General features: G+C 42.4%; 6 protein-coding genes across 7 annotated transcripts in view; 1 reads left to right on the top strand and 5 right to left on the bottom strand.

Moving 5' to 3' along the window:
* LOC137305010 (C5a anaphylatoxin chemotactic receptor 1-like) overlaps nt 1–601 on the bottom strand; it is an 858-nt gene extending 257 nt beyond the window's left edge. Inside the window, exon 1 of the mRNA XM_067973779.1 lies at nt 1–601. This exon is cut by the window's left edge and continues 257 nt beyond it. Coding sequence (XP_067829880.1) covers nt 1–571 — 571 coding nt within the window. The 5' untranslated portion in view covers nt 572–601.
* A 10,382-nt stretch (nt 602–10,983) lies between these two features.
* LOC137305022 (mu-type opioid receptor-like) lies at nt 10,984–11,844 on the bottom strand. Its single transcript, XM_067973790.1, has one exon. The coding sequence runs from the start codon at nt 11,812–11,814 to the stop codon at nt 10,984–10,986; it is 831 nt and encodes a 276-aa protein (XP_067829891.1). The 5' UTR covers nt 11,815–11,844.
* A 12,632-nt stretch (nt 11,845–24,476) lies between these two features.
* Nucleotides 24,477–25,334, bottom strand: LOC137305270 (melatonin receptor type 1B-like). Its single transcript, XM_067974127.1, has one exon. The coding sequence runs from the start codon at nt 25,302–25,304 to the stop codon at nt 24,477–24,479; it is 828 nt and encodes a 275-aa protein (XP_067830228.1). The 5' UTR covers nt 25,305–25,334.
* Nucleotides 25,335–34,939: 9,605 nt separating this feature from the next.
* Nucleotides 34,940–35,797, bottom strand: LOC137305014 (cephalotocin receptor 2-like). The gene has a single exon (XM_067973783.1). It carries the CDS (start codon nt 35,765–35,767, stop codon nt 34,940–34,942), a length of 828 nt encoding a protein of 275 aa, XP_067829884.1. The 5' UTR covers nt 35,768–35,797.
* Nucleotides 35,798–44,652: 8,855 nt separating this feature from the next.
* Nucleotides 44,653–45,513, bottom strand: LOC137305019 (C5a anaphylatoxin chemotactic receptor 1-like). Its single transcript, XM_067973787.1, has one exon. The coding sequence runs from the start codon at nt 45,481–45,483 to the stop codon at nt 44,653–44,655; it is 831 nt and encodes a 276-aa protein (XP_067829888.1). The 5' UTR covers nt 45,484–45,513.
* An 8,226-nt stretch (nt 45,514–53,739) lies between these two features.
* Nucleotides 53,740–138,307, top strand: LOC137305249 (complement C4-B-like). Of its 2 annotated transcripts, none has more exons than XM_067974096.1 (41): nt 53,740–54,132; nt 56,729–56,921; nt 58,039–58,219; nt 61,840–61,910; nt 63,686–63,771; nt 65,646–65,728; nt 67,727–67,814; nt 71,840–71,945; nt 73,205–73,334; nt 74,129–74,244; nt 75,617–75,760; nt 79,598–79,795; nt 80,184–80,378; nt 83,675–83,824; nt 85,009–85,135; nt 90,867–90,938; nt 93,439–93,633; nt 95,930–96,044; nt 98,959–99,029; nt 99,740–99,879; nt 100,860–101,069; nt 103,186–103,237; nt 103,427–103,510; nt 106,415–106,618; nt 107,347–107,422; nt 108,319–108,475; nt 110,124–110,234; nt 112,794–112,962; nt 115,327–115,541; nt 118,261–118,419; nt 120,409–120,468; nt 121,773–121,866; nt 123,097–123,256; nt 126,025–126,127; nt 127,047–127,121; nt 128,998–129,100; nt 130,388–130,477; nt 131,125–131,217; nt 135,017–135,100; nt 135,637–135,769; nt 137,801–138,307. In XM_067974096.1, the coding sequence occupies exons 1-41, from the start codon at nt 54,068–54,070 to the stop codon at nt 137,940–137,942; spliced, it is 5,100 nt and encodes a 1,699-aa protein (XP_067830197.1). In that variant the 5' UTR covers nt 53,740–54,067; the 3' UTR covers nt 137,943–138,307. The 2 variants fall into 2 exon arrangements, with proteins under 2 accessions (XP_067830197.1, XP_067830196.1); XM_067974095.1 differs by having other exon boundaries at nt 53,741–54,132; nt 123,094–123,256.
* The last annotated feature ends 5,872 nt before the right edge of the window (nt 138,308–144,179 follow it).

Raw genomic sequence — 144,179 nt, 5'->3', positions numbered from 1 at the left:
GAATGATGGATGTTCTTCGGTTCTTCATCTCGGGATCACTGCTGTTATCCCCGTTGTTGCGGCTCTTCAGGGCTCTGCGAGATCTACTGGCCACTAAGATGTGCCTGGCCGTGAGAGAATTTAACAGCAATAACAAAGGGAATGGGAGAATTGGGGATGAGAGAGTGCTAATCCATTTGTAAGCTTCCCATGCGGATGAAGAATAATATCCTGTTACTGTACGGCACCCCCACTGTATATCGTCAATAATAGAGTAGGGCTCATAACGGAGATAAACAGGAATATTCATCAAAAAGCTGAGCACACACACGATCATTAAAACTACAGTAGCAGTTCTTTCGGTGCAATATTTTAATTTTAGTTTCTGACAACAAATGGATATGAAGCGGTCAAACGTGAATGATACTGTGAACCAGACAGAGAGTTGGCTGCTAAATACTTGTATAAAAGCAGTAAAACGGCACACGTAAGTGTAGCTCAACCATGAATCTAGAAAATGATACCTAAAGATATTTTGCAAAATGACATTAAACATGCAAACCATTAGATCTGCTACTGCCATGGCCGCCATGTAACGAGTGATTCCTTTGGAGAGACTGCACTTTCCCCGGGACAGGATCACAACTGACATCAGGTTCGCTGAAAAAAATTGGAAAGAAAGCAGGAGAATCACAAAGAAATAGATCAGCGATATAAAATCACACTCCTTTAGCATTGGCTGTTTATCATTTATGAGAAAGGAGGCCAGAGAAATCTGGTTAAAACTCCGCATAATGATCCTCACGATAAACCTGATGGCCACAGGTATTCCAGGTAGCTAATTGCAAGGCGCTTATCAAAGGGGAGAACTTGCATTTGATGTATACGTTTAGAGAGCACTATATAATATCACAATAGTTATCGTTTTGAAGAAAATAAGGATAAGTGAGAGATTTCTATTCAATCAGCTTATCATAAAATGGGCAACCAAGGAACAAAGAGATGGAGGCAAACAGCAAAACGTGAAAGCAACAATGCATTTATGTTTCACTTAATACATGCTTGTTATTCCTGCAAGAGCAGAATACTGCGGATGCTGGAACTCTGAAATAAAAACAGAAAATGCTGGAAATACTCAGTGAGGCAGCATCTGTAGCAAACAAGCAAAGTTAACGTTTCAGGTCGATGACCTTTCATCATTAATTTATTACTTACTGGGAAGACCAATAATTGCCAGAATTGGATAGCAGATGACTGATTCGTAGAAAATTGCTGCTCGTCCCATTTCCTGCCTAATTCAGACCACCGTGGAAGCCACGGTCTGGTTTGAACACTAAGACAACGTATTGAAACAGGAGCTGTTTTATACACCAGTCAGTCCCACAGGGACACCGTGGTTTTACATAAGAGCTGGTATTAGCCACGGGTCTTCGAACAAACACATTAGAACATATTTATTTTCCAAATCAATGAGTAAAGTGCGCTCCACGATCACTTAATGAGGCAGTTAGAAAATCGAGGCTCAACTGGGCACTCTCAGGCTCAGTCATCCCCCGCTCTGAAACTGTTACCTCAAAGCAGCTTCTTTTGTGATTCTGCTGTTAGTAACACGATGCTTTAATTAATTCTGAGAAGGCTCCGTTGTTCCAGTTGTAAAATCTAAAAATGAAATTGAGAAGGGGAATAAAATGTGAACCCGTCCGTTGGCACATAACAGTCAAAGTGTAAATGATATCAAAACGCTGTGAGAGTGATAGCGTGATGGGGTAAATCGCATTGATTTCATGACAGACAATTTCGAAGCTGGAAGTGGAATATAAAATGGGTCATCACCCGGCAGCACCGTTCAATCAGGTGCCAGTGCGATTGACACAATTTCACCAGCAGAACATGGTCGGCGATTGAGTGACTGTTGGTCACTGTCCTATCCTGAAGAGTTATTCTGATCAATATATAATATCTGCACTGTACCTAATGGCTACTGATCTGCTCAATCACACCCGCACCTCCAACTTTGTTGCCCTTGCTCCATTAAAACCATTACTCCCTCTCACACTGGTCCTTGCCCTTGGCACAGCTCCCACCTCCACTTGCTTAAGTCCAAGGGCCCCAGACTTTAAAATTTATGGCCGACAACTGGTTTATCAATTCATTGCCAGATCTGGCTGGACCACATACAGCTTTATCGGGTCCTGTTCTCCTCTGTCAAAATTGCTCACTATTGCAGTATCATCCTGGAATGAAAACATAAACCCCGTCTTCTTTTCTCCACTGCAAACGGTCTTCTAAAACCTCTAACCACTGCCCCTCGACAGCCACCTCCAACAACAAGTGCGACGAGCTGATGGACTTCGTTATTACTAAGATTACTGAGAGACCATGCGTTCAACTGCCTCTGCCGCTTCCCTCCTTTCCCTTCGCCCACTAAGCCAATCTTACCCCAAGCATTCCCCCTGCCCTAGCCTTGAGCTTCCACTTTTCTCTACTTTCTCGCCTGTCTCTCCTCATGCGCTCTCCGAGCTAGTCTTGACCACCTCCTGCTAACTCGACCCTATTCTCACCAAACTGCTGACCACACAATTTCTCTTCGTAGCCCCATGTTAGCTGATGTTGTGAACGTTTCCCTGTCCAAAGCTGCCTGGAATAACTGTGGCCAACAGGTTTAACGTGAGGATCCTCATGCAGAGTTTTAACCTGAGTTTCTCTTCCAGATGTTAACAGGCATGTTGAGCATCTCCAAGTTTTTTTATTTCCGTCTCACGTGTATTCCTAAACTTCTCTCACGCTGTGAACTCTTGTTTCTTTTGTGTCAGAATTTGAAGCAAATCAATGGCTATTATAGTGGCTCGCTCTCCTTTAAATTTGCCATCATCACACCATTGCTCAAAAAAAAACACCTTCCCCCATCTGTCCTTGCAAACTACAATCTCCAACCTGCATTTCCACTCCAATATCCTTGCAGTTATTGCCACCTACCGAATCCGTGCCCATCTTTCCCGCAACTCCATGTTTGAATCCCTCCAATCAGGTTTCCGCCCCTGCCACAGGATTGAAACGGATCTTATCAAAGTCACAAATGACATCCTATGTTACTGTGACCGTGGGGAACTATCCCTCCTCATCCTTCCCGACCTGATTTCAGACTTTGACACGGTTGAGCACACCATCCTCCTCCATACAAAACCATAAAATAACAAATAACACACAGGGGTTCATTTCTAAACGAATAGAATTGAAAAGTAGAGAAGTTATGTTAAACCCATATAGAACGTAGCTTTGACCACACTTCGAGTACTGCGGTCTCCATGTTACAAAAGGGTGCAGAGGCACTGGAGAAGGTTCAAAAAATTTTTACATGGATGATATCAAAATTGAGAGTGTACAACTTTCAGGAAAGACCGAACAGACTGGAGATTTTTTTCTCCAGAAAATAGAAGGCTGAGGTGTGACCTAATAGAGGTCTTCAAAATTATGAAGGTGTTTGAGAGGTTGGACGCAGAGAAGATGTTACCAATTGTGGACGAGCCCAAAACGAGGGGCCATAAATATAAGATAGTCACTAATAAATCCAATAAATAATTCAGGAGAAACGTCTTTACCCACAGAGCTGTTAGAAAATGGAACTTGCTACCACATGGAGAAGTTCATACGGATACGATAAATGTAATTAAGGGGAAGCATGATAACTACATGTCGGCGAAAGGCCGAATGGATTGTTTCTCTGCTGTAAATGCTGTGTAATTCGATGTAACACGTTACATAGTAAAGGGGAATGGTTCAATCCCGTCTGGGATTGTATGGCCCGTGTATGTCTCAGTGTCAGCTTCCGCACATGGACAGCACACAGCGGGTAAAATGGAATTAGTCACTCCCCTTCTGGTACTGTACGGGCTGTGTGCTTGTCTCAATGTCAGCTGCTCTACATGTACAGCGCACAGCGGGCACAAGGGAACAATTCACTCTCCTCTGGTACTGTATGGCCCGTGTATGTCTCAGTGTCTGCTCCTGTACATGTACAGTACACAGCGTGTTTAAGGGACCGATTCACTCCCGTCTGGTACTGTATGGCACACGTATGTCTCAGTGTCAGCTTCTGTATACGCACAAGTACACTGTGAGTAAAAGGGAATTATTGACGGACAGTCTCTGTCGTACGCAGGAATATTTGATTCGACATTAAAAATGTGTCACAAATGGATCAGCACATACACGGGACATTTGTCACTGTCTGTTCAACGTATGTGTTTCTCAGTGTCACTGGTTGCATAATATAATCCACGGTTCCCTCGCAGCCTGTTTCCCCTTCCCTCTGTGCCCAAGCACTCCAGGGTTCCTTCAACACCTGTCTTCCCCTCCTCCATTGCACAAGCACCCCAGGGTACCCTCGCAGCCTGTCTCCCCTTCCCACTGTTGCCCAATGACCCCAGGGTCCCCTCACCGCCTATCTCCTACTCTCCTTGTGCCCAAGCACCCCAGGCTCCCCAGGCACAGCCCTCACTGTCCAGCGACTACATTAAAGAACTAAAGTTAAACAGCATCTGGTCCAAATACACAACAGATGCAAAAACTGAAATTGATGCTAACACCTTCCTTCTGCTCTGTTCTGGGCCTCCGGTTTTGTATATTCTCCCATTTCCTGTTCCATTGTGTGTTTCGTCACTTTAAAATTTCTCAGACATGATTTACCCATTTCATTGCCTCAGGGTGTTTACTGGAAACAGCTTGAACCCAGTGTAGATGTGAGCGACTCAATCTAATTCTGACGCTACTCAATTGATCAAATCTTCCATCTCTATTGAACAATTCCATCTCATGTCTCTGTAAAGATAACAGGGACTTCCAAATGCTGGAATGTCTGAATGGGAAACGGCTTTTGATCTCAGGTCCCTGTAAAATTTTAAACACTAAAATGTTTTAAGTTGAGAAACCAGAACTTCCTGACAGATTTGCAACCCCTAATTGAATCTTTAATGTATAGAAAAGCTATAGAATTGTGATTTGTTGTTATTTACCAGTGAGACTGAAATATTTCAGAGTACATCTCAATGAAGAACATTTCAGAGACAACAATGAAAGGGAGACAGCAAGAAAGGGAGAGGAACAGTGATAGGGGCAGGCGAAAAGGGATAGAGAGAGAAATATAAATAGAGAGTGAGCAGAAGAGTGAAAGAAGGAGAGTGAGAGAAAGAGAAAGGGCAGCGAGTGGGGGAGAGAAATGAACAAAAGAGATTCAGACAGCGAGAAATAGAGACAGAGAAACAGACAGGACGGAGAGTGAGGTAGAGAGATATAGAGGGATAAAGATGGAGAGAGAGAAATAGAAAGAGTGTCTCAGTGTCAGTCCTGTACATGTACAATACACAGTGTTTAAAAAGGAATGATTCACTCCCTGAGGAGAAACGTAACACAATTACTAAGATTCCAGATTTTGATATGGCTAACTTTAAAGCGGTGAGAAAGAGACTGACGAAATCAATCTTATCAAAACTGTTATCGAGTCAAACTGCAGATGAACAGTGGGCGGTGTTCAAAGAAGAATTTAATTTGATACAGGACCAGTATATAACCAGAAGGGACAAGAGCTCGACGTACCAAATAAAACAGTCATGGCAGAATAAAAAGATGAGAGACAACATAAAACTAAACGAAAGGGCATAAAAGAGTACAAAGAATAGTGTAGATCCAGGGGACTGGGGGTGATATAAAGAACAGCAAAGGAAGCCAAAACAGATAAAAATGCCTGCAAAAAACGGAATACGAAAAGAGCCTTGCGAGGGATACCAAGATCAACACAAAAGGTGTTTACGATTATATTAGAAGAAAAACGGTAATCAAAACAGACGCTGGTAATATTGCAAATGAAAATAAGGAAGTGGCAGACTTGTTGAATAATTATTTTGTGTCAATCTTCACAGTAGAGGAAAAGGATAATATACCTAACACTCCAGGGAAGCTAATAATGAATCAAGGACTGAAACTCACTGACGTTAATGTAAGCAAGACAACAAAATTAGGATTAATAAGGGCAGTATAGACTGACAAATCCCCAGGACCTGATGGTTTCCATCCCAGGATTTTAAAGGAAGGAGGTGAGGAAATTGCAGATGCTTTAGCCATAATCTTCCAAAGCTCTCTCGATTCTGGAATTGCGTCTTTAGATTGGAATACGGCAAATGTAACTCCATTATTTAAGAAAGACGAGAGTGAGTACCAGGAAATTATAAATCTGTGAGTCTAACATTTGATGTGGAGAAGTTATTGTAATTTCAATTCAGGCAAGTGTGAGGTCATCCAAAAGTGCGAGGACCAAAAAAGGATTGATCCGAGCAATTTTCAATGGTGAAAAGTTAGGAACAGTGGAGGTCCAAAGAGATTTAATGGTCCATCTACACAGATCACTAAAATGTAGTAATCAGGTACAAAAAATCATCAAAAAAACTAATGCAATGTTCGCCTTAATAACAAGAGGGCCAGAATATAAAAAGGAGGAAGGATTGCAACAGCGATACAAAGCCCTGGTTAAACTACATCTGGAGTACTGTGTACAGTTCTGGGCATTGCGCCTCAGAAAGCATATATTGGCCTTGGAAGGAGTGCAGCGCAAATTCACCAGAATGTTACATAGAAACATAGAAAATAGGAGCAGGATTATGCCTTTCGGCCCTTCGAGCCTGCTGCGTCATTCAATATGATTATGGCTGATCCTCTATCTCAATACCATATTCCCGCTCTCTTCCCATACCCCATGATGCCTTTTGTGTCTGGAAATCTATCTAGCTCCTTCTTAAATATATTCAGTGACTTGGCCTCCATAGCATTCTGTGGTAGAGAATTCCATAGGTTCACCACCCCGTTGAGTGAAGAAATGTTACCAGGGCTCCAAGGGTGAGATTATATGGTGAGAATACACAAACCAGGTTTGTAGCCCCTCGAATATGAAAGGTTAAGGGGTGATTTAATTGACGTTTTTAGGATTTTGAAAGGATTTGCTAGGGTTGATGGAGGGAAAAAAATTCCGCTGGTTGGGGAGTTTCGGACAAGGGGACATAACCTTAAAATCATAACCAGGCCATTCAGGAGAGAAATTAGGAAACATTTCTTCACACATAGAGTGGTAGCAATGTGGAACTCTCTCCCACTAAAAGCAACAGATGCTACTTCAATTCATAATTTTAAATCTGAGATCGATAACAGTTTTGCTTGCCAAGGTTATTAAAGGATCAGGAACCAAGGCGGGTGGATGGACTTAGGATACAGATCAGCCATGATCTCATTGAACAGCGGAAAGGGTCGAGGGACTGAATTGTTTATTCTTGTTCCTATGTTGATTTCCTACCCCATACACATGTTTGAATGTGGGTTAATATTGCGAAAGCCAAATTGGAATATATTAATATACCAATCATATAGTGAGACTTCACTAAAATGTCTTCAAGGCATTCTCACGGTCACTTTATGTAATGTTTCAACATTATAATAAACTGTATGTTGGATTATGCCTTTCATTAACTCAAAAAACCTCTAACTCTGGTAGAATTCTTCCTATGGTTCTCGAGATGCATGTGTCTGATCTCAGCCACGTGTTGATCTGTTTGCACACTGTCGGTTGCATTCATTCCTCATATCCTTTTTACTTATAGTGCTGTTTGTCAAAGTTCGATCCCAAAGAACGTCGATTGCTCTGACTTTCTAATTAAGGGCCTATTGCACTTAACCCTGTGTTTTCCAAAATTTAGGTGGCAAATTTTAAAACTTAATTAATCCATCGACCTGAAAGTTCTCTTCTAATCTCTGATCACCAGTATGGAGTTCGGTGAGGCAGTTCTACTGATGCCCTGTTTAGCCCCTTCATAAACCATCATATTCCTACTGGTGAGTATTTGGGAATTTACTTTCCTGATATTCAAAGCCATTGACAGGGTTTAACATTTGAACAACTAAACAAGCTAATATACTAAGATTTTGAATGAACGATTGGCTTATTGCTGTCAAACTTCCCGTATGTCCCTCTATTTGCGCGGTTGCTCATGGCCCTTCGCCTGAGTCTTTTATTTTCAATTGAGGACCTCCCCACAGTCTGTTTGCTGCATCATTCCGTTCCTTTCCCAAAATAATTACTTTTATCATTCATCATGCAATTATATCCACCATTTTGTTGATAGCAGGCCGATATAATCAACTTTCCTCTTTTAATCCGCCAATGTTTCTTGCCGAAGTTTATTACCGTCCAATCATGGAACCATGAATGATGTCATTTGCACATCAGCCCCTTCGAAGATTACTCATGCCCTGATAAAATGGCCTTCGACTCGTTAAGCAGGACAGTTATATCAAATCAAATTGCATGGAAAAGTATTTCTGTAGATTTGGCTTTCTAAAGTATTTTAAAATCACAAATTCATTTCAATTTGATTCAGATCTGCACAGAAAAAGTAATCAATCAGGCATGCGGACAATGAATTCGATTTTTGAATTGCCCCACTTGCGATCAATTCTGAAGATAGATTTACAATATATGTAGACTGGGAGAAAACATTGAGGTACAAGTGACATATTGGACACTTTCATCCAGATGTTTCAATCTGGTGAACGTTAGATGATCACATGCGTAACTTAATCCTTAATATTTTTCACAATTGTTCATTTTTGAGATGAAAACGCAGTTGGGAAAGATTCCCATCAGTGCTTGACAAAGGATAGAAGATTCCTTTTTTCCCTACCAGTCAAGATGCCAGATACACAATGGGAAGATTCCCTTTCATCGCTTTGAGTAAATGTATCATCTACACAATGGGAAAATGAACTTTGTTCCCAATAGTGAAGATATCTGAAACAAAACTGGAAGATTCATTTGCTCCCTCTGATTGACCATATCATCTGCAGAACAGAAAGATTGCATTTGGTCCATATGAGTAAAAATATCAGCGACAGAACACTGAAATTGCAACTGAACTGTGCGTCTGAGGACATCAAGAACTGATCTGGAATACCTTGGTCTCCGTGTGCACGGATATCATCTGCAATACAATATGATATGTATTTCTGCAAAATGTAAGGGATTTCGCAGGTAAACATCGACGGAAGTTTTCCGCTAATTCTGACACATGGTCCAGAGGGTATGATCTTCCATTGCCTGTGAGGATGCACTGTGATTCTCGACATGAGATATAACCTTGGGTTAATTCAAGCTGAGCTCTTCCTTGAATCCAGACAGGCACACTTTCGCAGAGGGGTCATTTAAATTTGACCAGGAGAGCGGACCACGTCCAACTTTTACACATCCCCAGTCCTTGAGCATTGAAGCGAATTGTTGAGCTCCTAACGCCAAAAATCAAATCATGATCATCTAATTGGAACGGATCATTTACCAGCAAGGCTCAGATTCACGGATTGGGCCAGCTGGACACTGCGTTATAATGAAGTCATGGCTACGGTAGTGTAATGGTTCGCTACGCTGTAAAGTGGCCACACAATCCACACATTTGTTTCAAACAACTGACAGTGATTCAAGGCAGAAGGCCTGCCATCACCAGCACTGTGGGAGAACCTTCACCACACGGACTGCGGCGGTTCAAGAAGGCGGCTCACCACCACCTTCTCAAGGGCAATTCGAGATGGGCAATGAATGCTGGCCTTGCTAGCGACGCTCACAACCCATGAACGAATAAAACAAAAGGTTCACAGGACAATTAGCGATGGACAATAAAGTCCGGCCTATCCAGGGATGCCCACATTCAAAGAATAAATTAAATAAATAAGTCCCGTTATTTTACAATATGGTCCAATTGTTATATAATCTCGCACACCCAGTGATGTGACTTCCCTTGTCTATTAATCTCCAGTCAGGAGACAGGTGTGGAGCTTATCACAAAGAAACAACATTTCTGTCCCTTTTTGCAGAAATGCATATATTGTTGTGTCTCTGATATCATAGGAACATAACATCATAGGAACAGGAGTAGGCCATTTAGCCACTGGAGGCGGTTCTGCCGTTCAATGAGTTCATGGCTGATCTGTGAATTAACTTCATATACCCGGCTTTGCCCCAAATCCTTTAATACCTATGAATAACAAAAATAGATCAATCTCTGATTTCAAATTAACAATCGAGCTAGCATCAACCGCCGATTGCCGAACAGAGTTCCAAACTTCTACCACCCCAGTTGAAGTGTTTCCTAACTTCACTCCTGAAGGTTCTGGCTCGATTTTTAGGCGGTATCCCACTAGTCCGAGACTCTCCGACCATCGGAAATTGTTTTTCTATATTTACCCCTTCAGTTCCCCTTAATATCTTGAAAACTTTGATCATCTCGCACCTTAATCTTCTAAAATCTAGGGAATACAACCATAGTTTGTGTAATCTCACCTAATTTAACCCTTGGATTCCAGTTATCATTCTAGCAAACCTATGCTGCACCCCCTCCAAGATCAATATCACCTTCCTAAGGTGCGGTGCTCAGAGCTGTACAAAGTATATCAGGTGAGGTCGAACCAGGGCTTTCTATAGCTGTAGCATAACTTCAAACCCCTTACACACAGGAACCAAACTGACATCCTTTAAGACTGGATACAAAAGAAGCATTCCCGATGAGTTTCTGATGCCCTCACACGTACAGACCAGATGGAATCTTCACGTTGTGTATCTGATATCTTCATCAGTAGCAGCCAAAGGGAATCTTCTGCAAATCATTGAGAACCGGTGGGCACCATTGCTCGCTGTGCTTTCACCTCAAAAAATGAACGATTGTGAAACGTTGTGAAGTTTATGTTAAAACATTATTTCAGCAATATGTTTGGAAAATTCGGTGTGGTTTGTTTTCTGATATCGGTATGGCGAGTTTTCGAACAGCAGCGTAACTGCCATCACCTTGTGAGGTGGGAAAATGGCCAACTGGTGTTGTGGAAGGTTGAGAACCAATGGGTGCAATATTTGGCCTCAGCCGAACACTTCAAGTAGCAACAACGAACCTGGATACCAGGAAAATACGAGGAATTAAAATTTAATTATTTAAATAATTTAGTAATGACAGTAACCGGATATTTCATCATATTCTTCATCTCCTCTCGGAATCTCCTCTGGGTCAATGCATAAATGCACGTGTTCGTGCAGGAGCTCAAATACATCAACAGAAGTGCGATTCTAATTGCCAAATAAAGTGAGTTTGAACCTTTGAAAGTAGGTGTCTCCGTCACACCGACACAGATGTTTATTACAGTAATCGGCGTCCACAACACAATAAAACTCCCCGAGATAGCGAAGAGCAGAATGATGGATGTTCTTCGGTTCTTCATCTCGGGATCACTGCTGTTCTCCCCATTGTTTCTGCTCTTCAGGGCTCTGCGAGATCTACTGGCCATTAAGATGTGCCTGGCAGTGAGAGAATTTAACAGCAATAACAAAGGGAATGGGAGAATTGGGGATGAGAGAGTGTTGATCCATTTGTAAGCTACCCATGCCGGTGAATAAAAATGTCCTGATACTGTACGGCAGCCCCACGGTATATCGTCAATAATAGAGTAGGGCTCGTAACGGAAATAAACAGGAATATTCATCAAAAAGCTGAGCAAACACACGATCGTTAAAACTACAGAGGCAGTTCTTTCGGTGCAATATTTTAATTTTAGTTTCTGACAACAAATCGATATGAAGCGGTCAAAGGTGAATGATACTGTGAACCAGACAGAGATTTGGCTAATAAATACTTGCATAAAAGCAGTAAAACGGCACACGTAAGTGTAGCTCAACCATGAATTTAGAAAATGATACCGAAAGATGTTTTGCAAAATTACATTAAACATGCAAACCATTAGATCTGCCAATGCCATGGCCGCCATGTAACGAGTGATTCCTTTGGAGAGACCGCACTTTCCCCGTGACAGGATCACAACTGACATCAGGTTCGCTGTAAGAAATTGGAAAAACCAGGAGAATTAACGAAGAAATAGATTAGCGATATAAAATCACACTCCCTTGGAATTGAATGTTTCGTCGCTGTGAGACAGGAGGCTTGTTACTGAAACGGATTCCTCCGAGTCTCACTGGGTGGGTTGCTGAGACAACCAGAACAGGGTGGTACCAAGTTCACTCACCACTGTGCTGATTTAATTGCCCTCATTCGAGAATAAAGTATGTGCCAATAACGGCATTGGCTCTTCCTTTGTCACACGTGATTTAATGTGACAGTTTCACATTACTGATGAGAAGCCGCGTCCTCGTGTGAGGGTAATGAACAGAGTTCAGTAAAATAGCCATTGATTTGCTTCAAATTCTGACAGAAAAGGGGTAATTTTAACCCACGGATCGGGTGAAACGCCGGTTTTACACCCCATTAACTTCAATGGAGGGTGAAATCTGGTGGGGTATAAAACCAGCGTAACACTCGACCCCGTCAGTTTCCCGACTGTCGGGTTGGATTAATTTTGCCTCCAAAGTCAAGTCACAGCGTGACAAAATTCAGGAGTCGGAAATACAGCATCTTGGAGATGCACACCAGGCCTGTTAACATCTGGAAGAGAAATTCAATTTAAAACTCCGCATAAGGATCCTCGCGTTCGACCTGATGGCCACAGTTATTCCAGGTGGCTGATTGCGCGTCGTTTAACAAAGGGAAGAACTTGCATTTGATGCAGACATTCAGAGAGCCTGATATAATATCACAAAAGTTGTCATTTTGAAGTAAATAAGAAGTGAGAGATTTCGAATCAATAATCTAACCACCTGCTGCTGCTGAAACCTCCTGCTGATTACCACCTACCACCTATCAGCCATACAAATACTGTGGCTACGAGAGCAGGTCAGAGGCTGGGTATTCTGCGGCGAGTGACTCACCTCCTGACTCCCCAAAGCCTTTCCACCATCTCCAAGACACATGTCAGGAGTGTGATGGAATACTCTCCACTTGATTGGATGAGTGCAGCTCCAACAACACTCAAAAAGCTCGACACCATCCAAGATAAAGCAGCCCACTTGATTGACACCCCATCCACCACCCTAAACATTCACTCCCATCACCACCGGCGCACTGTGGCTGCAGTGTGTACCATCCACAGGATGCACTGCATCAACTCGCCAAGGCTTCTTCAAAAGCACCTCCCAAACCCGCGACCTCTACCACCTAGAAGGACGAGAGCAGCAGACACATGGGAACAACACCACCTGCACGTTCCCCTCCAAGTCACACACCATCCCGACTTGGAAATATATCGCCGTTCCTTCATTGTCGCTGGGTCAAAATCCTGGAACTCCCTTCCTAACAGCACTGTGGGAGAACCGTCCACGGACTGCAGCGGTTCAAGAAGGCGGCTCACCACCACCTTCTCAAGGGCAATTAGGGATGGGCAATAAATGCTGGCCTCGCCAGCGACGCCCACATCCCACTAACGAATTTTTTAAAATGGTCAACCAAGGAACAAAGATATAGAGGCAAACAGCATGTATTAAAAGCAACAATGTAATTAAACAATGGTTCAAAAAATAAATGCTTGTTATTACTTCAAAAGCAAAATACTGCGGATCCTAGAAATCTGAAAAATATCAGAAAATGCCGAAAATACCCAGTGAGACAGCATCTGTGGTAAAGAAGCAGAGTTAACGGTTCAGGTCGATGACCTTTCGTCATTAACTTATTACTTACTGGGAAGACCAATAATTGCAAGAATTGGATAGCAAATGACTGATTCGTAGAAAATTGCTGATCCTCCCATTTCCTGCCTAAGCGAGACAATCGTGGATGCAAGGCTCTGGTTTGGACACAAAGACAATGCATTGAAACAGGAGGTGTTTTATACACCAGTCAGTCCCACAGGGAGACAGTGGTTTTACATTAAACCCGGTATCAGCCACGCGCGCTGGAACAAACACATTAGAACATATTTAGTTTCCAAACGATCACTTAATGAGGCAGTGAGTAAATCGAGGCTCCAAGGGGCATTCTCAGGCTTATGAATGCCCCGCTCTGAACCTGTTACCTCATTACATCATCTTGATCGCGTTATTCTGCTCTTGGGAACACGATGCTTTAATTCATTCTGCGATGGCTTCGTTTCTTCAGTCATAAAAACTGAAAGTTAAATGGAGAAGAAGGGGAATAAAATGTGAACCCGTCCGTTAGCACATGAGAGTCAAAGTGTAAATAATATCAAAAAGCTGTGAGAGTGATAGAGTGATAGAGTAAATCGTATTGACTTGATGACATACAGTATCGAAGCTGGGAGTGGAATATAAAATGGGTCATCACCCGGCAGCACTGTTCAATTAGGTGTCAGTGCAATTAACACAATTTCACCAGCATAACATGGTCGGCGATTGAGTGACCATTGTCACCAATGTTATACCCTGAATGGTTATTTTGATCAATATAACATATCTGCAATGTACCTCATGGCTACCGATCTGCTCAATCACAAACGCACCTCCAACTTTGATGCCCTTGCCTCCATTAAAACCATTACTCTCTCTCACCCTGGTCCTTGCCCTGGTACAGCCTCCATCTTCACTCCCTTAAGTCGAACGGACCCAGATTTGAACATTTATGGAGACAACTGGTTTAGCAATTCATTGCCAGATCTGGTTGGAGCACATAAAGCTTTATCGGGTCATGGTCTCCTCTGCCAAAATTGCTCACTATTCCAGGATCATTCTGGAATGCAAACATAACCCCGGCGTCTCTTCTCCACTACAAACCGTCTTTTAAACTCTTTGTCCTGCCCCCACTAATCTCGCCTCCAACAACAGTACTCTCTTTCTAAGATTGAGGCCATCAGTTCAGCTGCTTCTGCCACTTCCCTCACTTCCCTGAGCCCACCGAGCCAAACTTGCCCCAACATTCCTCCCTGACTTAGCCTTGAACATCCATCTTTCTCTAGTTTCTCTCCTAACTCCCCTCATGCCCTCTCCAAGCTTATCTTGACCATGAAACCCACTTCCTGCTGCGTCAACCCTATTCTCACCAAACTGCTGACCACCCAACTTCTCTTTCGAGCCTCCATGTTTGCTGATATTGTTGAGGTTTCCCTGTCCCATTTCCTGGAATAACTGTGGCCACCAGGTCTAATGTGAGGCCCCTCATGCGGAGTTTTAACCTGAGTTTTTCTTCCAGATGTTAACAAGCCTGTTGCACATGTCCAAGATTTTGTATTTCTGACTCACGTGTATTTCTGAGCTTCTCTCACGCTGTGAACTCTGTTTGCTTTATGTCAGAATTTGAAGCAAATCAATGGCTATTTTACTGATTTTCTCTCCTTTAAATCTGCCGTCCTCACACCCCTGATCAAGCAAACAACCTTGGCCCACCTGTCATCGCAAACAACTATCACCAAGCTGCAATTCCACTCCAAGGTCCTTGAAGTTGTTAACGTCTCCCAAATATGTGCGCATCCTTCCCGCAACTCCATGTTTGAATCCTTCCAATCAGGTTTCTGCCTCTGCCACAGGACTGAAACAGCCGTTATCAAAGTCACAAATGACATCGTATGTGACTGTGACCGTGGTGAAATATCCCTCCTCATCCTGCTCGACCTCACCTCAGACTTCGACACGGTTGAGAACACCATCCTCCTCCATACAAGGCCCTAAAGATGCAAACAAAGCACAGGGGTTCATTTCTAAATGAATAGAATTGAAAAGCAGAGAAGTTATGTTAAACATGTATGGAATGTTGGTTGGACCACACTTGGAGCACTGCCGACAGCTCCAGTCTCCATGTTGCAAAAGAGTATAGAGGCACTGGAAAAGGTTCAAAAAAGGTTTACAAGGATGATATCAAAATTGAGAGGGTACAAATATCTGGAAAAACCAAACAGGCTGGAGATCTTTTCTCCAGAAAACAGAAGGCTGAGCGGTGACCTAATCGAGATCTTCAAAATTATGAAGGTGTTTGAGAGGAGAAATGTAGAGAAGATGTTACCAATAATGGAGGAATCTAAAACGAGGGGCCATAAAAATAAGATATTTCCCAATAAATCCAATAAAGAATTCAGGAGAAACCCACAAAGTTGTTAGAATGTGGAACTTGCTACCACATGGAGCAGTTCAGACGAATAGTAGAAATGTAGTTAAGGGGAAGCATGATAAGTACATGTCGGAGAAAGTGATCGAGGACATGCAGATCGGTTTAGATAAAATAAAGTGGAACGAGGCTTGTGCGGAGTATAAAAACGAGCACAGACCAGTTGGGCCGAATGGCCTGTTGCTGTGCTGTAAATTCTTTGTAAATCTATGTAATACCATACACAGTAAATGGTAATGATTCGCTCCCGCCTGGGACTGTATGGCTCGTGTGTGTCTCAGTTTCAGCTTTGGAATTGTACAGCACACAGCGGGTGAAAGGGAATAATTCACACCCGTCTGGTACTGTACGGCCTCTGTGTGTTTCAATGTCAGCTCATCTACGTGTACAGCACACAGCGGGTACAAGGGAACGATTCACTCTCGTCTGGTACTGTATGGTCCATGTGTGTCTCAGTTTCAGCTCCTATACATGTACAGTACACAGTGGGTTTAAGGGAACGATTCAGTCCCGTCTGATACTTTAATGCCACATGTGTGTCTCAATGTCAGCTCCTGTACATGTACTTACACCGTGAGTAAAAGGGAATGATTGACGGAAAGTCCCTGTCATACCGAGGAATTTTTGATTTGATATTAAAAATGTGTCACAAATGGGTCAGCACAGACACGGGTCATGTGTTAATGACTGTTCAACGGATGTGTGTATCCGTGTCACTGTTCACATAATATAATCCAAGGACCCCTTGCAGCCTGTTTCCGCTTCCCGCTTTGTTCCAAGCAGCCCAGGGCTCCCTCAACACCTGCCTTCCCCTTCTCTGTGGCACAAGCAACCCAGGGACACCTCGCAGCCTATCTCCCCTTCACACTGTTGCCCAAGGACCGCAGGTACCCTCACCGCCTATCTCCGACTCCCCTTGTGCCCAAGTAACCCAGCCTCCCCAGGCACAGCACTCGCTGTCCAGCGACTACATTAAAGAACTAAAGTTAAACAGCATCTGCTGCAAATACACAACAGATGCAAAACCGTAATTGCTGCTAACACCTTCCTTGTGCTCTGTACTGGGCCTCAGGTTTCGTATATTCTCCCATCGACTCTTCCTTTGTGTGTTTCGTCACTTTGAAATTTCTCAGACACGGTTACACATTTCATTGCCTCAGGATGTTTACTGTGAACAGTGTGGATGTGAGGGACACAATCTAATTCTGACCGTATTGAATTGAGCAAATTCCCCATCTCCATTGAACAACCCCAACTCCTGCCTTTGTAACGATAGCAGGGAATTTACAAATGTGTTTATCATTATAGTAGAAGAAAAAGTGTAATCAAAAAAGATGCTGGTAATATTGCTAATGAAAATAAGGAAATGGCTGACGTGATGAATGATTCCTTTGTGCTAGTCTTCACAGTAGAGGAATAGGATAATATTCCTTACATTCCAGGGAATCTAATAATGAATCAAGGACTGGAACTCACTGACGATAATGTACGCAAGAAAACTGAATTAGAAATATTGATGGCCGTATAGAATGACAAATCCCCAGGCCTTATACTTTACCCCCAGGATTTTAAAGGAAGTAGGTGAGGAAATTGCAGATGCTTTCGCCATAATATTCACAGCACTCCCGATTCTGGAATTGGCCCTTTAGATTGGAATACTGCAAATGTAACTCCATTATTTAAGAAAAATGAGAGAGAAATACCATGACATTTAAAATCTAATAATCTAACATTTGTTGTGGGGAAATTATTGTAATTTCAATTCAGGCAAGTGTGAGGTCATCCATATTGTACCAAAAAGGGATTGATCCGAATATTTTTGAATGCTGAAAAGTTAGGAACATTGGAGGTCCAAGGAGATTTTGTGCTCCATCTGCACAGATCAGTAAAATGTAGTCGTCAGGTAGAAAAAATTATCAAAAAGACTAATGGAATGTTAGCCTTCATCAGGAGAGGGATAGAATAGAAAGGACAGGAATGTTTGCCACAGCTATACAAAACCCTGGTTAGTCTACATCTGGAGTACTGTGTACAGTTCTGGGCACTGCGCCTCAGAAAGGATATATTGGCCTTGGAAGGAGTGCAGCGCAAATTCACGTGAATGTTACCAGGGATCCAAGGATTAGATTATGAGGTGAGAATACACAAACCAGGCTTGTCGTCCTTCGAATATAGAAGGTTAACGGGTGATTTGATTGACGTTTTTTCGGATTTTGAAAGGAATTGATAGGATAGATAGAGCGAATTTTTTTTCTGCTGATTGTGGAGTCGAGGACAAAGGGCCATAACCTTAAATTCAGAGCAAGGCCATTGAGGAGAGAAGTTGGGAAATCTTTCTTCACACATAGATTCTCAATGTGGAACTCTCTCCCACAAAAAGCAATAGATGCTACTTCAATTAATAACTTTAAATCTGAGATCTTTGACAGTTTTTCCAGCCAAGGTTATTTAAGGATATGGAGCCAAGGCGGGTGGATGAAATTAGGTTACAGATAAGTCATGACCTCATTGAACAGCGGAAAAGTCTCGAGGGACTGAATGACATACTCCTTTTCCCACGTTGACTTCCTGTCTCATGCACGTGTTTTAACGTGTGTTAAGCTTTTGAAAGCGAAATTGGAATATATTAAAATACCAACCATACAGTGAAACTTCACTAAAATGTCTTCAAGGCTTTCTCACGGCCATTTTATGTAATGTTGTCAAGATTATCATAAACTGTATGTCGGATCCTGCCTGTCATTGACTCCAAAAAATTCTAATTCTGGTAGAATTCTTCCTTTGGTTCTCTAGATTCATGTGTCTGATCTCAGCCACGTGTTCTTCTATTTACACACTGTCGGTTGCATTCATTCCTCATATCCTTTTCAGTTAAAGAGCTGTTTGTCAACATTCTATCCCAAAGAACGTCGATAGCCCTGACTTTCTAACTAAAGGCCAAGGTTAAGCACTTAACCCTGTGTTTTCCAAAATTAAGGAGGGAATTTTCAAATCTTAATTACTTCATCGACATGAAAGATCTCTTCTAATCTTTGAACACCAGCATGGAGTTCGGTGAGGCAGTTATACCGATGTCCTCGATATATATCGATACACCACCAGATTCCTACTGGTGAGTATTTTGAAAATTTAATTTGCTGATAGTCAACGCCATTGACATGGATTGACATTTGAACAACTAAACAAGCTAATATCAGAAGATTTTGAATAAAAGATTGGCTTATTGCTGACAAACATCCGCAAATGACCCTCTATCTGCGCAGTTGATCATGGCGCATCGCCTGATTCCTTTTTTCAACTGAGGAACTCCCCACAATCTGTTCTCTGCATCACTCCGTTCCTTTCCCAAAATAATTACTTTTATCATTCATTGTGCAATCCTATCCACCATTTTGTTGATAGCAGGCCGATATAATCAACTTTTCTCTTTTAATCCATCAACGTTTCTTGCCTAAGTTTATCATCATCTGAATGACATAATTTGCACATCAGCCCCTTGGAAGATTGCTTCTGTCCTGATAAAATGGCCTTCGACACGTCAAGCAGGACAGTTATATCAAATCGAATTGCATGGAAAAGTATTTCTGTAGATTTGGCAAACTAAAATATTTTAAAATCAGGTAAATTCATTGCAATGTGGATTCAGATCTGCTCAGCAGAACGAACAAGTAATCAATCAGGCATGCGGACAATGAATTCGATTTTTGAATTGCCCCAGTTGCGATCAATTCTGAAGATAAATTTACAATATATGTAGACTGGGAGAAAACATTGACGTACAAGTGACATATTGGACACTTTCATCCAGATGTTTGAATCTGATGAATGTTAGACGATCACATGCACAACTTAATCCTTAATATTGTTCACAATTGTTCATTTTTGAGATAAAAACGCAGCAGGGGAAGATTCCCATCAGTGCTTGACAAAGGGTAGAAGATTCCTATTTTCCCTACGAGTCAAGATGTCAGATACAAAATGTGAGGAAGCCATCAGGTCGCTATGAGCGAAAATATCAGATACAGAATAGGAAGATTCCCTTTGATCCCTATGAGTAAACGTATCATCTGCACAATGGGAAAATTTCCTTTGGTCGCTATGAGTGAAGATATCAGGTACATAACTGGAAGATTCCATCTGGTCCCTATGAGTGACTGTATAATCTGCAGAACGGAAAAGTTGCCGTTGGTCCATATGACTGAAAATATCAGCTACAGCACAGGGTGGTTACTACTGGTTTGTATGTGAGAGGACAGCAGGAACTGATCAAGAATACCTTTGGTCACCGTGTGCAAGGGTATCAGAAGCAATAAAATATGCGATGTATTTCTGCACAAAGTAAGGGATTTCACGTGCAAACATAGGCGGTGGTTTTCTGCGAAGTATGACACATGGTCCAGAGCGTGTGATCTTTCACTGCTGTCAGGATGCATTGTGATTCTCCACATGTGATGTACTCTAGGTTTAACTCAAGCTGAGCTGCTCCCAGCCTCCAGACAGGCATACTTTCGCAGAGAGGTCATTTAAATTTGACCAGGAGAATGGACCCCGCCCAACTTCTAGATGTTCTCAGTCCTTGAGCATTGAAGCGAATAGTTGAGCTCCTAAAGCCAAAAATCAAATCATAATCTTCTAATTGGAGCAGATCTTTAACAAACAAGGCACAGATTTATGAATTGGGCAAGCTTGACAGTGCATTATAATGATATAACGGTTACGACAATGAAGCGGTTATATTCCTGGGCTAGTAATTCGGAGACCTTGAGTTCAAATTGCACCACCGCTTTATGAGAATTTTAATTCTGTTTCCCTGGACATCTGGAAAAAAAGCCAGTAAAAGTGATCATAAGGCAATCTGATAGTTTTAAAAACCGAATCGGTTCAATGATGTCCTTTAGGGAAGGAAAACTGTCATAGATTCTGGCCTATTGTTACTTGGTTGACTCTTATCTACCCTCATAATGGACATGCAAGCCACACAGTTGTATCATACCAATAAAGATGATTCAAGGAAGAAGGTCGGTCATCACCTTCTCACGTCAACTAGCGATGGGCAATAAATGCCGGCCTAGCCAGGGATGTACACATTCTGAGAATAAATTTAAAAACAAATTCTACTATTTTACAATATGGTCCAATTGTTATATAACCTCGCACACCCAACGATGTGACTTCCTGTGTCTATCAATCTCCCGTCAGGAGAGCTCTGTGGACCTTGTCACAAAGAAACACAATTTCTGTCCCTTACTTGTTGCAGAATTACATACCATATTGTTATGGTTCTGATATCATTGGAACATTGGATCATAGGCACATGAGTAGGCCATTTAACCCCTCGAGCCTGTTCTGCCATTGAATGAATTCATGGCTGATCTCTGATCTAACTCAATATACCCGCCTTCGCCCCAAATCGCTTGACACCTTTAGTTGACAAAAATCTATCAATCTCAGATTAACAATTAACAATTGAGTTAGCATCAACTGCCGTTTGCCGAAGCGAGTTCCAAACTTCTATCATTCTTTGCGTGTGGAAGCGTTTCCTAACTTCACTCCTCAAGATGCTGGCTGTAATTTTTCGGCTATGTCCCCTAGTCCTAGAGTCCTCAACCAGCGTAAATACTTTCTCTCGATCTACCATATCAGTTCCCTTTAATATCTTGAAAACTTCGAGCAAATCACCCCTTAATCTTCCACATTCCAGGGAATACAACCCTAGTTTGTGTAATCTCTCACAATTGAACCCTTGGAGTCCAAGTATCATTCTAGTAAATCAACGCTGCCCTTCCATCAAGTTCAATATCCTTTCCATTTTGAGGTACTTTGAACTGTACACAGTTCTCCAGGTGCGGTCTAACCAGGGCTTTGTATAACAGGAAGCAATGCATGCATTGCAACAATTATACATTCCTTTCTGGCACGAAAACACAAAAGGAAAAGCGGCCTAACCGTGGCTAACAAAAGAAATTAAGAATAGTATTAGATCAAAAGAGGAATCATATAAAGTTACCGGAAAAAGAAGCAAGCCTGAAGATTGGGAGCAGTTTAGAATTCAGCAAAAAAGGATCAAGAGATCAATTAAGAAGTGAAAAATAGAGTATGAGAGTAAACTTGCAAGGGACATAGAAGTGGACTGTAAAAGCTTCAATAAGTATGTAAAAAGAAGAAGATTAGCGAAGGCAAATGTAAGTCCCTTACAGTCAGAAACGGAAGAATTTATAATGGGGAAGAAGGAAATTGCAGAGCAATTGAACAAATACTTCGGTTTTGTCTTCACGGAAAAGGACACAAATAACTTCCCAGAAATGCGAGGGAACCAAGGGAGTAGTGAGAAGGAGGAATTAAAGGAAATTAGTATTAGTAAAAAAATAGTACTGGAGAAATTAATGGGACTGAAAGCCGATAAATCCACAGGGCCTGATAATGTGCATCCCAGAATACTGAAAGCGGTAGCCATGGAAATAGTGGATGCATGAGTTGTCATTTTCCAAAATTCGATCGATTATGGAACAGTTCCTGCAGATTGGAGGGTGGCAAATGTAAGCCCACTATTTTAAAAATTGAGGGAGAGAGAAAACAGGGAAAACAGACCGGGTAGCCTAACATCAGTAGTAGGAAAAATGCTAGAGTCTATTATAAGAATGTGATAACAGGACACTTAGAAAATATCAAAGGGATTAGACAAAGTCAACATGGATTTCTGAAAGGATAATCATGTTTGACAAAATCACTGCAGTTTTTTGAGGATATAACTGGTAGAATAGGTAAGAGAGAACCAGTAGATGTGGTTTATTTGGAATTTCAGAAAGCCTTTGATAAAGACCCACATGAAAAATGAAAGCACATTGGATTGTGGGTAATATACTGTCGTGGATTGAAAATTGGTTAACAGTCAGGAAACAGAGAGTTGGAATAAATGGGTCTTTTTCGGGGTGGCAGGCAGTGACTAGTGGGTTACCGCAGGGATCAGTGCTTGGGCCCCAGCTATTCACAATATATATCAATGATTTGGAGAAGAGAACCAAATGTAATATTTCCAAGTTTGCTGACGACACAAAATTAGGTGGGATCATGAAATGTGAGGAGAAAGCAAAGAGGCATCAAGGCGATTGAGGTAAGTTGAGTGAGTGGGCAAATACATGGCAGATGCAGTATAATGTGGATAAATGTGAAGTTATCCACTTCGGAAGAAAAAACAGAAAGGCAGAGTATCATTGAAATGGTGATGGACTGGGAAATGTTAATGAACAAAGGGACCTGGGTGTCTTTGTACACCAGTCACTGAAAGCAAACATGCAGGTGCAGCAAGCAGTTAGGAAGGCAAATGGTATGTTGGCCTTCATTGCAAGAGGATTTGAGTACATGAGCTAATATGTCTTACTGCAGTTATACAGGGCTTGGTGAGACCACATCTGGAGTATTGTATGCAGTTTTGGTCTCCTTATCTAATAAAGGATATAATTGCCTTAGAGGGAGTGCAACGAATGTTCACCAGGCTGATTCCTGGGATGGCAGCACTGTCGTTTGAGGAGAGATTGGGTCGACTCGGCCTGTATTTACTCCAGTTGAGAAGAATGAGAGGGTATTCATTGAAATATGTAAAACTCTGACAGGGCTAGACAGACCGGATGCAGGGCGGATGTTTCCCCTGGCTGTGGGATCCAGAACGAGGAGTCACAGTCTCAGGATATGGGGTAGGCCATTTAGGACTGAGATGAGGAGAAGCTTCTTCACTCAGAGTGTGGTGAATCTGTGGAATTCTCTACCACAGAAGGCTGTAGAAGCCAATTCACTAAATATATTTAAGAAGGAGCTAGATAAATTTCTCGACACTGAAGGCATCAAGGGGTATGGGGAGCGAGCGGGAATATGGCATTGAGATAGAGGGTCAGCCATGATTATAATGAATGGCGGAACAGGCTTGATGTGACGAATGCCTACTCCTGCTCCTATTTTCTATGTTTCTATATGTTTCTATGTTTGTATCGCTGGAGCATAACTTCCAACCCTTTAGACATAGGGATCACACTGATAACCTGACGGATTGGATACAGAAGAAATATCCACAATGAGTCACTGATGCCCTCACATGCACAGACCAGATGGACTCTTCACGGTGAGTATCTGGTATTTTCACTCATAGGAGCCAAAGGGAATATTCCGAAATTTGACAAGAACTGATGGGGACCTTCGGTCTCTGTCCTTTCATCTCAAAAAATGAACCATTGTGAAATGTTGTGAACTTTTAGATACCGCAAAACATTCTATCAGTAATATGTTTAGAGAATTCGGTGCGATTCGTTTTCTCATATCGGTATGGCGAGTTTTAGAACAGGAGCGGAACTGCCATCACCTTGTGAGGTAGGAAAATGGACAACTGGTGTTGTGGAAGGATGAGAACCAATGGGTGCAATACCTGGCCTCAGCCGAACACTTCAAGTAGCAACAACGAACCTAGATCCCAGGAAAATGCGAGTAAATAAAATTTAATTATTAAAATAACTTGAAAACGAAAGTAACCGGATATTTCAACATATTCTTCATCTCCTCTCGGAATCTCCTCTGGGTCAATGCATAAATGCACGTGTTCGTGCAGGAGCTCAAATACATCAGCAGAAGTGTGATTCTAATTGCCAAATAAAGTGAGTTTGAACCTTTGAAACTAAGTGTCTCCGTCACACCGACACAGATGTTTATTACAGTAATCGGCGTCCACAACACAATAAAACTCCCCGAGATAGCGAAGAGCAGAATGATGGATGTTCTTCGATTCTTCATCTCGGGATCACTGCGGTTCTCCCCATTGTTTCGGCTCTTCAGGACTCTGCGAGATCTACTGGCCACTAAGATGTGCCTGGCAGTGAGAGAATTTAACAGCAATAACAAAGGGAATGGGAGAATTGGGGTTGAGAGAGTGCTAATCCATTTGTAAGCTACCCATGCCGGTGAAGAAAAATATCCTGTAACTGTACGGCAGCCCCACTGTATATGATCAACCATATAGTATGGCTCAAATCGGAAATAAACAGGAATATTCATCAAAAAGCTGAGCACACATATGGTCGTTAAAACTACACTGGCAGTTCTTTCGGTGCAATATTTCAATTTTAGTTTCTGACAACAAATTGATATGAAGCGGTCAAAGGTGAATGAAACTGTGAACCAGACAGAGAGCTGGCTACTAAATACTTGTATAAAAGCAGTAAAACGGCACACGTAAGTGTAGCTCAACCATGAATCTCGAAAATGATACCTGAAGATATTTCGTAATATTACATTAAACATGCAAACCATTAGATCTGCTACTGCCATGGCCGCCATGTAACGAGTGATTCCTTTGGAGAGACCGCACTTTCCCCGGGACAGGATCACAACTGACATCAGGTTTGCTGAAATAAATTGAAAAAAAAACAAGATATAAAATCACACTCCTTTGGAATTGGCTGTTTGGTATTTGTGAGAAAGGAGGCTTGTTACTGAGACGGATTCCTCCCAGTCTCACCGGGTGCTGTACTGAGAGAACCAGATCAGGACAGTGCCAAATTCACTCACTACTATCTGCTGATTTAAGTGATTCCAGTCGAGAATAAAGTATGTGCAGCATACGAATTGCTGGAAATTGGCTCCTCCTTTGACACACGTGATTTACTGTGACACTTTCACGATTTTGTCAATATTTTCGGAGACACATTACTGATGAGAAGCCATTTCATCCTGAGCAAGTGATGAAGAGAGTTCAGTAAAACAGCCATTGATTTCCTTCAAATTATGCGACAGAAGGGGTAATTTTAACCCAAGTATGGCGTGAAACGCCGGTTTTAGAACCCTTTGCGTTCAATAGTGGATAAAATGGGATGGGGTATTAAACCAGCGATGCACACGATCCCGTCAGTTTCCCGACAGTCGGGTTAGGTTGAATTCGCCCCCAAAGTCAATTCACAGCGTGGGAGAAGTTTAGGAATTCACGTGAGTCAGGTATACTGAATCTTGGAGATGCGTAACCGGCCTGTTGACATTTGGAAGATAAACTCTGGTTAAAACTCCGCATAAGGGTCCTCACGATAAACCTGATGGTCACAGTTATTCCATGTAGCTGATTGCAAGGCGTTTAACAAACGGGAGAACTTGCATTTGATGTATGCATTTAGAGAGCCTTATATAATATCACAATAGTTTTCCTTTTATAAGAAGTAAGGCAAAGTGAGAGCTTTCTATTCAATAAACTTACCATAAAATGGGCAACCAAGGAAGAAAGAGATGGAGGCAAACAGCACATTGTGAAAGCAACAATGCATTTTAAAAATGGTCCACATAATAATTGCTTGTTATTACTGCAAGCGCAGAATACTGCGGATTCTGGAACTCTGAAATAAAAACAGAAAATGCTGAAAATACTCAGTGAGGCAGCATCTTTGGAGAAAGGAACAGAGTTAACGTTTCAGGTCGATGACCTTTCGTCATTAATTTATTACTTACTGGGAAGACCAATAATTGCAAGAATTGGATAGCAAATGACTGATTCGGAGAAAACTGCTGCCCGTCCCATTTCCTGCCGAAACCGGACAATCGTGGAAGCAAGGGTGTGGTTTGAACACAAAGACAATGAACTGAAACAGGAGCTGTTTTATACACCAGTCAATCCCACAGGGACACAGTGGTTTTACATAAGAGATGGTATTAGCCACGGGCCTTCGAACAAACATATTAGAACATATTTATTTTCCAAATCAATGAGTAAAGTGCGCTCCACGATCATTTAATGAGGCAGTGCGAAAATCGAGGCTCCACTGGGCACTCTGAGGCTCAGTCATCCCCCGCGCTGAAACTGTGACCTCAAAGCAGTTTCTTGATGACGTTATTTAGCTCTTGGTAACTCGATGCTTTAATTAATTCTACGAAGGCTCCGTTGTTCCAGTTCTAAAAATTAAAAGTGAATTGGAGAAGAAGGGGAATAAAATGTGAACCTGTCAGTTAGCACTTAACCGTCAAAGTGCAAATCATACCAAAAAGCTGTGAGAGTGATAGAGTGATAGAGTAAATCGCATTGACAACATGAGATACAATATCGGAGCTGGGAGGGGAATATAAAATGGGTCATCACCCGGCAGCACCGTTCAATCAGGTGCTGGTGCGACGAACACAATTTCACCAGCGCAACATGGTCGGCGATTGAGTGACTGTTAGTCATTATCGTACCCTGAATGCATATTTTTTTCAATATAAAATATCTACACTGTACCTAATGGCTACCGATCTGCTCAATCACACCGTACCTCCAACTTTGATGCCCTTGCTCCATTAAAACAATTATTGCCTCTCACCCTGGTCCTTACCCCCGTTACAGCCCACATCTCCCCTCCCTGAAGTCCAAGGGACCCAGACTTGAACATTTACGGCGGACAACTGGTATAACAATCCATTGCCAGATCTGGCTGGACCACATAAAGCTTTATCGTGTCCTATTCTCCTCTGCCAAAATTGCTCAATATTCCAGGACCATCCTGGAATGATAACATTAACCCCGGCGTCATTTCTCCACTGCAAACGGTATTCTTGAACCTCTAATCACTGCCCCTCTGCAGTCAGCTCCAACAACAAGTGCGACGAGCTCATGGACTTCGTTATTACTAAGATTGAGACCATCCGTTCTGCTGCCTCTGCCGCTTCCCTGCTTTCCCTTAACCCACGAAGCCAAACTTACCCCAAGGTTCCTCCCTGCGCTAGCCTTGAACTTCCTCCTTTCTCTACTTTCTCGCCTGTCTCTCCTCATGCGCTCTCCGAGCTAGTCTTGACCACCTCCTGCTACCTCGACCCTATTCCCACCAAACTGCTGTCCACCCAACTTCACTTCCTAGCCCCATGTTAGCTGATGATATTAACGTTTCCCTGTCCTAAGCTGCCTGGAATAACTGTGGCCATCAGGTTTAACGTGAGGATCCTCATGCAGAGTTTTAACCTGAGTTTCTCTTCCACATGTTAACAGGCTTGTTAAGCATCTCCAAGATTTTGTATTTCTGACTGACGTGTATTCCAAAACTTCTCTCACGCTGTGAACTCTTTTGTGTCAGAATTTGAAGCAAATCAATGGCTATTTTACTGGCTCGCTCTCCTTTAAATCTGTCGTCATCACAACCCTGCTCAAAAGAACACCTTCGCCCATCTGCCCTTGCAAACTACAATCTCCAACCTGCATTTCCGCTCCAATGTCCTTGACGTTGTTGTCTCCTCCCGAAATCCGTGCCCATCTTTCCCCCTATTCCATGTTTGAACCCCTCCAATCAGGTTTCCGCTCCTGCCACAGGATTGAAACGGAACTTATCAAAGTCACAAATGACATCCCATGTGACTGTGACCGTGGTGAACCATCCCTCCTCACCCTTCTCGACATGACCTCAGACTTTGACACGTTTGAGCGCACCATCCTGCTCCATACAAGGCCATAAAAATACAAACAACACACAGGGGTTCATTTCGAAACGAATAGAATTGAAAAGCAGAGAAGTTATGTTAAACCAAAATAGAACGTTGGTTCGACCAAACTTTGAGTACTGCGGTCTCCATGTTACAAAAGGGTATCGAGGCACTAGAGAAGATTCCAAAAAACATTACATGGATGATATCAAAATTTTAAGAAAGACCAAACAGGCTGGACATCTTTTCTCAAGAAAAGGGAAGGCTGATGGGTGACCTAATAGAGGTCTTCAGGATTATGAAGGTGTTTGAGAGGGTAGAAGTAGAGAAGATGTTACCAGTTGTGGAGGAGTCCAAAACGAGGGGCCATGAAAATAAAATAGTCACTAATAAATCCAATAAAAAATTCAGGGGCAACGTCTTTACCCACAGAGTTGTTAGAGAATGGAACTTGCTACCACATGGAGAAGTTAAGGCGGAAGCTATAAATGTAGTTAAGGGGAAGCATGATAACTTCATGTCGGAGAAAGTCCGAATGGATTGTTTCTCTGTTGTAAATGCTATGTAACACAATGTAACACGTTACATATTAAAGGGGAATGGTTCACTCCCGTCTGGGACAGTATGGCCCGTGTATGTCTCAGTGTCAGCTTCTGCACATGGACAGCACACAGCGGGAAAAAGGGACTGAGTCACGCCCTTCTGGTATTGTACGGCCTGTGTTTGCGTCCTAATGTCAGCTCCTTTATAAGTACAGTACACAAGGGGAAAAGAGAATGATTTGCTCACATCTGGTACTGTACGGCCCGTGTGTGTTTCATTGTCAGTCCTGTACATGTACAGTACACAGTGGTTAAAAGGGAATGATTCATTCCCGAAGGAGAAACCTAACACGATTACTAAGATTCTAGATGGTGATATGTCTAACTTTAAAGCGGTGAGACAGAGACTGACGAAAGCAAACTTATCAAAACTGTTTACGAGTAAAACTACCGATGATCAGTGGGCGGTGTTCAAAAAATAATGTAACGTACCAATGAAGAGCCATGGCAGAATAAAAAGATGAGAGGTAACATAAAACTAAACGAAAGAGCATTTAAAAAGTGCAAGGAATAGTGTAGATCCAGGGGACTGGTGGTGATATAAAGAACAGCAAAGGAAACAAAAAGAGATAATAAGAGCTGCAAAAACGGAATATGAAAAGAAACTTGCGAGGGATACCAAGATTAACACAAAAGGTGTGTACGATTATATTAGAAGAAAAACGGTAATCAAAACAGACGCTGGTAATATTTCAAATGAAAATAAGGAAGTGGCAGACTTGTTGAATAATTATTTTGTGTCAATCTTCACAGTAGAGGAAAAGGATAATATATCTGACATTCCAGGGAAATTAATAATGAATCAAGGACTGAAACTCACTGACGTTAATGTAAGCAAGACAACAAAATTAGGATTAATAAGGGCAGTATAGACTGACAAATCCTCAGGGCCTGATGGTTTCCACGCCTGGATTTTAAAGGAAGTCGGTGAGGAAATTGCAGATGCTTTAGCCATACTCTTCCAAAACTCTCTCGATTCTGGAATTGCGTCTTTAGATTGGAATACTGCAAATGTAAAACCTTTATTTAAGAAAGATGCGAGAGAGAAGTACCAGGAAATTAAAAATCTGTTAGTCTAACTTTTGTTGTGGCGAAGTTATTGAAATTTAATTTCAGACAAGTGTGAGGTCATCCATTTTGGACCAAAAAAGGATTGATCCGAGTATTTTTAAATGGTGAAAAGTTAGGACCAGTGCAGGTCCAACGATATTTAATGGTCCATCTACACAGATCACTAAAATGTTGTAGTCAGGTAAAAAAAAATAATCACAAAGACTAATGGAATGTTAGCCTTTATAAGTGGAGGGCTAGAATATAAAGGGGAGGAAGGTTTGCTCCAGCTTTCCAAAGCCCTGGTTAGACTACATCAAGAGTACTGTGTACAGTTCTGGGCACTGCAGTTCAGAAAGGATATATTGGCCTTGGAAGGAGTGCAGCGCAAATTCACCAGAATGTTACATGGAAACTTAGAAAATAGGAGCAGGAGTAGGCCATTCCGCCCTTTTGAGCCTGCTCCGCCATTCAATATGATCATGGCTGATCCTTAATCTCAACACCATATTCCCACTCTCTCCCCATACCCCTTGATGTCTTTTGTGTCTAGAAATCTATCTGGCTCCTTCTTAAATATGTTCAGTGACTTGGCCTCCACAGCCTTCTGTGGCAGAGAATTCCATAGGTTCACCACCCTCTGAGTGAAGAAATGTTACCAGGGCTCCAAGTGTTAGATTATATGCTGAGAATACACGAACCAGTCTTGTAGTCCCACGAATATAAAAGGTTAACGGGTGATTTGATTGACTTTTTTTGGATTTGGAAAGGATATGATAGGGTCGGTGGAGGGGAAAAAATTCCGCTGGTTGGGGAGTCTCGGACAAGGGGACATAACCTTAACATCATAACCAGGCTTTTGAGGTGAGAAATTAGGAAACATTTCTTCACACATAGAGTGGTAGCAATGTGGAACTCTCTCCCACAAAAAGCAACAGATGCTACTTCAATTAATAATTATAAATCTTACATCGATTAAAGTTTTGCCAGCCAAGGTTGTTTAAGGATCAGGAACCAAGGCGGGTGGATGGAGTTAGGATACAGATCAGCCATGATCTCATTGAACAGCGGAAAGGGTCGAGGGACTAAATGGTTTACTCTTGTTCCTGTGTTCATTTCCTGCCCCAGGCACATGTTTGAATGTGGATTAAGCTTGTGAAAGCCAAATTGGAATATATTAATATACCAATCATATAGTGAAACCTCACTAAAATGTCTTCAAGGCATTCTCACGGCCACATTATGTAATGTTTCAACATTATAATAAACTGTATGTTGGATCATGCCTTTCATTAACTCCAAGAAACTCTAACTCTGGTAGAATTCTTCCTATGGTTTTCGAGATGCATGTGTCTGATCTCAGCCACGTGTTGATCTGTTTACACACTGTCGGTTGCATTCATTCCTCATATCCTTTTTACTTATAGAGCTGTTTGCCAACATTCTATCCCAAAGAACGTCGATTGCTCAGACTTTCTAACTAAAGGCCTATTGCACTTAACCTTGTGCTTTCCAAAATTAAGGAGGTAATTTTTAAATCTTAATTAATCCATCGACATGAAAGTTCTCTTCCAATCTCTGATCACCAGTATGGAGTTCGGTGAGGCAGTTCTACTGATGACCTCATTGGCTCCTTTATACACCATCAGATTCCGACTGGTGAGTGTTTTGGTAATTTAATTTACAAATATTCAAAGCCATTGATAGGGATGATAATAGAACAATTAAACAAGCTAATATCATAAGATTTGGAACGAACGATTGGCTTATTGCTGTCAAACTTCCCCTTATGTCCCTCTACTTGCGCAGTTGCTCATGGCCCATCGCCTGAGTCTTTTAGGACTGAGGAACTCCCCACAATCTGTACTCTGCATCACTCCGTTCCTTTCCCAAAATAATTACTTTTATCATTCATCATGCAATCATATCCACCACTTTGTTGATAGCAGGCCGATATAATCAACTTTCCTCTTTTAATCCGCCAATGATTCTTGTCTGAGTTTATCACCGTCCAATCATTGCATCATGAATGATGTCATTTACACATCAGGCCTTTCGAAGATAGCTCATGCCCTGATAAATTGGCCATCGACTCGTTAAGCAGGACAGTTATATCAAATCAAATTGCATGGAAAAGTATTTCTGGTGAATTGGCTCAGTAAAAATATTTTAAAATCACATAAATTCATTGCAATTTTGATTCAGATGTGCTCAGCAGAGCGAAAAAGTAATCAATCAGTCATGCGGGCAATGAATTACATTTTTGCATTTCCTGAGTTGCGATCAATTCTTAAGATAGACTCACAACATACGTAGACGGGGAAAAAGCAATGAAGTACAAGTTACATATTGAACACTTTCATCCAGATGTATCAATCTGGTGAACGTTAGATGATCACATGTGTAACTTAAAGCTTAAAACATTTCATATTTGAGATAAAAACGTAGATGGAGAAGATTCCCATCAGTGCTTGACAAAGGGGGGAAGATTCCTTTTTTTCCCCTACGAGTCAAGATGTCAGATACACAATGGCAGGATTCCACCAGGTCCCTATGAGTGAAGATATTATTTACACAACGGGAAGATTCCCTTTCATTGCTATGAGTAAATATATAATCGACACATTGAGAAAATTGCCTTTGGTTCCTATGAGTGACGATATCAGATGCATAACTGGAAGATTCCATCTGGTCCCGATGAGTGACGAGATCATCTGCAGAACGGAAAGATTGCCTTTGGTCCATATGAGTGAAAATATCAGCTGCAGAACAGAGAAGTTGCAATTGGTCTGTACGCCGGAGGACATCAGGAGATGATGAGGAATACCTTTGGTTTCAGTGTGCACGAATACCATAAGCAATGCATTATCATATGTATTTCTGCAAAATGTAAGGGCTTTCACAGGTAAACATTGACGGACGTTTTCGGCTAAGCCTGCCACATGGTCCAGAGGGTATGATCTTCCAGTATCTGAGAGGATGCACTGTGATTCTTGACATGTGATGTACTCTAGGATTAATCAAAGCTCAGCTGTTCCCAGCTTCCAGACAGGCACACTTTCACAGAGGGGTCATTTAAATTTGAGCAGGAGAGCGGACCCCGCCCAACTTTTACACGTCCACAATCCTTGAGCATTGAAGTGAATTGTTGAGCTCCTAACGCCAAAAACATCAAAACATGAGCTTTTAATTGGAACGGATTGTTTAGAAACAAGGCTCAGATTCGCGGATTGAGCCAACTGCACACTGCATTATCATGAAGTTATGGGTATGGTAATGCAATGGTTATATTGCTGGGCTAGTAATCCAGATGCTGTGAATTGCACCATCACTTTATGAGAATTTTTATTCTGTTTCTATGGAAATAAAAGCCAATAAAAGTGATCATAAAGCAGTCCGATACTTTAAAAAACCCAATCGTTTCAATGATGTCCTTTCGGGAAGGAAATCAGCCATCCATTCTGGCGCAGAGGTGCTTGGTTGACTCTTTCCTACACTCAAATGTGGCCACGCAAGCCACATATTTGTTTCAAAAAACTTACGGTGATTCAAGGAAGAAAGCCCGTCATCACGTTCTCAGGGCAACTATGGATGGGCAATAAAGGACGGCCTAGCCAGGGATGCCCACATTCGAAGAATAAATGAAACAAAAAGGTTCTGCTATTTTCCAATATGGTCCAATTGTGAGATAGTCTTGCACACCCAGTGATGTGACTTCCCTTGCCTATCAATCTCCGGTCAGGACAGCAGTGTGAAGCTTATCACAAAGAAACAAAATTTCTGTCCCTTACTCTTTGAAGAAATACATATATTGTTGTGTTTCTGATATCATAGGAACATAGGATCATAGGAACAGGAGTGGGACATTTAGCCCCTCGAGGCTGTTCTTCCATTCAATGAATTCATGGCTGATCTGTGCACTAACTTCCTATACCCGCCTCAGCACCAAATCCTTTACTCCCTTTGATTAATAAAAATAGGTCAATCTCAGATTTAAAATTAACAATAGAGCTAGCATCCACTGCCGATTGCCGAAGAAAGTTCCAAATTCCACCTCCCTTTGGGTGTAGAAGTGTTTCATAACTTCACTCCTGTAGGTTCTGGCTCTATTTTTAGGCTGTATCCCCTTGTCCGAGACTCACCGGCCAGCGGAAATAGTTTTTCTCTATTTGTCCTATCAGTTCCCCTTAATATCTTGAAAACTTCGATCAACTCACACCTTAATCTTGTAAATTCCAGGGAAGACAAACCTAGATTGTGTAATCTCACCTAATTTAACCCTTGGCGTCCAGGTATCATTCTCGTAAACCTAGGCAGCACTCCCTCCAAGATCAATATTTCCTTCCGATGGTGCGGTGCTCAGAGCTGTACACAGTATTCCAGGTGCGGTTTAGTCAGTGCTTTGTATAGCTGTTGCATCAATTTCAAACCCTTACACACAGGGACGACAGTGACATCCTTACAGACTGGACGCAGAAGAAGTATCCCTGATGAGTATCTGACGCCCTCGCACGTACAGACCAGATGGAATCTTTATGTTATGTAATTGATATCTTCACCAATGGGAGCCAAAGCGAATCTTCCGCAAATCGTCGGGAACCGATTGGGAACTTCGCTCGCTCAATTGTTCAAAAAATAGACGATTGTGAAACATTGTGAAGTTTATCCTATCAGCAATATGTTTGGAGGATTCGGTGTGATTCGTTTGCTGACATTGGTATGGCGAGTTTTAGAACAGCAGCGTAACTGCCATCACCTTGTGAGGTGGGAAAATGGTCAACTGATGTTGTGAAAGGATGAGAACCAATGGGTGCAATAACTGGCCTCAGCCAAAAACTTCAAGTCGCAAAAAACAACCTAGATGCCAGGAAAATGCGAGGAATTAAAATATAATTATTTAAATAACTTAACGACAGTAAATGGATATTTCACCATATTCTTCATCTCCTCACGGAATCTCCTCTGGGTCAATGCATAAATGTATGTGTTCGTGCAGGAGCTCAAATACATCAGCAGAAGTGTGACTCCAATTGCCAAATAAAGTGAGTTTGAACCTTTGAAAGTAGGTGTCTCCGTCACACCGACACAGATGTTTATTATAGTAATCGGCGTCCACAACACAATAAAACTGCCCGAGATAGCGAAGAGCAGAATGATGGATGTTCTTCGGTTCTTCATCTCGGGATCACTGCTGTTATCCCCGTTGTTGCGGCTCTTCAGGGCTCTGCGAGATCTACTGGCCACTAAGATGTGCCTGGCCGTGAGAGAATTTAACAGCAATAACAAAGGGAATGGGAGAATTAGGGATGAGAGAGTGCTAATCCATTTGTAAGCTACCCATGCGGATGAAGAATAATATCCTGTTACTGTACGGCACCCCCACTGTATATCGTCAATAATAGAGTAGGGCTCATAACGGAGATAAACAGGAATATTCATCAAAAAGCTGAGCGCACACACGATCATTAAAACTATAGTGGCAGTTCTTTCTGTGCAATATTTTAATTTTAGTTTCTGACAACAAATGGATATGAAGCGGTCAAACGTGAATGATACTGTGAACCAGACAGAGAGTTGGCTGCTAAATACTTGTATAAAAGCAGTAAAACGGCACACGTAAGTGTAGCTCAACCATGAATCTAGAAAATGATACCTGAAGATATTTTGCAAAATGACATTAAACATGCAAACCATTAGATCTGCTACTGCCATGGCCGCCATGTAACGAGTGATTCCTTTGGAGAGACTGCACTTTCCCCGGGACAGGATCACAACTGACATCAGGTTCGCTGAAAGAAATTGGAAAGAAAGCAGGAGAATCACAAAGAAATAGATCAGCGATATAAAATCACACTCCTTTAGCATTGGCTGTTTATCATTTATGAGAAAGGAGGCCAGAGAAATCTGGTTAAAACTCCGCATAATGATCCTCACGATAAACCTGATGGCCACAGGTATTCCAGGTAGCTAATTGCAAGGCGCTTATCAAAGGGGAGAACTTGCATTTGATGTATACGTTTCGAGAGCACTCTATAATATCACAATAGTTATCGTTTTGAAGAAAATAAGGATAAGTGAGAGATTTCTATTCAATCAGCTTATCATAAAATGGGCAACCAAGGAACAAAGAGATGGAGGCAAACAGCAAAACGTGAAAGCAACAATGCATTTATGTTTCACTTAATACATGCTTGTTATTCATGCAAGAGCAGAATACTGCGGATGCTGGAACTCTGAAATAAAAACAGAAAATGCTGGAAATACTCAGTGAGGCAGCATCTGTGGCAAACAAGCAAAGTTAACGTTTCAGGTCGATGACCTTTCATCATTAATTTATTACTTACTGGGAAGACCAATAATTGCAAGAATTGGATAGCAGATGACTGATTCGTAGAAAATTGCTGCTCGTCCCATTTCCTGCCTAATTCAGACCACCGTGGAAGCAAGAGTCTGGTTTGAACACTAAGACAACGTATTGAAACAGGAGCTGTTTTATACACCAGTCAGTCCCACAGGGACACCGTGGTTTTACATAAGAGATGGTATTAGCCACGGGTCTTCGAACAAACACATTAGAACATATTTATTTTCCAAATCAATGAGTAAAGTGCGCTCCACGATCACTTAATGAGGCAGTTAGAAAATCGAGGTTCAACTGGGCACTCTCAGGCTCAGTCATCCCCCGCTCTGAAACTGTTACCTCAAAGCAGCTTCTTTTGTGATTCTGCTGTTAGTAACACGATGCTTTAATTAATTCTGAGAAGGCTCCGTTGTTCCAGTTGTAAAATCTAAAAATGAAATTGAGAAGAAGGGGAATAAAATGTGAACCCGTCCGTTGGCACATAACAGTCAAAGTGTAAATGATATCAAAAAGCTGTGGGAGTGAAAGAGTGATGGAGTAAATCGCATTGATTTCATGACATACAATTTCGAAGCTGGAAGTGGAATATAAAATGGGTCATCACCCGGCAGCACCGTTCAATCAGGTGCCAGTGCGATTGACACAATTTCACCAGCATAACATGGTCGGCGATTGAGTGACTGTTGGTCACTGTCCTATCCTGAAGAGTTATTCTGATCAATATAAAATATCTGCACTGTACCTAATGGCTACTGATCTGCTCAATCACACCCGCACCTCCAACTTTGTTGCCCTTGCTCCATTAAAACCATTACTCCATCTCACACTGGTCCTTGCCCTTGGCACAGCTCCCACCTCCGCTTGCTTAAGTCCAAGGGCCCCAGACTTTAAAATTTATGGCCGACAACTGGTTTATCAATTCATTGCCAGATCTGGCTTGACCACATACAGCTTTATCGGGTCCTGTTCTCCTCTGTCGAAATTGCTCACTATTGCAGGATCATCCTGGAATGAAAACATAAACCCCGTCTTCTTTTCTCCACTGCAAACGGTCTTCTTAAACCTCTAACCACTGCCCCTCTACAGTCATCTCCAACAACAAGTGCGACGAGCTGATGGACTTCGTTATCACTAAGATTACTGAGAGACCATGCTTGTCTCAATGTCAGCTGCTCTACATGTACAGCGCACAGCGGGCACACGGGAACAATTCACTCTCCTCTGGTACTGTATGGCCGTGTATGTCTCAGTTTCTGCTCCTGTACATGTACAGTACACAGCGTGTTTAAGGGACCGATTCACTCCCGTCTGGTACTGTATGGCACACGTATGTCTCAGTTTCAGCTTCTGTATACGCACAAGTACACTGTGAGTAAAAGGGAATTATTGACGGACAGTCTCTGTCGTACGCAGGAATATTTGATTCGACATTAAAAATGTGTCACAAATGGATCAGCACATACACGGGACATTTGTCACTAACTGTTCAACGTATGTGTTTCTCAGTGTCACTGGTCGCATAATATAATCCAGGGTTCCCTCGCAGCCTGTTTCCCCTTCCCTCTGTGCCCAAGCACTCCAGGGTTCCTTCAACACCTGTCTTCCCCTCCTCCATTGCACAAGCACCGCAGGGTACCCTCGCAGCCTGTCTCCCCTTCCCACTGTTGCCCAATGACCCCAGGGTCCCCTCACCGCCTATCTCCTACTCTCCTTGTGCCCAAGCACCCCAGGCTCCCCAGGCACAGCCCTCACTGTCCAGCGACTACATTAAAGAACTAAAGTTAAACAGCATCTGGTCCAAATACACAACAGATGCAAAAACTGCAATTGATGCTAACACCTTCCTTCTGCTCTGTTCTGGGCCTCCGGTTTTGTATATTCTCCCATTTCCTGTTCCAGTGTGTTTCGTCACTTTGAAATTTCTCAGACATGGTTTACCCATTTCATTGCCTCAGGGTGTTTACTGGAAACAGCTTGAATCCAGTGTAGATGTGAGCGATTCAATCTAATTCTGACACTACTCAATTGATCAAATCTTCAATCTCTATTGAACAATTCCATCTCTTGTCTCTGTAAAGATAACAGGGACTTCCAAATGCTGGAATGTCTGAATGGGAAACAGCTTTTGATCTCAGGTCCCTGTAAAATTTTAAACACTAAAATGTTTTAAGTTGAGAAACCAGAACTTCCTGACAGATTTGCAACGCCTAATTGAATCTTTAATGTATAGAAAAGCTATAGAATTGTGATTTGTTGTTATTTACCAGTGAGACTGAAATATTTCAGAGTACATCTCAATGAAGAACATTTCAGAGACAACAATGAAAGGGAGACAGCAAGAAAGGGAGAGGAACAGTGATAGGGGCAGGGGAAAAGGGATAGAGAGAGAAATACAAATAGAGAGTGAGCAGAAGAGTGAAAGAAGGAGAGAGGGAAAGAGAAAGGGCAGCGAGTGGGGGAGAGAAATGAACAAAAGAGATTCAGACAGCGAGAAATAGAGACAGAGAAACAGAGAGGACGGAGAGTGAGGTAGAGAGATATAGAGGGATAAAGATGGAGAGAGAGAAATAGAAACAGTGTCTCAGTGTCAGTCCTGTACATGTACAATACACAGTGTTTAAAAAGGAATGATTCACTCCCTGAGGAGAAACGTAACACAATTTCTAAGATTCCAGATTTTGATATGGCTAACTTTAAAGCGGTGAGACAGAGACTGACGAAATCAATCTTATCAAAACTGTTGTCGAGTCAAACTGCAGACGAACAGTGGGCGGTGTTCAAAGAAGAATTTAATTTGATACAGGACCAGTATATAACCAGAAGGGACAAGAGCTCGACGTACCAAATAAAACAGTCATGGCAGAATAAAAAGATGAGAGACAACATAAAACTAAACGAAAGGGCATAAAAGAGTACAAAGAATAGTGTAGATCCAGGGGACTGGGGGTGATATAAAGAACAGCAAAGGAAGCCAAAACAGATAAAAATGCCTGCAAAAAACGGAATACGAAAAGAGCCTTGCGAGGGATACCAAGATCAACACAAAAGGTGTTTACGATTATATTAGAAGAAAAACGGTAATCAAAACAGACGCTGGTAATATTGCAAATGAAAATAAGGAAGTGGCAGACTTGTTGAATAATTATTTTGTGTCAATCTTCACAGTAGAGGAAAAGGATAATATACCGAACACTCCAGGGAAGCTAATAATGAATCAAGGACTGAAACTCACTGACGTTAATGTAAGCAAGACAACAAAATTAGGATTAATAAGGGCAGTATAGACTGACAAATCCCCAGGACCTGATGGTTTCCATCCCAGGATTTTAAAGGAAGGAGGTGAGGAAATTGCAGATGCTTTAGCCATAATCTTCCAAAGCTCTCTCGATTCTGGAATTGCGTCTTTAGATTGGAATACGGCAAATGTAACTCCATTATTTAAGAAAGACGAGAGTGAGTACCAGGAAATTATAAATCTGTGAGTCTAACATTTGATGTGGAGAAGTTATTGAAATTTCAATTCAGGCAAGTGTGAGGTCATCCAAAAGTGCGAGGACCAAAAAAGGATTGATCCGAGCAATTTTCAATGGTGAAAAGTTAGGAACAGTGGAGGTCCAAAGAGATTTAATGGTCCATCTACACAGATCACTAAAATGTAGTAATCAGGTACAAAAAATAATCAAAAAAACTAATGGAATGTTCGCCTTAATAACTAGAGGGCCAGAATATAAAAAGGAGGAAGGATTGCAACAGCGATACAAAGCCCTGGTTAAACTACATCTGGAGTACTGTGTACAGTTCTGGGCATTGCGCCTCAGAAAGGATATATTGGCCTTGGAAGGAGTGCAGTGCAAATTCACCAGAATGTAACATAGAAACATAGAAAATAGGAGCAGGATTATGCCATTCGGCCCTTCGAGACTGCTGCGTCATTCAATATGATTATGGCTGATCCTCTATCTCAATACCATATTCCCGCTCTCTTCCCATACCCCTTGATGCCTTTTGTGTCTGGAAATCTATCTAGCTCCTTCTTAAATATATTCAGTGACTTGGCCTCCATAGCATTCTGTGGTAGAGAATTCCATAGGTTCACCACCCCGTTGAGTGAAGAAATGTTACCAGGGCTCCAAGGGTGAGATTATATGGTGAGAATACACAAACCAGGTTTGTAGCCCCTCGAATATAGAAGGTTAACGGGTGATTTAATTGACGTTTTTAGGATTTTGAAAGGATTTGCTAGGGTTGATGGAGGGAAAAAAAATCCGCTGGTTGGGGAGTTTCGGACAAGGGGACATAACCTTAAAATCATAACCAGGCCATTCAGGAGAGAAATTAGGAAACATTTCTTCACACATAGAGTGGTAGCAATGTGGAACTCTCTCCCACTAAAAGCAACAGATGCTACTTCAATTCATAATTTTAAATCTGAGATCGATAACAGTTTTGCTAGCCAAGGTTATTAAAGGATCAGGAACCAAGGCGGGTGGATGGAGTTAGGATACAGATCAGCCATGATCTCATTGAACAGCGGAAAGGGTCGAGGGACTGAATTGTTTATTCTTGTTCCTATGTTGATTTCCTACCCCATACACATGTTTGAATGTGGGTTAATATTGCGAAAGCCAAATTGGAGTATATTAATATACCAATCATATAGTGAGACTTCACTAAAATGTCTTCAAGGCATTCTCACGGTCACTTTATGTAATGTTTCAACATTATAATAAACTGTATGTTGGATTATGCCTTTCATTGACTCCAAAAACCTCCAACTCTGGTAGAATTCTTCCTATGGTTCTCGAGATGCATGTGTCTAATCTCAGGCACGCGTTGTTCTGTTTACACACTGTCGGTTGCATTCATTCCTCATATCCTTTTTACTTATAGTGCTGTTTGTCAAAGTTCGATCCCAAAGAACGTCGATTGCTCTGACTTTCTAACTAAGGGCCTATTGCACTTAACCCTGTGTTTTCCAAAATTTAGGTGGCAAATTTTAAAACTTAATTAATCCATCGACCTGAAAGTTCTCTTCTAATCTCTGATCACCAGTATGGAGTTCGGTGAGGCAGTTCTACTGATGCCCTTTTTAGCCCCTTCATAAACCATCAGATTCCTACTGGTGAGTATTTGGGAATTTACTTTCCTGATATTCAAAGCCATTGACAGGGTTTAACATTTGAACAACTAAACAAGCTAATATACTAAGATTTTGAATGAACGATTGGCTTATTGCTGTCAAACTTCCCGTATGTCCCTCTATTTGCGCGGTTGCTCATGGCCCTTCGCCTGAGTCTTTTTTTTTCAATTGAGGACCTCCCCACAGTCTGTTTGCTGCATCATTCCGTTCCTTTCCCAAAATAATTACTTTTATCATTCATCATGCAATTATATCCACCATTTTGTTGATAGCAGGCCGATATAATCAACTTTCCTCTTTTAATCCGCCAATGTTTCTTGCCGAAATTTATTACCGTCCAATCATGGAACCATGAATGATGTCATTTGCACATCAGCCCCTTCGAAGATTACTCATGCCCTGATAAAATGGCCTCCGACTCGTTAAGCAGGACAGTTATATCAAATCAAATTGCATGGAAAAGTATTTCTGTAGATTTGGCTTTCTAAAATATTTTAAAATCACAAATTCATTTCAATTTGATTCAGATCTGCACAGAAAAAGTAATCAATCAGGCATGCGGACAATGAATTCGATTTTTGAATTGCCCCACTTGCGATCAATTCTGAAGATAGATTTACAATATATGTAGACTGGGAGAAAACATTGAGGTACAAGTGACATATTGGACACTTTCATCCAGATGTTTCAATCTGGTGAACGTTAGATGATCACATGCGTAACTTAATCCTTAATATTTTTCACAATTGTTCATTTTTGAGATGAAAACGCAGTTGGGAAAGATTCCCATCAGTGCTTGACAAAGGATAGAAGATTCCTTTTTTCCCTACCAGTCAAGATGTCAGATACACAATGGGAAGATTCCCTTTCATCGCTTTGAGTAAATGTATCTTCTACACAATGGGAAAATGAACTTTGTTCCCAATAGTGAAGATATCTGAAACAAAACTGGAAGATTCATTTGCTCCCTCTGATTGACCATATCATCTGCAGAACAGAAAGATTGCATTTGGTCCATATGAGTAAAAATATCAGCGACAGAACACTGAAATTGCAACTGAACTGTGCGTCTGAGGACATCAAGAACTGATCTGGAATACCTTGGTCTCCGTGTGCACGGATATCATCTGCAATACAATATGATATGTATTTCTGCAAAATGTAAGGGATTTCGCAGGAAAACATCGACGGAAGCTTTCCGCTAATTCTGACACATGGTACAGAGGGTATGATCTTCCATTGCCTGTGAGGATGCACTGTGATTCTCGACATGAGATATAACCTTGGGTTAATTCAAGCTGAGCTCTTCCTTGAATCCAGACAGGCACACTTTCGCAGAGGGGTCATTTAAATTTGACCAGGAGAGCGGACCACGCCCAACTTTTACACATCCCCAGTCCTTGAGCATTGAAGCGAATTGTTGAGCTCCTAACGCCAAAAATCAAATCATGATTGGAACGGATCATTTACAAGCAAGGCTCAGATTCACGGATTGGGCCAGCTGGACACTGCGTTATAATGAAGTCATGGCTACGGTAGTGTAATGGTTCGCTACGCTGTAAAGTGGCCACACAATCCACACATTTGTTTCAAACAACTGACAGTGATTCAAGGCAGAAGGCCTGCCATCACCAGCACTGTGGGAGAACCTTCACCACACGGACTGCGGCGGTTCAAGAAGGCGGCTCACCACCACCTTCTCAAGGGCAATTCGAGATGGGCAATGAATGCTGGCCTTGCTAGCGACGCTCACAACCCATGAACGAATAAAACAAAAGGTTCACAGGACAATTAGCGATGGACAATAAAGTCCGGCCTATCCAGGGATGCCCACATTCAAAGAATAAATGAAATAAATAAGTCCCGTTATTTTACAATATGGTCCAATTGTTATATAATCTCGCACACCCAGTGATGTGACTTCCCGTGTCTATTAATCTCCAGTCAGGAGACAGTTGTGGAGCTTATCACAAAGAAACAAAATTTCTGTCCCTTTTTGCAGAAATACATATATTGTTGTGTTTCTGATATCATAGGAACATAACATCATAGGAACAGGAGTAGGCCATTTAGCCACTGGAGGCGGTTCTGCCGTTCAATGAGTTCATGGCTGATCTGTGAATTAACTTCATATACCCGGCTTTGCCCCAAATCCTTTAATACCTATGAATAACAAAAATAGATCAATCTCTGATTTCAAATGAACAATCGAGCTAGCATCAACCGCCGATTGCCGAACAGAGTTCCAAACTTCTACCACCCCAGTAGAAGTGTTTCCTGACTTCACTCCTGAAGGTTCTGGCTCGATTTTTAGGCGGTATCCCATTGGTCCGAGACTCCCCGACCAGCGGAAATTGTTTCTCTATATTTACCCCTTCAGTTCCCCTTAATATCTTGAAAACTTTGATCATCTCGCACCTTAATCTTCTAAAATCTAGGGAATACAACCATAGTTTGTGTAATCTCACCTAATTTAACCCTTGGATTCCAGTTATCATTCTAGTAAACCTATGCTGCACCCCCTCCAAGATCAATATCACCTTCCTAAGGTGCGGTGCTCAGAGCTGTACACAGTATATCAGGTGAGGTCGAACCAGGGCTTTCTATAGCTGTAGCATAACTTCCAACCCCTTACACACAGGAACCAAACTGACATCCTTTAAGACTGGATACAAAAGAAGCATTCCCGATGAGTTTCTGATGCCCTCACACGTACAGACCAGATGGAATCTTCACGTTGTGTATCTGATATCTTCATAGTAGCAGCCAAAGGGAATCTTCTGCAAATCATTGAGAACCGGTGGGCACCATTGCTCGCTGTGCTTTCACCTCAAAAAATGAACAATTGTGAAACGTTGTGAAGTTTATGTTAAAACATTATTTCAGCAATATGTTTGGAAAATTCGGTGTGGTTTGTTTTCTGATATCGGTATTGCGAGTTTTAGAACAGCAGCGTAACTACCATCACCTTGTGAGGTAGGAAAATGGCCAACTGGTGTTGTGGAAGGTTGAGAACCAATGGGTGCAATATTTGGCCTCAGCCGAACACTTCAAGTAGCAACAACGAACCTGGATACCAGGAAAATACGAGGAATTAAAATTTAATTATTTAAATAATTTAGTAATGAGAGTAACCGGATATTTCACCATATTCTTCATCTCCTCTCGGAATCTCCTCTGGGTCAATGCATAAATGCACGTGTTCGTGCAGGAGCTCAAATACATCAGCAGAAGTGCGATTCTAATTGCCAAATAAAGTGAGTTTGAACCTTTGAAAGTAGGTGTCTCCGTCACACCGATACAGATGTTTATTACAGTAATCGGCGTCCACAACACAAAAAAACTCCCCGAGATAGCGAAGAGCAGAATGATGGATGTTCTTCGGTTCTTCATCTCGGGATCACTGCTGTTCTCCCCATTGTTTCGGCTCTTCAGGGCTCTGCGAGATCTACTGGCCACTAAGATGTGCCTGGCAGTGAGAGAATTTAACAGCAATAACAAAGGGAATGGGAGAATTGGGGATGAGAGATTGCTAATCCATTTGTAAGCTACCCGTGCCAGTGAAGAATAATATCCTGATACTGTACGGCAGCCCCACGGTATATCGTCAATAATAGAGTAGGGCTCATAACGGAAATAAACAGGAATAATCATCAAAAAGCTGAGTATACACACAATCGTTAAAACTACAGTGGCAGTTCTTTCGTTGCAATATTTCAATTTTAGTTTCTGGCAACAAATGGATATGAAGCGGTCAAACGTGAATGATACTGTGAATAAGACAGAGAGTTGAATACTGAATACTTGTATAAAAGCATTGAAACGGCACACGTAAGTGTAGCTCAACCATGAATTTAGAAAATGATACCTAAAGATGTTTTGCAAAATTACATTAAACATGCAAACCATTAGATCTGCTACTGCCATGGCCGCCATGTAACGAGTGATTCCTTTGGAGAGACCGCACTTTCCCCGTGACAGGATCACAACTGACATCAGGTTCGCTGTAAGAAATTGGAAAAACCAGGAGAATTAACGAAGAAATAGATTAGCGATATAAAATCACACTCCCTTGGAATTGAATGTTTCGTAGCTGTGAGACAGGAGGCTTGTTACTGAAACGGATTCCTCCCAGTCTCACTGGGTGTGTTACTGAGACAACCAGATCTGGACGATGCCAAGTTCACTCACTACTCTGCTGATTTAATTGACCTCTTTCGAGAATAAAATACGTGCCAATAACGAATTGCTGGAAATTGGCCCCTCCTTTGACACACGTGATTTACTGTGACAGTTTCACGATTTTGTCGATGATCTTCTGAGAGACACATTACTGATGAGAAGGCTTGTCATCATGTGAGGGTAATGATCGGTGTTTAGGAAAATAGCCATTGATTTCCTTCAAATTCCGACACAGAGGGGGTAATTTTAACCCACGGATCGGGTGAACCGCTGGTTTTACATCCCATTAACTTCAATGGCGGGTAAAACCAGGTGGGTTATAGAACCAGCGTCGCACCTGATCCCATCAGTTTCCCGACGGACGGGTTGGGTTAAATTTGCCCCCAAAGTCAATTCACAGCGTGACAAACGTTTAGGAAAGCACGTGATTCAGAAATACAGAATCTTGAAGATCCGCACCAGGCCTGTTAACATCTGGAATAGAAACTCAGTTTAAAACTTCGCATGAGAAACCTCATTTTAGACCTGATGGCCACAGTTATTACAGGTAGCTGATTGCAAGTCGTTTAACAAAGGGGAGAACTTGCATTTGATGTATACGTTTAGAGAGCCTTATATAATATCACAAAAGTTGTCATTTTGAAGTAAATAAGTGAGACATTTCTGTTCAATAAACTTACCACAAGGTGGGCAACCAAAGAACAAAGATGTAGAGGCAAACAGCATGTATTAAAAAGCAACAATGCATTTAAACAATGGTCCAAATAATAAATGCTTGTTATTACTTCAAAAGCAAAATACTGCGGATCCTGGAAATCTGAAAAATATCAGAAAATGCCGAAAATACTCAGTGAGGCAGCATCTGTGGAGAAAGAAGCAGAGTTAACGTGTCAGGTCGATGACCTTTCCTCATTAATTTATTACTTACTGGGAAGACCAATAATTGCAAGAATTGGATAGCAAATGACTGATTCGTAGAAAATTGCTGATCCTCCCATTTCCTGACTAAACCAGACAATCGTGGAAGCAAGGGTCTGGTTTGGACACAAAGACAATGCATTAAAACAGGAGCTGTTTTATACACCAGTCAGTCCCACAGGGAGGCAGTGGTTTTACATAAGACCTGGAATTAGCCACGGTTCTTAGAACAAACACATTAGAACATATTTATTTTCCAAACGATCACTTAATGAGGCACTGAGAAAATCGAGGCTCCAATGGGCATTCTCAGGCTAATTAATGCCGCGCTCTGAACCTGTTACCTCATTGCATCACTTTGATCGCGTTGATAACACGGTGCTTTAATTAATTTTGCGAAGGTTCCAGTCATAAAAACTAAAAGGTAAATGGAGAAGAAGGGGATTAAAATGTGAACCCGTCCGTTAGCACTTAACAAAGTGTAAATGATATCAAAAAGCTGTGAGAGTGAAAGAGTGATGGAGTAAATCGTTTTGACTTCATGACATCCAATATCGAAGCTGGGAGTGGAATATAAAATAGGTCATCACCCGGCTGCATCTTTCAGTCCATTGTGAGGGCGATTAACACTTTTTCACCATGGTCGGCGATTGAGTGACCGTTGGTCACTGTCGTGCCCTGAATGGTCATTTTGATCAATATAAAATATTTCCACTGTATCTAATGGCCACCGATCTGCTCAAACACACCCTCACCTCTACCTTTGATGCCCTTGCCTCCATTAAAACCATTACTCTCTCACCCAGTTGGTTCCCCGTAGTACAGCCCCATCTCCACCCCGTTAACTCCAAAGGACCCAGCCTTGAACGTTTATGGCAGACAACTGCTTTTACCATTAATCGCCATTATGGTTGGACCACATAAAGCATTATGGGGTCCACACCATCCTCCTCCAAAGCCTCTCCCCCGTTGTCCAGCTGGGTGGAAATGCCCTCGCCTGTTTCCATTCCTATCTATCCAGTCGTAGCCAGAGAATCACCTGCAATGGCTTCATTTGCCATTCTGGCACCATTACCTCTGGAGTCCCCAGGTTTTAACCTTGGCCCACTCCTATTTCTCATCTGCATGTTGCCCCTCAGTGATATTATCCAAAATCACGATTTCAGATTCCACGTGTATGACACCCAACACTACCTCACCACCACCTCTCTCGACCCGTCCACCGTCTCTGATTTTTCAGGTTGTTTGTCTGACATCCAGTATTGGATGGGCAGCAATTTCCTTCAATTAAATAGTGGGCAGATTGAAGCCTTTATCTTTGGTCCCCGCCACATACTCCCGTCTCTAACCAATGACTCCATCCCTCTCCCTGGCCACTATCTGAGGCTGAACCAGTCTGTTCACAACGTTGGCATTCTATTTTACCCTGAGCTGAGCTTCTGACCTCATATCATTTCCATCACGAAGACCGCCTACTTCCACCTCCACAACATCCGCCCCCTCTGCCGCTGCCTCAGCCCCTCTGCTGCTGAAACCCTCATCCATGCCTTTGTTACCTCTGGACTCGTCTATTCCAATGCTCTCCTGGTCGGCCTCCCACCTTGCAACCTCTATAAACTTGAGCTCACACAAACTTAATTGCCCATATCCTTAATCACAGCAACGCCCGTCCACCCATTACTCCTGTGTTCGTGATCTACATTGGCTCCAGATCCGGGAACGCCTCCATTTTAAAATTTTCATCCTCTTCAAATCACTGCATCGCCTCGCCCCTCCCAATCTCTGTAACGTCCTCCAGCCCTATAATCCACTGAGATATCTGTGCTCCTACAATTCTGGCCTCTTGAGAATCCCCGATTTTCATTGCTCCTCCATTGGTGGCCCTGTCTCGGCCCCAAGCTTTGAATTTCCCTGCATAAACCTCTCAGCCTCTCTACTGCTCTCTCCTCCTTTAAGATGCTCCTTAAAACCTACTTCTTTGACTAAGAACTTGGTCACCTAATATCTCCTTGTGTGGCTCGGTGTCAAATTTAAGTTGTCTCCGCTGCTGACAACGTTTTACTATGTTAAAGGCGCTATATAAATGCAAGTTGTTGCTGTTGTTAGTGATGCAGGTACGGTTTTGAACATGAGTCATCGGATAGTCATGAGAATCATTTACAAATAATTTAATCACATTCGTTTCAGTGATCAGACACGAGTTGAGCGGAAGTGCGTCTATGTGTAGAAGTAAAAATATTTGTACAACGCACTTTACGTTTATAAACATCATAGAATCTTACAGAACAAAAGAAGGCCATTGACCCATCGTGTCTGCGCCGTGAAATATTTTCCAGGTTTATTCGTGAAGAAACGCTACCTGTTTTATATCAACGTCAGTCTGACACTGATAATAACAATGACACCAACAACCATCCCCATGGTCTTCTCGTTATTCATTGTCAATATGGGAAGAACTGATTGATTGGCGTTATCTTTCGTTTGCTGTGGGAGAGTTCGGTGGAGGAGACAGGGCTGCATTATTTTCTTTGTAAATCCTTTCGTGCGATTGAATTTCAGAAAACGGATTCTCGAAACCTCCTGCAAATGCAACTTTTTTTTAAAGAGAAAAGCACGACTGAACTCCCCTTTCTTCACAGGTTCAAGGTAGAGTGATGTTAATAAATAGCAAAGCGTTTACAGAAGTAACAGAAAATATATTGCAATGTTTATTTGGCAGGTAATCGGAATATTTACGCACATTCTCAGCAAACAGTTGGTTACTGAAAGCAATCCAGCTATAACATCAATTTATTAAGCAACACAACTTGCAAAGATAAGTATGCGTCGTTAAACACGTTTTATAATGGCACAGAGGATAATCGTAAAGGAGGAGAGAGGCGGAGAGGTTTAGGGACGGAATTCCAGGGCTTAAGGCCGAGGTAACAGAAGGCACGGCCGCCAATGGTGGAGCGATTGAAATCCGGGATGTGCAAGAAGCCAGAATTGGAGGAATGCAGAGATCTCGGAAGGTTGTAGGGCTAGAAGAGGTTACAAAGATAGGGAGGAGCGAGGCCATGGAAGGAATTAAAAGCAAGGATGAGATGGAGTCGGTGGCTAGGGAATGGAACTTGTGGCGGGGACTGAAGACAATGAATCATAGAACCATAGAAAATTTATAGCATAGAAGGAGGCCATTCAGCCCATTGTATCTGCGCTGGCCGAAAATGAGCCACTCAGCGTGATCCCACTTTCCAGCAGTTGGTCTATAGCTTTGTAGGTTATGGTACTTCAGGTGTATATCCAAGCACTTTTTAACTGTGATAAGGGTTTCTGCCTCTACCACCCTTTCAAACAGATATTCCAGACCACCAACAACCTCTGAGTGAAAATTATTTTCCTCAGCTCCCCTCTAATCTTTCATCGAATCACTTTAAATCTATGAACCCCTTGTTCTCGATCGATCTGCTAAGTGAAATAGGTCCTTCCTATCCTCTCTATCTAGGCCCCTCATAATTTTCTACACCTCAATTAAATCACCCCTCAGCCTCCTCCATTTCAAAGAAAACAACCCCAGCCTATCCAATCTTTCCTCATGGCTAAAATTCTCCAGTCCTGGCAATATCATCATAAATCTCCTTTGTGCCCTCTCTAGTGCAATTACATCCTTCCTGTAATGTGGTGACCAGAACTGTCCACAGTACTCAAGCTGTGGCCTAACTAGTGTTTGATACAGTTCTAGCATAACCTCCCTGCTCTTATATTCTATGCCTCTGCTAATAAAGGAAATTATCCCGTATGCCTTCTTAACCACCTTATCTACCTGTCCTGATATCTTCAGGGATCTGTGGACATGCACTCCAAGGTCCCTCACTTCCTCTACACCTCTCAGTATCCTCCCATTTATTGTGTACTCCTTTGCCTTGTTTGTCCTCCCCAAATGTATTACCGCACATTTCTCCAGATTGAATTCCATTTGCCACTTTTCTGCCCACCTGACCAATCCACTGATATCTTCCTGCAGTCTACAGCTTTCCTCCTCACTATCAACCAAGCGGCCAATTTTTGTATCATCTGCAAACTTCTTAATCATGCCCACTACATTTAAGTCTAAATCATTAATATATGCCACAAAAAGCAGGGGACCCAGTACTGAGCCCTGCTGAACCACAATGGAAACAGCCTTCTAGTCACAAAAACACCCATCGACCATTACCCTTTCCTTCCTGCAACTCGGCCAATTTTGGATCCAACTTGCCACTTTCCCTTGGATTCCATTATCTTGTACTTTTTTGACCAGTGTGCCATGTGGGACCTTGTCAAAAGTCTTGCTAAAATCCATATCATCAAACACACTACCCTCATCGACCCTCCTTATTACCCGCTCAAAAAATGCAATCAATCAGTCAGACACGACCTTCCCTTAACAAATCCATGCTGACTGTCCTTGATTCATTCATGCCTTTCTAAAGTGACGGTTTATCCTGTCCCACAGAATTGATTCCAATAACTTGCCCACCACCGAGGTTAAACTGACTGGCCTGTAATTATTAGGTCTATCCCTTTCTCCCTTTTTAAACAACAGTACAATGTTAGCTGTCCTCCAATCCTCTGGCACCACGCCTGTATCCAGGGAGGATTGGAAATGATGGTCAGAGCCTCCACTATTTCCTCCCTTGATTCTTTTCACAACCTGGGATACATTTCATCCGGGCCTGGCGATTTATCTACTTTCAAAGATGTTATTCGCCTTAATACTTCCTCTCTCACTATGTTTATCCCATCCAATATTTCTGACTCCTCCTCCTTAACTACAATGCCTGCATTGTCCCTCTCTTTTGTGAAGACAGATGCAAAGTATTCATTGAGAACCAGACCAACATCTTCCGCCTCCACACATAGGTTACCTTTTGGTCTCTAATAGGCCCTACTCTTTCCTTAGTTATCCTCTTGCTCTTAATGTATTTATAAAACATCTTTGGGTTTTCCTTGATTTTACTTGCCAATATTTTTTTCATGCCCTCTCTTTGCTTTCTAATTTCTTTTTTAATTTCACCCCTGCACTTTCTCTACTCCTCTAGGCTTTCTGTAGTATTGAGTTCTCGGTGTGTGAGATTAGCTTTCCTTTTTTGCCTTGACCAATGCCTTCGGTCTTCCCAATATTTAATTGGAGGAAATTTCTGCTCATTTAATGCTGGATATCGGACAAGCAGTGTGACAAATCAAAGTCAGTGGAGGTGTCCAGAGAGATGTTGGTGAGGTAGAGCTAGGAGCCGGCAGCGTAGATATGGAACCTGACGTTGTGCTTTCGAATAATGTCATCAGGGGGCACCATATAACAGCAGAAAAGTTCATCGTTAATGCAAAGCCGAAAGTGCTACCTCTCACCTCGCCACAGACTCACACATACACAAAATTACTGTCGTGAATTAACCCGAAAAAGACATTTAATACGTTAATATTGAAAACTTAATTTCAAGAAGCTAATGTAAATGAGTGCTACCAGTAATTGTGTGGGGACAAAACTGCCATCAAACAAAAGGATGATTTTAACTTTGGGCGATAGCATAAAATGGGCGTTATCGAATTAGTCGCCCAATATTTCAATTGAAGTCAATAGAAGGAAAATTCGGACGTGGTATATATGTGACCAATTCGACATCGCCTATTTTGCACTAGCCCCCAAAATTAAAATTACCCGCACGGTACTTGAATAGGACATTTCGCCTTGGATCAGTTGAATGATTTTGGTTTGTGTCCATGGTATCTCCTGCTGCAGACTGGGCAGGAGGTATCAAGCTGGCTATCGCTCCAGTTCTTCCCACAGATCATGTAACTATATCCCGTCATTCCCCCCTACCATCTGTTTAGTAATGGTAAATGTTCCTCTCCTGCACTCCAGGAGCAGGTCGGCAGCAAATATTGTGAAACTGCTCAGTCTTATTTTCTGGGAACTCGTGTTCATGGACGGGAAACAACTGACTAGGAATGTACAGTTCCCGAAAGTGAAAAAACACCCTTTAGTTTCCAGAGATAGTCAAACATTAGGAGATCTCTACCATACGAATCTAATCTGGGGTCCTCCATAAGCATTCCTCTCTCCGTCTCTGCACCAGAGAGCCATTGTGTTCAGCGGGACGTTGCACATTTTAATCCATGATTGACCTCTGACCATAATGATCTTTTTATATAACGTTTTCTGTTTCACGCCAGGTCATGGCATCATACATTTTTTCAATCTTCTCGGACATCGCAACAGACCAGTTAAGTGACACGAATTCATAATGAGATTGTAAAAGGGAAAAAAACGTTTGAGATGTACAATCTTATGTTTTGGGTTATTTATGCAATGGTTTTGTGTTTTAATTCGGTGATAACTGGATCATTTGCATTCCACAATCTAATAATGCCTAATTCTCTGTTGACATTATCTGCAAGGATTCAAGAGACGGCTATCTGCTGATTATTTACCACACACTGGCATGGAATAATGTCATTTCTGCAAATACCAAGTAACTTATTAACGCCACTTCACCTCGAACTCGCAAATAATACGATGCTTGCTTCATACTCTATTGAAACAGTCCCCCCACCCTGTTATTGCCATAACATGGAAGTTCACTGCACTTTTCTGTGCTACAAAAACAGAAATGAAACTGCAACGTTGCATTGCTAGTTGTGACCTAATCATTAGTCCCAGCTTAAATGATTACAATTCAAGTATATTATCACTATCATTAAGTTTCAATCAAAAGATCACTTTCTTATCTACAAAGATGTTAGACGTGCAAGACTGGGGACTAAAGTTAAGACTGCGCCTTACTGTGCAAATGAGACATGTAAACAGTTGAGTTGGTTTAACGAGCAATACAGAGAACGAAAGAGCTTGCATTGATATAGGACGTTTCATAGCATGCCACAAAGCAATTAAGTACTTCTGAAGTCGAGTCACTGATGTAATGTAGAGAAATGCGGCCGTCAATTTGCGCACAGCAAGATCCCATCAACAGCAATCAGATCAATGACCAGCTAATCTGTTTTGCTGGTGTTGGTTGAGAGATGAATCATTAACCAGGACAATGAGGAGGAACAGACGTAAACAGTCTGAAATAATGACAGTTATGGGTTGAATTTCTGAAGGGGCTTCTCTCAATTATCTGCCGCAACTTTGGCGCAAGATCCACGTCAATCGCGGTGATACTGCTCCGCATTTAGGACAGGGAAGGAGAAAGAACGTCTGGGAAAAATGGACAATTGGCTTTGCTCAAGTACTGCCGCTGAAATATGCGGCAACGTCAATAAGTAACTTCAAATCAATATTGTTTACCGAATATATCTACAAAAAGTTGCGGAAGATTGCTCCCCAGCACAGTCAGGTTGACAGGGAAAGATCAGCTATCAAACTATTTTACCAACAGAGAGTAGGGCGTACATTCCAAGAATGGGAAAGTTACTGTTCCTCCTATGGTTCTCTGTGGTTATACCTGCTGCCGAACAATCAATTTCGTGAGTATACAGTGTAATGGGAATGCTTTACCGCTGCTTCTAATGGCGCAGTATAAAAATTAACGTTCACCTGGATTAATTTTCACCATTACAAACGTTCTTAATGGTGCTAAATGAGCTTCTCTACAGGTATAATTACAAATGTATGCCTTCTTCAATAAATAAAGGACGGTGGGTTGTTCCACCGTGCAGATCATTCGAGTCTCAGGTGAGACTTTAAACCGAGGCCCTTCTGCCATCTCAGGTGGATGTAAACCTTCCCACGGCACAATTTTGAAGAAGAGCAGGGGAGTTCTCCCGGGTGTACTGGCCAAGATTTATCCCTCAACGAACATCACTAAAAGAGATTATCTGGTCATTTATCTCATTGCTGTTTGTGGGATCTTACTGTGCGCAAATCAGCTGCTGCGTTTCCCACATTACAACAGTGATTGCACTTCAAAAGCACTTAATTGGCTGGCTATGATGCGCTGAGGTCGTGGAGGGCGCTATATAAATGCAAGGCTTTCTTTTGCTGATTTAGCTGATCTCAGCTACATTAGAATTTTAGCACCAGGTTTAGTGTATATGGCTCTTGCTGTGTTCAGGGGAGATGGCCTTCCCTGATCAGCGTCCATTGGTTTCGGACTTTGCAATCCCAGTGGGAAGCCTGGACTTTTAGGCGCCCAAGTTAAACCCGGAAATAAAGCTGGGTTGTTGTCGCGTCAAAAAACAATTATTTTCAACTCCCACCCGCCCCAACCCACCTGTTCTTTGGGGGTTAAAATCACCCCCATTACCTTTTTGCCGCTTTATCCTGTTCACCCGAAATATTTCACCAAATGTTGTCAATTGCCAGTTAGTAGCTCAGCTGATCAGTAAATTTTCATTGTGCAGTGCGTCCAGACAGGTATTCTCAAGAAAGGGGATTAACCAAAGACTTATGTTACTGCAATGTATGAATGGTTGAGCCACCCACTCACTACCTGGCATCTTTCATGAATACTTAGAAGAAAGTTGGAGTCGATAGTTCCTTACAGTTGCAATTTATGGAACAAACAATAGAGGACCATTTGCAATAATATGAATGGGAACATTCAGTGACCTACTCTCGGCTCACAGTTAGAGAGTGGAGGGTGAGCAGCGTTAGAAAACAGGGGAGGGAGAGGCAACTCGTCCGCTCTTCTTCCCATTTATTTCCACACACCCATAAAGACCATTGTAAGAATATAGGGGGTAGATTTCTGTGGGGATTCGCCCGATCGACCACTGTAACTTCGGTGGAAGTGTTGTGGAAACCCTGGAAAACGGCTGACAATGTGGAGAGCACCTGCGGACATTCACCGCCATAATTCTCTGTGTCTTTTGCATTAAAATCCATCACCTGTACTCCCTGACCTACATTGGCTCCCGGTCCAGCAACACCTCGATTTTTAAATTCTCATCCTATTGATCAAATCTCTCCATGGTCTCACCCCTCCCTATCTCTGTAACCCCCTCCAGCCCTACAACCCTCCGAGATCTCTGCACTCCTTCCAATTATGGCCTCTTCTGTAACTCCGATTTTAATCGCTGCACCATTAGCGGCCATGTCTTCAGTTGCCTAGGTCCTAAGCTCTGGAATTCCCTCCCCAAACCTCTCATCCTTTCTACCTCGCTCTCCTTTTAAAATGCTCCTTAAAAACTACCTCTTTGACCAATCTTTTGGTCACCTGTCCTAATATCTCCTTATGTGGCTCCATTGATGTGCAAAGAGACCTGGGTGTCCTTGTACACCAGTCACTCAAAGCAAACATACAGGTGCAGCAAGCAGTTAGGAAGGCCAATGGTATGTTGGCCTTCATTGCAAGAGGATTTGAGTTCAGGAGCAAGGATGTCTTACTGCAGTTATACAGAACCTTGGTGCGACCGCACCTGGAGTATTGTGTGCAGTTTTGGTCTCCTTACCTAAGAAAGGATATACTTGCCATACAAGGAGTGCAGCAAAGGTTCACCAGACGATTTCTGGGATGGCAGGAATGTCGTATGAGGAGAGATTGGGTCGACTTGGTCTGTATTCACTCGAATTTAGAAGAATGAGAGGGGGTCTCATTGAAACATAAAATTCAGACAGGGCTAGACAGACTAGATGCAGGGAGGATGTTTCCCCTGGCTAGGTCCAGAATGAGGGGCTGCAGTCTCAGGATACGGGGTAGGACATTTAGGACTGAGATGAGAAGAAATTTCTTCACTCGGAGGATGGTGAACCTGTGGAATTCTCTACCACAGAAGGCAGTGGAGGCCAAGTCACTGAATACATTTAAGAAGGAGCTAGATAGATTTCTAGGCACAAAAGGCATCAAGGGGTATGGGGAAGAGAGGGGGAATATGGTATTGAGATAGAGGATCAGCCATGATCATATTGAATTGCGGAACAGGCTCGAAGGGCCGAATGGCCTACTCCTGCTCCTATTTTCTATGTTTCTATCTATCAAATTTTGTTAGATAATCACTCTTTTGAAGCACTTTGCGACGTTTTACTACGTTAAACGCGCTATATAAATGCAAGTTGTTGTTGTTGTAAAGAGTTCTGTGTTGTATATTGATTAAAACCTGCTTTGACCTTTCCTTTTCCTAGCTACTTAATTACTGCCCCCAACATTATTCATGCTGGGGTGAAAGAGAGTGTCGCCATTCAGCTGGAGGGAGCAAAAAATCCTGTCGTGGTCACAGTTTATTTATCAGATATGATAACGCGCACAGAGTGTTCACAGAAAGTTGTGTTTGAACTAAACGCAGCTAATAATTATCATCAAATAAAAGATATAATTGTAAGTACTACCAACGTGATCAATGTTTTAAAGTGAAGTGTAAAGAAATCTGCTATTTTATTGTAGTTTAACCTTTTATTGAAGTGCACACTTCAGTTTCATTGTAAACTCCGAGTTCGTTAATAAGCCATGTTACTCTATCCTCATATATTAACCATTCGTACGCTAGTGCGAAATCAATCAGTGGAAATTAGTTATTTGTGTTGGAAAGCTTGATCCCTTCGGAGTCCCTTTCATATCAGTGTTGAGAACCATTGTCTATAGGATTCTTGAGTTACCAAAATAATGTATGTTGTGTTGCATTGAGCAGCACCATCAGCTATGTTCTAACTGTTTTACACTATTATTCTCTAAATTAAATGGATATAATTCTCGCTGCCAAATTAATTTGCAGCCGTAATAAATGCGAATTAATTCATAATGCATCAACTTTTATTTGCTGCCTAAAGCTATCATTGTAAGTATTGAAGAATATGAGGCATATATTCTAAATGCGGTGGGGGCTAATTTCACAATTAAGATAAATAGTGTTGGCCCAGGAAATAATTCATTGTTCATTTCTATAACTATTGACTGACCAATATTTTACAATGACTACTTCCCAATTGGAACTTAAAATTAATACTGGATAATATCAATGAATAGAAATTAAGCAGCATATGCTGAGGATTTAACACGCAGTAGAACCGCGTTTATCTTACATATAAGAGTCATTGTGCACTCCAAATTGTGATATTGAACTGAGTGGACGTGGCCATGAAAAGGCAGATAATAAGGTCACGTGAACAACCTGTGACGAGCTTAATGGGCAATTAATGTGCAAATGCAGCAACATCGTGAAAATCACGGGGAGGTTGAGGGCGAGAAGCTGTTTTCGTGAAGTTAACGGGGGAGAGGTGCAAACCGGCCAGCAACATGTCGTGATTCGCAACTCATGGGGGTATCTCTTCCTCGCCACAAGTTACAGGCCGATTTTCCTATTAAGAACGGTGTTCGCCATAATTCTTGCAATGTTAATTATGTCACACTGGAACGAGGCCATGATGTGACTCAATGAACTATGTAAGCAAACTAACCAGTTTTAGCACTGCTGACCTCCACGGTATCAAACCCACAGGCTCTCCCTGACCGTATCAAGCATGCTCATATTTGGTTACGTAAGGATAAATACATCTCTCTTGTTGCTGAATGCAACGAACTATTTCCAGAAAGAAAAATGGTTCCCGTCCTGCTCTCGTCGAAAAAGGGTTATATATTCATTCAGACTGACAAACCAATATACACGCCCAACGAGGTTGGTGAGTGCTGCTATAATTTACACCTTTCAATGTTTACATTAATATAATAATATCAAAATGGCGAGTGGAACTCGTGCCAAATGGATTGGCACTGACTATGTTCAGATAGAAATCGGAGGTCTATGCCTTTCATCTGTTGGTCAAATAATTCTTGCCTCTTGCGCATTCCCGATTTTCATCATTCCACCATTGGCGGCCGTGTCTTCAGCTATCTAGACCCTAAGCTTTGGAATTCCCTCCCTAAAACTCTCGGCAGCTCTACTCTCTCTCCTCCTTTAAGACGCTCCATAAAACCTACCTCTTTGACCAAGCTTTTAGTCACTCCTCCCAATATCTCCTTATGTAACTCAATGTCAAATTTTGTTTGATAATCGTTCCTGTGAAACGCCTTGGGATGTTTTACTATATTAAAGGTGCTATATAAATGTAAGTTGTTGTTGTTGTTGTTGCTATGAAAACCTTGCTACGAACCGACATTAAAAAGAACATAGTGATTGAAAATGAACACCCTTTAATGTCATGGATACATTATCTCGTGGCACTTTGCAAAGGCAACGTTTTTAGGAAACATTGACTGAACTCCATATTATTCTTACAGTTGCTGAGAGAAAGCTAAATATATAAATAAGAGCTATCACGTTTACATTCACATGGCAGCAAGAATTAAACGCTAAGCTAGATTTTAACAGGCATTTTGTGTGGTATTTTAGTAGGTAGAATGCAATAAAGCTAGCTTACCTCGTTCAATTCAGTAGGAATCAATGTATAACCAATCATAGCATTTGGCTCATTGTGCCTGTACTGGCTCTTTGGAAGAGCTATCCAATTCGTCCCACTCCCCTGCTCTTTCCCCATAGCCCTGCAAACTTTTCCTTTTCAAGTAAAAATCCAATTCCCTTTTGAAAGTTAATGATGAAGCTGCTTCCACCACCCTTTCAGGCAGAACATTCCAGATCATAACAACTCTCCGTGTAAAAAAAAATTATCCTCATCATCCCTCTGATTCTTTTGCCAATTATCTTAAATTTGAGTCTTCTGATTACCGATCCTCCTGCCAGAGGAAGCAATGGAAGACGTAGCTGTGATATTGGTTCGGATAAAAAATAGATAAAGAGGAGATAGGTAAAAGATTACTCAAAGTAGAAAAGTCACCCTGTCCAGATGAGATACATCCTGGGTTACTGAGAGAAGTTAGGATGGAAATTGCGGAGGCTCTGGCCACAATCTTCCAATCCTCCTTAGATATGGGGATGGTGTTGGAGGACTTTAGGATTGCAAATGTTACACCCCTGTTCAAAAAAGGGGAAAGGGATGAACCGAGCAGTTAGGCCAGTCAGCCTAATATCGGTGCTGGGGAAACTTTTAGAGAAAATAATCCGGGACAAAATTAATTGCCATTTGGAAAAATATGGGGTAATAAATGAATTTGTTAAAGGAAAATCGTATTTGACTAACTTGTTTGAGTTATTTGATGAAGTAACGAAGAGGGTTGATGAGGATAGTGCGGTTGATGTTTTGTATAGGGACTTTCAAGAAGCATTTGATAAAGTACCACATAATAGAATTATTAACAAAATTAAACCCCATGGGATTAAATGGACAGTAACATCGTGGATACAAAATTGACTCGGGGACAGAAAGCAGACAGTAATGGTGAACGGTTGCTTTTCAGACTGGAGGGAAGTATACAGTGGTGTTCCCCAGGGTCAGTATTCGGAGCACTGCTCTTTTTCATATATATTAATGACCTCGACTTGGGTATACAGGGTATAATTTCAAAGTTTGCAGATGACACGAAACTCGGAAATGTAATAAACAATGTGGAGGATAGTAACAAACTTCAGGAGAACATAGACACACTGGTGAAACGGGCAGACACACGGCAGATGAAATGTAACCCAGAGAAGTGTGAAGTGATGCATTTTGGTAAGAAGAATGAGGAGAGGCAATATAAACTAAATGGTACAACTTTAAAGGGGGTGCAGGAACAGAGAGACCTAGGGGTGCACATACTCAAATCTTTGAAGTGGCAGGACAAGTTGAGAAGGCTGTTAAAAAAGCATATTAACAGAGGCATAGAGTACAAAAGCAAGGAAGTTATGCTAAACCTTTATAAAACATGGGTTAAGCCTCAGCTGGAGTATTTTGTTCAATTCTGGGCATCACACCTTAGGAAGGATGTCAAAGCCTTAGAGAGGGTGCAGAAGAGATTTATAAGAATGATGCCAGGCATGAGGGACTTCAGTTATGTGGAGAGACTGGAGAAGCTGGGGTTGTTCTTCTTAGAACAGAGAAGATTAAGGGGAGATTTGATAGCGGTGTTCTGAACTGCTTTGATAGAGTAAATAAGGAGAAACTGTTTCCAGTGGCAGAAGGGTCAGTAACCAGAGGACGCAGATTTAAGGTGATCGGCAAAAGAGCCAGAGGCAACATGAGGAAATATTTTTTTACGCAGCGAGTTGTAATGATCTGGAATGCGCTGCCTGAAAGGGTGGTGGAAGCAGAATCAATCATAACTTTCAAAAGGGAATTGGATAAATACTTGAAGGGAAAAAATTTACATGGCTATGGGGAAAGTACAGGGGAACTGGACTAATTGGATAGCTCTTTCAAAGTGCCATCACAGGCACAATGAGGAGTGGGCTCCTCCTGTGCTGTACCTACCATAATACTATATCATATTACTAAAAGGTTTCCCCTCATCTACACGATCAAATCCCATCATAATCTATTAAATCTCCTCTTAAGTTACTCCACCCTAAGGAGAACAACACACCATCTCCAGTCTCTTCACAAAACTAAAATCCCTCATCCCAGCACCATTGTAGTAAATCTCCTCTGCACCCTCTCCAAGGCCTCAATATCCTTCCTAAAATGCGGTGTCCAGAACTGGGTGCAATCCTCCAGTTGAGGCCTAACCAGTGATTTATAATGGTTTGGCATAACTTCCTTGCTCTGTACTTTATGCCTTGACTTATAATGCCCAGGACTCCATCTACTTTTTTAACAGCCTTATCAACTTGTCCTGCTACCTTCAAAGATTTGTGTATGAGCACTCCCAGGTCCCTCTGTTCCTACACCCACTTTAAAATTATACATTCTAGTTTATATTACCTCTCTCAATTCTTCCTTCCAAAACACTTCATTTCACACTTCTCTGCGTTAAATTTCATCTGGCACGAGTCTGCCCTTTTCGCCCATCTGCTTGTGTCCTCCTCCGTCGGCCCCCTTGTGCACTGCTCCCAATTTTCCTTGACTTCACTGAAAATAAAATCAGGAGAGTTGCGGCCAATCGGATACCGCTCGTTTTACATTATTGACAAAAGTCAAAATTGTTCCTAGTGGGCGCTCATTGTTTGTCATCGTAGAGAGCATCTCATCTGCCCTGATATTAATAAATAGATTCCTGGTTAAGCTTATAAAGTGTCCGCTCGTCCTATAGTCAGAGAACTTATAACACGTCATCCCTCCTAATATGGGAAAAAGCTGAATCTGATTTAATTGCAATCCATGTTTTTTTTTTATTTCAGTTAATGCCACGGCTCATTTAAATGCACTTTATTTAAACCTTTAAAATCAAAGTGTTGATGCATATCCATGTATTTTCTTTCACTGTGCAGTGCGTTATAGGATCTTTACCCTGGATCATTATATGAGACCAGTGAGCGAGAATATTAAAATAACTATATACGTGAGTACATTTGTATTTATTTGGTAGTGATCAGGTGCACTTTTACATTTGTTTTGATGGAACAGGTACAATTACTTCCATTTCCAATTTTCTGCTTGGTGAACTATATTAGTTGTGCTGTACTTTTTAATTGGTAATTAATGATGTAGGGCGTAAGCCAGAAACTGTAACGGTAAGCCAATTTAAATCATGTCTCTGTACAAAGAGTGGAATCACAGATCATATGACTTTTTATATTCCAGTTAATGGTCACCGATATATTAATTAACACAAATAATTACAATTTTGATTTTTTTCCCCCTGATTTACTCGGATGCTACCGGGACTTGATGGTTTGACTTATAGGGAGAGGTTGGATAGACTGAGACTTTTTTCCCTGGAGAGTAGGAGGTTTAGGGGTGATCTTATAGAAGTCTATAAAATAATGAGGGGCATAGATACGGTAGATAGTCAAAATCTTTTCCCAAAGTTATGGGAGTCTATAACGAGGGGGCATAGATTTAAGGTGAAAGGGGAGAGATACAAAAGGGTCCAGAGGGGCAATTTTTTCACTCAAAGAGTGGTGAGTGTCTGGAACGAGCTGCCAGAGGCAGTAGTAGAGGCGGGTACAATTTTGTCTTTTAAAAAGCATTTGGACAGTTACATGGGTAAGATGGGTATAGAGGGATATGGGCCAAGTGCAGGCAATTGGGACTAGCTTAGTGGTATAAACTGGGCGACAAGGACATGTTGGGCCGAAGGGCCTGTTTCCATGTTGTAAACTTTTATGATTCTATGATTCTATGATTCTTCATTACTATTCTTGTTTACCAGATATTTAACATGCTGACTTACTAAATTTCACCCATCGATCTTATAGCAAGTAATTATGAGATCTTAATTATTAGAGACTTAACATGTATCTTGGTTTTTCGCCTGGAGTTTCTGCAGAGTTTTCTCCTGATTCCCCTGACGTAACGTCGGTGGAAACTCGGTCAAGCGGAATAATGGGTCGTTAAATCTATTTCACTAAGGTTTTAGCTGACCTTCCACCAAAGTTACAGGGAGATATTAGGAGGATTCCGTGGGAATTTATATATCTTTGTGAATCATTGGTTAGGCCTCAGCTCGAGTATTGTTTCCAATTCTGGGCACGACGCTGTAGAAAGGATGTCAAGGCCATGGAGAAGATGCAGAGGAGATGTTCTCGAAAGGTATCAGGGATGAGGGACTTCAGTTATGTGGAGAGACTAGAGAAGCTGGGGTTGTTCTCCTTAGAGCCGAGAAGGTTAAGGGGAGTCCTAATAGAGGTAATAAAAATTATAAGGGGATTTGATAGAGCGAGTAGAGAGAAACTGTTTCCTCTGGTAAATAGATCAGTAACCAGAGATCACAGATTTAAGGTAATTGGCAAAAGAACTAGAGGGGAAATTAGGAGATTTTTTTCACACAGAGGTTTGCTAAAATTTGGTACACACTACCTTGAAGGGGGTGGAAACAGATTCCATAGGAACTTTCAAAAGGCAATTGGACATGTACTTGAAGAGGACTAATTTGCAGTGTCATGGGGAAAGAGCAGGAGGAGTGGGACTAACCTGGATAGCTCTTTCAAAGAGCTGTCACAGGCATTACGGGCTGAATGGCCTCCTCTTATGCTGTAAAATTCTATAATTCTACGATTGTGTTAATTACATATCATCGAATATAGTTTTTTGTATAAACACTGTCAAATGTGAACAGTATTGACGAATGGAACTCTATGAATCTAAATTTGATGCATTGAATTCTCCCACTAGAATTCCAGAAATGTGCAATTTCCCAGCTTGGCTTTGGAGTCAAACAAAGTAATCAATCGGCATATAAAGATCCCGGATATCGCAGAGTGAGTAATAAAAAAAATTGAGAAATGAACCTTTTACTCTGATAGGAATATAACCATTTTTGGAACACTTCTACTTATTTTTTTAAAGTCAGTTTCTACAGATTTACTGCCCATTGTACTTTGTGGGTTTTGCTCAACTAGATAATGCAGAAATAACGCAATGAGGAGACAGAGGGCATGCAATTCAATTCAAATACAGACATCTTGTAGAATTTGTTCAAATATGTGATTGACTGGCAGAATTTCCCATTATTTCAATTTGTTCAGTCCCCTCACTTTCTTGAAGGTACTTATCAGTTTATTTTGGCCGATCCACTACACCAGTTTTATCCGGGCTAGAAAATAGAAAATTTACCCCAGAGTATCTTTCTGTAACCTTTCACCAGCTATAGATCGGTCAGACAGCTTCCTTAAATGCCAAGAGAATAGGAGTAGCATCTGAAAATACAGCTTTCACCATCTTGGCACACCATTCGTGAACTATTTCTTATCTTCTATCCCCATGAGAAGTTAACTAAGTTTAGCAATCAGGGAAAATGTAAATGCTATTTATTGCCTTCTTAAAACAAGGAGTATCATGTGAGATCATGTGATCAGACCATCGTGGTAAACAAACAGAACAGAGAACTCAGTTGGTTCTCTGGGCACCTACAACTTGCCTATGTACCTGGGTAAGTGATAAACCCTCTCGGGGACTTAGCGCTAAAGGCTCAACAGTTTGATTGGTAGAAGCCAAACATTCTAGTGTAAGAAAGAGTGGTGGATAATTTGAACTTTAACACTGCGCGAAAAATGGCTTTTACCAAACCAGATCCCAGCTTTACACCTCTCCTGATTTTATATTCCATTGATGTCAATGGAAAATCGGGTATGGTGTAAAATGGTCTGCTGTTTCTCACCCTGCAATAAAAGTTACAATTATAACCAATGAAGAAATCCCCAAAAATTAATGGAGTAGAAATTTGTCTTTGTCGGGAGCGCAAAACGGGTGGTATAATGTCTGCTGCCTGTTATACCCCTCTATCATGTCTGCTGCCTCTATCATATCTGCTGCCTGTTATACTCCTCTATCATATCTGCTGCCTGTTATACTTCTCTATCATGTCTTCTACCTGTTATACTTCTCTATCATGTCTGCTGCCTGTTATACTCCTCTATCATGTCTGCTGCCTGTTATACTCCTCTATCATATCTGCTTCATGTTATTCTCCTCTATCATGCCTGCTGCCTGTTATACTCCTCTATCATATCTTCTGCCTGTTATACTCCTCTATCATATCTTCTGCCTGTTATACTCCTCTATCATGTCTGCCGCCTGTTATACTCCTCCATCATGTCTGCTGCCTGTTATACTCCTCTATCATATCTTCTGCCTGTTATACTCCTCCATCATGTCTGCCGCCTGTTATACTCCTCTATCATATCTTCTGCCTGTTATACTCCCCTATCATATCTGCCGCCTGTTATACTCCTCCATCATGTCTGCCGCCTGTTATACTCCTCTATCATATCTGCTGCCTGTTATACTCCTCTATCATATCTGCTGCCTGTTATACTCCTCCATCATGTCTGCCGCCTGTTATACTCCTCTATCATGTCTGCTGCCTGTTATACTCCTCCATCATGTCTGCTGCCTGTTATACTCCTCTATCATGTCTGCTGCTTATTATACTCCTCACTCGCCATTCAGTAACATTCACTTCAATAGGTCTAAATATCGTGCCAGGCTAACAACAGGTGGTCGATGTCATATCTTCCATTGAGCACCACCCCAATAGATTTTTCTTCACTATTTTTATCATCAGGGTGTAACCATTGTAAGATAACGTGGAGAAAAAAACACTGAAAATGTTCCGTTTTTCTTTCTTGGACAGGCCGGGCATTTGGCGAATTGAGGCAGTGTTTAGCGACTCACCAATGTCAATGGTATCCGCACAATTTGAAGTCAAGGAATTTGGTAACACTTATTATCTTATTAAAAATTCTCAGAGAAAAAGAATGTATGAATCATTTTCAGTTGCCGGGTATTCCAGTTATATTTGGAAGGTTTTAAAATATCTGGAAGATTACGTCAGACTGTTGATGGAGGCACATTTCTCGCAAATGAATTTATATCCACAGCCCATAAAGATAAAGGGGAGATTAATTGAAAGAAATAGTTGTTTACTTCGATGTATGGGGATAATTTCCAACTACATTGCCTGGGGCTAGAGGCGGTGGGAAGGTGGTTAAAGTCCACAGGGTGAATTTTCATAGCAAATCAGATGTCCGTTTTACACCTCGCCTGGTCTTCGTTTTCATTGACAGCGGGAGACCTCCATAATTGGCTGGCGATCTCTCCGACACTAGATGGATATAAGTACATAGAAAATATTCAAATCCTAATGGAAGGTGCAGGATTAAAAAGCTAGCATTGGCTTAGCAGCACAGGGTATATGCTTTTTGGTAAAATTGCTTCAATTATGCAAGTCACATGAATGCAGTTTACATTTTAAAGTAAATAAGGCAAGGTACATTTCAGTCTTATCATACGCTTGGGAAACCCCTAACTACTGGTATGCTAGTAAATGATTTTTCTTGCATGTTTTCAAAATGAATCGTCCTAAAATAGTTGGTTTTATCTGAAATTTGAGTGGGATTTTTTGGAAGAATTATCTAATTTTAAATTCGTAAATCAATAATAAAATAATAGCATATTTTATACGGATTAGCACAACCGCTAAACCAGCAGACAAAGGAATTTTAGACCAATATGTTAAGTTTCCATAGAGGCTTAACCCACAATACAATTTTAAGTCCAGCGGTGTCAATACTGGTGTGGGTCATATCATGAAAGGAATGTGTATGGCTTTAGCATCAGATTTTTTATATCTGTTTTATGAAGAGAAGCACTTTCCCATTTGAAACATAGCGGGATAATTTTAACTTTGGAGCGATGGTGTACAATGGGCAGTATCGAATTGACTGCCCATTATACACAACGCCCGATATTCCCTTCCAAATGAAAGGAAAATCAGGCGAAGTGTATAATGAGCGGCCAGTTCGATATCACTGGTTTTACTCCACCGCCCAAAGTTAAAATGATCCACACCGTCTGTTAAAATACCGTGCAAAGTAACTTCAGAGGGATTAATGCCATCATTAAAATAGCACACAGAGAATGTCGGTAAGAATGCGTGACGTCTTAGAATATCATCATATACTGTGGATAATAACACATTGCAGGGGTAATTTTGTCTCTGGTTGCTGCTGTGATGGATGATAGGGTAGACGTAAGGTAGATGTTTCCATTAGTGCTGGAGTCCATAACTAAGAGCCTTAAGTATAAGATAGTCACTAATAAATCCAATAAGGAATTCAGGAAGAACTTCTTTACCCAGAGAGTGGTGAGAATGTGGAAATCGCTACCACAAGGAGTAGTTGAGGTGAATAGCATAGATGCATTTAAGGGTAAGCTAGATGAGTACATGAGGGGGAAAGGAATAGATGGATATGTTGATAGGGTGAGATGAAGTAGGGTGGGGGGAGGCTCCTGTGGAGCATAAACATTGGCACAAACCAGTTGGGCTGAAAGGCCTATTTCTGTGCTGTAAATTCTATGTAATTCTATGTAATTTTAACTTTTGATGATAATGTAAACTGGGCAATATCAGATGAGCCGCCCATTATACACCTCCCCCGTTATGCTTTCCATTGCCCACAATGGAAAGGAAAATCGAGGGATGTGTATAATGGGAGGTCAATCCATTCCAATATGGCCTGCTTTAGGTTATCGCAAAAAGTTAAAATTACCCCTTGCAATTTTGTCGTAAGTATTCCAACTGCAGAATATAAACGCTCTGCACATGTTCTTGATCATTCTAATAACTCTGCTACAATATAAGGATTGCATTTTCCATTATGTACAAGCGCTAAAAATATGTTCGGTTATATTTGATTAAATCATGTTTCAAAGTTCTCCCTAGTTTCAAGGTCGAGGTGAAGGCAGAAGAAATGTTTTATCTGATAACAAGGGACGAATTCAAATTCAAAATCCTGGCAATGTGAGTAAAATATAGTTATCTAACACAATACTACCTTTACGATTGCTATTACTGCTTTTCCTATTAATATTGGTATAGAAATGAAATTCGGTCGGTTTCTAAAACGGGCATCCAATCCACAACACCAGTTTTATACCGGGGCAGCAAGTTGAAAATGAAAGCCATCCTGTTCCAAATTAGATTTCTTATTAATAAATGCTCTGTAAGTGATTATGGCAAGTCAGCATCCCTAAGTACCTTGAGATGGTGCCCATTGGTTTTCTTCTCGAGTTGATGCAGCTCTTGTGTTGACGCTTCTCCCACAATGGTATCAGATGGGCAAATTCGGGGTTTTGACGATCAATGAATGGGGATATTTTTCCAAGTGGGGTTAAGATATATTTCTTAATGCTAAAGGGATCAAGGGATATGGGGGAAAAGCGGGAACAGGGGACTGAGTTAGACGATCAGCCATGATCATTTTGAATGGCGGAGCAGGCCAGAAGGGCCGAATAACCTACTCTTGCTCTTATTTTCTGTGATTCTATGAAGAGGTCAGCAGGTGAGCCACTCCTTGCAAATTGTCCAACCTCTGTCCTGGTCTTCCAGCCAAGCTGCTGATCTAGCTGGTCCACTTGTGCTTCTGGTCAGTGGTAAACACAAGATGTTGACTATGGGAAATCAGAGATTTTGCTGTTATTGGACATCAGTGATGGCCGTTTGGGCTTTCATTCTTGGAGGTAGTCACTGCCTGGCAGTTACATGGCATGACTGTTACATGCCATTTGTTATCCAAGCCCCGACATTGTCCAGGTCCTGCTGTAGTCCAGCACGGGTTGCTGCTCTTTTAGAAGAATTATGAATGGAGGTGAACAACGTGGAGTCGTCAGCACATCCAACCCACTCCTGACGTTATGGTGACAGATGGTCATTGATGAAGCAGTTAAAGGTGTTTAGGCAAAGTACGCAGCCTTGAGAACCTCCTGCAGCCATGTTCTGGGGCTGTGATAATTGTCTTCTGAAAATCATCTTCCTTTGTTCCAGGTATAGCTCCTGACAATGAATGGTTTCCTCTTGACTCCATTGACAGCAGTTTTTATCGTACACCTTAATACCATATACAGTCCAATGCTGCCATGATAGTGAAAACAGTTACTTGTGACCTACACCCTGTATTTCAACTTTTGTTGTCCCTGCCTGGATCATGGCTGTGATGCAGTTAGCAGCCAAGTGTTTCTGATAGAACCCGAACTGCGCATTGGTGATCAAGTTATTGATGAATAGAAGCCATTGGAGAGCATTGCTGATGACTTGCTCCGTTGCTTTGCTGATGATTGAGAGGAGGTGGATCGGGCAGCAATTCGCTCAGTTCGATTGACCCTTTGTTGTTTCTTTCTTACCCATGTTTTTCCTGTGTTATTGTGGCTTTTACTGTTCTACCACTTGGGGACATTGTCAAAAGTCTCGTGTAAGACTAACTGGAATAGATAATAGAGGATGCACATATAGACTTTATCTACACCATCCCATGTTAAACCCTTATTATGCTGATATTCAGATGTCCCTCCAGATTATCCTTTGAATACTTTCTGTTATTTTGCCTGTTATTGGTAGTAAGCTACTAGCCTGTAATTGCCTGGACCCCATTTTTTAATGTAGGCAAAATATTTGCCTGTTTATTATCTTGTCTAAACGCACCAGTATCCGAGACTCCTCCGTGATGATATCCCTTTAATCAGAATGTTCCTCCCTAGATTTCTGCAGCAGCTTAAGGTCTGTACAATTTCATCCGGGACATTGGTCAGTCTTAAGTCCCTTACCTTAAAAACTGCAATTTTCTTACTTACTTCAAAATGGATTTTGGAAGCACTACAAATATCGAATAGCAAACCAGAATTGCCCTCTGTAGTGTACTTCTGCAAAATAATTTCAATATTTTAACAATGTAATTATCTTTAATCTAACTGATCTGTTTATCTTTTAACCTCCTTTCCAACTTCTGATCTTACGTTCTTCCAGTTTCACTGTTGTGACACCGGGAGAACGTTTTAATCATAGAATCATGGAATGATACAGTACAGAAGGAGGCCATTCGGCCCATCTTGCCTGTGTCGGCTCTTTGAAAGGGATATCCAATTAGTCCCACTCCCCCTGCTCTTTCCCCATAACCCTGCAAATTGTTGCACTTCAAGTATTTATCCAATTGCTTTTTGAAAGTTACTATTGAGTCTGCTTCCACCACCCTTTCAGGCAGAGCATTCCAGGTCATAACAACTCGCTGCGTAAACATTATTTTCCACATGTCTCCTCTGGTTCTTTTGCCATTTACCTTAAATCTGTGTCCTCTGGTTACCGACCCTCCTGCCATTGGAAACAGTTTCTCCTTATTTACTCTATCAAAACCCTTCACGACTGTGAACACCTCTATCAAACCTCTCCTTAACCTTCTCTGCTCTAAGGGGAACAATCCCAGCTCCCCTATTCCACTTAACACATTCTCCAAGGCCAACGGCCATAGGGAGTGTCCCATGTTTTATCAGAAAATTGCTGATTCAATGCCCGCTATTTTCCGCACCTTTAATGTGAATGGAGGCAAATTCCCAAGCAGCACATTGTCATTTTCCCGGTGGCAGTCTGCTGAGGTGACATTGGACTCCCGAAATATTCTGCCTGATTTAGCTCCCGCTCCAGTTCTACGCTTAGCCTGTAGAACCTGTGGCTTTCCGTTTCATTGGCATTGTACCTCCTGGAGCTAAGCCGATTCACCAAGCAGCTAATCCTTGCCTGATTCCAGACCGCAAGTTTGTTTCAACTCCTGAACCGAACGTGCGAATACAGAGAATTCCAATCCTTCCTCCAAGGGGCACTTTGCAGCAGGTGATCAGGCGGGGTAACTCTGACTTGTTTTGCCCTGCCTTTCTCTGCTTCACTCAGGCAATTGCAACACGCCTACCTGGCAGAGATTAAAGAGCTCTCTCACCCCCACCCCCGTCCCTCTCTCTCCCCATCCTCTCTCTTCCTCCCCCCACCCCCCCCCCCCCACCCACGTCGCTCACTCTGTGCATCCCCTCTCACCCCCGCTCCTCTTTCTCCCTACGCTCTCTTTCCCTCCACCCTTCTCTCTTCCCATCCTCTTTCTCCACTGGTCCCCCTCTCTCCTCATTTTCTCCCTCTCTCTCCCTATCCTCTCCCTCCCCCAGTCCCCCTCTCTCTCCATCCTCTCTCTTTCCCCCAATTCCCTCTCTCTCCCCATCCTCTGTCTCTCCCCATCCTCTCTATCTCGCCCAGTGTCTCCCTCTCCCCATCCTCTCTCTCCCCCAGTACCTCTCTCCCCATCCTCTCTCTCTCCCCCAGTCCCTCTCTCTCCTCCAGTCACTCTCTCTCCCCATTCTCTCTCTTTCGCCCAGTCTCTCTATCTCACCATCATCTCACCCCCCAATCCCTCTCTCCCCATCCTCTCTCGCTCCCCATCATCTCTCTCTCCCCCGTCCCTTTTTCTCCCCATCCTTTCTCTGTCCCGAACCGTCTCTCCCCATCTTCGTATTCCTCTCCATCATCTCTCTCTCACCAGCCTCTCTCCCTCTCCCCAAGACCCTCTCTCTCGCCATCCACTCTCTAGCCCCTGCCACCTCTATCCCTCTCTCCCTGGCCCCTCACTCCCTGTCCCCCTTGCACCCTATCCCCCTCCCTCCCCATCCCACCCTCTCCCCGTCCCCCTCTCTCCCCGTACCCTTCCACCCATCCCCCGGCCAACACTCTCCACCTCCACGCTCCTCTTCCCCCCCTCCCACCCCTCTCTCCCCACCCCGCCACTCTCTCCCCCTCCCCGCCACTCTCTTGCCCCTCCCCGGCACTCTCTTCCCCGTCCCCACCCTCTCATGCCCCTCCACCGTCCCGCTTCCCCCCCCCCCTCCAACCCAGTCCTGTCCCAGTGCAAGCGAGGTACCAAAATTGTAAATGTTTGGGTTGTGTTGCTCTGCTAAGCGTTTTTTAAAAATAATGGTTTCTATTAAGCAATTTGTCTACCTGTTGATTATTTGTTAAAGCCATACGTACGGCCAAGCTGTGGAAGGAATGGCATATGTGAGATTCGGAATTATTGACGTTTCAAACAAGAATACCTATCTACGAGGACTAGAACAACAACTGCAGGTGAGTATATCCCCATTGTCCACCATCATCACTGGCGTTGTTTGGCATTAAGTGTTACATAATAATGGGTAACTCATTATTTTTCAGTTTCCTATTGGATAAATGTTGAATTATGTTGTTTTAACGCTCGACCGAGAAAGATTAATATTATCAAGTTTTACCGTTTTAGTAATTTTAGAAATCATGATATTTAAAAACAATAAAGAACGTTTCTGCGATACAAAAGAGGCGATAATAGTGAGACTTTTTTGATCAAGAGGCAGAAATCAGCATCATAATTCTGGGCAGAAAAATGCCTCTTTTTTGCCGACACCATGTAAAATGTACAGACCCCCTGGGGTAGAAATTCAATTTGGGTGGTGGTGTAAAACGGGCAGAATCGCATTAACTGCCCGTTCTACTCCCCGCCTGTCAGCCACCCCACCCGTTATATTCCCCACCCATTATACTCTACGCCCATTATACTATCCACCCCCTATATTTCCCACCCACGATACTCCCCACTCGTTATAATCCACGCCCGCAATACTCCCCACCCATTATAATCCCCGCCTGTGATATTCCCCCCCCAGACATTCAGCTCTGTTTAAGACAAAATTTCAAAACTGGCATTGATAGATTTATGTTAGGTAAGGAAATTAAGGATTACTGAACCAAAGTGGGTAAATGGAGTGAAAATACAAATCAGCCATGATCTGATTGAATGGCGGAACAGGCTCAAGCGGCTGTTCCTATAATGCTCCTGAATTTCGGGCGGGCAGTATAATGAGCGGCCAGTGCGATATCGTTCGTTTTGCCCTCCCGCCAGAGATTAGTTTCTATCCCACAGAGTTTAACTTTCACACCACTTATTTTAATCAGGGCACATAATTTTGCCACATTTTATTGCAACGTTTAAAGCTTCAAGCACAATTTTGAAATCAAGGAAAGATTTAGTAAGCAATTTGCGTTTATTTGAAATTCCTTCTTCCCCTATTTTACCAGGTATTAACCCAGTTATGTTAAAAATTTCCGCACTGGAATCCCACATCACTTCTAATTGACACAGAGGGAGAGTCCGCTATCAAAGCTTAACAGTGCCAACCGAATTTCTTCGTTTTGCTATTTTAACAAGGTTTTTAATCATTTATTTTAAGCTTAGTTTAGGTTCACGGCCACGGTTAAATACTGAATCATCAGATCAGTGATATTTTGAGAGTAAAACATTGCAATCACTGATTTAGATTCGGATAATATTGCATATTCGTTCTCACTTTTAGGTCAAGAACGGAGTGGTGGAGTCTGTCCTAGCAACACAAAAGTTGTTGGATAAAATCAAACCTTTGAAAAGTATGAATGATCTTGTGGGACACCATCTGTATATGGCTGTAACTGTTTTTGAAACATCCAGTAAGTGAACCATACGGAGCTCTATCCAATATTAGATCTGTCTTTTAATAGTGGTTCAGAAGCTGGCGAGCTCACATTTATTGTCCACCCATAATTGTCCCGGAAACATGGGGGTGGGTCACCTTCTACCCTTGTGCTGTTGGCGGTCCCACCACCATGTCATTGAGGGGATTCCCAACCATCGTAAAAGAAGAGCAATATCGGTCCAAGTCAGGATGGTGTGTGGCTTGGAGGGGAACTCGCAGATATTGATGTCCCCGTGATTATTATCGGATCCGGGGCAATGTTGTATGAGGTATTTATAGAACCTTGGGAGTTACCGTTTGCGACATTATTACACGAGACTAGATGATTACAGACTCCTTCATGAGGGAAGAATTTAGTATGAATGCGTTGTTAATATCACACGGTGCAATTCTCAGGCTACAATATAACTAATTTCCATCAGTGATGTTCTTGTCATCTTTGAAGCAGAAATTCGGTCGTCTCCTCAAGAACAATATGGTTCTGATCATCTGTGCTGGCCTCAGTTAGCGTGGCATCCAACGGCATATATATTGAGAGAGGGAGGGAGTCTTATCAGGTCGTCAGGTTAATTATGGTCACTTCACCAATTCTAAGTTTCCATCAAAAGTCACTGGGCGTTATTATTTTAACAAGTAAAATACAACGAAATAAAATTACATTAAATAAAATTAAATTACATTAAATCACAACAAATGAAATTACATTAAAGTAAATTAAATTAAATAATAAATAAAATAGAACAAATAAATACTTATCTTTCCCTATAGGTGGAGAAATGGAAGAACTGGAACTCAGCGGCATCAAGTTTGTTTCTTCACCATATGTGATCGATTTATCAAAGACAAGTAGCTACTTCATTCCCAAAGTTTCTTTTGATGTACTGGTATGTATCATCACAGAGGGTTGGAATGATATGTAATCCACCAGATGAAATGTAACTCTTGGTTAATTTGTGAATTTTGCTGTCAGTAAGGCAAGGGATATTAACAGGGTGAAATTAAACATTTTCCAATTTTGAGCCATATTGTCGACATAGAGCACTTTTATAGGCAGGTAAAGCGTGGATTATTGTAGTATGAATTCCTACCAGCACTGCCCTAAAATCCGTATTAACTTCCACTTCAGAAGTGGAGTCCCATCTGTTAAGGTATTAAGGGATATGGGCCAAAGGCTGGTATATGGAGTTAGATCACAGATCAGCCATTATCTTATCAAATGCGGAGCAGACAAGAGGGGCTGAATGGCCTACTCCTGTTCCTATGTTCCTATGTTTTCCTATGTTCCGGCGTGACATTTCCATTTGCCTTCCACTGACCACATAGAGTCCCTAAATAATATTGTTAATTCAGTGTTAATTCGTGCTGAATTAGAAAGTCTTGTGATGTGAAGCGGTGTCCACTCTAAGCTCCATTAGCATCGCGGGGTGGAATTTCCACAGGGATTCTTAATCTCACGCCATAAATTCGGCGGAAGATCAGCGTAACCCCGGAAATTCGGGTGCCATTTGCGCCATTCTCCTGGATTTCCGGCTACCGCCTGCCGAGGTTATGGTGGCAGATCAGAAGAACACGTGAAAATTCCAGCTGTGCATTTCTACAGGTCCGTGTAATAAGATTAGACCAGGCGTGAGACCTCAACATGAAAAGGACACTCCATTTTTAATATAGTATTAGAGAGAAAAGGCCAACCATTTTTACTGGTCCATTCAGAAAAAAAAGGCACCATCAGTCCTCAATGGAAGTAACTGGTAGAAAAAGTGTCTAGTTTACGGTCATTTATGGAGATTTAATGGTGACCCAGGAAAATGGACCAAATCATCCAAAATACTCAATGGTCCAGTACCATTGTCTTCCCTGCATCAGATACCCAAGAGTTGAGTATAACACCTTTGTGAGCAAATCGTGATCGAACACTGGTCTAATCCCAAAACTAAACATTGCATCAATTTCCAGTTCGATTCTCTACACTGTCCTTCAAGTTTTGACGTGTTTCCTGAAACAGATAAAATTGAAAAAGAGGACATGCATAACAAAGTGCCTTACGATGCCTTTCAGAAATGTCACACAACACTTTATAAGCAACAGCTGCGATTTTCATCTAGTTCTTGGTTCCAGAGTGAGACATTAGCACAACGGAGTTTCAGTGGAAGGGAAATTGGACGAGATCTGTTAGCGTGGCCAAGATAAATACCTCAATTATCACATTCCTTCTTCCTGAATAACGATGTTTATCTCCGCTATTATTTCACTTTGTAGGTCCGGGTAACGTATCCTGATGGAGTTCCTGCCTCACGTGTTCCTGTTAAGTTAGGAAAAGAGCAACCACTAAACACACAGGAAAACGGCTACGTCTTGCTAACAATGCAACCCCCTCCACGTACCAATGCTTTTGAAATTAAGGTAATAACAAATAGTTCTAAGGATTTTTTTAATTTTTATTTTTGCAAAGCTGTCATTTTTTATTGTAAATAGGAAAAATTGAGGTAACTAACTGCATAAAGTGAGCTCTAAGATGAAAAAATTCCGAAGTATTGAATAAGTAAAGCACAAAGTTCTCGATACGATGTGAATTATACTTGTCGATACCAAAAGAACATTGAGTAATTTTAATACACGCGCGCTACAGTGCAAGTCATTGAAGAATCAAGTTGTGAAAATCACAAATAATGAGGTCGGGTAAGATTTAGAATAGAAGAAAACACGAGAAATTGTTTTGTGACATCAAAGCTACAATGGACACATGCTTAACAAAGGCAAGGTGAATCATACCAGAACAGGTTTCTCTAGTTACTTCCCCGCTCTTGTCCCCCTGCTTAGCACTCTAACTGTCTCCATCGCTTGGACAGGACACAAAATGTCTGCAGATCCTTAATTTTGCAACCTTCAAAGTGCAGCCTTGGAATTGCGTGCTGTCGTATTACCGTGCAAACGCTTAACACCCTTGATATGAAATTTAACTGGAATGGAAATTAAGCTGTGAGAAATTAGCTTACCAAATTGTACCTCGTTCGCCTGAAGTTCCTGGGATTTAGAAGGAGCTATGAACCCTCCCCGTAAAATAGGCCAGTTCGGTATTTTACGCCAATATTTTAAGCATTGATCTCTGCCAACTCACGGCATAATTTCAAGGCCTTTGTATCGATTACTTACTGCAATTATGCCTTTAAATTGAAGAGACAATGGAATTCGATATGAGTATACTAAGTATATTACCATTATAACACAGTCCAACAACACTCAAGATGCTTGACGTTATCCAGGATAAAACAGTCCGCTTCTTTGGCACCACCCTAAATCTCCACTCATACCGTGGCTGCAGTGTGTACTTTCCACAGGATGCACTGCAGCAACTCGACAAGGCTTCTGGCGCAGCACCTCCCAAACAGGCAAGCTCCTCCACCTAGAAGGATAAGGGCAGCAGGTGCTTGAGAACACCATCACCTCCAAGTTCCCCTCCAAGTCACACATTATCCTGACTTGGACATACATCACCGTTCCTTCTTCTTCCCTGGATCAAAAACCTGGAACCTGCTACCTAACTGCACTGGGGGGACACCTTAGCCACACGGACTGCAACGGTTCAAGAAGAAGACTCACCAGCACTTTCTCAAGGGGCAACTAGGGATGAGCAATAAACCCCGGCCTTGCCGACAAAGCCCTTATCCCGAGTATGAAATATATATCTGCCGCACACTATAATTTTTAGCGTCATATTTTGCTATTATCATCAATAGACACAATGCACCATAATGGGAGATGGTTTTGCTACAGTTATCCCATGCCCTGGTTAGACCACATCTGGATGTTGGATGCAGTAGATGTTGTCTACATGGATTTTAGTAAGGCATTTGACAAGGTCCCGCATGGCAGACTAGTCAGAAAGGTAAAAGCCCATGGGATACAGGGAAATATGGCGAATTGGATCCAAAATTGGCTCAGTAACAGGAAACAAAGGGTAAAAGTCGATGGATGTCTTTGCGAATGGAAATCCGTTTCCAGTGATGTGCCACAGGGCTCAGTGTTGGGTCCCTTGCTGTTTGTGGTATATATTAATGATTTGGACTTGAATGTAGGGGGCATGATTGGCAAATTTGCAGACAACACAAAAATTGTCCATGTAGTTGATAGTGAAGAGGATAGCTCTAGACTCCAAGAAGATATCAATGGGTTGGCGGAGTGGGCAGAAAAGTGGCAAATGGAGTTCAACCTGGAGAAGTGTTGTGTAATGCACTTAGGGAGGGCAAACAGTAAAAGGGAATATGGAGTAAACGGGAATATATTGAGAGAGGTAGAGGAAGTGAGAGACCTTGGAGTGTATGTGCACAGGTCCATGAAGGTGGCAGTACAGGTAGATAAGGTTGTGAAGAAGACATACGGAATGCTCTCCGTTATTAGCCGAGGTATAGAATACAAAAGCAGGGATGTAATGATAGAACTGTATAAACGCTGGTAAGGCCACAGCTGGAGTATTGTGCGCAGTCCTGGTCACCACATTACTGGAAGGACGTAATTGCTCTGGAGAGAGTGCAGAGAAGATTTACAAGAATGTGGCCAGGGCTTTAAAATTGCAGCTACGAGGAGAGATTGGATAGGCTGGGGTTATTTTCCTTGGAGCAGAGGAGGCTGAGGGGAGACTTGATTGAGGTGTATAAAATTATGAGGGGCCTAGATAGAGTAGACAGGAAGTACCTGTTTCCTCTAGCGGACAGTTCAAGAGCTAGAGGACATAGATTTAAGCTGATTGGCGGAAGGATTAGCGGGACATGAGGAAAAACTTTTTTATCCAGGGGGTGCTGGGTGTATGGAATTCACTGCCCGAATTGGTGGTAGAGGCAGGGACCCTCAACTCTTTTAAAAAGTACCTGGACCTGCACCTAAAGTGCTGTAAGCTGCAGGGCTACGGACCGGGTGCTGGAAGGTGGGATTAGAATGGGCACCTGGTTGTTCTTCGAGCCGGTGTGTACATGATGGGCTGAATGGCCCCCTTCTGTCCTGTATCCTTTCTATGGTGCTATAGTTCTATGGAGTACTTTGTACAGTTCTGGGCATCGCACCTTAGAAAGGATATATTGGCCTTGGAAGGAGTGCAGCGCAGATTCACCAGAATGTTACCAGGATTCCAAGGGTTAAATTATGAGGCGAGATTGCACAAATTAGGCTCGAATTCCCTAGAATGTCGGAAGTTAAGGGGTGATTTGATTGAGGTTTTTAGGATTTTGAAAGGAATTGATGGTGTAAATAGAAATAAACTTTTTCTGCTGGTGGGGGAAGTATAGGACATTGGGATATAACCTTAAAATCAGAGCGAAGCCACTCAGGAGAGATGTTAGGAAACATTTCTTCGCACAAAGAGTGGTAAAAGTGTGGAACTCTCTCCCACAAGAAGCATTAGATGCGAGTTCAATGAATAATTTTAAAGCTGAGATTGATAGATTTTTGCTAGCCAAGGTTATTAAGGGATATAGAGCCAAAGCTGATAAATTGAGTTAGGATACAGGTCAGCCATGATCTCATTGAATGGCGGAACAGGCTCGAGGGGCTGAATGGCCTGCTCCTGTTACTATGTTCCTACAATCATTGGATTATTAGTGCTACTGATTTAGCACATTCTAGGTTGGCCTTATAAGACCACTTTTCCATCAAATCAATTTTCGGCGTTGGCCAAAGCAGTGTAACTCAGGTATCATGTCAGTAAGCTGAACTCTCCCAACGCATCCAAGCAAGACTTGTGGGGCCTACTTATAGCAGATAGTCTCGTAGTGCGTGAACTCTCGTAGTGCGTGAACTCTCGATAGCCTGTGGCATAACTCCACCCACGGGAGGGGGGGGCAACATTTTAAAGATGCGCACATGGTACCTTGAATTTCCTGGGAGGTTGATAGAAGTTTTTAGATGCAGGGAAGCAGACCTTTGTATATGCATTCCCGATAGGAGGAATTCTTAACGCCTTCATATCACATCACTTTGCCTGCTATATTAAAAAAGGGATTATCCTGTTAAATTTAAAAGTGATAATGGACAGTTAAATTATCATAGGAATATCATAGGACGACTTTAAGCGTTAAATGCTATTATGGCACAGTATAACCACAATGCTTTGACCTTTAACCAAATCATTGAAAAGTTTCTCAGCCAATTTCTTCATAAAGAAATGTCAATACATGGGATGGGATAGGCTAAATATAATCACTCTTTGCATAAAACTTGCATTAATCTGTGTTTGTCTTCGTCTGTCAGGTGACAGCTGGAGATGGGGCCCCTGGAAGAGAAATCAGTGAAGCAAAGAAAACTGTCCATCTCTACCAATCCAAGAGCGAGAGCTACCTCCATCTTAATGTACCAAACCGCGTATTCGATCCAGATAGCTTATTTTCTGCGGATATAAAGGCTGTCACTCCTACAGGCAGCGGGGATGTCAAATACTATAATTATCTGGTTCGTACATCGTTATGCCATGATTACATCGAAGCTCAATTTATGTACAAATATGAAATGAATAGTAATAGAAAGAAGGAAAGAACTTGCATTTTTATTGCGCCTTTCTGTATTTGGGGCCATCCACACGGGCACACACACTCACATGTACACACATACACGCACACGTATACACATACATGCACACATCTACACATACACGCACATGTACACACACACGTACACAAATACACGTGCACACATGCATGTGCATGGACACACAGGCACACGCACGCATGCAGACACACATGGATGCACACCCGCACACATGCACAGGCCGTCTTACTTTATATATTTTATCGTATTGTTGTTTGTGTCGATTCTGACATTGGAGTACCTGTTTCTGCAGATTATAAGCAAAGGCAAAGTGCTACAAATGGATAGAATTTTGAAAACGGAATTGACAAAACTTAGTTTCCCGCTGACCATCGCCATGGTTCCAACGTTCCGCCTTGTGCTCTACTATTACATAACCATTGGAGGCAAAACCGAAATGGTGGCAAATTCAGCGTGGATTGATGTTAAGGATGTTTGTGAAGGAAAGGTAGGAATATTCTTAACTGTTATCAGAATATTATAGATAATGAGACTTTTTCTGCAATATATATTAGAGGAACAACCACACTCTGGAAAAAGAACAAATTTTCACCACTGCTTTTGATAAACAATTAGCTTAGCCAAAAGTGACTTCCAGGACTAATTTTACTCAAAATCTAAAGTAAAATCCCAGCAAGTTTGGTAGATGTTGCCTGCTTATGCTAATGTCCTGAAGCGAGATGAAGTAGTGGGAAAGATTATTGGTGGAAAAGTGAGAAAAGTACACGCTGACACAAAACATCAGACTTGTCTAATTTATGCTGAAATATTAAATTGAGAAATGATTCATGTGACTATGCAGATATTTTCTCCTTATACCTGATTGATTGGTGGAACATGTTAGAAGTCAAACGTGCCTTCTTTTCAATTTCTTCCCTCGGAAAACTGCCATCACCAATTGTATCCATGCTGAAGAATTTTTATTCCGTATGTGTTCCTGTTTTTCACTGTTCCTTGTGAAAGAAAATTCAAATCTGACACCAAATATGGTTGCAACTAGTCCATTTATTGAGTGACAACAAGTCTTAACATTTGTCTTAGTATACACAATGTTTGAGCAACAGCATACAAAAAAGGAAATGACAATTACCCCGTTCTTTCCACAGGTCGAGGGCAGTAACGTCATGGCTCCATGCCCTATACATTTACAAGCATAAGCTCTCTAAAGCCACATTCTAAGTGGTCTTGTCACACACATTGTTGTTCACAGCTGCCTGTCTTTTATCTCACTTGTTCCAGACTATGGAATGTGTAGGCCTCCCTTATCAGCGTCCAAACTCTCCCAACGCCAAGTTGAATTTGATTATTTCTGTCTCTTTGCCTGTTTATGTTTTAATCTAATTTCTATAAGTGTGGAGCTAGTTAAGTATATCAGAATGCCTAACCCAAAAGTGAGTGGTTCATATGTTTGAATTGTTAAAAACACCTAATCTAAACATAAGTTTTATATACTAGAAAAACATCATGTAAAAGGCTTAATCTTACGCTTGTCTTCTGGGAATCTTGATTGTGCCTCAACAGACCCAGGCAGCAATAGCGGCTGAAAGCAGGGAAATAATCAGCTCTGAAATTCCCCGGGGGTTCTCCCGTTAACCCTTTGCAAGGTTTCTTTCAATGTTTTGGCTGAAGTTATCACTGAAGATGGGAAGAACCCCAATGGAATTTCAGAGCCTGGTTTATTTGCAGCCGTATGTGCCTGTATGAGTCTCCTACTGCTGGGAATAGCACTCAGGAATAGCTAAAAAGTTTTCTTTTTTAATGGCAAACAGCTTTCAATGGATAGTGTACTGGTGCATCCCTCCACTTGTTTCTGTTTTGAATTCCTTATAGCTTCCCTCGTTGAATCACCTGGCATTTCCAGGGCGGTTCTCCCTTACATTGGGTGGAGATGAATGGAAACCCTGAAGAAATGGTGTAAACGACTGTTTATATGGTTTCTGTAAGGCTGCGCCCGTCTTCCGTCAGAGGTTATGCGGCACATTGGGAGAACTCTGCCGAACTATTTTCCTGAGAGAGAGACCTCAACGCCAGCCGTTGCCCAAGCCAGTTTGAATATTTGCAGCAGAAATCATTTGTGTGTGTGTGTGTGTGGGGGGGGGGGGGGGTGTTGGGGTTAAAATTGGACATGGGCGGGGACACAAGACAGACGGGATTGCATTGGTGGCCTGTTTTACACCCCGCACCATATTCAGTTTCATTTACTTGAATAGAACTGAATAGTGGTCGTGTGATATAACAGGCGACAAATGCGATTCCACCTGTGCTACATCCATCACCCCCCTCCCCCCCCCCCCCCCCACTGCACCATGTCCAATTTCACCCAATTTCTGACAGGGCTAGACAGACTGGATGCAGGGAGGATGTTCCCCCTGGCTGGAGGGCCCAGAATGAGGGGTCACAGTCTCAGGATACGGGGTAGGACCTTTGGAATTCAGATGAGGAGAAATTTCTTCACTCAGAGGGTGGTGAACCCGTGGAATTCTCTACCACAGAAGGCTGTGGAGGCCAAGTCACTGAATATATTTAAGAAGGAGCTAGATAGATTTCTAGACACAAATGCATCAAGGGGTGTGGGGAGAGAGCAGGAATATGGTTTTGAGATAGAGAATCAGCCATGGTCATATTGAATGGCGGAGCAGACTCAAAGGGCCGACTGGCCTACTCTTGCTCCTATTTTCTATGTTTCTATGTAAGTCTTCTTCATGCACAAGGCTGAGAAATAAAACAGGAAAACATGGAAACAATGTCCATTTACCTCACGGGCGCGTGATTAAATTGATGGACCAAAACTGCCTCGCGCTCGTGCCGTCCAGAAGATCTGGATCATCAGTGATGTGACCCTCAGCTCAACCATCCTGTACAAAGAGAAGTGCTCATGGCCATAGGGTTGGTGCTGCACTATAATGGCACTTACAGTAACAAGCGATTTTGCTTTCTGTCCACGTGTTGCATTTGTCCTCCAACAGAGGAGACGAGATAGTAAGCAAAGATTTTATTCTGTAAAGCTGCGACCCATATATAAGAGGCGGGAGGGGGAGGGCGATGGAGGAGGGGTGGTGGTAGTCTTCAATAGGCCTATCCAATTGGGCATCCCTTTCAAAAAAGGATCTGCATCAAGAGTGACTCCTGCCATTGATGGTAACTAGGTGGCAAAGGGTGGCATTTTGCTAGGCACCCCTATGCCAGTAGGGTGTTTCACTCCACGCATCAATCACTTGTGTTCCGGGAACAGCACAGTAGCTCACTCTGATTTTCTGACAAGCCACCCATTGCATGAGAGGCCCCCTCAGTGTCATGGCGCCTTGGACAATTCTGCCCATTTATATCCCAAAATCAGCCAATAACAAAACCTTAATTTCTCATCATTGTTTCTTAACACTTAACACACTCTTTTTTATGGGTTGTCATGCACCTCTGCATCAACCATTGTCGGTACGTATTCTCTTAGGGTGTAATTTTAACCTAACTCACTGGGCGGTAAACCCACGGAATCAGATGGAACGCTGGTTTTATACTCCGTCCAATATTATTCTCCCCTGACTTCAGTGGAGAGTAGAATCGGACAGGGTGTAAATCAAGCATCGCCCCCGATCCTGTCAGTGTCCCTATAAAATTGCAGCGCTTAATATTCAGACGATAGTGTTGACAAGTTGGGTATCGCCAGTCAATAAACAGTCGCATCATATTCCGGAAAATCGTACAATTCACTACTTGATTTCCACTTGCATTTTGATGTTTCTCCAGATTACAATCAAAGACATGCCGAAGGAGTATACCCCAGGAAGTACAACAAAACTGTGGGTTGAGACAGAAGACTCCGGATGTGTGTATATCGCTGTGGTGGATACAGCAATTTATATCCTCAACAAAAAGAATAAACTTACGCCCAATAAAGTAAGTGATTTACAGGTGGTGATTTGGCAGGACTTGAAAACTAATCTCCTTAAGTTTTTGTTTCAGATACACTGTAGTCTAGGGATCACATCCTCTCGCTTGGCGACATGAATTTAAATCGTCCTATATTGGGCTGACGGGGAAATTCTACTGCTGTTTATGGGGTGTGTCCCATGACACTTTCCTCCCAGATGTGCTCCCTTCTTTCTCAGAGCCGGCGTCTGATACAAGGGCACAGCTGGACTGAGGGAGCAATGCTGGGGCAATCGGGTCAAAACGACCATCCGATTAACAGGTGAACCCAGTGGGGTTGGTGTTTCAAGGCTGTTATACCGTGTGCGCTGAGAGGCATCACAGATGATCCTGATTCATTCCCCATGGGTCATCCACACCGATGCCACACCCATCATGGGTCACGGGGCAGCTTCTGAAATCCTGATTGTCTCCGACCCCAGGCCATTGGAACTGAAAACGGCCACTTTATTCAATTTCCCCATTGAGATTAACTAAAGCAGCACAATGGAATTGCTCGACGAAAAAAAGACCAATGTCCACCTAGTTGGTCTTTTACCATCCTGATAGTCGCATGATACAATGATAATGGAGTTGTTGACTAATCATAGCAATCAATCTGTATCAAACAGTTTACAACAGACCCAGACATGAGGCGAGGAAAACCCCCAATGGTGGAGAGCTTTGGGAACCATAGGCTCAAAGTCACCTGTACCTTCCAAGCCTGCAATGCATCGGGGGTTAAATTTGGACATGAGACGGGATGCAAACCAGGCAGAATTGAATCTGCTGCCCATTATACATTCCATCCGATATGCAGTTCCGTTGACCAAGAGTCGTCAAATGTGATTCTGCCAGTGTTGTGTCCCTGGGTGCGTCCAATTTCAACCTCCTCATGTCTCAAATTACTCACACACTCTATCCCATAATGTTACTTTCTGAAAGCAATCTATCTAATTCCCACATAGCAACATAATAGTGAAACATGGTTGCTCCAACGTATGACTTTTTATACAGAGAAGGTGCATTTCATTTAGATGCCCGAGAATGGTCCATAGAAAACTTTAGGTATGTCTCAGAATAAAAACTAATTTGTGTTTCTGTTTCTTATAATAAAACTAACCGTCCTTTTTCGTTACTTTTATGCAAACTGTGCATGTTTCTTTGTCTAGGTCTTTGAAGAGATGAATTCGTACGATCTTGGGTGCAGTTTTGGAGGTGGTGCTAACAGCGTTAATGTTTTCATGGATGCTGGACTGACTTTTATTTCGAATGTCGACACCTCAGTAGTTCGGGATGGTAAGCCAAGCGAGCAAAAATAGATGCAGATTCGGATATAGTTAAAAGTAAAGTAATATGTGCAAATAAAGAATTAGGGAAAGTTATAGAAGTCGACAGCAGGCTTTAAAGCATAAATTGCCTCAAGTTGATGCATGTATGATTGAGGAAAATCCATTCATATTTATATACTGCTTAGATATTGTCCATTGAAGACCTGGGGATCCATGTACACAAATCTCTGAAGGTGGCAGGACAAGTTGATCAGGCTTTTAAAAAAACATACGGATACTGGGCTTTGTAAATAGAGGCATTGAGTACAAACACAAGGAAGTTATGCCAAGCTCTTATGACTCACTGGTTAGGCCTCAGCTGGAGTATTGTGTCCAATTCCAGGCACCACTCTTTCGGGAGGCTGCAGAGCGGGTGCAGAGGAGATCTACTAGAATGCTACAAGAGATATGGGACTTCAGTTATGTGGAGAGACTGGAGAAGCTGGGATCGTTCTCCTTAGAGCAGAGAAGGCTAAGGGGAGAATTACTTGAGGTGCTCAAAATTATGAAGTGTTTTGGTAAAGTAGATAGGGCGAAACTGTTCCCAGTGGCCAGAGGGTCGGTAACCAGAGGACACAGATTTAAGATAATTGGCAAAAAGAATCAGAGGATTGAAATGAGGATAATTTTTTTTTATGCAGCAAGTTATTATGATCTGGAATGCACCGCCTGAAAGGGTGATGGAACTACATTTATCGTAACTATCAAAATGGAATTCGATACATACAAATTTGCAGGATTACAGGGAAAGAGCAGGGGGAAGTGGGAGTAATTGGATAGCTCTTTCAAAGAGCCGGCGCAGGAGCGATGGGCCGAAGGGCCTCCTTCTGCGCTGTAAGATTCTATGATTCTATGAAGAAGTAAAGTCCAAGTGATGACTTCAGCGCGAAGTGCTCCAAAGAATAGTGTTGAACTTAAAGACAGTATTTCATTGGATGAGTTACAGTTGCCGCACTGAGGATCTGTGATTGGGCCTCTGCAGTTGCACTGGAATTCCCCGCGATTATGTATGTTATATGGGGTGCCTTGGCAACTGCCCGTTCCGAATTTGACAGAGTGCAGAAAAGAGGAACCGTGTCCATTCAGTTCTATTTTCCCCCGGTGCAGTCATCAAGGGTCAGTGAGAAGCGACAATCCTACTGTAGGAAAATGTAACCATTGCAAGAAATGCGAGTCACTCTGCTGGGGACGGGTTACAGACATTAGAGCAAACCTCAAAGCGCAGAGCTCCGTGAAGTGGGAAATTAATCGTGCAATCACTTCATTTTATAATGCACGTGGGCCAGTCCATTGCACATAACTGACACTGCTTCGATTTCCTATCTTAAATCAGGGAAGATTTCCTCTCTGCGCTACCTCGGCAAAATGGTGAATGCGGTATTTCCGAACGAGTTGATAATTTCGTTAAGCTTAGCACGCTGAGAGAATTAACAACAGTTAATTACAGTCGAAATGAACAACCAATGGATAACAGGTTCACATTCGATGTACTCTACAGTAAATGATGTGACAATTACCTTTTGGGGGCTATACCCTGAAAAACTTTTGGGTTCGGCCTCAGCTACCATTCCCCTAAGCGAACCTCATGTCCTCCAAGAGTGTGCTTTAACCAGCGCGATATTTAGGTAAATGCAGTCAAACTCAAGAATTAAGCAGAGAACCCGTGTAACTATTCTGGGAGTTACTGGAATAGCTCACATGGCCCTGCCGCCAGGTTATAAGTCAACAGACTATTTCCTTAAACATCAAACAGATAAATGCACAATATTCGACACACAGAATATATGTAGAATTCTTCCAAGCTTTACTATTCTGTGTAATGAGTCAGGATTAATTAATAATGTCCTAGTTAAGGATCCCCTTGGAACGAGCGACCACAACATGGTTAAATTCCATATCCAATTAGAGGGTGAGAAGGTTGATTCTCAAACAAGCGTACTGAGCTTGAATAAAGGAGACTATGATGGTATGAGAGCGGAATTGATTAAAGTGGACTGGGAAAATAGATTAAAGGGTAAGACGGTACATGAGCAGTGGTGTTCATTTAGGGAGTTATTTTACAACTTTCAAAATAAATATATTCCACTGAGGAAAAAAGGGTGTAAAAGAAATGACAGCCATCCGTGGCTAAGTAAAGAAATCAAGGATAGTATCCGACTAAAAACAAGGACATATAAGGTAGCCAAACTTAGTGGGAGGATAGAAGATTGGGAATTCTTCAAAAGACAGCAAAAATTAACTAAAGGATTGATTAAGAAAGGGAAGTTAGATTATGAAAAGAAATTAGCAAAAAATATAAAAACAGATAGCAAGAGTTTCTATAGTTATATAAAAAGAAAAAGGGTGGCTAAGGCAAACGTAGGTCCCGTAGAGGATGAGACCGGGAAATTAATGGTGGGAAACATGGAGATGGCAAAAATGCTGAAGAAATATTTTGTTTCAGTCTTTACAGTAGAGGACACTAAGAATATCCCAACACTGGACAAACAGGGGACTCTACGGGGGGAGGAGCTAAATACGATTAAAATCACTCAGGAGATGGTACTCAGTAAAATAATGGGACTCAAAGCGGATAAATCCCCTGGACCTGATGGCTTCTATCCTAGGGTCTTGAGGGAAGTGGCAGTAGGGATTGTGGATGCTTTGGTGATAGTTTTCCAAAATTCCCTGGACTCAGGAGAGGTCCCGGCAGATTGGAAAACTGCTAATGTAACACCGTTATTTAAAAAGGGTAGTAGGCAGAAGGCTGGAAATTATAGGCCAGTTAGCTTAACATCTGTGGTGGGTAAAATTTTGGAGTCTATTATTAAGGAGACAGTAACGGAACATTTAGATAAGCATAATTTAATAGGACAAAGTCAGCATGGCTTTATGAAGGGGAAGTCATGTCTGACAAATTTGCTTGAGTTCTTTGAGGATATAACGTACAGGGTGGATAAAGGGGAACCAGTGGACATAGTGTATTTAGACTTCCAGAAGGCATTCGACAAGGTGCCACATAAAAGATTATTACTTAAGATAAAAAATCACAGGATTGGGGGTAACATTCTGGCATGGGTGGAGGATTGGTTATCGAACAGGAAGCAGAGAGTTGGGATAAATGGTTCATTTTTGGACTGGCAACCAGTAACCAGTGGTGTTCCACAGGGATCGGTGCTGGGTCCCCAACTCTTTACAATCTATATTAACGATTTGGAGGAGGGGACCGAGTGCAACATATCAAAATTTGCAGATGATACAAAGATGGGAGGGAAAGTAGAGAGTGAGGAGGACATAAAAAACCTGCAGGGGGATATAGACAGGCTGGGTGAGTGGGCGGAGATTTGGCAGATGCAATATAATATTGGAAAATGTGAGGTTATGCACTTTGGCAGGAAAAATCAGAGAGCAAGTTATTTTCTTAATGGCGAGAGACTGGAAAGTACTGCAGTACAAAGGGATCTGGGGGTCCTAGTGCACGAAAATCAAAAAGTTGGTATGCAGGTGCAGCAGGTGATCAAGAAAGCCAACGGAATGTTGGCTTTTATTGCTAGGGGGATAGAATATAAAAACAGGGAGGTATTGCTGCAGTTATATAGGGTATTGGTGAGACCGCACCTGGAATACTGCATACAGTTTTGGTCTCCATACTTAAGAAAAGACATACTTGCTCTCGAGGCAGTACAAAGAAGGTTCACTCGGTTAATCCCGGGGATGAGGGGGCGGACATATGAGGAGAGGTTGAGTAGATTGGGACTCTACTCATTGGAGTTCAGAAGAATGAGAGGCTATCTTATTGAAACATATAAGATTGTGAAGGGGCTTGATCGGGTGGATGCAGTAAGGATGTTCCCAAAGATGGGTGAAACTAGAACTAGGGGGCATAATCTTAGAATAAGGGGCTGCTCTTTCAAAACTGAGATGAGGAGAAACTTCTTCACTCAGAGGGTGGTAGGTCTGTGGAATTTGCTGCCCCAGGAAGCTGTGGAAGCTACATCATTAGATAAATTTAAAACAGAAATAGACAGTTTTCTCGAAGTAAAGGGAATTAGGGGTTATGGGGAGCGGGCAGGAAATTGGACATGAAGCTGAGTTCGGATCGGTCAATGCCCTGTGGGTGGCGGAGAGGGCCCAGGGGCTGTGTGGCCGGGTCCTGCTCCTACTTCTTGTGTTCTTTAGATTTGTGGTTGGGATCAGATCAGCCATGATCTTATTGAATGGCGGAGCAGGCTCGAGGGGCCGATTGGCCTACTCCTGCTCCAATTTCTTATGTTCTTATGTCTTATGTTCTTCTGGAAAAGTCAAAACAAGTTTTCCGTGCGGTACCTGCAAATAACTTTGCTCCCTGAAACATCTTCACTCGCTCCTTAAATAGCAAATTGCTACCAATGATCCGATATATCCCAGCATTGCTTCTGGCTTCAGGATGAAAGTTGCTGCGAAGCATTCAAATATCAAACTAAAACTGGAAATCCCTGTGGATTCAGACCTGTGTCTCAAAAGGATCGCATAGAATCATTGGGGGCAATTTTAACTTTGGGTGATGATATGAAACAGGGGTTATCAAATTATCCGCCCATTTTACACGCTGTTTTATTTTCCTTTCAAGTCAAGTCAGTGGAAGGGTAAATCGGGTGTGGTGTAGAATGGGCGGCTAATTCGATGTCACCCGATTTACACCCTCGCCCAAAGCTAAAATGACCCAACTGGCTCTTTCTCACTCATAAACGCACCGCATGGCTTTATCCTGGAATAAAAAAAAGACCACCTGAATGTTAAGCACCTACAAAGTTTGAATTGAATGAGATTGCTTCATTCAGTGATCAGTTCCAAATATTTTTAATGACATGCTACATGTGTCCCATCTCGGTATAACGTCAGCAAGCAAATAATGACTATCAAGGGCTCCCTGAACTATGCATTAATCTGCCTTGTGCTGAGTTCGAAATAGTAACCAAAGGAACATAGGATCAGGAGGAGGCCATTTAGCACCTTGAGTCTGTTCCAACATTCAATTAGATCATGGCTGATCTGTACCTTAACTCCATTTACCCACTTTGGTTCCATATCCCTTAATACCCTTATCGAACTAAAATCTATCAATCTCAGTTTTGAAATTTTCAATTGACCCCCAGTCTCAACGCTGTTTGGAGGAGAGAGTTCCAGATTTTCACTCCCCTTTGTGTGAAGAAGTGCTTCGTAACATCACCCCTGAACGGACTAGATCTAATTTTAAGGATATGCCCCCTTGTTCTGGACTCCCCGACCAGAGGAAGTAGTTTCGCTTTATCTACCCTATCAAATCCTTTAATCATCTTGAACACCTTTATTAGATCACCCCTTAATCTTGTATATTCAAGGGACTACAAGTCTAGTCTATGCAACCTGTCCTCATAATTTAATCGTTTTAGCCCAAGCATCATTCTGGTGAATCTGCACTGCACCCACTCCAAGGCCAATATATCCTTCCTGAGATGTGGATGCAGTTCTCGAGGCTATAATGTATTTCCTACACTTTACAACAACAGCTAGGAGTAACTTACCTTGATCCTAAGTGTGCACTCTGACGAGCAGTGAAGAATCCAATAAGTAATCCATCATGAGTAAAACGGATCCGTTCTTGTCATTGTAACATCAGTAGAGCCGTGTTGTTCTGTCAGGCGTTAGAAACATGAACGATATGGAATTTTGTTTTCTTAACTACTGTTGCCTCCTTGCAGGATATTCGTGCAAAACAGATGGCAGGAGGACGAAAAGGTCGTTGGAATTTCAAGATCAGTATAAGGGAAAATGTAAGAACAAACTCGTTTTCTGGTATATTTGATATGAAGGTACAAATCGTGTAGAAATGCTCACAATTGTCACAGGGTTTGAAGTTGTGTTGCACTTTTATTGTGCATGAAATTTCTTTACCATTTAAAGGTTTCAGTTGCCCATTTTAAATTTTGTCATCTCCCTTGTAAAAATGAACAAAGCAATTTACGACCTTAATTTTAGCACAGCATAATTTTGAGGTTGCAGAGTTCCTGATCACGTTTCCGCAATTTCTCTGTCATTCCAGTATTCCGAGTGTGTATTGGGACAGCGCTTATGTTGTTATTTATTTGATGCTCAGTAGAAGCTACAATATCAATAATTGCTGAAAGGCTTAAGCAGAAAATCATTGCTGTTGGGTAATTTTAACTATGGCCGAAAGTGTCAAATAGGCCATATCGAATTGCCGCCCATTTTACACCACGGCTGACATTCGCTTCAATTAACCTCCACACAAAGGAAAATCAGGCGGGTCTATAATAAGAGGCCAATTCGATATCACCCATTTTACACCAGTGCTCAAAGTTAAAATTAGTCCCCTTAGATATTAGCCCACCAACAGTTAACACTCTGCCTGCAATTCAAGCAGTGTTGTAACAAAGGGGTTAATAACTGCCAAATGACAGCCAGAGGAATATCCTACAAAGGGGGTAAATCTGATTTTGGGTGATAGTACAAAACGGGCAATATCGATTCAGCTGCCCATTTGAAATGGAAATGAGGATTTATGTATACACTGAATGAATCAATATCGCCCATTTTACACTATCACCCAAAGTCAAAATTACCCCCAAGCACCTTAAGTGGTTTCCATAATATGGTCAACAGCATCTATCAAGAATACATGCATTGATTTGCATTTGAGAATAAAATGTTGCGCTAACACTCATTACGACTGTAGTTTGGTTTTATATTGGTACCAATGGAGTTCACTACACGGTCAGATTATTGTAGTAGCTTGTGGTTGACTCTACTGAGATCAATGACAAAGATTCTTCATCCACAGACCCATGCAACTACTCCGCTCTTCCTGCGACCTTATTTTTGGAAAATATTATGAGACTGCAGGCTACAGTGTGTTTGCTCTGAACATTATAACTTTGCAAAATACTATATATTGCTAACTGGATCACCTGTACAACATAAATTGTGTTCACACGAGGCAATTGCACACCACCAATGGTACAAACTTGGGGGTCATTTTAACCAAACTTGCCGGGTGAGAATCCCACAGGATGAGGTGGAACGCTGGTTTTACACCCCGCCTAATATTAATTTCCGCTGACTTCAATGGAGAGTAAAATTAGGCCTGGGTGTAAAGCCAGCGTTGCACCCGATCTTGTCAGTTTCCCGATGGATGGGTTAGGCTAAAATTGCCTCAAATTCTCTCCTGGAGGTGCACACAGGGCTCGACTTTCGTGCCCCTTGGCAGTGAGATCAGGATTTGCCTCATAGGAACAGGAGGAGGTCATTCAGCCCCTCGAGCCTGTTCCACCATGCAATTAGATCATGGCTGATCTGTATCTTAACTCCATTTACCTGCTTTGGTTCCGCAACCCTTGATATTCTTGACTAATAAAAATTTATCAATCTCAGTTTTGAAATTTTCAATTGACCCCCCCAGCCTCAACATCTTTTTGAGGGAGAGAGTTCCAGATTTCCACTACCCTTTGTGTGAAGAGGTGCTTTACTGTCTCATTTGCGCTGATACACGCCCAAACAATATCACTTTTGACACCGGCGATAAAATGCCATTTACAGATTGTCCGCCCATTATCCACCACGCCCGATTTTGCTTTTCATTTACTTTACAGAAAGAGAAAATTGCTCCCACTGTTCCAGAGAACTTTGCGAGTTCAAATCCAACTTCCACGGGGCACAAAAAGGGTGGTAACAAATCAGAAGCCCGATATACACCCCTTGCCATTTGCCTTTCCATTGGCTTCAAAATTGGGTGAGGTGTATAACGGGCAGCCTATCTGTTACTGCCCCACCGGTTGAATTTTACCCCCATGGCGAGACATAAATCTAAGGGTTTCAAATGTTCTGTCCCCACCACACTCCTGGAACTGCAGATTCGGAGGTTCGGTCAGTCCGATTTTAATTTTCCTCTTTGAGGTAGACAACTCCACTTAGAACGAATTCTTCAAATGGATTAGTCACTGGGCATTGTTTTTCATTGTGCCAGGCAGGATGTCTGTAGATTCCGGTGGGAACTCAAACTAATGAGAGAAGTGTTCATGGTTCAGTGTGAGGGGAGGGCCACTGCTAGACTTTAACATAGTCAGGAGTTAGGGTAGAACCTGAGTAAAAAATTACACCGCAATTTTTGCATTGATGCACATGGGAAACGTCTTTGTCTAAAGGTACAATTATAGTATAACTGCAGTCTAATATTCTCTGCCGTTTGAGCTACAGAGCACGTTGCTGAGACTCACCGATGATTCACCATTTAATTTGCTTCTATTTGCATTTCAGTAAGCCACTATACCAATAGCACTCTAAAGAAATGCTGTGAGGATGGAATTGTGACAATCCCAATGAAACGTACCTGTGAAGAGCGAGCAAAGAGAGTCAGAGATGAGGAATGTAGGAAGGTTTTTCTCACTTGCTGCGACTACGGTGTTGAGCTGAGGAATAACCAGTCCAAAAATGTCGATGCAGTGGGACGATGTAAGTGTTTGCTGACTGCAATGGGGTATTGAGGCCGCCCAGATTTAGCTTGATCAATTAATATCTGTGCAAGATTTTGACTCAGGGAACTCCTCAGAAGCATCAATGAAACAAATCTATTACAACACGAATATTTCATGATTGTCCTGAGAATCTATGGTGTACACTTTCCATGTGGGGGCTCCCTTGTCCTCCCACCATAACTTTGGCGTAGATTATCTAATCCATAGTTATGTCTGGGGTCAATTTTAACCTAACCCACCAGTCGGGAAACAGATGAGATCGAGTGCATGGCTGGTTTTACACCCTGCCCCGATTTTACTCTCCACTGTCGTCAATATTGGGCAAGGGTGTAAAATCTGGCATTCCACCCGATCCTGTGGGATTCCCGCCCAGCGAGTTAGGTTAAAATCCTCCACCCCCCACCCCGCATGTCTCCGAGCATCCCACCAATCTTCCACTGAAGTGAACTCCCACAGAAATTACAGGTATATATTTTATGATGGAGACCTCTGTTGCTTTTGTTATTTCACCAATAATCACTCAATGAAACATTTAAAATACGACCCAATAAATTTATTGCTCTGTCTGCTATTTTAGCAGAGGTAATGATATATTTAAAATAAACCACTTAACGCTTGGGTTAAGTTAGCTGAGAGAGGAATATCATGGCAATGTGTTAAATCTTTCTCTATTGATGATTTTGTAGTTAATTTTCAGGCAACGTTGGTTTCAGTTGGATAATTGTGGAGAGAAATTGGCTTAGTTAAACAGCGGTCAAAGGGATACATTTAAAGGGCAAAGGATCGTTTTTTAGGTTGTAGGAGTCATCTCTTTGAGAAATAACTGAGTGCCTTGCCCATAAAGAAAAGGAACTCATCCGTGTAGAAATTTGTCTTGGAAGTCGCATAAAGCAGATGGTTTCGCATGGTCCACCATTATACGTCCCGCCCAATATTCAGTTTCATTGCCTTCAATAGGACTTAATATTGGGCCGAGCGTATAGCAGGTGGTCCATGCGATACTGCTCGTTTTATGTTGCCACTCAAAAGGAATTTCTGTCCCCATTTATTTATGTTTACTCTCCCTGGCTTCCTATTGATTTAATCATTCTGTCCCCATTTATTTATGTTTACTCTCCCTGGCTTCCTATTGATTTAATCAAATGGAGTTAATGGGGATCACTTTGACCTTTGCGCGATAGTTTAAAAAGGGGTGAGAGTGGATCAGCAGCCCGTTTTACATCTCTTCCCATTTTTTACATCATTACATCTCTCCCAATTTTTATTCCATTGAAGTCAATGACCGGGAGAGATGGATAACGGGCTGCCTATTCGCTATCACCCCATTTTACACCATCGCACAAAGGTCAAAATGACCCCCACTATATGAGCCTGCAAAGTTACAATTTCTATGGTTTCCTGGGGCCCCTTCTACTAGGTGTTTTTTTTTTCCCAATAAAGGGGGTAGAGTTTCCGTTAGTTTTGTGCCTAGATTCGGTGCAATCAGCTGATACCAGTGCAAAAGATCGGGGAATTTTAAATGTAAGTGAGTTATGCCCAAAGCCACTTACTTTTGTGTGTTCCGCAGTCATTTACGCTGGTTCAAGATTCAATTCGCCTGGATCAGGCCCCACCCACAAACACGCCCCCAGGTCGACATTGCGAGATTGCCCCAATTGTGCTGGTTCGGAAAAACTCTTCAAATTATGCTCATTTTCTCAGGCGGACAGGCACTAGTAGACACGTTTTAACAGTGTTTACATGTCAAAAAATATTTAATTTACTAAGAAACTGACGAGTGTATACCAATAAAAGTAATAAATGGTTCAGTATAGTTTTTTTAAGGTGTCAGTAATTTTAAATCAGGACACCCTTATTAAAAGTGCTTATATTTGCTGATAAACCCATTTTCAGCTGTATTAATAAAATTGCACCAGTTTACCACTCTTCAATATATCAAGGAATACTTAATGGAAAGAAAAAGAAAGAAAGGATTGAGTTCGATTACACTGCCTGATTGCGCTGGTTCATGGAAGACTTTACATTTGCGATTATGCAAATGCATTTTAACAGAAACTTAAACTGTAACTAACCAGCAGAATTTTGACCATATTTTGGGCGCAATTTCCCGATTGCGCCCAAGCCGAAAACTCTACCCCCACCCAGATATTTAATGCAGTCTTTGTACATGTAAAGTTGTGCAACTATTATTTCAAGATCAATAAAACTAACCTGTTTGGAACATTTTGAGGAACTTGACATCGGGGCCACTAAACTCTTTTGTCCTTTTTTAGCGTCAGTGAATGACGATGATGGCTTTTTCGATGAGAGCTCTCTCCGGATTCGCAGCAATTTTCCACAGACATGGCATTGGAGATCGCACCTTATTTCACATGCAGGGGAGCACCAGTAAGGTTAATTCTTTCTGCATCACAATGTGTAGAGCATCTCACACAAAATGGGGAGGGAGTCATTTGGGTGTTGGGTGTATAATGGACGATATCGAATTAGCTGCTTGTTATGCACGTGATGTGATTTCCCATTCAATTGAAGTTATTGGGGTACTTTTACAAAGAATTGCAAAGAATGTACAGCACAGAAACAGACCATTCTGCCCAACAGGTCCATGCTGGTGCATGCCCCATGTGACCCTCCTCCCATCCTTCTTCATCTAACCCTATCAACATATCCTTCTATTCCTTTATTTTGCTGATAGGGTTAGATGAAGAGAGGTAGGAGGAGGCTCGTGTGGAGCATAAACACCGGCATAGAAAAGTTTGGACGAATGGCCTGTTTCTGTGCTGACCCGATTTTGATTTCCATTGACTTCAGTCGTTACAAGTGTATAATCATTGAATTTATTCCATTTTGTCTCATTTCTCCCAACATGCTTCAATGGGAAGATTTAACTTAATTGCTGCACGATTATCAAAACAGTTCTCAGTTAATTACAGTAGAAATATTCTATATCCTTTGATATTTCAAATTCCATGGTAGAATGCGTCTTGTGAACATATCTGTTGGTATGGCCCACCCTCCTCAGCTATTTTACAAGAGGTCTTCACCTCTTTCCACTTCCTTAACACTTTCTTTCCCTTTAATTTCTCTCCCTCATACCCTCTCCGAGTTCATCTTGTCCAGGAGAACCATCGAATGCTCCCCCAATTCCATTCCCATTGAAGTGCTGACCACCTAGCTTCATCTCCTGGCTTCCCCGTGCTGGATGACGTAGATCCTATTGTCCCCCCCCCCCCCTCTTTGGGCATTGACTTTTCGCTTTCAAACCTGCAATCATCACTCCGTTCCTCATAAAACACACCCCTCCTCCTCAGCCCGTGCAAACTACCAACCCATCTCCAACCCACCCCCTTTCCTCTCCAAAAAAATTTCAATGTGTTGCACCCCCCCCCCCCAGATTATTACCTCCTTGCCCAAAACTCTCAGTTTGAATATCTACAGTTGGATTCCCAGTTCCCATGCATCCCAAAGCACTGAAATCAAGTAACCAAAATCATGAGCAACATTTTCTGCGGCCGAGACTGTGGTACATTGTCTCTCAATCTATCGGCAGTTTCTGACAGTAAACTCCACCACCTCAATGAGTTAGGACCGTAGGAACAGGAGGAGGCCATTCAGCCTCTTGAGCCTGTTCCATTATTCAATTAGATCATTTCTAATCAGTATCTTAATTCCATCGACCTGCCTTGGTTCTGGTGCCATTTGTTCACAGCTCACAGCAAAATCTGGCCCAAAATAAGTAAATAGCAGGACAGAACATTCCCAATTCCAACAACCAGCACCTTAAGTTGAATATCATAATAACATTTGGGTTCAAGAAATTAATGGTGTGAAATTGTTCTGTGTGATGTTAGCCAACTGAAACTAGATGCATGTGCATGTAAATTCATTCTGCATCATTTAAACCGAATCTGTTTAAGTTAAGCGAGTTCTATGGCACCTGGATATCACACAGTAGGATTTCCACTCGCAAAAGTCTGAGAACCGAACATTATCGATGGTCCATAGGAAACTTACAGTCACAGAAGAGAAGCTCTTTCAACGTTGTGGGAATTTTTTTTTAGTTGTTCATGGGATGTGGGCGTTACTGGCAAGACCAGCATTTATTGGCCATCCCTAATTGCCCTTGAGAAGGTGGTGGTGAGCCGCCTTCTTGAACCGCTGCAGTCCGTATGGTGAAGGTTCTCCCACAGTGCTGTTAGGTAGGGAGTTCCAGGATTTTAACCCAGCGACGATGAAGGAACGGCAGATATATTTCCAAGTCGGGATGATGTGTGACCTGAAGGGCAACGTGCAGGTGGTGTTGTTCCCATGTGCCTGCTGCCCTTGTCCTTCTAGGTGGTAGAGGTCGCGGGTTTGGGAGGTGCTGTCGAAGAAGCCTTGGCGAGTTGCTGCAGTGCATCCTGTGGACAAAAAAAATGTTTTTAATAGCAGAAGAGGTCTGAGATTTAGCATTGTCCTGATGTTGTTACCACTGGACACTTCAGTGGTGGTTTGAATGAACAGATCAAGTATGTAATTTCTGCTACATTATTCATACTATGCATTGATTAAGATGCCCAGTCTTTCAGCGTAAGTTGTATCGCGTCAAAGACATCAACATAACTGGGGGGGTGAAATTGGACATGGAGGGAGTGGCAAAACAGGCGGAATCGCAACGATCGCCTGATAAATGCTCTGCCTATATTCAGTACCACATCGGGCCTGCGGTACAGCGGTCGGCAAATGCAATTCCGCCTGTTTTGGGTCCGTGCTCGCGTCAGATTTCACCTCCAGACGTCTCTAGACATTCCAAAGCACTTCGTTGCCAATGAAGTGTAGTCATTGTTGGTTTGTAGCTATTGGAATCCTTCAAACAGTTTGCAAGTCGTCTCCAGAGCAGTTAAATGCGATATTCTTAACTCTATATTGGGACCATCATTTTCATTCTTTCAACACCCTCGTTGCTGGCGCCCACGCTAGCAGTGAAATCAGGCAATGACCATTATCAGACAGCGTCCAAATATATTTCCTGCCCACCTTTCTGCTGATGGGAGATTCGTCTTTTATTTTTGGAAAAAGGTAAGTTTAAATGTGCCCCACGAACTAGTAAGGATTCAAATGACAAAGGCCCTGGAAGTTCTATTGAGTCACGATACAACTCACTGTCGGTAAGAAATAACGACGCACAGCTGTGAAAATGCAGATCTGATGTAAGGATTTCAACAACAAACGGCAACAATCGGCATTTATTTAGCGCCTTTAGCATCCCATATCAATCATTTCAGATACTCAACGCTTATTCATATCCTAAATGTGTTTCTAGGATTTTAGCTGTCATTCCCGATTCCATAACAACTTGGGAAATTCAGGCGATTGGTATGTTTGAGAATAAAGGTAAGGAATTTTCCTGGCCTGACATCTGTTGGTGATATCGTCCCATTGAATTGCTTTTGTTCACTATTTTAATAGAGCACTCTGCTCAATTCGTCTTAGCGTTGTGCGCAGCAACATCATAAATTCCGTTGTGAACCATTTATTAATTGGAAACACTGGATATTTATTTTATTTAAGTGTGTGAAACGGTGATAGATGACGTTTTCAGGGTACTAATTAGTCTTGGGGGGGTAAGGCAAAACGGGCGATAGCGAATCAGCCGTCCGTTTTACATTCCGCTCGATTTTCTTACCCATTGAAGTCAATGGGATTGGGCAGAGTGCAAAACAGATTGACGATTCGTTATCGCCCATTTCCCGCTACCGTCCAAGACCAATTTTCCGTTTGAGGTTGAACGCAAGTCAACTCCAGTTTGTGGGTCTGCAGCCTCCATGGATTTTGGGGGTGTGGGGTTAATATTAGTGAGAATTTTTTGCAAATTCTCCACTAACTTTTTTCAGAATGCAAAACGTATTCACGGGCAATAATTAAGATGCTGTAAAATTAAAATGTTAATTAATTTCATCAAAAGATTAGTTCTGAAGCATAATTTCCAACGCAATGCAATTCCTGCCACATCATTTTATTTGCCTGTGGTATTAACTAATCTTTTTCGCTATGATGCATAACTTTGAATATACCTATGTACATATTTGTGTTTTTACCTTGAGGATTTTGCGTTGCGGAACCCAAAATGCTGAAAGTCTTCAGACTGTTTTTTGTATCATTGAGGCTACCGTATTCCGTCAAAAGAAATGAACAATTGGAAGTGAGAGCAATATTATACAATTACCTGGCTGATGAAGTCGAGGTAAGATATGAAACAGCAAACAATTATTAGCCTAAATGAAGCAATCCCGTAGATAAAGGTTTGACAGGCGGGAGCGAACACTGTGCTCTATCTTGCTTGCAAAGAACGAAATATATTCCATAATCCTTAAACATTTACAGCTGAACACATGACAGAGCAGCTATTCCTAGGGAGGTCGCTAACTACAGAAATATGCAAGAAATCTCGCTTCAAGATGTGCTGATTATAAATCGTTACAAGTACAAAACAATGACGCGAAAAGCCAAGAGCTTATTTCAATGTAATTTCCAGAGGAAACATTAAGAATTATATCTAAATTAACAGGCAAGCTTATTCTAATGCCACAGATGTATCAATCAGATGCAATATTTTTTTTAATGAAATGTACATGAAACCTGTAAATTAGGGACACCTAAGGGACTTGCATCGGGAGTCCTTTATTTGCAGGTGATGCCGGAGAATAGTGTAAATTCGGCCTTTCTGCAGTCGGGGTTCCAAAGTGAAGCAGAGTCCAGGGTAGGGCTAGAGTTTTGACAGCAAGGCAGATAATAATTGCAAATTTGAGGAAAAAACTTCCAATAATCGGATGGCAATGTTAACGGAAATGGTAGTTCATTAAATTACCTGTCATGTGCTGGTGAGACATTGAACTCGACAGACTTAACATGGACTTAAACCCGGGAAGCAACATCGGGTCTTGGAATAGTCAGTCTGAAAGGGCTGTCCGACCACCCTACCACGCCCCTCCCCCCAAAGTGAACTGAGGGGTTGGGGGGGGGCGATTGGCTCTCAGTTGCTTTGGTACAGTGTAAATGTTGACATAGCAGGGCTATGGGGAAAGAGTAGGGGGAGTGAGGGACTAATTGGATAGCTCTTTCAAAGAGCTGGCTCTTGCCCGACGGACCGAATGGCCTCCTTCTGTGCTGTAAGATTCTATGAGCACCCGTATTAATCGTGCAAATATTTATGCTTCGTTCCAGGTCAAAATTTACATGAAGGCTATGGATGGCCTTTGTAGTCCCGCCTCATCGGAGCAACACCCAAGAACTGTGACCGTTAGAGGAAACTCAGCCTATCCCATCTACTTCTCCGTTGTCCCACTAATCATTGGCAATATTCCAATCACGGTGGTCGCGTTCAGCAAGTCTGGACTAATCAGCGATGGCGTTACAAAAAATCTCAAAGTACTGGTGAGTGGGCATGATGAAATGTTATATACAGAGAACGCACGGCACATAAACAGGCCATTCGGCCCAACAGGTCTATGCCGGTGTTTACTCCACACAAACCTCGTCCCTCTCCACGTCATCTTACCCTATCAGCACATTCCCCATTCTTTTCTCCCTCGTGTGTTTATCTAGCTTCCCCTTAAATGCATGTATCATAGTCGCCTCGGCTACTCCTGTGGTAGCTAGCACCACATTCTAACCACTCTCTGGATAAAAATTTTCTCCTGAATTCCTATTGGATTTATTAGTGATTATCTTATATTTATGGCCCCTAGTTCTGGTCCACTCCACAAGTGGGAACATCTTCTCTATGTCTACCCTATCAAACCCTTTCATTATCTTAAAGACCTCTATCAGGTCACCCGTCAATCTTCTCTTTTCTCGAGAAAAGAGCCCCAGCCTGCTCAACCTTTCCTGATAGGTATAACCTCTCAGTTCTGGTATCATCCTAGTAAATCTTTTTTACACCTTCTCCAGTGCTGCTCTCTCCTTCTTATAACATGGAGACCAGAATGGTTCACAGTACTCCAAGTGTGGTCTGACCAAGGTTCGATACAAGTTTAACATAACTTCACTGCTTTTCAATTCTTTCCCTCTAGAAATGAACCCCAGTCCTTGGTTTGCTATTTTTATGGCCTTATTAACCTGTATCGTTACTTATAGTGAATTGTGCATCTGTACCCCCAGGTCCCTTTGCTCCTCCACCCCATTTAGACTCTTATTTTCCAATAAGCATGTGGCCTCCTTATTCTTCCTACAAAAATATACCACCTCAAACATATAATACCCATCTATTTATTTACCACTAAGAATGCTTTGTAGGGCACGCAATTCCTGTCTACTTACTTCATGTTGCGTTCTCTCGATTTTTGGTCATGCTTTTCTCATAGCATTTGCCATTGTTAATTGATACATCATCATTTCCCATTAAATGTTGCCATCTCACTTCTTATGATGTAGTTGCAGGCTCTAGCCACAAGAGTGCTCTGCGGAGGGCGTTGCAGAGGCTATTTTAACCTAACTCGTGGGGCGGGAACCTGACGAGATCGGGTGTAACGTTAATTTTACAACTCGCACGATTTTGCTCTCCATTGAAGTCAGTGGAGAGTAATATCGGGCGTGGTGTAAAATCGGCGTTCCACCCGATCATTTGGATTTCCCGCCTGGCGAATTAAGTTAAAATACCCCAAAATCTCCCAAACAAGACAAACACTATGGGGGTGATTTTAAACCCCAAGAACGGGTGGGTTGGGGGCGGGTGGGAGTTGAAAATAGTTGTTTTTTGGGTCACAACCGCAAAATTTCTGAACTAGCATTCCCAGTGGGAAGCCTGGACTTTTATGCGCCGACGTTAAACCAAATAAACAACTGTTTTTAACTCCCTTCCGTCCTCAACCCACCCGTTCTTGGGGTTTAAAATCACCCCCTATGTCACTGTAGTGGGTGTTTTCAATCTATCTGTGGCTAATTTTATTCTAATCACAAGGCACTTACACTGTCCTCTATCTGTGGACTTTATTAGGAACCTAGCCAAATGAAAGTTTGAGCCTTAATGTAGTTCACCTCCAATCTGTCAGACACCACAGAGCCATAAATAGCAGTCGCTTGGTTTTAATTAACAAAACATTTGTTAGCATTTGCCTTGAAAATTGTTATATCATCATTTCCCATATTGTTACCCTAAGCTTCATGCATGTTATCTCAATGGTAATTAAAAAAAATACTGCAGATAGAAGCTAAAAGTGAAAGCAAGATAGAGAAATATATTTAGTTAATTTGGCAATTCTTACAAAAAAATAGGCATTTATTCAAAATTTAACAGTCTCAGGCTCGCAAAGTCGATGTTAGATAATCAGCTGCGCCCTACAATTGGGAAATAAGCTGATGTGTTGAAGAATAGACGATTGTCCCTCTGATAATACAATAGAAGCACTCAAAGCAATTGATGCGAAAAACAAACAGCCATTTTTAAGTTGTCCCAACGATGCAAAACTCTTTGTTGTGACGCATGGACAAGTGATGTTATTTTATGCGCCGTCGATATTTTATTGCCGTGTCTTTTCACTTGCTCCCACAGGGAGAAGGCGTCATAAAGACAGAAGAAAGAAGTATTGCCATTGATCCCCGTGGTGAGATTTAGGGTGTATTTAAACTTTATGTCCCAGCTTAGTAGAAATGTATCTTTCTAGTCGGTGGCATTAATTTTATATATCTATATGTGTAAATAATAGATTAACATTTAACAGATAAGAGGAATGCATTATTTGTAGTAAGATACTTTTTTACATCTTGCTGAAGTTGGTTTGTTTTTTCTTCAGTGAAAAGCTCCTATCAGATTTCTGAAGAGTTACCTTCTAACATAGTTCCAGACACCGATTCCTACCTTTTTATTCGTGCAAGAGGTAACCACTACTTTTCTGTTGAAGGGGGACCTTCTGTTGAAGCAAGATCAGTTGCCATCTGTGAGGTTTCCCTTGTGATTTTCAATGAAAATTTGATCCGTTTTCCTTTAACTTTACTTCCTAGTAGTTTCCAAAAACTAAATGCCATCTTAATTTAACGTTAAGCTGCTAATAATAGCTGATCGTCAGTTGTTGGCTCAAAAATCGGCGATTAGAGGTCATTCTTTATTTATTCTTATCTGTAGACAGAACGAGTGATGTAAACTGCCCCTAGGGTCAAAAAAAAGATATAAGTTCCACCTGGCGAAGATGCTTGGCGTCCCAGAATAATAAAACGTTCATAATGAAGGGGGAATGGATTTTGGTATATCTACACACAGAGACAATATCTCCTGTATCTCCCACTTCCTATCAATTTTGCATTTCTATTAAAGTTAATAATTCCACTATACTAAAACATGATCTAGGATTAGGGGTTTCGAAACGAAGAGCAATGCACTTTGTTCCGGTGGATGTGATTATGGGCCGTTGGTGAAGGAACAAATGTTGCCGCCTGAGATATCAAACTCTTTCCATGTCCCATAGATGCTGAGCAAGGCGCCCATTACTCATCCGCATTATTGACCTCAAACCAGAATCCAACCAGAATCGCACTCGGTTATTTCTCTCCGGAGAGGGGATTGGGAAATTCTGGTGCAGGGTGGAAGGGAAGGGGGGCAGATTTTCCGTATGTTTACGGGAGCTATGCCTGCTGAGATACGGGAAGGAAAGCTGATCCATTCAAGAGGGGATGGATTTTTTTTTGCAAGCAACTACCAACTAGCTCCTTTGAGGAGCTGAGATGGTTCTGTAACTCCATTTCCGTGAGTCCCTTCCTGTCTTCCTCAGCTGTATTAGAGTGGCATGAAGCATTGCCAACATCCCAGGCCTCCGCGAGGGTGGGCGACAATGGTGTACCCTCACAGGCATGCCATGCCCTGTCCCGCTACTGACATTGCTAGAGCAATTTGAAATAAGGTTGATACCCCTCAGAGTTGACAGACTCAGGCCTTCTTCTACCATATTTCCACCAGTGGAGTGGGGTCATCGTAATTTTGACCCCTCATTGTTTGCCAGTAGTATTAAAGCAACACTCCACCCCCAACTCTGAGTGGGAGGAGTCCCTGGTAGAGGCAGGGGAGTGTCTTGAAAAGTTGCTAATAACTCCCAAGATTCAATTGTAACTTTCAAAAGGGAATTAGATCTCTACCTACAAAGGAAAATAAATGCAGGGCTATGGGGAAAGAGCAGGGGTAGTGGGACTAATAGGATAGCTCTTTCAAAGAGCCGGCACAGGCATGATGGGCCGAATGGCCTACCTCTGGGCCATATGATTCTATGACTAGAGGAGAGCCCACGGTGATATATCTTTATGGCAGGAATTTCCACCACGCTGGAAATGCTCTCCCAAACCAAACAAAATAGAAACCCTGAGTCCTGTTGCTTTTCTTATATTTAGTTTAAATGGATGTCCATCAAAAGTCCATTGTAATTTAACAGGAAAACATTATTTTTTTCTCTCTAGGAAAGCGTTGCATTCTGGTAGCGAGAGAAATATATTTGGGATTGTGTCATTTCTCTGTTGAAAGCAAACAGTAGGGGGACCAGTCTAATGTCCTTCAGTTTATATTATTTCAGAAATAAGCAGCTTCAGGGGTGAAATTGGACCCAGGCAGGGACGCAAAACAGACGTTATCGCCTGATATTCAGTTCCATTGATTTCAATAGATTATCGGGCATATGGTATAATAGGTGGCAAATGCGACTCTGTCGTTTTGCGTCCCCTTCCTGTGTTTAATTGAAGCCCCAACATTTCATAGCCATCGCTCCTATTTTGTTGGGAAAGCAGATGCTGGTAATGGTTCTGCTGTTGCCATTTACACCTCCTCAAGGCCCATCTTTTGTTTCTTTACTTGTCCCATTACCACCCTCCTTGCCTTGCACCATCATCCATAGAACCATAGAACCATAGAGAAGGTACAACACAGAAGGGGGCCATTCGGCCCATCGTGTCCGCGCCGGCTTGAAGAACAACTACCTTCTAATCCCACCTTCCAACACCCGGTCCGTAGCCCTGCAGCTTACAGCACTTTAGGTGCAGGTCCAGATACTTTTTAAAAGAGTTGAGGGTCCATGCCTCTACCACCAATTCAGGCAGTGAATTCCAGACACCCACCACCCTCTGAGTAAAAAAAGATTTTCCTCTTGTCCCCTCTAATCCTTCCGCCAATCAGCTTAAATCTATGTCCTCTAGTTCTCGAACTCTCCACTAGGGGAAACAGGTACTTCCCGTCCACTCTATCTGGACCCCTCATAGTTTTGTACACCTCAATCAAATCATCCCTCAGCCTCCTCTGCTCCAAGGAAAACAACCCTAGCCTATCCAATCTCTCCCTTTTGTCATTTAATTGCTCCTGCCCTCCATCCTATCACAGACCTTCCCAACTCCGTTTCTCTCTCCGCAGACGCTGCCCTGACTTGTTCTTATTTCTATCTTGTGGTTGCAATTGTTGAAATCTACAATTCATAGGATGATAGAATGATACACCACAGAAGAAGGCCATTCGGCCCATTATTCCTATGCTTGAAAAATTAATTTCAAATTCTCAAACTGCCATGGTGGGGATTTGACCTCACATTGCCTGGATTACTAGGCCAGGCTTCGGGATTACTACTCCAGTAGCATAGCTGCTACACTACCGCCCCCCATAGGCCTTGTCCGGGATTTAATTGTGACCATTTTCGAACAAATTACCCAATTTCATTCTTCAAACGACGTGTGTTTTATATTTTAATGGTGTTAAAAAAAATTTTTATTTCAGATTCAGTTCTTTGACTCTTTACTGGTGGCTTTTTTTTTTAAAGGTGAAGTGATGGGAGAAACGGTGCAAAACTGCCTGACGCCAGAAGGAATAAATCGACTCATTAGGGTACCAAAAGGATGTGCCGAGCAAACCTCAATTTACATGGCACCTACCGTGTTTGCTGTTAGATATCTGGACAAAAGCGAGCAATGGCTTAATCTGAAAGCTGAACGGAAAGATGAAGCCCTACAAAATGTTGAAGCAGGTAGAGTATTCATATTATTTATTCCATAAAAAGACGTGATGAAACCTTTGTTTGTGAAATTTTAATTAGAATCGGGATGGTGGGCACCCTTATATTTCAATTAGGCTGGACACCCTTCATCATGCAAAGGGTTAATGGAAATCGGGAACTCTCTCCCCTCAAAAAGTTGTTGAGGCTGACAGTCAATTTAAATTTTCAAGATTGAGTTCGATAGGTTTTTGTTAGGTAAGGGTATCAAGGGTTATGGACCAAAGGCGTTAGATGGAGTTAAGATGCAGATCAGCCATGATCTGATTGAATGCTGGAACAGGCTCGAGGGGCTGAATGGCCTACTCCTGTTCCTACATTCCTACGTTCCTATGTTTAAGGCTCTGTTCTGTAACCTATATTCTAATTCTGGAAACTTTTTATGCACGACCTCAATCATCCCCTGCTACGACGTTTGCCTCCAACATTTACCATAAATGGGGGAATTGCAGGCCCCGCAGGTGACTCTATCAGAAAGGAGGGACAAGCAGGGCTTGATTTGCTTCTTGTGAGTGTCAAATCTCCCCCAATATTTAACGATCATAACAAACAAAATCAAGAAGAAACTCTTGCACATTAATGCGTAGGCCCCAAACATATACGTTGTAAATGATTATGCGAAATAGCCAAGTAATAATGAAAAAGTTAATGTCCTTATTATAAGCTTAGCTCATTGATCAAAGCTGACGTTTTATTTGCAGGCTACAAAAGGATACTGGAATATAAAAAGGAGGATGGATCGTATGGAGCATGGCGAACTCGCCCCAGCAGCACATGGTGTGTTTGGATGGTTTTGCTTTCATCCTGCTTCCCCATACAGCTTCTGTATTAGTGCTTTTCCTCATTCATTTGCCGTCCACCATTAAACAGCCTTCATCTCAGATATCGGAAGTCTAAGGGATAAATGAATCTCAGATGCGGGGAGTCGAATCGGCCACCCGTCGTATGCCCCGCCCGTCGTACGCCCCGCCCCATTTTGGATAAGGCCCGCTTTGCACGACCGCCTAAAATGGATTTCCACCCGCTAACACCTGAGCGTCTGCACAACCTTTCGAAGTTTGCTTCATAATCAAAGAGCACTAACCCTGCAAACTTGCCGAATGGTCTCGGTTTGAGTGAGAAAGGATATTGGAACACAATACTGAAACTCTTCCAGTGGTTTAACGGGTACAAATTAGTCTCGGGCTGTAGAGTTAGATGGGCAATACCGTATTGGCCGCCTGTTATACCCCCCGTCCGATCTTCAGTTGCACCGTCTTCAATAGTACTGAATATCGAGCGGGATACCGCCTGCTTTTGCGCTATCACCCAAAACAAAACTTTTGCCTCATGAGATGGGAATTTAAAGGCTGTTATCACTGATTTATACGGGTTTGTATACATTCCAACTGATGCGGATTAGCATCGCTGTTGGATTCTATTATAGGGAGCTTTGTTTATGTTAAATGTCGTCTAGGAGAAAAAAATCCACGGATTAATCGCATCATAAAATCATTTCCCATAAAATATAAATCCGCTTTGCCTTGGTGTTGTTTGCATTTAGCAATCTATTAGAGTTGAATATTTTAGATTGTGGGTTTGGCGTTAATTGTCAATGAAAACAGTTGAACAAAGCAACGGTCACACTCTTTGCCGAACGATTTTTACACTGGATGTATTTTTCCACATTTCAGGTTGACCGCCTTTGTTGTTAAGATACTCTCAATAGTTAGGAGTCAAATCGAGGTCAAGGACGAACACATTCAACAATCTGCCTTGTACTTGGTGAAAGGTCAGAGGGCAACTGGATATTTTGTCGATCCTCATCCAGTGATACACAGAGATATGCAGGTTAAGTGAACTTTCACATTAATTACTATCTCATCTTTATATGCGTTTCCGTCCTTGTTAAGGTGGCTATCCTGTTAAGTCCAATGTATTTCTTTCCCTTTGCATTGGAGGTTAGAGATTTTTGGTCTTGTGTCCTTATTGTTTTCATTACCTGTCACCAATCATGTGGTTTGTTCATATGTGAGGCTCCTTCTTAATTCTAATACTGGAGGCCTGGTGCGGCCTTTTTGTTGTTTCAATCTATCCCTCCTACCCTCGTGTATCTTGCACTGATACCTGAAAGGACACATGTGTGAATATAATGGGGTACAAATTTGTCTTGCGTGCAGGGGTGATAGTGCAAAATGACTTCGTAGCACATCGACAGGCTGATTTATACCCCGCCTGATTTTATTTTCGATTGAAGTCAATGGAATAAAATGCTGGTGGAGTGTAAACTGGGCTGGCGATGCACTTTGGCAATGATTCCCACCCCCACTCCTGAATGCCGCGAGCTGCAATGGGTCTGATTTCACTGGGGGAAAGAGCCTCTAGTGACTGAAAGAATTCGCCTGAGAGAATCCGACAGTAGGACCTGGTGTTCTGTCCAGCTCTCGGCACCATCTCTGACCTTGCTCTCCTGGGGCGTAATATTGAATTTGGACCGCAGTGTAAAACGAGCGATTTTGGATCACCCCTCCCAATATTGATTTCCATTGACTGGAACAGGAAGAAAAATGGACCGAGATGTATAATGGATGGCAAATCCCATAATCAATCGCTTTGCACTATCGCCTAAAGTTAACATTACTTCCAAAGACCGGCCAGCATGTGTTAGTGTCAGAGCCTGGAGATTCTCGAAATTCATCTGCGGGAGGCATCTACCTTCATACCTCCAGTTGATCTTTTAATGGAGATTGGATGAAGTGCAATTTTAACCAAACTCACCTGGCGGGAATCCCACGGGATCGGGTGGAGCACTGGTTTTACAACCCGCCCAATATTGACTTCATGGAGAGTAAAATCGGGGTGGGGTATAAAAACCAGCATTGCCCTGACCCCGCCAGTTTCCCGATGGGCGGGTTAGGTTAAAATGGCCCCCAGTTGTTCTTCTGAGACTTCAAGGTAATTAACCCAAGAGAAGTATGGTTGCATTTGTCTCTTCCCTGTCCAAAGATTTCTGCATTGCAGGTGGTCAAAACGTTTTTACTTCTCAACCACTTCATTGATTTTGCTTCTGGCTGCCCCAATGTTGACACGAGGAAATCCGAATGGAAAACTATTACCAAATCTAACTTGCCACCTAGATCTCTCTATCAGCATCGCCACACAAATCTAGCTCCAACTCTTACTTGGAAAGAAACGCAGAATAAACGTGATCATGACAAGGTTGATAAATATTCCAACATGTCCACTTAATTGACACTTCCCAGTCACTGAGCATAGACAATAATAGTTGACCTGAATCTAAACCACATTGGACATGAAAGGGGGTAAAACTCTTTGCTGCGGGAAACAAATGTGCATTGTTAACCTAGGGTACTATTCATTGTAAGGAGACGTCATAAATAACTCACTGGTAACTTTGATTGTTTCTTCACATCAAAGTGAGGCCAATTTCTTGCCTAAACTATCTACCTCTCTGGATTTTTGGTTTTCTTTATTTTAGGGTGGAATTGGTGGACTCGAAAGCAAAATTTCCACGACAGCTTTTGTTACCATAGCACTGGTACATTCCCTGCCTTCATTTTATAAAGCCCCTGAACAAGGACAAGAAGTGGTAAGCATCAATCCTACAAGTTTATACAAGCATTTTATTTGTATGTTTGTCACGTCGATGGAAGTAAAGATATAGGAGCGATATAAAACAGTCTACCGACTCGCTAACACCCATTTTACACGATCGTACAAAAGTGAAAATTACCCCCAGGAATACTTAGAAACTTGCTGCGTGTTGATCTTTAATGTTTTCAGAAAGCGAATTCTACCACCCATTCAGTATCAAAAATTGCTATCGGATATATATAGACATATGTCTGTATATATATACACAACCACCCACAACCTATATAGAATCATAGAATCATAGAAGTTTACAACATGGAAACAGGCCCTTCGGCCCAACATGTCCATGTCTCCCAGTTTATACCACTAAGCTAGTCCCAATTGCCTGCACTTGGCCCATATCCCTCTATACCCATCTTACCTATGTAACTGTCCAAATGCTTTTTAAAAGACAAAATTGTACCCGCCTCTACTACTGCCTCTGGCAGCTCGTTCCAGACACTCACCACCCTTTGAGTGAAAAAATTGCCCCTCTGGACCCTTTTGTATCTCTCCCCTCTCACCTTAAATCTATGCCCCCTCGTTATAGACTCCCCTACCTTTGGAAAAAGATTTTGACTATCTACCTTATCTATGCCCCTTATTATTTTATAGACTTCTATAAGATCACCCCTAAACCTCCTACTCTCCAGGGAAAAAAGTCTCAGTCTATCCAACCTCTCCCTATAAGTCAAACCATCAAGTCCCGGTAGCATCCTAGTAAATCTTTTCTGCACTCTTTCTAGTTTAATAATATCCTTTCTATAATAGGGTGACCAGAACTGTACACAGTATTCCAAGTGTGGACTTACTAATGTCTTGTACAACTTCAACAAGACACCCCAACTCCTGTATTCAATGGTATGCAAATTGTAAACAGCTAATTCTCCGTGATGACAGGCTACGTTTCCAGATCCCAGTTTGAAATTATCTTTCCTCTACCCATTTATAAAACGACAAATGGGATTAAACGCCTTGCAGAACTCACTGAGATTCCTTAGCATCTATTTCACAATTAAAACGTCAATTCCTCCTACGAACTATATAGAAATGAAAAGGATTTGAATAGAATTTCCAAATTATCACACAACCTGCACATTTCCCAATAACAATAATAAAATGTACATAATCTGTGCATATAAAAGTTATGGGACTTGTGTCATACTTTGACACTCATGAAGATTTCAGGGTGGTTTATATGTAAACTAGCTGGATCCAATGGCTCCACTTGTGTACAATGTGACATCTGCAATGTTTCGCTGCTAAACATTCTGTGCCTTTGAGACCATTGTGTCTATTGACACCACTGCGACAGCCAATGAGTTGGAGGTGGGGTGGGACTTACGGCAGGACTCACAGCAAACAGTCTATTTTACAGCAAACAACATCTATTCACTCAGCAAACAGAATCTGTTTAAACAGCACACGACGGCGTCTACAGTCTAAAGAGTCTATTTAAAAGAATATCTATGAACCTTAACAAACAGAACTCATGACTGAAACTACAGCAACGTCTCCTGGTAAAAGCAGGGTGATTTCTCCAGCAAAATGCAGTGAGTGGAGGATAGTCACATAATAGAAATTATGTGCGATAAATCAATCCCAGTCACGTACAGCAGTGATTGACGGGGGAATTACCCATTGATCTCCATTCCGGCCAGAAATAGTAGTGTCACTATATGCAGCCCTCTGAGAACACTTCTTGGGTGAATCCTATGAGAGAGTGCTCTGAATGTCTTGTGCGATAAATAGGAACCAATGATTGTTGAAGGAAGTTTCTCTAGATTGACAGCTTCTCTCAAATTGAGAAACATTTGTGTTTATTTGCATGACATCTGGAGTGTGACAGATGCTCTCCGGTGTTTTATATAAATTAGCAGACCTCCCGTGCTGTTGCTCATTGTCACTGAGATGATGCACTGTTTCACTGGGACAAGAATATAAACGGAAGAAGAAATGAGGAGGGTGAATTAGAGGGGTGAATTCAATGTAAAGTCAGGTACAGAAAGAGAAATAAAGAGAAGGAAAGAAAGATTGGATTAAGAGAGAAAGCAAACAAAGAGACAGAAAGGAAAAGTAAGAAAAAATATTAAATGTAATTATTTACATTTTTAAAACCTCCTAAAACAATTCACAACCCGAAATAATGAGACACCACACTTATATATCATATAATGTGCAGCCGATTACTGCGCTAAGGTAGAACTACGCTCACTTAAGAATGTACATGTGAATTGTTTCTAAGTAAATGCTCCTCCGTTGAATCAGAGTTCAAGTCCCCGTTGCTGATGGGAAGTGTGGAGAGTGGGAAATGCTGGAAAAACTGCAGGTCAGAATCGGAGAGACAAAGAAAGCATCCACACCAAACAAATGTTATCGAGAATTATATGCAAATGCTTTTTTCATAGCTTGATAGTAAGGTTAAGACTCTGCCTGAGGAAAGTTTCCTCCTGGTGAGATAACGTTGTCTAATTCTCTTCTATTCGTCTACCTCAATCTATTGTTTCTCTGTTAGAAAGAAAGCATTACACGAGCTGCTAAGTTTCTTTCTCATGAACTTGGCAATATTAAACGGCCCTATGTGATGGCAATCACCGCGTATGCCCTTGCTCTTGTGGACGCCAAAAGTTCAGCAGCACATGAGGCAGATGGCAAATTGAAACAAATGGCAATTTATGATGAAGGTAAAGCTTTAATATCTATTGTAGTAGAAGAGCTAACAGAGAATATTGAGTAACGTGTGATCGGATTAAAGGGTTTTGTTCTTTAATTTATGTTTTAGTAACATTGTATGTTGTGATTTAGTTTGCGAGTCCATATTATAAAGAATGTTGTTAACACAATGACACCACAGAAAGTAATCATGAAATAAGCAAAATATATAGAGATGTGTGAATTCACATCTCCTTGGTTCATTCGCCTGATGCCATCTAACATTCTTCTGTCACAACATCCAATCTTTTCTTAATTTACTCCAGTTTTTTCATATCCATTCGGAAATCAGTTTCACCGCTCTTTATCAGAAGAGTGACTCACCTCCTGACTCCCCAAAGCCTTTCCACCATCTACAAGGCACAAGTCAGGAGTGTGATGGAATACTCTCCACTTGCCTGGATGAGTGCAGCTCCAACAACACTCAAGAAGCTCGACACCATCCAGGACAAAGCAGCCCACTTGATTGGCACCCCATCCACCACCCTAAGCATTCACTCCCTTCACCACCGGCGTACCATGGCTGCAGTGTGTACCATCTACAGGATGCTCTGCAGCAACTCACCAAGGCTTCTTCGACAGCACCTCCCAAACCCTCAACCTCTACCACCTAGAAGGACAAGGGCAGCAGGCACATGGGAACATCACAACCTGCACGTTCCCCTCCAAGTCACACATCATTCCGACTTGGAAATATAGCGCCGTTCCTTCCTTGTCGCTGGGTCAAAATCCTGGAACTCCCTACCTAACAGCACTGTGGGAGAACCTTCACCACACGGACTGCAGCAGTTCAAGAAGGCAGATCACCACCACCTTCTCAAGGGCAATTGAGGATGGGCAATAAATGCCGGCCTTGCCAGCGACACCCACATCCCATGAATGAATAAAAAAAAGAAAGCTTCCCTGGTCTAGGTTCTAATTTATTTTCAACTAGACCTGTGTGTCACGTTGGCATAATTCTGCTCCATTATTTCCCAAATGGGATAAGTTGGCTTCCTTACAAGTATTTGCTTTCATGTTCACTATCGTTAGAGACCCCACGAGGCTTATGAGCTGTTAAATTAACCATTCAAGTGCGTAGCCATTTTTTCCTGAATGGTGAAATGAGACTCATACCAGCATTGTTAAGACGAGGCTCAATCTGTTCAGGGCAAATATGGAGCCTTAGTCAGAGACACAACCCCACCCGTATTTAACAGTAATTGCGGATGTGCATAAACCACCTTTGTAATTATTGCAATAAAAGGAAACACGTTGAGATCTTGCTGCCCAACGCATGAAATAACAGCATGCAGAAGAGATTTATTAGAATAGTACCAGGCATGAGGGACTTCAGTTATGTGGAGAGACTGGAGAGGCTGGGCTTCTTCTCTTTACAGCAGAGAAGGTTAAGGGGAGATTTGATAGAGGTGTTCAATATCATGAACGGTTTTGATGGAGTAAATAAGAAGTGTTTCCAGTGGCAGAAGGGTCGGTAACCAGAGGACACAGATTTAAGGTGATCAGCAAAAGAGCCAAAGGGGAGATGAGGAAACATTTATTTACGCAGCAATTTATAATAATCTGGAATGCACTGCCTGAAAGGGTGGTGGAAGCAGATTCAATAGTAACTTTCTAAAGGGCATTAGATAACTACTTGAAGGGAAAAATTTACAGGGCTATGGGGAAAGAGCAGGGGAGTGGACTTATTGGATAGCTCTTTCAAGGAGCCGGCACAGGCACGATGGGCCGAATGGCCTCCTCCTGTGCTGTACCTACTATGATAATATGAACCCTCTGAGATCTCTGCGCTCCCTCAGCTCTGGTCTCTTGCGCCTCCCTGATTTCCTTTCTCCCACCACTGGCTGTGGTGCCTTGAGCTGCCTAGGCCCTAAGCTCTGGAATTCCCTCCCTAAACCTCTTTGCCTCTCTCTCCTCCTTTAAGATACTCCTTAGAATCTACCTCTTTGACCAAGCATTTGGTCACCTCTCCTGATATCTCCTTATGTGGCTATGTGTCAATCTACTGTCTGATTCCGGTCCTGTTTTACGATGTTAACCATGCGAAATAAATGCAAGTTGTTCTTGTTACACTCAAATCCATCGGTTGTAATTCAGTATAATCACGCATGACCATTTTGTTCTTGCTTTGAAAGACATCATTACTGCGTTTTATAAAATTCAGTTGCCACGTGAACAGTACGGCGGTGTCAAACATAAAAATATCAGACTGAACTTTTCCTCTTTCCAGAACACTGTTCCTTTAGACTTTGAACTTGTCGGTCTAACGGGGCTGGAGACAGCCCGCATTCTGACTTTGAAGCACTAATTCTGTTTGTGTTTGAAAAATGAAATAGCAAATAATTCTCGCCATTGGAAAGCTGATGAAAAGATGTTACGCGCTGAAGTAACCAATCCATCGCGTTTACCTCAAGCATCAGCTGTAACAGTAGAGGCAACTTCATATGCGTTGCTCCAGACTCTAGCAATGAAAGATCTCTCCTACGCCAATGCTATTGTAAAATGGTTAACGGAACAACGCAATTATGGTGGTGGATTTCGCTCAACCCAGGTATTGTATTCGTCTATTAATGAGGTGATTGTCTTTAGGGTGCATTCAGTAATAGCTGTAACTATGCAGGAGGAGTCGATGCCATGGAGAGTTCTGTCTTCCTTTGCAGCTTTCCGTTCCCCAATATTTTTCGAATAGATCTCAATTGATCAGTTGTATTTTGTTGAAAATGTCACCCTATATTTTGTTTACCTCACCTCGGTGAGACTGGAAGTGGCCCCGGGCGATTTGGCCAAAACAGGCAGAATCGCTTTTGCAGCCCATTATACCACACGCCCGAAATTCCAGTTCTATTGCAGTCAATGGGATTGAATATTGGACGGGGCTAATAACGGGCGGCCTGTCCGATACCGTTAAATAGACACAACTTGCAACTTGACTTCCGTCTTACTTGGTTTGTATCTGTGTTTCTCGTAATTACTCCTTGCCTTTTCACTATTTCTGACCTTTCTTTGAAACACGACACTTAAACAGTACTTTTTCCTTGATAACAGCCTGCACAGTATATAACGTTTTAATCCTATGTAACTCCATCTTCTAAATATGATCGCTGCGAATACGTGTGGAAAGTGCGAGGACCTTACTTCCCAACATCCCTGCAGATGTTTTTCCCTCGATGTCTGTCATTGGTTTTTGGTATAACTCCTTTAAGACGCTCCTTAAAACATACCTCTTTGACCACCTGTCCTAATGTCTCTTCATGTGGCTCTGTGTCAAATTTTGGCTGATAATCGCTCCTGTGAAGGACGTTTTACATGGTGTACAAATGCAACTTGCTGTTGTTGTTGATAGACTTCCTATAGCTTCCAAGTGAGACTAATTTTGAATCACACTCCACTGCTTTGATATTGCAGGGTTTTAATATGCACTGGTTCATTGTGTGATGTTTCCCAGTACTGGATCTGCCATCTACTCTTCTGATTCCAGAATTTAGACAATAACCCTTTGTTTGCAATCACCAGGCTATCAAAATTTGAAAGTAGATCAGTTTGATTTTGTGCACTGCATTATATAACCAAGAACCCAGCCAAACAAAGCAATAAATTCCATAGCGGCCATTAGTTTCTTCAGTGAAATTTTAACCTAACCCAGCCTATTGGGAATCTGACAAGATTGTGTGCAATGCACGTTTTACTCCACGCCCAAATTTACTCTCTGTTGAAGTCACGTGGGTAAGACACAGAGATCTGATCCAGATCACGAGGGGAGTTCTTACACTCCCGAGTCCCACCACCATGTCAGCAGGTACAGATCAGGGGGGAGTCAACTTCCCTTAACACTAAACCAGTCAACCAGACTGCTTAAGGGTCCGACTTACCTTAACCGAACCCAAGCAGGTACAGGCGACAGACCCATATTGGTGACACTTCCAAATCCAAAATCAGGGAATATGAAAACCCTGAGCAACAATGACGTTTAATGAATTGGAAATGAAAGATTTTCCAAATTAGATGCCGACTTCTAAGCGACAGCAAAAATAAGTTCATAAAACAAGCAAATAAGCTTTAAACACTCCTTGGTTTTTAAGGATATTCTCAAGGATGTTTTCATTTGCATGTAACAAATTCTTGTCACATCACCAACAAGCGGACAATTGCAAATATTCAATGGGACCTCTCCTTTTTTGCACCTTCTCCAGTGCCCCTGGTCTCCATATTACAAAAAGGCTGTAGAGGCACCTCAAAAGGCACAAAAAAAGATTTACAAAGATGGTACCAGAACTGAGAGGTTTTAACTATCAAGAAAGACTGAACAAGCTGGGGATCTTGTCTCCAGAAAAGAAAAGGCTGAGAGGGTAACCTGATAGATTTCTTTAAAATTATGAAAGGTTTTGATAGGGTAGACCTATAGAAGATGTTTCCACTTGTGGGGGGGGACCAAAACTAAGGGCCATAAATATAAGATAATAAATCCAATGGGGAATTCCGAAGCATCTTTACCCAAAGAGTACCCAAACAGGCTGGATGGACTGAGACTTTTTTCCCTGGAGAGTAGGAGGTTTAGGGGTGATCTTATAGAAGTCTATAAAATAATGAGGGGCATAGATAAGGTAGATAGTCAAAATCTTTTCCCAAAGGTAGGGGAGTCTATAACGAGGGGGCATAGATTTAAGGTGAGAGGGGAGAGATACAAAAGGGTCCAGAGGGGCAATTTTTTCACTCAAAGGGTGGTGAGTGTCTGGAACGAGCTTCCAGAGGCAGTAGTAGAGCATTAGGACAGTTACATGGGTAAGATGGGTATAGAGGGATATGGGCCAAGTGCAGGCAATTGGGACTAGCTTAGTGGTATAAACTGGGCGACATGGACATGTTGGGCCGAAGGGCCTGTTTCCATGTTGTAAATTTCTATGATTCTATGGTTCTATGAAAGAGTGATTACAAAGTGGAACTCGCTACCACAAGGAGTAGTTGAGGTGAATAACATAGATGCATTTAAGGGGAGGCTAGACAAACACATGAGGGAGAAAGGAATAGAAGGTTATGCTGATATGGTTAGATGAAGAGGGATGGGAGGAGGCCCGTGTCGAGTATAAACGCTGCCATGGACCTATTGAGCTGAAGGACCTGTTTCTGTGCTGTGCATTCTATGTAATTCTGTGTACATGGACCTTCTGCACAGGGTACAAACAATACCAGTCATATCATTCCATCAGCATGAGCACATCCGTCAATTAGTAATGGGCATATTTTAATATACGTCCTCTCTTTTTGTTCATAAGGACACGGTGGTTGCCCTGGAAGCGTTGTCAGAGTACAGCATCGCTACCTTTCAGCCGGAGGAAGTAGATATTCATTTTGCATTCAGCAGCCCTAGTAGAAAAACCAGGACAATCCTCAAAATACAGAGGAGCAACGCTCTGATACAGGACGAGCTGAAGGTAAGAATGGAAATCGAAAGACAACGCTGCAGTTTCAGTGTCTACGTTTGCGAGTTTTCGATGGATTCTTAAAGATTGGTGTTGTGTCTTCAGCTGCAGAATGTGATGACTCCGGGAATGCAGCGATATTAGCTAATGAAATACGCGTTCCCCAAAAATAGTGTACAACGTGCATTGATTTTCTTCAGAGATGAATTTCCCGTGGGAAATTCTCCCGCTTGTCTGCCGCAAATTCGGCGGAACCCCCCGGGGGAACAAAAAAACGGCGTTCGTCTGGAAATCCAAGAACAGGAAAGCTGGGCACACGAGGTCCAGGAGTACAGAGTGGGCGAAATTAGACGTGGGGGGATGAGGAGATGCAAAAAACAGGCGGAAACGCATTTGCTGACCGTTGTAGCTTACACCCGATATTGGGTTCCATCGCAGTCAGTGGGGCTGAGTATTGGCGCCGCGAGTATAACAGGAGACCAATGCGATACCGCTCATTTTGTCTCCCCACCCCCTTGCCCAGTTTTACTCCCCACTGTGCTTTATAACCATGTAACTCGGTCCAGATAAACTCGGCTTTCCATACTGAGGAAGAGAAAGCTCACAGCTGGGTCCCGGGTGTGCCAAAAACATTGTCCCCTTTTACATATGGATCCCACAAGAGATGTTCTGAGACATAGGAATATAGGAACATAGGAACAGGAGTCGGCCATTCAGCCCCTCATGCCTGCTTCGCCATTTGATGAGATCATGGCTGATCTGTGATTTAGCTCTATATACCTGCCTTTGGCCCATATCCTAGGCGGTGTCATGGTCACATCATTGTTAAATAGAGGAAAATTTAATTTCATAACAACGCTAACAATTGATGATGAACGAACAATTCACATCGTAATCATTATTATGTTCTTCAGGCTCCATTACGCTATTTTTAGGTGATATTTTGTTGATAATTTGATCCACGTCTTCTGAAATTAACGACCCTGTCAATTCCAGCGTGATTCTTTTCTCTGGGGGTGGGGGAAGGGCTTAGGTTGGTCAGTAAAGTTGTGCTCCATTGAAAACTGTGGCAAATGGAATTCAATGTAGACTTTGGATCAAGAAAGGATAGAACAGGGTATTTTCTAAATGGTAAAAAGTTAAAAACAGTGGATGTCCAAAGGGACTTAGGGGTACAGGTGCATAGATCATTGAAGTGTCATGAACAGGTGCAGAAAATAATCAAGAAGACTAATGGAATGCTGGCCTTTATAACTAGAAGACTGGAGTACAAGGGGGCAAAAGTTATGCTGCAGCTATACAAAGCCCTGGTTAGACCGCACCTGGAGTACTGTGAGCAGTTCTGGGCACCGCACCTTCGGAAGGACATATTGGCCTTGGAGGGTGTGCAGCGTAGGTTTACTAGAATGATACCCGGACTTCAAGGGTTAAGTTACGAGGAGAGATTACACAAATTGGGGTTGTAGTCTCTAGAGTTTAGAAGGTTAAGGGGTGATCTGATCGAAGTTTATAAGATATTAAGGGGAACAGATAGGGTGGATAGAGAGAAACTATTTCCGCTGGTTGGGGATTCTAGGAGTAGGGGGCACAGTCTAAAAATTAGAGCCAGACCTTTCAGGAGTGAGATTAGAAAACATTTCTACACACAAAGGGTGGTAGAAGTTTTGAACTTTCTTCCGCAAATGCAATTGATACTAGCTCAATTGCTAAATTTAAATCTGAGATAGATAGCTTTTTGGCAACCAAAGGTATTAAGGGATATGGGCCAAAGGCAGGTATATGGAGTTAGATCACAGATCAGCCATGATCTTATCAAATGGTGGAGCAGGCACGAGGGGCTGAATGGCCTACTCCTGTTCCTATGTTCCTAAAACTGCATGGTGTTCACCACACTAGACGGCCCACCAGTTCAATGGTTAAATAGATAGACTTCAATATAAGAAAGTGTGTGCAACTAGATATCCTGTTACATGATACGTAACTCATTTTGTTCCCTGTCAGTTCCCTCTTGGAGAGACAATTAACATTGAGCTGTCGGGTAAAGGGAACGGAACGCTCACTGTGAGTAAACATTTTTAAGCTGCATATTGTTTTCCCAACTTTTTTCACGGTCTGGCGACGCCTCGATTTTAAAAATTCTCATCCTTGTTTTCAATTCCTTCCATGGCCTCGCCCCCTCCCTATCTCTGTGACTTCCTCCAGCCCGCCGAGATCTCTGCGTTCCTCCAATTCTGATCCCCGATTTTTAATCACTCCACCATTGACAGCAGTGCCTTCAGCTGCCTGGACCCTAAGCTCTGGAATTCCCTCCCTAAGTCTCTCGGGCTCTCTACCTCTCTCTCCTCCTTTAAGTCGCTCCTTAAAACCTACCTCTTTGACCAAGCTTTTGGTCACCTGTCCCAATATCTCCTTATGTAGTTCGGTGTCAAATTCTGTTTGATAATCGCTCTCTGTGAAGCGTTTTGGGACATTTTACTGCATTAAAGGCGCTATATAAATGCAAGTTGTTGTTGTACTGCTGTGAACTGAAATGCAAAGACTGTTGCAAAATCTTATCACGAAACAAGGGGGTAGAAATTTGTCCCCGGGCGTTAGTGTCAAACAGGCAATATCGAATTTGCCGCCTGTTATACTTCCCGCCTTATATTCAGTCCCATTTGGGCGTATAACAGACGGATAATGCCACTCCCCTTGTTTAGCGCTACCGCACTAGACGAATATCTATCCCTAGGGACTTTGAGCTTGTTCGGGGCGCACTATACTTTCTATAAATGCTGCTGTTAATCAGTCTCGGACTTTATGGTGTTTGAGGATACACATTTATTTTCCTACTTAGTTGTACGATCAGTAAGGACAGTCCATTCGCATTTCGAAGTAGCACTTATTGGATTACATAAGCAGGAATGTTATCATTAGACATTTGTATCTCCTCTGGCTCTACAGGATCAAACATCTTTTCCGCTTCTATCTCACCCCACCGCCCAAGAACTTTACTGTTAATTTACTGGCATCAGATAGACATTGTTAGTATTGTGACACGTTAAAAAATGGTCACCATGCATTGGCGACCAGATAAGCAGTGCTGGGCAATTCTCAACCTTTACAACATTTTGAGCAATTGTAAATATGGTCTAAAGGAACATGCCGACCATTTTGTTACAATAGCAAGGGGGGAAATTTCCCTCTTGTATTTACAGTGCTGTTAACCAATCGTGGCCAGAGAGATTCTTTTCCTGGTGTTTTAGAAGTACACGCATTGTTCCTCACAAACATACATACAAATATCAATATTACACACGTCCGTGGCGACACTCTGATGTTTGTGGCTCCTTATTTTAACCAGGATTCATTTATGACACTTGTAGATTCTGAAAACATATCACCTTCTGGCAGAGCCCACAAGGACCTGTGATTATTTCAGACTTGAAGTTTCCGTCATAGGCAAGGTGGATTATATGGGTGAGTATCGTTAGACTCTACGTTGTCTTGGCAACTACAATTCTGGGATGATGTGATAAGCTCTATGAAGGTGTAGAAGAAGTGCAGCCCATTCATCTCAAATGTATATTTGAAGCATTGCAATTGTCTAACAACATCACAATACATTGTAGAATTTTAAATGTGCGACACTGTTTCCGGGAGAGGTGAGGGTTTATGTTAATATGTCGGTCTGCGAGAAAACACTATTTAGTTATTCCAACTGTGCAGACACCATTTTGTAGATTTTGAATGTCCCACAGAAAAGTATAATGTCTGTCCAATATCCCATTTCTAGTAAAATCTGTTGAGTCATTATCCCGAAATCATAATAGGAAGACATTTTGGTTTGACATGCTCCAACTAAGTTTTTAATCACAAGATATATTGGATGATGTCCTTTGCAATCCCAGCTGTAAACAAACATTTAGGGGGCGAATTAACCCCCAAGTACGGGTGGGTTAGGGGCGGGTGGGAGTTGAAAATAGTTGTTTTTTTGGGTTGCAACTGCAACATTTTCGGACTTTGCATTCCCAGCGGGAAGCCTGTAATTTACGCGTGGACGTTAAACCCGGAAATAAAGCCGGGTTGTAGTCGTGACCCAAAAAACAACTATTTTCAACTCTCGCCCACCCCCAACCCACCTGTTCTTGGGGATTAAAATCAACCTCTTAGAAAATTTAATACTCAAACACGATATTGCCATAATACATTTAAAATCTAAAGCTGCACAGGTATCACAAAATGTTTCACTAAAATATCATCAAATCAGCATTTAAAGTAAGTCTGATATTAATGTGATTTCCCAATTGTACATTTCACATCCCGTTTAACCTATCGTGCTTCACATATTCCCCGAGCAAACCTTCACCAGTTCTGATGATCTGAAACTTTGGGGGGTGATTTTAAACCCCAAGAACGGGTGGGTTGGGAGCGGGTGGATTTATGGTTTTATGCCAATGTCACCCAAGTTGAGATGGCATCAATAAGGAGATTGCATATGCGTTAAAATGGGTTTTAAACTCACCGAATAATGAAGTAGCCCAAAATATTCATCAGCTTGTTGCTCGAAGCATAGAAATTGATAAACTGATAGTATGGGAAGTGTAATTGTGCCCAGCTTTTAATATCCGCCAGTAAGCAGTTAAAGTTGCTTACTAATGAACGTACATTGAATAAATAGAATGACAACAAGGTTTCCCATTCTAGCAGCACGGCCGGATTACTCCGAATACGAAGATTACGAAAATGAACCTTTCCAGGCAGACCAGCCGCTCAGTGCAATGGGCTGGTTTGACCTTCGATCCCGGAGAAGGAGACAGGCCCCGGATGCTGAGAAAGACAGAGCAATTTATTATGAAGTCTGTGCGTGGTCAGTGTCACTAACCTCTTACACTGGAAAACCTCTGCATCCCATGTGTGAAACGGGAACACAAGCGCACATTAATTCACCGTGAAAGTAGACATTGTGCATCTCTGTAAAAGCATTACATAGAATCACACAGAAATTACAGCACAGAAACAGACCATTCGGCCCAACAGGTCAATGCCGGTGTTTATCCTCCATACGAACCTCCTCCCATCCCTCTTCATCTAACCCTATCAGCATATCCTTCTATTTCTTTCTCCCTAATATGTTTATCGAGCTTCCCTGTAAATGCATCTGTGCTATTCGTCTCAACTGCTCCATGTGATAGCGAGTTCCACATTCTAAACACTCTTTGGGTAAGGAAGTTTCTCCTGAATTCCTTAATAGACTTATTAGTGACAATCTTATATTTACATCTCCTAGTTTTGGATTCCCCCACAAGCAGAAGCATCATCTCTACCTCCACCCTAATTCTCTCTACATTTACCCTGTGTACATATCTTGCAGACTTTACTTTGCAATATTGCATTAACAATTGGATATCACATATCCTTTTGATTCCCTTTTATTTGTTATGCCATGCATTGATGCAATGATAATAATAATTGCTTCATTAAGTAGTTGCTAATATCACCGTGCTTAGTGTTTTTTTGGTCATGTGAAGATTAGGAGGAAAGGCAGAAGAGGGGAATAGTGCTGTGATAGTCCAGTGATGCAAATACCATGTGGGTGTAAGACAGTGTCATTATCGTAACTACAGAATAAGGAAGTGATCAGTGGGCTCCCGAAGTCATCAATTAATTTACACAGAATAGATTCTTAACTGCATGGGTATATGTCAACCATGGCTCAGTAAATAGCACTCTCACCTCTGGGTCAGAAGCCAAGGCTTCATCTTCCACTCCAGTGACTTGAGCACATAATCTAGGCTGCCACTCCAGAGCAGTATTGATGGAGTGCTGCATTGTCAGGGGTACTGTCTTTCGGACGACGTCAAACTGATGCCCCCCCCCCTGCCCTATCAGGTGGACATAAAAGATCCTATGGCACTATTCCTATTCAAAGAAGAGCAAAGATGCTCTCGTCATGTTCTGGGCCAACATTTCTCCCTCAACCAACCTACTAAAACAGATTACCTGGTCATTATCAAATTGTTGTTGGCCCAATTTGGTTGCTGCGTTCCCTACATTACAAGAGTGACTACGCTTCAAAGGCACTCTGGGGCAACCTGAGGTTGTGAAACGATATAAATGCAAGTTCCTTCTTTCATTCTTTATTTCTCATCTCTCTTTCTTGGTTATTCAATCTCATGCTCAATCAGGACACCAAAACCATAACATAAAGACTCAAATTACACTATGATATCACTGTCTGGACACTATCAGAGGAGATTGCTTCTGTCCCCAAATTAAAGGAGCCGTTAACCCTGTTGTTTTAAAGAAATGAGCATCTTTGCTAAAATACACACGAAGCAATTTCTTGTCAACACGTTAAGTACGCCTATGTTAAGTACCCCTATGTTAAGTACCCGTATGTTAAGTACCCGTATGTTAAGTACCCCCATGTTAAGTATGCCTATGTTAAGTACCCTTATGTTAAGTGCCCCTATGTTAAGTACCCCTATGTTAAGTACGCCTATGTTAAGTACCCCTATGTTAAGTACCCTTATGTTAAATACCCCTTTGTTAAGTGCCCCTATGTTAAGTCCGCCTATGTTAAGTACCCCTATGTTAAGTACGCCTATGTTAAGTACGCCTATGTTAAGTACCCTTATGTTAAGTACCCCTTTGTTAAGTGCCCCTATGTTAAGTACCCTTATGTTAAGTGCCCCTATGTTAAGTACCCCTATATTAAGTACGCCTATGTTAAGTACGCCTATGTTAAGTACCCTTATGTTAAGTACCCCTTTGTTAAGTGCCCCTATGTTAAGTACCCTTATGTTAAGTGCCCCTATGTTAAGTAGCCCTATGTTAAGTGCCTATTTTAAGTGCCCTTATGTTAAGTACCCCTATGTTAAGTGCCCCTATGTTAAGTGCCCTTATGTTAAGTACCCCTATGTTAAGTGCCGCTATGTTAAGTATCCTTATGTTAAGTGCCCCTATGTTAAGTGCCGCTATGTTAAGTACCCTTATGTTAAGTGCCCCTATGTTAATTGCCCCTATGTTAAGTACCCCAATGTTAAGTGCCCCTATGTTAAGTGCCCCTATGTTAAGTACCCCATGTTAAGTGCCGCTATGTTAAGTACCCCTATGTTAAGTACCCCATGTTAAGTGCCGCTATGTTAAGTACCCTTATGTTAAGTGCCCCTATGTTAAGTGCCCCTATGTTAAGTGCCCCTATGTTAAGTGCCCCTATGTTAAGTACCCCTATGTTAAGTGCCCTTATGTTAAGTGCCCCTATGTTAAGTACCCCTATGTTAAGTGCCCTTATGTTAAGTGCCCCTATGTTAAGTGCCCTTATGTTAAGTGCCCCTATGTTAAGTGCCCCTGTGTTAAGTGCCCCTATGTTAAGTGCCCTATATGCTAAGTGCCCCTATGTTAAGTGCCCCTATGTTAAGTACCCCATGTTAAGTGCCCCTATGTTAAGTGCCCCATGTTAAGTACCCCTATGTTAAGTACACCTTTGTTAAGTACCCCTATGCTAACATTCTTTCTTGTGTAAGTTAAATGTTGTATTAGCTTTCCCTTGGTGCCCACAACACCCAACGTCACTCTGGACTAGACACCAATTGGTAAAGAATTGATCCGAACTTTATTCATATATTCACATAGGCATGAGCCCATTGGAGGCAAGAATGAAAACATCTCTGGAATGGCGATTGTGGACATCTCACTTCTCAGTGGATTCGAGCCGGATATAGTGGATCTGGATAAGGTATGACTTCCTTTTTTTCCTCGCGGGCAATGTTAGGAAGTACCTTTATTTGGAATGTATTTGAATTGTTGCATGCCTCCTACTGACTTGTTAAAACACACACAAGTGGGCATCAGTCAGTGTAAGCAATCGATGCCCAATGCTTGGAGTCGTTAAATTTAAAGTTTCAACACATTTCACCACTCTCATTCACACCAGGCACAGTGTGCTTAAGAACCTGCAATCGGGGAAGCTATTCAATTTTTAATGTGACTTATACTCTGCCATAAAAATGCATTAAAAGAAACAGCTAGTACACAGCAGGTCTCAATGAGGATATTATTTTTTTTTAAAAGCGCTCCAAAGATTGCAAGTAAAAGACCAGGAAAAAGTGACTATGAAACAAGGAAGGTGGGATTGTTTTCAAAACTTGTGAATGTACTTGAATTCTGAGGTCCCATGCAATCAATACCTTTTAAATATAGATATGAGGACATGCACCAAAGGGGTATGATAAGGAAACCGTCTTCCCTTCCTTGGACATCCTGTCAGACAGGGGTGAGATGGTCCAGTTTCTTTACCATGTGCAGTTCTATCATTAGCCCATTTTGGTCTCCCAAACACTTCTGGTCAGTCTCATTTATTGAGGTCCTTCGTTTGGACTATGGCCCCCCGCCCCCAGAATCTGAGTTGACTATAGAGGGTTACTGGAGAATCACAGGTAGGTCTGTAATTCAAATCAATATCCTTTCGCCACCATGAAGAGTTTTCCCATTGCAGATGTAAGGAAGCAGGTGAAAATGTGGATTGGGAACTCATCATTAATGAAACAGGGAGCCCCACATCACCACATTAAAATAAGCAGCAAGAAACATGTTCATATCAGTAAACAGTGGATGTGACCGTACTCACCGTCATTGGAAATACATTTCTTTTGCAGTTAAAAAATCTTGCTGATAGGTACATCGATTCGTATGAGTTCAAAGACGGAAGAGTGCTACTGTATCTTGAGATGGTAATGGCGCTATTTGTATGTGTGTTTAATTTTGTAAATTACTTTGTATACTTTTGTCGCCCTTCTCTCTTATTCCCATTCCACAAGCCCCAGCTAACCGGATAATCTGCCGGTACAGGCCTAGGCTAAGTCTTGTCCAACTATTGGACTTGCGAAATTGGGGCAATGCCACCATTCCTTGTTGGACTCTCGCCTGGTGCCGACACACACACAGACACCGAAACACAGACACACATGCACAAACGCACACAGACACACACGCACAGATGCATACAGATGCACAAACACAGACACACACCCACAAACGCACACAGATGCACAAACACAGATGGGCAATAAATGCCGGTCTCGCCAGCGATGCCCACATCCCATGAACGAATAAAAAAAGACACGCATGCACAAACGCACACAGACACACGCACAGACACACACACACAGACGCACACAGACACACAAACACAGACACGCATGCACAAACGCATACAGACACTCACAGACACACACGCACAGATGCATACGGACGCACAAACACAGACACGCATGCACAAACGCACACAGACACACACGCACAAACGCACACAGACACACAAACACAGACACGCATGCACAAACGCACACAGACATACACGCACAAATGCATACAGATGCACAAACACAGACACACAACCACAGCCGCACACACGCAGATGCACAAACGCACACACGGTTCCCAGGAAGGTTTACTGGACACTCACCTGGAAATGAAACTTCCCTCTTGTCTCCTCAGTAGCCTGAGAATGGTGAGGACCTTTGTGGCAACCTCAGACCAACTGGGGCTTCCGGCTACCACCAGAGTTCAAAGAAACAAAAACCTGCACATCAGGGCAGCTGTGTTAATTATAAAACAGTTTACATATCGCAAATTCACCAGAATGTTACCAGGGTTCCAAGGGTTAAATTATGACGAGAGATTACATAAACTGGGCATGCATTCCCTGGAATGTAAAAGGTATAGGCGATGATTTGATTGAGGCTTTTAGGGTGTTGAAGAAATTGATAGGGTCGATAGAGAGAAACTTTTTCCGCTGGTGGGGGAATCTAGGACAAGGAGACATAACCTTAAAATCAGAGCCAGGCCATTCAGGAGAGGAGATTGGAAACATTTCTTCACACAAAGGGTGGCAGCAGTTTGGAACTCTCTCCCACAAAAAGCAATGGATGCCAGCGCAATTAATAATTTTAAATCTGAGATCGATAGATATTTGCTCGCCAAGGATATTGAGGACTGTGGAGCCAAGGCGAGTGGATGGAGTTCAGATACAGATCAGCTGTGATCTCAGTGAATGATGGAGCAGGATCTAGGGTCTGAATGGCCTACTCCTATTCCTATGTTCTAATGCATTAATGACCATCAGAATGGTGCCATACGTTGATTGAATTTTTCCTTACTTTTGCAATAAAGAGAATATTTTTATGTTTATTTTGTTACAGATAAGGTAGATACAGAGAAACGATTCAAGAATGAGGTGACAAATTATCTTAAATTTAGAGCTAGGCCTTTTGGGAGTGAAATCAGGAAGCACTTTTGCACACAAATGGGAGCAGAAATCTGGAACTCTCTCCCCCAAAAGGCTGTGAATACTGGGGGTCAATTGCAACTTTCAAGACTGAGAGGGAAATTGTTAGGGAAAGGTATCAAGGAATAGAGATCAAAAGTGGGAAAATGGGGTTAAGGTGCAGATCAGCCATGAACTAACTGAATGGCGGAGCAGGCCTGAGGGGCTGAATGGCCTCCTCCTGTTCCTATGTTCCCAGAATGATCATTTAAAATCATGAAGTGTGCGTTTTACGTATGTCTGTTTCTGGGTGTACATTGATGATTCCTCCCGCCCTGTAGGTTAGCGAACACAGAGAATGTGTTGTGTTTGGTGCAAAGCAAATTATTCCCATCGGATTAATACAGCCAGCAAGCGCGACACTTTACGACTATTACAACCCAAGTGAGTAGAGACTCCTCTTCAATGTAATTACCGGTCTGTTTTGAAGATACAATAAGCCAGGAGTTTCCCGAAGTTGATGATTCAGGAAGTGAATTGTCCCCTTTTATCTGCTGTGTGCTGTACGTGTACAGGAGCTGACACTGAGACACACACGGGCCGTACAATACCAGACGGGAGTGAATCATTCCCTTTTCCCGGCTGTGTGCTGTACATGCAGGGGAGCTGACAATGAGACACCCTCTGAGGCTGAACCAGCCCGTTCGCTACCTTGGCATCCTATTTGACCTGAGATGAGCTTCCAACCACATATCTGCTCTGTCACCAAGACCGCCTACTTCCACCTCCTTAACATCAGCTGTCTCCACCCCTGCCTCAACTCACCTGCTGCTAAAACCCTCATCCATGCCTTTGTTACCTCTAGACTTCACCATTTCATTACTCTCCTGGCCGGTCTCCCATCTTCCACCCTCCGTAAACTTGAGCTCATCTGAAGCTCTGTTCCCTGTATCCTAGTCCCGTTCACCCATCACCCCTGTGTTTGCTGACCTACATTGGCTCCCGGTCTGAGGACGCCTCAATTTTAAAATTCTCATTCTTGTTTCCAAATGCCTCCATGGCCTCACCCCTCCCTATCACTGTAACCTCCTCCAGCCCTACAACCCTCTGAGATCTCGGGGCTCCTCCAGTTCTGGCCTCTTGCGCATCCCTGATTTTAATGGCGCCACCATTGGCGGCCATGCCCTCAGCTCTGGAATTCCCTCCCTAAACCTCTCCGCCTCTCTCTCCTCCTTCAAGACGCTCCTTAAAACCTACCTTTTTGAGCAATCTTTTGGTCACCTGTCCTAACATCTCCTTAGGTGGCTCAGTGTCAAAATTAGTTTGAAAATCGCTCGTGTGAAGCGCCTCGGGAAGTTTTACTGCATTAAAGGCGTGATATAAATGCAAGTAATTGTTATTGTTGCTGAGACACACAGGAGCCGTACAGTACCAGATGGGAGTGAACTGTTCCCTTTTACCAGATGTATACTGTACATATACAGGCACTGACACTGGGACACAACAGGACGTAGAGCAAAAATACTGTAGAGAATTATTTCACGCCCAATATGATTACTTATGATTCTCTATCTATCTATCTATTGGTCGAGCTCCATCTCTCTCTATGTAGATATATTGTTATTGGCAGACATTAGTACTCAGAGTGTCCAATCACTTTTAATCTACAACTGGCACTAATAACAGTAATGTGTGTGATGTTATTCTGATGATTAGATGCTTCCTTTGCAGATACCAAATGCACCGTATTTTATAATGCACCCGAACAAAGTGCCATTGTTTCAAAGCTCTGCCAAAATGACGTTTGCGAATGCGCTGAAGGTAAGTTTTGATGAATGAATATTAGACGGTAAAAGATAAATATCATCCGTCTTTAGTCTTCTGGCACAGGATGTTCTCTGCAGTCCGAGGCTTTTATACCGCCCGCGTTATTGGGGAGTGTTTTCTACAAAAGAGAGATGAACTGGGGTTGTTCTCCTTAGAGCTGAGAAGGTTAGGGGAGATTTGATAGAGGTGTTCATGAAGGGTTTTGATGGAGCAAATAAGGAGAATCTGTTTCCAGTGGCAGAAGGGGACACAGGTTTACGGTAATTTGGCAAAAAGAAAGAGGGGAGATGTGGAGAAATGTTTTTACCCAGGCGAGTTTTATGATTTGGAATGCAGATTCAACAGTAACATTCAAGAGGGAATTGCATGAATACTTGAAGGGGAAAAATTTGCCTTTGAGAAAAGGTGGGGGCAGTGGGACTAATTAAATAGTTCTTCCAAAGAGCTGGCACAGGCACCGTGGGCCGAATGGCCTGCTTCGGTGTTGTATCATTCAATGACTCTATACAAACATCAGCGTTAGATATAAATAATCACAGGAGCTAATGTTAACTTTTAAGGGCGCCAATGAACACCAAAGGGATTGTTTTATACGATGCCAAGAGCCCCCATTACCCTCACGGATTTGTTTGCTCTCTCAGGTCGCTGCCCCCGCATCAAGCGGACTTTTAGCTCAGATCTAGCCGAAGACGATCGAATGAATTTCGCCTGCTACAGTCCGATCGTGGAATACGGTAAATGTTGCGGGATTCTCCGTTATTGAATGTTAAGATTGGACACACAGATGCAGCAGCAGATTGTGAACGGGATGTATATGCTAATTCTCAGTATCCTGCTATAAAATTGCAAGATTTGCAAATAGCATTGAAAAGAGTCACCTTTGTAATTGATATGCAGACTTTACACTGTAAACAAAACACATCTCTAGGGATGAAATGTCTGACTAACGAACAATTGTTTCTTAAACTGATATCAAATAGGTAAAAAAAAAACAAATGAAGGCGAATGGGGGGAGGCTTAACTTTTATTTTTCATAAGTTTAGAACTTGCCTTTAAACTCCAGTGTCTGCCTATTTGATCTACACCGGACGGTAGTTATACTGCCCGAAGACTGATTGTAATATCAGATGAGAGATGAACCGATAGTCAGTTCTTTTTTAAAGTGTAAAGCATCAGAAAGTTGGTTTGAAAAGTTCTAACAAGAGCAAAGCAGTGTGAAACTCACTGTTACATTGGGCTCGATTTTACCGTCGGGTTTCCTGTGGGTCAATTAAAGCCAGTGGGATGCCACTTGAGTGTATTTACTTTGGTTGTTCAGGTCATTAACTGACCTGATTAAGGGACTGTGTGTGATTTTGGATAAACATGGGACTGTTTCACACACTGGGGGAAACAGTCCCAGTTGAAATGGACGTGTTGCAGCCGTCAGCCTGTGGCAGCTGCAAAGGTCCATTTGACAGGTGGGGTGGGGGGAGACCCTCAGCCATTGCAGGAGGCCGCTCTGTCACTTGGGACAAAGTTTGGCCTCCACCACCCTCCTCCTGATGGTCGAAGTCACCAACCTGCACACTTACGCCGGGGTCCGGAGACATGTATCTACATTGCGGACCCCCTCAGATGTACATCTTGCGGATGGGGGCCGCCGTAGCTGCAGTCATGACCTCCTCGGAGGGCGAACGGAATCACCAGCCTCACCATCCACGCCGTCAACCTCTGACACGTGGAGCTCCACAACAGAGTGCTGTGCCACATCCACCTGCACAGCAGGAGGGAGGGCTACCGCAGAGAGAGATGCGTCGCAGAGGGCACTACCCTCGCACCACGTTCCACAGACCGAGGCTCAGCCTCCTGGACCTCTCTGAGCAGCAGTGCACACGGAGGCTCAGAGTCACTCGACATGTAGCCGTGGACATCTGCAGCCTCTTTCATGCCGAGCTGCTCCTGGCTGGCACGTGCACCATCTTCCTACCTGTCGCTGTCAAAGTCACCACTGCCCTCCCGAACTTCTGCTCCACAGCCTTCCAGGCTGCAACCGGGGACATCCCCGATGTCTCTCAGTCGTCTGCGCAGAAGAACCCTGCAAATACACCTACACCCACTCTGCAGTGACACACTGGGTGGCATCAGTGGTGGGTCCTCATAGGGATACCCAGGAGCGGGCATTATTGCACAAACCGGACAGGATTCGCGAAGACATGGCAGTAGTGGTGCCAATATAATGTGTGATGTGAGTTGTTCTTTAATTCAATTGAAGTAAGAACCATGACAATCCCTCAAACACCCTTGTGCATCCCCTTCATGCTCACGACACGTTTGCCTTACGCTGCCTACTGCACATATGTGATGCATGCCCTGTGGCTGCAGCACAGGTGGTGGCAGGTTGAGTGAGGCTGGCCGTGAGAGAGATGCACGAGAGGGTGAGTATGGGATAGAGCCATGAGATTGTATGAGGATCGGGTTGCGTGGTAGTGGCGGGGTGAGTACTGGCGAGGTGAGTAGGTGCAGGTAAGTTGAGGATGAGGTTTGAGTGGGTATGAGGGGTCATGTGACAGAGTAGTGTTGGCAGTGCCGAAGGAGATGTGGGGTGGGGGCAGTGTTGTGGCAGGCGTAGTGTAGGGGAAAGACTACGTGTTCTCACTGTTGCTGACCTACTGAGGTCATTGGAGCGCCTCCTGCACTGTATGCAGGTGGGCGATATGTTGGTGGCGCAGGTGACCCCCTCTGCCACCTCGAGCCAGGCCTTCTTGGTGGCAGAGGTGGGCCGCTTCCTCCCGCCCGCCGGGGGGAAGATATCTGTCCTCCCCCTCCTCCTCACCCCATCTAATGATACCTGGGGTGAGGCATCATTAAACTGGGAGCAGCCTTCCCCCTGGGCTGCTCCATGATGTAATTTTTGCTGTTTGTGGCAGCATCTGTCAGTGGAGGACTGCCCCTTTAACGAGAGAGCCTCCAGCTGACAGATCTTACTGTGCATACGCAGCCTGCCCAACGCGCAGATCAGCATCGGGGAACCCGGAGGAGCAGATAAGTGAATCCAATTAGTGTGTTGCCTGCAACGATCGCGCGGGCAACCCACTAATTTCACAACGCGCCCGCTGGCCTACCCGCCGAGTACCCGCACACCTGGTAAAATCGGGCCCATTGTGTGGAGATGCCGGTGATGGACTGGGGTGGACAAATGTAAGCAATCTTACAACACCAGGTTATAGTCCAAAACTGTTGGACTATAACCTGGTGTTGTAAGATTGCCCACTGTTACATTGGCCGCCCTTTATGTCCCCTGGAGCCAGGTGGAGATTTTAAAGAAATGCATGGATTTTTTTTTCGCTTACAAATAATGATCGGAGTGACTCCTCACTCTGTCCCTAACACACAGCGACCAGGTTGATTATTTTTTCTGAAAAATGTATTTTTGCCAAAACTATTGGAAATCGAGCCTGGGAGATGTTTGTTTATTGGGATTGTGTTCGTTTAATGGCTCGATGCAGTCTCCACGTTCATGCTGAACACGCCGCTCAGAAACAGGAGGAAAACGGCGCTGCGGAATTTTGCCGTCACACGTTAGTCAACGAGCTCGGGTGAAACTCCTTTTTGTCACCAGCTCACCGTTATCCATTTTAATAAGGTCTTTATTCCGTTTCTGATTAAGGATTACGCCAGGACATGTCTCCTGATAACCTCCAGCAGCAGTTTCACAGCGGAATTTAATTATTTCTGTCAAAGCCAAGTTAACTTGCATAATATATATATATTCTATTTATAATCTATTCTATTATAATAGATATTATTTGCTATTTGTATACTACCCTAGAATATTTATATGCTAGTTATATTCCATTCTAATATATATATCCTATTTATATTCTATTTTAGAATATATATATTCCATTTATATTCTATTCTATAATATATATATTATATTTATATATACATTCTATCAGAATATGTATATTCTATCTATATATTCTATTAGAATATGTATATTCTATCTATATATTCTATTAGAATATGTATATTCTATCCATATATTCTATTGGAATATGTATATTGTATCTGTATATTCTATTAGAATATGTATATTCTATCTGTATATTCTATTAGAATATATATACTATTTCTTTTCTACTCTATGTGTACTATTTGTATATATTATATTATATTATATATATTCTGTTTATATTCTATTGCTATTCTATTCTATTCTATTATATATATATTCCATTCATAGTCTGTTCTATAATATATATTCTATTTTTATTCTATTCCAATGTATATATTGTATTTATATATATACTATTATATTATATATTCTATTTATATTATAGTCTATTTAATATACATATACTATTTATAGTCTATTCTAGTATATATATACTATTTATATATATTATTATAATATATATATTCTATTTATATTCCATTAGATTATCTACATTATATTATATTCTATTATATTTTACATCTCTCAGTAAAATAAAAGCAGAACTTTAAAAATAATTTTCTAACGATTAATTTCCTCACGTTTCTTTCCAGCCTATGAGGTCATGGTGAACGGTGTTAATGCAACAGGTTCCTTCATCGTCTATAAAGCCTCCATCACAAAAATTATCAAACTTTGTAAGTAAACTAAAAACAATTCCTCCCTATAGATGTATCGATTCGGGCCATGGGGGTGACTGATATTCCCATTTTGACAAGCTCGAACTGTGTCCCTTCCATATCATTGTCCAGTCGACTAATCGGTGTGCACCATGACAACAATCGCCAAATAATCGTTTAGCATTGAATCGGAGCCCGCAGTTTTTCGTTATTACTCTCACCAGTCTGATAATGTTTATCTTTACCCCGTCCCCTTAAAGATGGAAAAATCGCGGGCTGCGGACGGGAGAAGCGGAAAATGCGGCGTCAAAGAAAGTCCTCTGGATATTCTTTTTCTCCAGCTTTCCCGTTTTGTTTTATTAATTTTTATTTCAGGCCACCCCGTTAAGGAAACAATGCTAATCATTAAGTGACTTTGCAGAAAGCTGAGGCGAGTCCGCCTGCTCAGAGAGATAATAAACTGCGGTTTGCTGAGACAATAATTATGCTCCACTTTCGTTTGGTGGTTCCCCAAAACGAACATAACATTCTGCATTCTCTCATCTTTAAAATAGCAAGCGATGAGAACATTGTGGAGAATGCTATCCGTCATTTCCTCAAACGGAAATCCTGCCAGATTGAACTGCAGATTGATAAGCCTTATCTCTTAATGGGAAAATGTGGCAAGACCAAAGATGCAAACAGAAAGTAAGTAAGATTTTGATGGCCTTTCTAAATCGCAACATACTGGAAGATAAAAAGACACGTTTACTTGACTGTTCCTTTGCAGTCTTAAGTACCTGAGAAGTCATCACATGGTACTGATGCCAGCCTTGACTCAATGGTAGTGATCCCGCCTCTGAAGGTTGGGGATTCAAGTCCCACTACGAAATTTGAGCATATAATCTAGGCTGACACTCCAGTGCAGTACTGAGGGAACGTTGGAGGTGCCGTCTTTCGGGGAGATGTTAAATAGAGGCTCCATCTGCCTTTAAAAGATCCCATGCCCCATTTCGAAGAAGGGCAGGGGAGTTCTCCTTGTTGTCCTGGCCAACATTTATCACTCAACAGCAACAACTTGCATTTATATAGCGCCTTTAACGGAGTAAAACGCCCCAACGTGCTTCACAGGAGTGATTATCAAACAAAATTTGACACCGAGACACACAATGAGATATTAGGACAGGTTTGGTCAAAGACGAAAGTTTTAAAGAGTGATTTAAAGGAGGAGAAAGAGGTAGAAAGGCGAAGAGGTTTAGGGAGGGAATTCCAGAGCTTAGGGCTTAGGCAGCTGAAGGCACGGCCACCAATGGTGGGGTGATTAAAATCAGGGCTGTGCAAGAGGCCAGAATTGGAGGAGCGCAGAGATCTCAGAGGGTTGAAGAGCTGGAGGAGGGGTGAGGCCATGAAGGGATTTGAAAACAAGGATGAGAATTTTAAAATCGAGGCGTTCCCAAACCTGGAGCCAATGTAGGTCAGCGAGCACAGGGGTGATGGGAGAACGGGATTTAGTGCGAGTTAGGATACGGGCAGCAGAGTTTTGGATAAGCTCAAGTTTATGGAGGGTCCAAGGTGAGAGACCGACCAGGAGAGCATTGCAATAGTCCAGTCTAGAGGTAACAAAGACATGAGTGAGGGTTTCAACAGCAGATGAGCTGAGGCACGGACAGAGACGGGCGATGTTACAGAGTTGGAAGTAGGCGGGCTTGGTGATGGAGTGGATATGGGGTTGGAAGCTCATCTCACAGTCAAATCGGACGCCAAGGTTGCGAACAGTCTGGTTCAGCCACAGACAGTGGCCAGGGAGAGGGATGGACTCGGTGACTAGGGAACGGTGTTTGTGGCGGGGACCAAAGACAATGGCTTCAGTCTTCCCAATATTTAATTATAGGAAATTTCTGCTCATCCAATACTGGATGTCGGGCAAGCATTGTGACAATTCAGAGGCAGTGGAGGGGTCGAGAGAGGGGATGGGGAGGTAGAGCTGGGTGTTGGCAGCGTACATTTGGGTGTAATTGTAACATAACTGACTGGGCGGGGTGGAGAGTAAAATCGGGCGGAGTGTAAAACCAGCATTGCCCCCAATCCCCTCAGTTTCCCTACGGGTGGGTTAGGTTAAAATTACCCCCGTGGAACCTGACGTTTTGATTTTGCATGATGTCACCGAGGGGCAGCATGTAGATGAGACGTAGGAGGGGGCCAAGGATAGATCCTTGGGAGACTCCAGAGGTAACGGTACGGGAGCGGGAAGAGAAGCCATTGCAGGAGATTCCCTGGCTACGACTGGACAGATAAGAATCGAACCAGGGGAGCGCAGTCCCACCCAGCTGGACAATGGAGGAGGCTGGTCTGGTCAACCGTGTCAAAGGCTGCAGACAGGTCGGGAAGAAACTACATCATTTGATGATATGGTCATTGTCACATTGCTGTTTGTGGGATCCTGCTGTGTGCAAATTGGCTGCCGCTTTGCCTACATTACAACAGTGACTACACATCAAGAAGTACTTTACAGCCAATGAAGTACTTCTTGATGTCATAGAGTCTATGACTCTATGACATCAAGAAGTACTTCATTGGCTGTAAAGCGCTTTGGGATGTCCTGACTTCATGAAGACACTTTATAAATGCAAGTCCATACTTCCTTCTTTGAATACCTCCTAATTATGGGTGCCAGAAGGTAATACTCAACTGAATTATCCCCATTCTTTTATCTTTCTTTGTCTTTCCCTCCCCCCACAGCATGCAGTATATTCTTGACTCAGAATCTTGGATCGAAGAGATGCCATCAGAGAGAAAATGCAAAGGCTCGAGATTCAGAAAGGACTGTGAAAAATTGCACCAGTTTATTGTCGACCTTGAAGTAGATGGGTGTCAAATATAAGGGCGTTTCGACATTTCAGTGGCTCATCTTTTAAACTGGTTCATGACTGCAAAGTGTACGTTCTCCATAAGAAACTGTTCAACTGAGAAAAATGACATTCCATTAGAGCTCAGCTATAGAAGAGATGTGTGATCGATATTTTGAACTATTTGCAGCACATAATCGCCTCGCCTCAACTCAATACATCCCCTGTCATAAACCTTGAACTTTAATGTGTCTCTTGTTTTGTTTTTTCAGTACCTCTTTTATGGCTGTTGCTCACATAGCAGGGGTGCCTTCTCTGGGGGGTTTGTGCAAATGATATTGTAAATCTACAGGAAGATGTCTTATTTTTGCTGTTGATAATAAAAATCATTCTAAAAGAACTAGCAACTAAACAACCTCTCCACTTTGCTGTGTTGAGCTGAGGCTATCTGCCATTGTTTACGATATTCCATCTGTCACGTTTTCCCCAATTTAAATCCCTGCATCCACATTAAAATACAAACTATCTAACGTAAGATTAAAAGCTTCCCAGCTAATGTTATTGTCTTAGGGACGCTCTGTTGGGTTTCCCAGTTCTACAGAGAATTTCCTAGCCTCCAATCAATCCTATTCCTGTGTTCCCAAATTGTCATCAGCTTTGCTATTAAACGTTTAAGTAATAATTTTAAATCTTAATTATTTAAAAAATTGTAACTGAATGGATGACTTTAAAATAGGCACTGAATTGCATCTGTATGTCCTAGTCCGCCAATCTCCCCGGCTCTGTAGCTCCCCTTCCCCCAAGGAACTGACTTGCTCTTGGCTTCCAGCATTCAAGGCCACTGGAGACCAACTAGTATTTTCTAAATATTTTCCATCGTTGTGTACTTTTTAACTATTGTAAGGAATCTTACAACACCAGGTTATAGTCCAACAGTTTTATTTGAAAATCACAAGCTTTCGGAGGCTTTCTCCTTCATCAGGTGAGTGTGGGATTCCATGAAGGTTACCGCATATATAGTCAGAGAACAATGCCTGGTGATTACAGATAATCTTTCCAACTGCCCGTTGTCAAGGCAATCAAAGTGTTCAGACAGAGAGACATTACATACAGGACTACTGAATATACAAACGGTCAGAACCCAAAGACAGAGAGAGAGAGAGAGAGAAACATCCGAAAGGAAGAGAAAGAGAGAGAATGACCAGTTGTATTAAAAACAGATAAGTCTTTTTTCGCTGGTGGGGTTACGTGTAGCGTGACATGAACCCAAGATCCCGGTTGAGGCCGTCCTCAAGGGTGCGGAACTTGGCTATCAATACTTTTTAACTGTTACTGAACAAAGCTCAGTACATCACACCCGACCTAACAGCACTCTGGGAGTACCTTCACCACACGGGCTGCAGCGGTTCAAGAAGAAGCCCCATCACCACCTTCTCAAGGGCAACTTGGGATGGGCAATAAAATTCCATTCTTGAGCCTTTTGGGAAGGGAAAAACTTAAAGGCCACAAAGTATCTTCCAGATGCAGGTTTTCATCAATGCAGACATTATATTTTCATAGGACAAGAATCCTTTTTTATCTTTCAAAGCATGAAGTAAAGGAAAGATATACTTGCCTTGGAGGAGGTACAATGAAGGTTCACTGGATTAATTCCTGGGATGAGAGGGTTGTCCTATGAAGCGAGGTTGAGTAGAATGGGCCTATACTCCATGGAGTTTAGAAGAATGAGAGGTGATCTCATTGAAACATATAAGATTATGAGGGAGATTGATTGACAGGTTAGATGCTGAGAGGCTGTTTCTCCTGGCTAGAGAGTCCAGAACTAGGGGGCATGGTCGCAGGATAAGGAGTCGACCATTCAAGACTGAGATGAGGAGGAATTTCTTCACGCAGAAGGTTGTGAATCTTTGGAATTCTCTACCCCAGAGGGCTGTGGATGCTGAGTCATTGAATATATTCAAGGCTGAGATGGATAGATTTTTGGACTCGAGGGGAATCAAGGGATATGGGGATCGGGCGGGAAAGTGGAGTTGAGGTCAAAGACCAGCCATGGTCTGATTGAATGGCGCAGCAGGCTCGAGGGGCCATATGGCCTACTCCTGCTCCTATTTCTTATGTTCTTAAATTAAAAATTATAAAGGTGAAGCAATGTCACCAGTTTTAGTAGAAAATACGCTGAAATTATGGGATGAGATGCCAGCTTACAGTTACTTAACACATTTCCTTAAATTCCTCCTTCCTCTATTTTAGGTGGGAGTAGAACCATTTGAAATCATTTACCTACATACATGTACATATCCATTAACATATATCCAAAAGCAGACAGGAGGAGGTATAAAGGCAACAAAAGAAAGGCTTGTGTTCAGAGATTTCTTGTCTTTCAGATTTATACATAGCCATCATATTTGAAATTAATATTACGAGTTACACTTTCACCTTGTTGGTTCAAATTCTTCATTGGCCAAAGTACAAAACAATCACCACTGAATAAGTAGGGAAAATAACAAACAAAGCCAGGCAAAGCGGGGACATCAATTGCAAATGTAAAACTGTTAGGAAACTAATTCAATGCTTTTTGTTAAGTTTTGGACGAGATAAAGGCTTGACTCAACAAAGAGCTGCATTTCCAGAGCTGCCTCTTAGAGTGTCACAGATACAGTCGTGATGTCTCGACTGTCTCCATCAATATTTTATCTCAGAGCCCTCTATGGGAAGTCTGACACTGACTCTCACTGGCAACTATCATGCATCTCTCCCTGAGAGTCACTGAGTCATTGTTAAACCTTTTGGGGACGGGACAATTTAAGGCCACAAAGTATCATCTAGATATAAGTTTTCATTTACATTTTCATTCGACAAGATTCCTTTATTTAAAGCACGAAGTAATGGAAATTATAATATTAGATCTTTTTTCCCCGCTGAAAGCAATTTTCCAAATTATAATGTTGACGGCTTTTATTATAAAGGTTTTAATGAATTTTTTAAATCCCCAAAACAAGGGGGGTGATTTTAACCCCTAAGAACAGGTGGGTTGGGGGCGGGTGGGAGTTGAAAATAGTTGTTTTTTTGGGTCGCAACCGCAAAATTTTTAGACTTTGCATTCCCAGTGGGAAGCCTGGACTTTACCCGCTCATGTTAAACTCAGAAATAAAGCCGGGTTGCGGTCGCGACCCAAAAAACAACTATTTTCAACTCCCACCCGAGCCCAACCCACCCGTTCTTGGGGTTTAAAATCACCCCCAAGAAATCTCTGAACACAAGCTTAGCTTTTGTCACCTCTATTCCTTCCCTTTTCTGCTTTTGGAAAATGTTTGCTTCGTGTCTGGGAGATGAAATCCTCCCAAACCTTTAGCCAACTCTGCTTTAACGATCAAGGGAGTGGTCACTATTTTTCTATCTGCCAACCAGTAAGGTGACTATTTGAAACCAAGGTTAATAGAGTCAGGAATAAGAAGAATAAACAATGGCTCACTCCAGGGTAGGAGCGTGAAAACCTTCTAAAAGTCAAACTCAAGGCAGCATCTCACCACCTGGTGAGTGCAAAATTGTAAACTTACGGGGGTTAAAATTCAACTTAGGCACCTTGCACAAAACGGGCAAGAGCAGTTCGGCCACCCGTTATACTCTCGCCCGTTATACACCCTGTCCATTATACACCCTGCCTGTTATAAACCCTGCCCGTTATAAACCCTGTCCATTATGCACCGGGCCCGTTTTACACCATGCCCGCTATACACCCTGCCTATTATACACCCCGCCTGTTATAAACCCTGACCGTTATACATCCCAACCCGATGTACACCCGACTCGTTGCACACCCGGCCTATCGCACGCCTCGCCCCTCACACACCCAGCCTGTCATACTTTTTTCTGCTGCACGATTGATTCTGCACACCATCTGTCTCTTTGTTCCCATGCAAATACCTCCAGCAGTGCGTCCTCCAGTACTATACCTTTCAAATAGCTGCTGGACTCACTACGTCAACTTTATCCCACCACGCAACCTCTGACTTTAACCTTCGACTCCCACCTATTGTCTCCTCTCTGTTCCCTGTTTATGATCAGGATATGTCTATCCTAATCTTGGTATGTAACCATGCCTATGTAACTTGAGTTTCCCTGTGTCCATTTGCATGTACGTGGAATTACACAGAATGTCCAGCATAGAAACAGGCCATTCAGCCCAATAAGTCCATGCCAGTGTTTATGCTCCATGCAGGCTTCCTCCCTCCTCACTTCATCTAACCCTATCAGCATATCCTTCTATTCCTTTCTCCCTCATGTGTTGATCTAGCTTCCCCTTAAATGCATCTATGCTAGTCGCCTCAATTACTCCTTCTGGTAACGAGTTCCACATTCTAACCACTCTCTGGATAAAGAAATTTCTCCTAAATTACCTATTGGATTTATTAGTAATTATCTTATATGTATGGCCCTTACTTCTGGTTTCTCCTCAAATGGAAAAATCTTCTCTACATCTACTCTATCAATCCCTTTCATAATCTTAAAGACCTCTATCAGGTCACCCCTCGGTCTTCTCTTTTCTAGAGAAAAGAGCCCCAGCCTGTTCAATCTTTCCTGATAGGGTATAACCTTTCCGTTCTGGTATCATCCTAGTAAATCTTCTTTGCACCTTCTCCAGTGCCTCTATATCGTTTTATAATATGGAGACCAGAACTGTTCACAGTATTCCAAGTTCGGTCTAACTAAGGTTCTATAAAAGTCGAACATAACTTCTCTGCTTTTCAATTCTAGCCCTCCAGAAATGAACCCCAGTGCTCCGTTTGCTTTTTTTATGGCCTTACTAACCTGCGTCGCCAGTTTTAGTGATATCTGTACCCCCAGATCCTGCTGCTCCTCCACCCCTTTTAGACTCTTATTTTCCAAGGAGTATGTGGCCTCCATATTTTTCAAAATGCACCACCTCACACTTATCTATATTGAAATATATTTGCCAATTGCACGCCCATTCTGGCAGTTTATTAATGTCTTCCTGTATTTTGTCGCAGTTCTCCTCAGTATCGATTATACCTCTATACCACTATACAAGGTGTGTTTTGGCTGCCACTCTGGACCCAAGTCCATCACTTTTATTTCTCCCTTTCTTCTTCTTTTCTCTTTACCCCTCCTGGATCCCTCTCTCCTATCATCATTCCTCCTTTCATTTCTCCCCTCCTGGGTACTCTGCTCCCCCTCCCCCAAATCCCAACCCCAGCCCTTCAGCACTCCTCGACCTTCCTACTCTCCTGCCACCATCCCAGGCTTGACTCCCTCTTCAATAAGCCTACAGCTTCCATCTATGCCTCTCTTGGCATCTTCTGAAGAGCCCATCGAGGCATTCGCTACTGCCTCCTTACGAGCAGCAACGCCAACTGCCCCATCCAAACTCTCTCACCGACTTTCCCGCCCAGCACACACCCTCTGGGGACTTTTTTTTATTCGTTCATGGGATGTGGGCATTGCTGGCGAGGCCGGCATTTGTTGCCCATCCCTAATTGCCCTTGAGAAGGTGGTGGTGAGCCGCCTTCTTGAACCACTGCAGTCCGTGTGGTGAAGGTTCTCCCACAGTGCTGTTAGGAAGGGAGTTCCAGGATTTTGACCCAGCGACGATGAAGGAATGGCGATATATTTCCAAGTCGGGATGGTGTGTGACTTGGAGAGGAAAGTGCAGGTGGTGTTGTTCCCATGTGCCTGCTGCTCTTGTCCTTCCAGGTGGTAGAGGTCGCGGGTTTGGGAGGTGCTGTCGAAGAAGCCTTGGCGAGTTGCTGCAGTGCATCCTGTGGATGGTACACACTGCAGCCACAGTGCGCCGGTGGTGAAGGGAGTGAATGTTTAAGGTGGTGGATGGGGTGCCAATCAAACGGGCTGCTTTGTCCTGGATGGTGTCGAGCTTCTTGAGTGTTGTTGGAGCTGCACTCATCCAGGCAAGTGGAGAGTATTCCATCATACTCCTGACTTGTGCCTTGTAGATGGTGGAAAGGCTTTGGGGAGTCAGGAGGTGAGTCACTCGCCGCAGAATACCCAGCCCCTGACCTGCTCTTGTAGCCACAGTTTCTGCTCCACATGAGCCTCCTCCCACTTCTCTTTATCTACCGTTATCTGCATATCCTTCTATTCCTTTCTCCCTATCAAACCCCTTCATAATTTTGAAGACCTCGATTAGGTCACCTCTTTTCTTGTTTCTGGAGAATAGAGCTCCAGCCTGTTCAGTCTTTCCTGATAGTTATGACCTCTCAGTTCTGGTATCATCCTTGTCAATCTTATTTGCACCT

Source organism: Heptranchias perlo, chromosome 39 (assembly GCF_035084215.1).
Source record: "Heptranchias perlo isolate sHepPer1 chromosome 39, sHepPer1.hap1, whole genome shotgun sequence".
In the NCBI taxonomy this organism is placed as follows: Eukaryota; Metazoa; Chordata; class Chondrichthyes; order Hexanchiformes; family Hexanchidae; genus Heptranchias; species Heptranchias perlo.
The sequence above is the reverse complement of the archived record's forward strand: the minus strand, read 5'-3'. Positions and strand labels throughout refer to the sequence as shown.

Bases quoted from the DNA above. Each gene is read 5' to 3' on its own strand.
- LOC137305019 (XM_067973787.1), bottom strand. From the start codon at position 45,483: ATGGCGGCCATGGCAGTAGCAGATCTAATGGTTTGCATGTTTAATGTA.
- LOC137305249 (XM_067974095.1), top strand. From the start codon at position 54,068: ATGGGAAAGTTACTGTTCCTCCTATGGTTCTCTGTGGTTATACCTGCT. The intron at 106,619-107,346 runs GTAGAGTATTCA...TTTTATTTGCAG, and splicing joins CCTACAAAATGTTGAAGCAG to GCTACAAAAGGATACTGGAA. The intron at 135,101-135,636 runs GTAAGTAAACTA...TCTTTAAAATAG, and splicing joins CACAAAAATTATCAAACTTT to CAAGCGATGAGAACATTGTG.
- LOC137305014 (XM_067973783.1), bottom strand. From the start codon at position 35,767: ATGGCGGCCATGGCAGTAGCAGATCTAATGGTTTGCATGTTTAATGTC.
- LOC137305270 (XM_067974127.1), bottom strand. From the start codon at position 25,304: ATGGCGGCCATGGCAGTAGCAGATCTAATGGTTTGCATGTTTAATGTA.
- LOC137305022 (XM_067973790.1), bottom strand. From the start codon at position 11,814: ATGGCGGCCATGGCATTGGCAGATCTAATGGTTTGCATGTTTAATGTA.